Genomic DNA, 122,676 nt, shown 5'->3' on the forward strand with positions numbered 1-122,676 from the left:
TATTATTAAGCCAACAAAAATTGGTCTAAGAAGGGTAAGGACCTTGAACTTTCCCTTAACCTGTCCAAAACATGGGTAAAGGAGGTGGGTATTATTAGGTCGGCAGCCAAAGTACAAATTTATAAAAACTTATCATACTAAAATAACAAAAATTCATATGATTATAGTATATCTATATTATATTTGTTTCAATTACTATAATTTATATTTTATTTGTTTCAATTACTATAAAATTAGAATAAATTTAGAGCTCATTCTACAAAATACAATATATGAAAATAAAGATTATAAATCAGATGGGATAAAGATATTTCAACATGGTAGTCATATACAATTTAATAACATTTGTGTTAAATTAAAAAATAAACATATGCATTTTATTTTGCTTAGCTTCAAATTCATGTTTTGTTTTTTTTTTTAATTTGTCAAAAATAAAAATTAAAAAAATGAATCTGAACTTAAGCAAAATAATTTGAAAGATAGTACCACGAAAATTCCTAAAAGAATTGAAGCTTATGAGGGTATGCAGTACAAATCATAAAAGCCGATAGAGAGTTTTGCAAAGAGAATGGGTAGAGAGAGGATAGACGAGAGAGAGGATGTAAGAGAGAACGAGGGAGAATATAAAGATGATGAGGGATTTTCTTTGGGGCTCACATGGGGACTCGAGAAAATTTCATCTCCTTAGATGGGAGAGAGTTTGTACCCCAAAAAAAAAGGGCGGCTTGGGGATTAGACGTATTAGATTTGTCAATCAAGATCTCTTATGGAAGTGGTGGTGGCGGAGTATTCAATTGAAGGATCATCTATGGTACCAAGTCCTTCTCTCTAAGTATGGTTTGGATAGACCTAAGCTTTGGCTAGGTGGAGGTAGAGGTAGAAATATCTCTAAGATGTGGAGGTCTATTGTTAATTGTAGGCCTATGATTTCAAGTTACTTTAGAATGACTGTAGGCTGTGGAGATAAAGTCTCTTTTTGGCATCATAAGTGGATGGGCGAGTTTAATCTTAAGTCATTATATCCTGAGCTTTTTGAGATAGTTTCGAGACCAAATATGAAAGTTAGCGAGTTAGTTGAGCTAAAGGGTGTTAATATGTCTTGGGATATTTTTCTGGGTTATAAGTGGTTGACTAATGAGTTACTCTCCCAGTGACGTGCTCTGATGCAACTTTTGGATCAGGTCTATATTTCGCCGTATGCAGAGGATGGAATAGTATGGGAGATCGAATGTGATGGAGTTTTCTCCATCAAGTCTTGCTACAATATCCTATTTCATGATAGGTGGCGGTGGTCTTGCTCCCAGATTGCTCAGGTTTAGAAATGGTCGATACCTCACAAGGTTCAAATCTTTATTTGGTTGCCTGCATTGAATATGATTTTGACAACTGATAATTTAATCAAAAGGGGCAAGATTCTACCCAATATGTGCTTACTGTGAAAACTGATGGTGAGTCCGTTGCATACCTTCTTATTCATTGTCATTTCACGGTACGCATTTGGTATTGGTTGGTTGGTATGCTTAATATAAATTTGGTTCTTTTTCAACATGTGGAAGGGATTGTTACTCAATTGTCTTTACCTCACTTGCCGAAGGTTGGTAATGTTATTTGGAAGATAGCGAAAGGAGCCATTTTGTGGGAAGTCTGGAAAGAGAGAAATAGAAGGATATTTGAAGGGGTTTCTCTTCCCATGGACAGATTGATTCACTCTATTAAAGTCACAATTTGGTCTTGGCTATCTGTGAATAAGGCGGGTTGAGGTATTTCGAAGGTTGATGTTGTGGCAAATTTACGTAACTTTTTTCTCAAGGGTATTGTCATATCCCAAGAATTTATAATACTGATATTCCTGAGATGTGGCAGTCAAAATATATATATACATCTCTTTTTAGGACAACTTTACGATGACGAATTTTTTTTTTTAAAGTAACAAAAGAAAGTTTAAGCACAACTACAATATCTTCCCAAAGTTGATCCTGACGAGTACTCAAATGAAACCGCAGTTATCCTGAAAAATGTTTACCATAGTTTGATGAGTTTGGCTACTCAGTAAGTGATCATCATAATCCTAAAAAATAATCACGGTTGAAAGATATCAATATTTTCAAAGAGAAGATCTATTAACAGAAATGCATCAACAGTTTGACTTTCAATAAATGCATAACTAAGTATAATCCGAATAATTGAAATGCACATAACACTTTAACGGCAGTGCATAATTCAAAGGATTTCACAAAATACCCTACTGGCGTCCCAAGTAGGTCACCTATATACCCCATCAGCGTCCTGATGGGTCCACTTAATCCCTATCAGCGTCCCAGATAGGTCCACTTAATCCCTGCAGGTCCACTTATACCTCACCGGCATACCGGATGAGTCCACTTAATCCCTACCGGCGTCCCGGGTAGGTCCACTTATACCTCATTAGCGAACCGGATGAGTCCACTTGCATACTTAAATTATTTCTAAATCTCTTTAAACATTGGAAAGCAACAAATATCATGTACTCAACATATCACTGAAACCATTAATATGAATCTCACTGACACCATTAATAACAGTCACTTTCAATAACATTTCAAAAATAACCAATCAAATATTTTGGGCTCAAATTTAGAAAGGTAGCAGTTCGTAAAGACATTCTAGTATAATTGCCAATCTAATATGTATAGAAAAACTCTTATAGAAATTCAAGAATAAGGAATTAAGACAATTTATGGGATATCAATCCACAAATAAACATTTCACAACAATACTATAATCAATTGCAAAAATGTCAATTTTTAAATAATAAGGCAGTCATTTGCACATGAATTTTACAATGTCTAAATATTCAAAACAGTAGAAAGAAATATCACAATTTTACTAAAAGAAAAATCACATTTATTTCTAACAATAAACAAGAAAAATAAATAAATTTATTTTTCATAATTTACAGCATTCAAAATTTCTAACATAGATAAAATATCACATATTTTATTAAAAAGATTATTTTTCAAGATAATGAGGTCACGTGCGCATAAAATTTATCGCGCCTAAAATTCATGATAATAAGCAGAAATAATTATTTCATTTCATTTTTAAAAAGAATGGATTATTTTTCAAGACAATGAGGTCACTTACACACAAAACTTATAAAATAAAGATCATGGACGGAAATATCACTATTTATTAAAAACAGACTATTTTTCAAGAAGATGATGTCACTTACCCACAAATACTTGAGAAGGAGCTTCCAATAAAAATTCGGCTTGAGAGAAGAGTTCACTGTATTTCGACCAGAGAGAAAAATCTCATAAGTTTTCTAAGGTAGGAGTCCTCACCTCTCTGAATTTAAATTCTACTAATATATTATTTTATTCTTTTATTACGTTACAGGTGTGAGCGATAGCTTACGCTTTAAACGCTTAAAGCCCACGTCCTTTAGTGGACGTGGCAAGAGCAAGGAAGCAACAAAGCTTTTAAACAAAAAGCTTTGAAAAGTAGAGATGGTCCCTAAGGACCATCATGTTCAAACAAATCATCATGTATTAAAATTTTATTTTCTTTTTTCCTTTTTTTTTTTTTTTTTTTTTTTTTTTTTTTTTTTTGAAGTTTAGGATTGTTACATTCTTCCCCCTTTAAAGAAATTTAGTCCTTTAAATTTGAGGTCCTGATTATTGAAAAAGATTTTTAAATTTCCTAAGAATCTTAAACCTATTGTTCTGATACCATAATTGTCACATCCAAAGAATTTATAATACTGATATTCCTAAGATGTGGCAGTCAAAATATATATATACATCTCTTTTTAGGACAACTTTACGATGACGAATTTTTTTTTTTAAAGTAACAAAAGAAAGTTTAAGCACAACTACAATATCTTCCCAAAGTTGAACCTGACGAGTACTCAAATGAAACCGCAGTTATCCTGAAAAATGTTTACCATAGTTTGATGAGTTTGGCTACTCAGTAAGTGATCATCATAATCCTAAAAAATAATCACGGTTGAAAGATATCAATATTTTCAAAGAGAAGATCTATTAACAGAAATGCATCAACAGTTTGACTTTCAATAAATGCATAACTAAGTATAATCCGAATAATTGAAATGCACATAACACTTTAACAGCAGTGCATAATTCAAAGGATTTCACAAAATACCCGACTGGCGTCCCAAGTAGGTCACCTATATACCCCATCAGTGACCTGATGGGTCCACTTAATCGCTATTGGCGTCCCAGATAGGTCCACTTAATCCCTGCAGGTCCACTTATACCTCACCGGCGTACCTGATGAGTCCACTTAATCCCTACCAACGTCCCGGGTAAGTCCACTTATACCTCACCGGCGAACCGGATGAGTCCACTTGCATACTTAAATTATTTCTAAATCTCTTTAAACATTGGAAAGCAGCAAATATCATGTACTCAACATATCACTGAAACCATTAATATGAATCTCACTGACACCATTAATAACAGTCACTTTCAATAACATTTCAAAAATAACCAATCAAATATTTTGGGCTCAAATTTAGAAAGGTAGCAGTTCGTAAAGACATTCTAGCATAATTGCCAATCTAATATGTATAGAAAAACTCTTATAGAAATTCAAGAATAAGGAATTAAGACAATTTATGGGATATCAATCCACAAATAAACATTTCACAACAATACTATAATCAATTGCAAAAATGTCAATTTTTAAATAATAAGGCAGTCATTTGCACATGAATTTTACAATGTCTAAATATTCAAAACAGTAGAAAGAAATATCACAATTTTACTAAAAGCAAAAATATCACATTTATTTCTAACAATAAACAAAAAAAATAAATAAATTTATTTTTCATAATTTACAGCATTCAAAATTTCTAACATAGATAAAATATCACATATTTTATTAAAAAGATTATTTTTCAAGATAATGAGGTCACGTGCGCATAAAATTTATCGCGCCTAAAATTCATGATAATAAGCAGAAATAATTATTTCATTTCATTTTTAAAAAGAATGAATTATTTTTCGAGACAATGAGGTCACTTACACACACAAAACTTATAAAATAAAGATCCTGGACGGAAATATCACTATTTATTAAAAATAGACTATTTTTCAAGAAGATGATGTCACTTACCCACAAATACTTGAGCGGGAGCTTCTGATAAAAATTCGGCTAGAGAGAGGAGTTCACTGTGTTTCGACCAGAGAGAAAAATCTCATAAGTTTTCTAAGGTAGGAGTCCTCACCTCTCTGAATTTAAATTCTACTAATATATTATTTTATTCTTTTATTACATTACAGGTGTGAGCGTTAGCTTACGCTTTAAACGCTTAAAGCCCACGTCCTTTAGTGGACGTGGCAAGAGCAAGGAAGCAACAAAACTTTTAAACGAAAAGCTTTGAAAAGTAGAGATGGTCCCTAAGGACCATCATGTTCAAACAAATCATCATGTATTAAACATTTATTTTCTTCTTTCCTTTTTTTTTTTTTTTTTTTTTTTTTTGAAGTTTAGGATTGTTACATTCTTCCCGCTTTAAAGAAATTTAGTCCTCTAAATTTGTGTACCTGATTATTGAAGAAGATTTTTAAATTTCCTAAAACTTAAACCTATTGCTCTAATACCATAATTGTCACATCCCAAGAATTTATAATACTGATATTCCTGAGATGTGGCAATCAAAATATATATATACATCTCTTTTTAGGACAACTTTACGATGACGAATTTTTTTTTTTAAAGTAACAAAAGAAAGTTTAAGCACAACTACAATATCTTCCCAAAGTTGATCCTGACGAGTACTCAAATGAAACCGCAGTTATCCTGAAAAATGTTTACCATAGTTTGATGAGTTTGGCTACTCAGTAAGTGATCATCATAATCCTAAAAAATAATCACGGTTGAAAGATATCAATATTTTCAAAGAGAAGATCTATTAACAAAAATGCATCAACAGTTTGACTTTCAATAAATGCATAATTAAGTATAATCCGAATAATTGAAATGCACATAACACTTTAACGGCAGTGCATAATTCAAAGGATTTCACAAAATACCCGACTGGCGTCCCAAGTAGGTCACCTATATACCCCATCAGCGTCCTGATGGGTCCACTTAATCCCTATCGGCGTCCCAAATAGATCCACTTAATCCCTGCAGGTCCACTTACCTCACCGGCGTACCGGATGAGTCCACTTAATCCCTACCGGCGTCCCAGGTAGGTCCACTTATACCTCACCGGCGAACCGGATGAGTCCACTTGCATACTTAAATTATTTCTAAATCTCTTTAAACATTGGAAAGCAGCAAATATCATGTACTCAACATATCACTGAAACCATTAATATGAACCTCACTGACACCATTAATAACAGTCACTTTCAATAACATTTCAAAAATAACCAATCAAATATTTTGGGCTCAAATTTTGAAAGGTAGCAGTTCGTAAAGACATTCTAGCGTAATTGCCAATCTAATATGTATAGAAAAACTCTTATAGAAATTCAAGAATAAGGAATTAAGACAATTTATGGGATATCAATCCACAAATAAACATTTCACAACAATACTATAATCAATTGCAAAAATGTCAATTTTTAAATAATAAGGCAGTCATTTGCACATGAATTTTACAATGTCTAAATATTCAAAACAGTAGAAAGAAATATCACAATTTTACTAAAAGCAAAAATATCACATTTATTTCTAACAATAAACAAAAAAAATAAATAAATTTATTTTTCATAATTTACAGCATTCAAAATTTCTAACATAGATAAAATATCACATATTTTATTAAAAAGATTATTTTTCAAGATAATGAGGTCACGTGCAAAATTTATCGCGTCTAAAATTCATGATAATAAGCAGAAATAATTATTTCATTTCATTTTTAAAAAGAATGAATTATTTTTCGAGACAATGAGGTCACTTACACACACAAAACTTATAAAATAAAGATCCTGGACGGAAATATCACTATTTATTAAAAATAGACTATTTTTCAAGAAGATGATGTCACTTACCCACAAATACTTGAGAGGGAGCTTCTGATAAAAATTCGGCTAGAGAGAGGAGTTCACTGTATTTCGACCAGAGAGAAAAATCTCATAAGTTTTCTAAGGTAGGAGTCCTCACCTCTCTGAATTTAAATTCTACTAATATATTATTTTATTCTTTTATTACATTACAGGTGTGAGCGTTAGCTTACGCTTTAAACGCTTAAAGCCCACGTCCTTTAGTGGACGTGGCAAGAGCAAGGAAGCAACAAAACTTTTAAACGAAAAGCTTTGAAAAGTAGAGATGGTCCCTAAGGACCATCATGTTCAAACAAATCATCATGTATTAAAAATTTATTTTCTTCTTTCCTTTTTTTTTTTTTTTTTTTTTTGAAGTTTAGGATTGTTACATTCTTCCCCCTTTAAAGAAATTTAGTCCTCTAAATTTGTGTACCTGATTATTGAAGAAGATTTTTAAATTTCCTAAAACTTAAACCTATTGCTCTGATACCATAATTGTCACATCCCAAGAATTTATAATACTGATATTCCTGAGATGTGGCAATCAAAATATATATATACATCTCTTTTTAGGACAACTTTACGATGACGAATTATTTTTTTTAAAGTAACAAAAGAAAGTTTAAGCACAACTACAATATCTTCCCAAAGTTGATCCTGACGAGTACTCAAATGAAACCGCAGTTATCCTGAAAAATGTTTACCATAGTTTGATGAGTTTGGCTACTCAGTAAGTGATCATCATAATCCTAAAAAATAATCACGGTTGAAAGATATCAATATTTTCAAAGAGAAGATCTATTAACAAAAATGCATCAACAGTTTGACTTTCAATAAATGCATAACTAAGTATAATCCGAATAATTGAAATGCACATAACACTTTAACGGCAGTGCATAATTCAAAGGATTTCACAAAATACCCGATTGGCGTCCCAAGTAGGTCACCTATATACCCCATCAGCGTCCTGATGGGTCCACTTAATCCCTATCGGCGTCCCAAATAGATCCACTTAATCCCTGCAGGTCCACTTACCTCACCGGCGTACCGGATGAGTCCACTTAATCCCTACCGGCGTCCCAGGTAGGTCCACTTATACCTCACCGGCGAACCGGATGAGTCCACTTGCATACTTAAATTATTTCTAAATCTCTTTAAACATTGGAAAGCAGCAAATATCATGTATTCATCATATCATTGAAACCATTAAGATGAATCTCACTGACACCATTAATAACAGTCACTTTCAATAACATTTCAAAAATAACCAATCAAATATTTTGAGCTCAAATTTAGAAAGGTAGCAATTCGTAAAGACATTCTAGCATAATTGCCAATCTAATATGTATAGAAAAACTCTTATAGAAATTCAAGAATAAGGAATTAAGACAATTTATGGGATATCAATCCACAAATAAACATTTCACAACAATACTATAATCAATTGCAAAAATGTCAATTTTTAAATAATAAGGCAGTCATTTGCACATGAATTTTACAATGTTTAAATATTTAAAACAGTAGAAAGAAATATCACAATTTTACTAAAAGCAAAAATATCACATTTATTTCTAACAATAAACAAGAAAAATAAATAAATTTATTTTTCATAATTTACAGCATTCAAAATTTCTAACATAGATAAAATATCACATATTTTATTAAAAAGATTATTTTTCAAGATAATGAGGTCACGTGCGCATAAAATTTATCGCGTCTAAAATTCATGATAATAAGCAGAAATAATTATTTCATTTCATTTTTAAAAAGAATGGATTATTTTTCGAGACAATGAGGTCACTTACACACAAAACTTATAAAATAAAGATCATGGACGGAAATATCACTATTTATTAAAAACAGACTATTTTTCAAGAAGATGATGTCACTTACCCACAAATACTTGAGAGGGAGCTTTCGATAAAAATTCGGCTAGAGAGAGGAGTTCACTATGTTTCGACCAGAGAGAAAAATCTCATAAGTTTTTTAAGGTAGGAGTCCTCACCTCTCTGAATTTAAATTCTACTAATATATTATTTTATTCTTTTATTACGTTACAGGCGTGAGCGTTAGCTTACTCTTAAAGCCCACGTCCTTTAGTGGACGTGGCAAGAGCAAGGAAGCAACAAAGCTTTGAAAAGTAGAGATGGTCCCTAAAGACCATCATGTTCAAACGAATCATCATGTATTAAAATTTTATTTTCTTCTTTCCTTTTTTTGTCTTTTTTTTTTTTTTTTTTGAAGTTTAGGATTGTTACAGGTATTACTAGTAATAGATCGAAATGTTGTTGGTCAGCGGCCCTTGATGGTATTCTAAAACTTAATTTTGATGGCAGTTCCTTGGGCAACCTTGGGTTAGCAGGTTATGATGGGTCCTGCGGGATAGCTTTGGTAACATCCTTCTTTCTTATGCAGGTCCTTTAGGATGTGGAATTGTAAATTTTGCTGAGTTTAGTGCGTTGTTCTATGGCTTAAAGATCCTTATTGATAATAATTGTGGCAGCAATTATGTGATAGAGGGTGATTCGCTGAATGTGATTAAATGATGTAAGAAGGAGCAACGCATTCCTTAAGAGCTTCTGTCTTTATAGTTGCGGACCATGGATCTATCTTCCTCTTTGATTGTTTCTTTCTCTCATGTGTACTAAGAAGCTAATACTATGGTGGACGAACTGGCCAAGGGTGCTGTTTTTTTATTTGATCATGTTGTTGCTAATGATGTAATCTCTTTCCTGTAGTTTGAATAAAAATTGGTAATATTCGTCAAAAAAAGAAAAAAAGTATAGATATGATGACAAATAGTAAGGGTCTATGGGAACAATTGATCTAGGGTTTTGGAAAATATTCGTATCATATACATAATGAAAAATTAATTAAAACCAAATAAAAATTTAAATGTGTCAAGTTTTGAAGAAGAAATACCTAGAAAAATTCCCACTTAGAAGCAATTCCCACATAGAAGCAGTCATTATATCACTTATAGAGGCTAATCTCTGTGCCTAATCAGAACCCAAGGTATATTGGAGATCAAATTTAAATGATTTTTAAGGTGAAGAGAGTGTATGTGCAAAAATTTGAGATTATACCAATGACACTTATGTTATGGTATCCTTATATTATAATGAAACCACATTTGTATGACCTCAAATTTTGCGTACACACTCTCTTTACCCTAACAATTAAGGAAAACTTTCTATGTATCCCCACCTACATATATAACATATGTGACCTCTTATCGCAGTTGTTAGATAATGTCATAAGTTGGCTCTTAACTGCTAGATCTTGATCAGACGGCTCATAGTTTTTTTATTTTAAATTATTATTCTATACATAATTTTGAATCAAATTATGGGGCATGCATAGATCTGACAGAGACAAACTTGATAAAAATAATAATAAAATAGTTTCGATGATGAAAGATGACCGGAATAAATTTGAAAATTTTAGAGCCATTTTGGTCTTTTTTTTAATGGAAAATATTATTATTATTATTATTTTCCCAGGTTCTCCCTAATTTTATGATGGGACGCCCAAAATTTCATCAAAAAATATTTTGTAAAAAAAAATGAAAATAAAGTGTTTGGCTTAATATTATGACATGAATAATCGTAGCCGCCGAATTTAGATCAAATGGTTAAGAAGTGGGATCACATATAACTTATATGTTGTTGGGTCACATAGAAAGATTTCTCAATAATCAATCCCAAAAAATAGAATTCAATTTGTATTCTAGATATGGTCAAAATGAGTCTCTTCCCACAATAAGTCTAAACCATCCATATGGTGAATTTCAAGATGTAAGCCTTCATGAATTCAAAATCAATTCTTTCTTTCTTAAAATTATTGATCTAATGATAATAGCGTTATAAAAAATTTGGAAATGAAAAATACCATTCTAAGGCCAAGATCTAAGCCTCTCACTAACATGGACGGCCTATATTAATTGGGCTAAAAAATAGTTTCTAGAATGTATTTTCAAAATTTTATTCTTTTGTGATAGTTCTTTCAAACGAATAGATGATATATTTAGAAATTGAAGTCAAACAATTAGCCTTAACATGATTTTTTTAAAAATTAATTTATTATATTATTATAGAAAATAAACCTTCACTTAAGCAAGATCGGGTGAGAATTATGAGTTTAGGCGTAAAAGAATACATAGAAAAGCTAGAGAGACTTGTATTTTGTCATCTTGTTTATCGTTGATTATGGGCATTTTTTTGTCCTAAATGCTTACATGTGCGGGATTTCTGAAAATAAAAATAGGAACAGGATTTCTGAAAATAAAAATAGAAAATATATACAATAAGATCAATAACTTTCAGTACAAGAAGATCACAACTATTATGACCGTTAGATGTAAAATCAAGTTATTATGGATGTTTTATTGACTAGGCACAATATTCAATAAAAATTTTGGAATGATGTGGCCCACTTCAATGCGTTAAATATACATCCGACTAATAGTGATTTTGACCACCTTGTACCAAAAGCAATAGTAATATAGAATCCCATAAACATAATAAGAAAAGTATAGAATGAGACCATTACTTTTGGTACAAGGTGAGACATTAATCTTGACCATTAGATGTGAAATTGGGTGGTTGCAATTATTCCATTGATCAAACTCAAACTTCAAAAGAAATTTTCTGGAACTTTGTGCCACATCCAAGCTATCAAACTTCACATCCGATGGTTGTAAGCAACTATCACCACCTTATATCAAAGGTAAATGGTTCCATTGTATACAATCACAAAATAATAATGAAAAACAAGAAGAGAGGCGATTGTTTTTTTTTTTTTTTTGGTATTTTGGTGGGTGGGGGAGTTGGGGGCCAGGGGTTTTGCGCCGGAAGTATGTCGTAGACTGGGCAATGTAAGTTTCTATAAGGCCGAGTCTTTATGAAAACCAAATAAATCCTCACCTCAAATCCTAAAAAGCACTTTTGGCAACTAAAACCTCCCTAATGACTTTAATTATAAGCCATTATTTCTTAAAATAATTAGGAAAAAAATTTGATGTGCAGATAAGGTTCAAAGTTCCGAAAATTAAACCTACATGGGGTTTTACTCTAGGGACAAAGTAGATGTGTATTGTGGGATTATAGTATCTTTTGGCAATAACCGGTTGTAATCCCATGAGATCATAGAGATCCACCCAGTATTATCCGGATAGCGGTATACAAGTTTATCTAGATGGATTACTCGTTATCTTTGAGGAGTGATAGGGATCCAATGCTTTATAGTTATCTGGATAGCGGTTTATATATCCTTATAGTTCTAGGGATAATTTTGCTCCTCTTTGTAAATTATCGCATTTTCTTTATCTTTGATATATCTTTATCGTTTCACTTTTCAAGATTTTATTTATCTTTATGGTTTCCCCTTTTCACGATTTTATGTTTACGGTGGTTTTCAAGAGTTTATGTTTACAGCGGTTATGTAAATAAAACTGAATTATAGCGGGTACCTCAGCTAAGGTCTAAACTTCTATTCTCACCATGCATTAATAAAAAATCACTAACGATTTAAAAAACGGATAGGGACACTAACGATTTCAAAAACGGATAGTAACTCGTCATCCCCACTTAATTACAAAAATTTTTTTTTAAAAAAACTGAATTTTAATATTTGAGTCTTGAAAAACATGAATAAAAAGCACGGCTGGCTTTCCATATTTTTGAATTAGTTATCATCCAGCTGCAAGTTTTATTGCCTCTGTTTGATTATCAAACCCCTGTTTCAAATTTTTTATAGGATCCATGATTTTTTCGTCAAAAATAGGGTTATTGGTCTTATGCAACTTGTATTTTCTGGTTTCCTTTACCATTTTCAAGACTTCAAAGTAAATTGCATCCTTCTTAGAAAATACTCCCTGCATATGTCAGACAGCTTTCCAATTCAACCAGCTGCGATCTCATTATAAAAATAAATAAAAAATCCAAAGTTATGTTATTTTTTAAAGTTTAATGTTTAAAACACAGGCCATTTTTCTACCTAATTCCCTTTCAAGGAGAATGACAATATGATACGTGCTCATACTCGAAACGTGTACTGCCCTAATCTCCATCGTTGGTGGCCTGCCATGGATGGTAAGCATGGTCCACACAGACACTGGCTTGCTTTTGACCTGGTAATGGATAATCTCCATCGTCCATCAGAGGCAATTGACAACGGAGATCAGGTTCCTACAAATTTTATATAGGATGGGGTCTCATGGGGTTATTCTTCTCAATTCTTGTTTAAAATTGAATTCTTTTGTCGAAGTTTTCATCTAGTAGCGTGTATGGGGTGTGATTTTTGTAAACATCGGATTCGAATGAAGAAACTAAAAGGTTTAGGCCCAAGAAACCATATTATAACAAAAAGGTTTAGGCCTAAGGCTCCTAATCTCCTATCAATTATAACAAAATAAGTGTGAAGATGTCTAATAATATTATGAACAGTTTGGCATGGCAGTGTCTCACCAAGCATATAATTAATTTAACAATAATAAGTCACACTCCCCCGCCATCGCCGTCCAACCCAATGAACTGATTGTGATGATCCTTGAGAACTCCATGTAGTGATGCCAAATTATACTAATTCCCCTGTTACAAATATATCAAATATCTATGCATGCTTATGAAATTCAAAAGGGTCCAAACATTTGCCAGTTGAAAATTGTGAAACCAAAACTGGATCATCTAAAGTGATCAATGGGCAGAGATCCAGCTCAAGAACTAATCCCATTTTAAGCAAATCCTAACAATAAGAGGGATGTAATCTATTCACACCTCTGACATGACAACAATTGTTCGAGCATTCTCACCCAAATCCATGAGCATTACCAAATCTAAAAATGATGAACCTCGTTAGGATCTCTTATACAGTTTCCCCTGTTTCCCCAATGAGCTTGGATGCCTCATGGCACTCACCAAACAACTTCAAAATCCTCAGATCCATTTGTTGGTGGACTCTTTCACAATACCAATGAGCTTTAACCCATTGCACCTCTCATTTTGAGACCCAAGAACCAGTTCATTGGTCTCATCATCAATCTTATTGAACACCATATCTTACCAGCCCTGCACATTGTTTCTACCTTTTTTGTCTCTCCATATAGCATAGCCTCACAAATCATGCACCTCTCGCTCCTGCAAGGAATGCTTCAAGCCTTCTTCTCTCATCATCATAGCCCTTGTCCAACTATTTGGGGTCGGCTTCAAACTTTCTTCTCTATCTCCATTCAATTGCAACCAGTCTGTCCAGTTCTGGTCCTGAAAAATGGTCCGATCCATTCCAAGAAAAACTCATATAATATGATATATGGTCACACATAACCAGTAATCCCGACAAGAACACACACCAGCTCTAAAATGATGAAACCTATTAACATCTCTCACTATAATCTCCCTCCTAACAATGTTTCCCATAATTTGAATGCCTCATGACAGTGACCACACATCCTCATATTCATCATAATCCTAATCGTAGACCCCACCGTGCCGCTAACCAGTGCAAAACCCAGTGCCAACCTCTCACTATGGGACCCAAGACCCATGTCCTTGGCCTCATCGTCAATATCATAATACACCATACTCTTTATCTGTTACATACCCTCTATCTCTCATCTTCTTCTCCAATTACTTCAGTACTCTTTGTCTCTTCTCTTCTCTCACACATCTCATCCCCTGCAAAGACGCATAAACCTTTGTCTTTGATCTCAACCCAACTGCAACCAGGCTCCTTCTTGATCCCCAACCTCTTCATCTCTCTTCTAATCTTACTAACATCATCCCATCTCCCTTATCCCCCCGTACATATTTGATAGCATAGCATAAGTTGGAGCAACCTGTTCGTTCAATTCGATGAGCTTTTCTCCAGCCATAATTGCCAAATCGAACCTACCATGAATTATACTATGTGATAACAACGAACTCTAAGAAAGATAATCTGGTTCTATGGTCATGTTGTTGATCAATTCTTAAGCCTGATCGAACCTTTCCACCCTTCCTAGCAAGTCCACCATACAAGTATAATGCTTAGCATCAGGAACAACCCCATGTAAAGCCTCCATTGATTCAAAGAGTTTCAAGCCCTCATCAACCAGCCCCGAATGACTACAAGCGCATAGCACACCTAAGAATGTTACATCATTGGGTTTGGCTTCTTTCTCTAGCATCTCATCAAAGAGCTTGAGAGAGACTAGACCATAGCCATGTTGGGCCAACCCAACCATGATGGAAGTCCATGAAATAACAGATGGGTCCCATCAAATTCACCACTTTAATGAATTAAAAAATAATATAGGTAAACTGACAAAGTCCTAAGAACATTGCAACACTTTCTTTCATTAAAAATGAATTAAGAAGTAAAAGATAAAAATAAAAAAGGTTGATTAAATCATTCTCTCTCTCTGTATCTCTCTCAGAGCTCATATGCCATGCCGACCATCAAAAGACTCTTTTGCGAGGTATTCTTTCTCAGAGCTCATATGTCATGCCAACCTTTAAGAGGCTCTTGTGAGGTATGGCCAACACATCCATCCCCTGCCTCACATTTCTCGTCAGACAAGTGTACGCGAAGTTTATCAACACCCTCTCCTACCATGAAGCACCGTTTCTAGCCACCACCTGTGTCTGGCCCAACATGTACACAACACCAGTCCCCAAAGCCTCCACCATCATCAACTCCCTCTCAACAACCTCCATCATCTCCCTTTCAACAAACTCCTCATCTGAGTCTGAACCACTTTCCGCAATCTCCTTAATCGCATAACCACCATTATCCATCTCTCTTTTCTGTGCACATACACAACTCTCAGATTTTTGTTTCATAAAGTCGGCTCTAATGAATTCCTTGAGCCCCTCAACAAGGGAATTCTCAAATGAAACATGATCCAAATGCATGTCTGCGTAGCCATATCTCACTACACATCGATAAACAGAGAGATCATGGAGCCCAACCCGCCTAAACAAGAAGCGCTCAGCTGCAGGGACCCGACCAATTGTAAGGAACTTGATGGACACAAACACAAGCACGCAGTGGAGGGCCGGCACGTTAGCGACGTAATGGGAGAAGATTGGTGGTACCCCCCTCAACAAGCTCAGAGTAGAAAAGGCCAAGGCCAGGGATCCTATGGACTTCGGGTTTCGTGGCAATGTCGAGGAGTTTTGCTATTGGAACCTTTTGTTTGAGCTCATAAGAATATTTTCTGCGACTCACATTGCTCCATACATACAGGATGAACATGAGGAAGGCGGAGAAGGCCAAAGGGAGGTAGCCTCCCCGGTTGAACTTGTAAATGACAGAAGAGACGGTACAGAAACTCAATGACGCCAATGGTTAGCATGTAAGCAACTATTAACAGAATGTTGGTCTTCCATATCATCACCATGACAAGGATTAGCAATGTAGACGTGAGGGTCATCACGAATACCACAGCTATTCCTGAAAAACACAACCACATCATACACATTGTAGGAAATACTAATAAAGTGAACAATCAGACAATATTAACAAATTCAGCCACCCAGCCACTCGGAAAGCCAAAACGCGTATTAGGCTGGCTTCCTAGGCATTGGGCATCTAGGCGCACACCTAGGCAGCGCCTTGGCCGCCTTGGGTCCCTAGATTCTTGTATTAAGGCAAGGAGTGCCTCGACTCAAGCGAGGGCGGAAATAGGCCCTCAGCTTGGGGTATTTTGGGGTTTTCAACCCTAACAAGGGGAAAAAGTGTTTCAGGGAGCATTCTAGTCCCCCATAACCCCTCTTGTATGTGTCTTAGAGAGAGAAAAGCTCTCAAAAGATTTAGGATTTGAGATTTTTCTCAAGATCGAGAAACATTTCTATTTTCTTCGATTTCTTGTGAAATCAAAAGCAACACTTCCTAATACTTTTTGGAGCTTGGAGTGGTTACATAAGAGAACTTTTAGCAACCAAAAATCACCAGTTTAGCAGTCATAGTAATGAAGGAATTTGCAGAGGATATAGTTAACTTTTTGTGCCTGGTATTTTTTAGGATTATGTGGTTGTGAATGTGCTTAGCAAGGCTTACCTTTCCAATTTTCATAACAAGAAAGAACCAATGTGTAAGTTGGGATGGGAAAGCGTTCTTACCATATGCATTGCTCAACTGAATGGATTCAGAGGTCCCAAATCCCCATGTGACTACCATACACGCGAGCATGAGAAACCAATTGATTTCTGGTATGATCACCTGCCCCTTATACTTGGAAGAAGTGTGTATCACTTTCACACGCGGAAAACACCTCATTGCAAGGGATTGCTTTATGACAGAAAATGAACTGGATATCAATGACTGGCTTGCAACCATTGCAGCAGCTACTGCCACCACAAACATGGGCCAATACAGGGAATCTACAAAAGCAGACCATTTCAGGACCCTGTAACATAGAAAGATAATGTATATTGCATACAAACATCATATGTACAGTTACTATACTAGCAAACAGCTGTGTCATGGATACAGCACAAGGCACACATGCATCCAAACTTTAATAAAGAGAAGATAAGTTTGTCAGTAGGATCAAAATCACCCCTTGAATAACATGAAAATCATACGCTGTAAAGTAGTCATATCCAAATGTTGTACTTTGTGCCTAAGCTCATTTGCCTAAATCACAGAAAAACATTCCAAGTAAATGTCTAAATTTACCTGGTGTGGCCTTGTAAAAGCTGTCTGCTGCATCAGAGGTGTGGTTCCTAAGGTAGGCAGCCTGCCCAATATACGCGAAGATAATAGACGGGAGCACAACAGAGCACATGCTTATCTGTATCGACCGCATGGTGAAATGCCTGAGGTCCGCAAACATGCACTCAGCGCCTAGCACACAAATAGTGGCATTATAAATAAAAATTGTTGTAGAAGTTCAAATCAATGAATTCAACTAAAATATCAAGGAATTGTTTGTTAGCTAGTTCAACCTTACACAATCATTGCTTCAAATTGAAAAAGAAAACAAATAGCAAAAGAAAAAGATTGTTGACTCTATTTTAGTTCAAAAACAATTAAAACAAACATTTAAGTATACATCTGAATTACAGCTTCATAATTAATTCGGAATCAACATAAAAAAAGGCACAGTTAAAGGATAAATAGATAAAAACCTGTGGTGCAAACGATGACCCCACCAAGTGAAATCCAAGCATCCTTTTTGTTTCTCCTAAAATATTCTATGACGTACATAGGATTGAGGGCTCTAATCACCCCTGGGTCATGCCTAATAAAGTTGTAGAAGCCAATGAAAAGAAACCATACAATAAGAATCGGTGAAAAGCTGTAACCAACTTTCCCTGTCCCAAATTCTTTGTAGAGCGAAGAGGCAGATCAAAATAGTTATGGAAATCATCACGACAGATCCTGAAAATTTAATATTAAGATATAACCATATGAGTTTTGGAAAATAAATATTAGCAAATAACTTGTGGATTTTAAAAAATATAAGATCAAAAGAGGGAAATAACAGAACACCACTAAGTTTGAAAGAACGAAAATTACATGGATTCTTGACGTAGGTAAAATAGAAAATTTAAATGTGAAACAATAGAAATGTCCTGTTTTCAAAACATAACTAGCTAATGGCACATATCTTGGGTGATGCTCCTACAAAGAGATTAGATGAAAAATAAATTTTAAAAATTATTTAATAAATCATTATTTTTTTTTAGTTAATTTTTAAGTCATTAAGTTGTTTACCTTTTGTCGATTTTTTCTTAGATTTTCCTTTTTTTGATGAGCTAAATACTCTTACAGAAATTCCTAATTTTTGAAAATAATAATAAGCATGTAAAGCCCTTTCTAAATTTTCAATAAGTTTGTTTCCTATCTCCTATTTCTCCTCCATAGCATATTACTTTTGCCAGGATTTCTTTTTCCTTTTGTTTTTGCTCGCTCCTATTAGATGTGTGTGTGTGTGTGTGTGTGTGCCACATTGTCCTAATTGAGGTGACTTCTTTGGATCTTTATAAGGTAAGCTTCATGCAAGCACGTGGATGCCCACACACAGAGGGAGGGAAAATGACATAGTGTGATACATAATGTACATTACAACTTATGTTGAATCTATATCCATCCACACTAGAAGAAAATGCACCAAATGAATGGTCAGATCCGAAATACACTTTTACCCAACAAAGTATGATGGCCATTATGTCATGTGAAGTCATAGATAAATATATAAGCCCAATATGCAAGATGCTAAAAAACTCTTTAATTTAGTGCAAGTATGCCTACTTCAAAACTCTTCCAAAATTAATTTACAGGTAATACACATGAAGAGAGAATGAAATAACTTTACCATCTGTCAATGATGTTGCAGCTCTCTTTATTCCACTCGCAGCTGATACTATTATAAGACAATAAGAAAAAATAAAAAATAAAAAGTTAAAAAAAATTAACACTAGAATGCAGTTACAATAACTCCAAAGGCACCCAATGCATTTCCAGAACTCACAAAATCTATGTAGTTCTAAACTCTTGTTTCTAACATCAAATGATTATCTATAACTATAGAAAGAGGGCAAACCTGAAATGCAAGGTATGAGGATACCATCACCAATGACCATGGAGGTCCCAAGCATGGTCATGAGCAACAAGATGCTCTAAGCGGTTGCACTTCCCTCATGAAAGTTTTTCACTTTGGAAGCCCAAGCAAGTTGCCTACTTGGCACCACCTGTCGGTAGTTTGATACATTCCTATCTTCAGCTTGTTGGTTTGGTATGAGTCTCACATTGGCATAACGACATATCAATGAATATAATGCGAATGTACCACCTGGAGATAGATGAGATTAGGGGATTGAAAATGTAAGTATAGAAAACGGTTAGTTAAATTATCATTCGAAGCATGATTAAAGAAATATATACATTATAAACAACCGCATATTCATGCGTAATATGTATGTACATACGCATATATGCATTTAGGGTTTATGTATTAGGTTTAGGGACTAGGATTTAGGTATCTTTGTACATATGACTGTGTTTATGTAGCTGATATCAACTTTTCAATCTGTATTTCCACATTTTCACCCATAAAATGCAATTTTGTTATGTATTTTCTACACATTGCCATGTGTAAATGGCAAGTTTAGCACTCATCCATAAGGAAACTTAATAAGAAAAAGGATAGAGTTGAAATATCATTGCAACTCAAAACAGTCAATGTCACTCCTCTTCTTTCATAATCATCGTTTTGGAGCAACACTAAGAACCAAAACATATTAGTCAAGTGCAACAAACACAAACTTTACTTATCCGCTACACATGCATGTGTATCAAATATAGAATGTGGGTACATGCTAAAAAGCACACTCATCTGCCGACTTCTACTCTGCTACTGAGCTAAACATGTTTTAAAATCAAATAATTTGATCATCTGAAATTTATTTAGCTGATCACTCTACTCTATATTCTATCTCCTAGACAAGTACAATACTGATAAGCATGGCAATCGATTAATGCTAATACAATAAGAAATAACAATTTTCATAACACTGCTAGTGAGAATAATTACCACTACTATAGTAATCCTAGTTGTAATAATAATAGTAATTGAAAAAAAGAACTAATTCACCACTATTAATAATGAAAGAATACCTTCCCCATTGTCATTGCTTGGAGAACGATGAAGACATATTTGACGAAGGGAATAAGTATGAGTGTGTAGAGAATAAGAGATAATACACCCAATACATCATCTTTGTGCTTAATCCCATCTTGGAAAATCCCGGGATACACGTAAAGAGGTGAAGTTCCAAGGTCCCCATATACAACACCTATGCTCTGGAAAGCAAGCTTCAAGATGGTTGCCCAACTGAAATCCTGCAAATATAGTTAAACTGATCAATAAATAATAAAAATGTTAATACAGGTGGACCACCATAAAAGCTAGTTGTTTAGAGGATAGTACAGGTGGACTACCATGAAAGTTGGTTTTTCAATGATATTATAAATGGAAGATAAGTTTGGATAAAGTTTTATGTTGGCTGTCTACCTAACACAACTCAACTCCTTTACCAAGGCATGGGACGGGTTAAGGGAAAGTTTAATGTCCTCATCCTTCTTAGACCGATCAATGAGAGTATAGATGTATTACCTTAAAAGCTGGTTTTTTTCTTTCTTGTTATTAAGGCCAAACTATCTATCAACTTAGAACTTCATCGAGCATAACTGCTTAAACAATTGCCTCTTTTCTCTTGCTATGATGGCTACACAATGGGTGGATCAAATTCATGTTATTAGATTGCGATCTCACTCGAAATCGCCTAAGTCAGATCGGACCTCCGGGTCCCCTATCTTGGTTGGTATCAAACATTGGAATCACCCAGATTGTCTAAATCTGAGCACCCAATGTACTACTATAGATTTGAATCCTGGGTGATTTTCTTCATTTTTCATAATTTATTTATTTATTTTCATTGTTGGAGGCCGACATGCCAGCAGCCAGCTCGAACTGGCAACTGTTGAGTTAGCCACCAATTCCTATTGTTTAAACACTCGTGTTAATAAATGTTTTCAAATTCTGTTTACCCTAATGCTAACAAATGCTCAGAGCCCCATCTACACTAAGACTAGACTTACTGATGGAACTTGTTGCATAGTTGCACTAAGTATAAATACCCACAAAGGAGCAAGATTAGGGCTCCAATTTCTATGAACAGACTCCAGGGCATTAGGTTTATTGACATGTACGTAGCCAAACCGATTTACTTCAAAAAGAGAAGGAAAATATCATATGGGTGCCTAAAATGCTTTATAACTGAAGAAGCTAGTCCGATTACCTGAAATACGAGGTTACTTGACTAGCCAAAGTAAAAGAATAAAAAACTTAAATAATTGACCTATGCTTATTTGTTCATTATTTTCGCCTCTTGCATAGGACCGCAGTATTTTACTATTTAAACTTGGATAACTAGATTAAAGCATTTACCAAATGGCTTTTACCAAAAGTATTGACCTAGGGATAAATTGGCCAAAAAAAATAAAATGTTAACTAAAAAGCAATGTTTCAAAAAACGGTCTGCCTAGTGCCAAGAGCATCCACTTCAGGACAAAAATAATGCCCATCGTGGAGGGTTATTTTGTACTTTTCACCTAAACAGGGGGTTTAGGTCTTTATGTGTCCTAAACCGTTTTCTGCTTTTTTACATATTAGAATGCAAAAAAAGAAAAGAAAAAAACACATTTTTGCTTTCCTGGTAGATTGATAGGTTAATTCAAAGTTTGGATAAATTGATTGAAGCATCATCCAAACTACATGTCTGCATCTTATGTGTATGAAGTATGGGTATTGGACTTGGACAATAATCAAGGTAATGGTATGGAGTTAATGGACTATGCACTATGTGTTGTGTCATTATGTGTATGAGTTACTAAGAATTTGCTCTATGGTGTTTGGTTGGGCTTTGGACAATGGAGTATGGATTAATTGGATTATAATTTATGATTTGTGAATTATGAATTATGACTTGTGAGTTTTCTTACTATATGACTATTATATTTTCCTTATGATTTTGTTAGTACTTAGTACTAGTAGTCTAGTCTACTAGTAGTCTAGAACTGAATTTGAATGTCGGATTATGTTTTTGTATTTTTTTAATGTGTTATTAACGTATTGTTCAAATCTCAAATACTTTGGTTTGTCTTTAGAGTTTAGATTGATTGAACATAAAAGAAAATGTATTAAAAATACCTCAATATGTATTTTTTTAAGTATAATTTGGACTTAAGATAGTTTTTCAGACACCTCCCACCCCGGTTCACCTACTTGGGCCGCCCAGAATAGATGGAGGGATTAAAAAAGTTCAGCACAATTTCGACATGGTCATATCCCTTTCCATAATCAAAAGTTGAAAATTAACAAATATGTTCTTAAACATTTGTCCAAATAACAACATTTACTGGTTTAGAATTGCATCAATCAGATCAAATCCTCTTCTTTAATACCCCCAAATTACCCTAAATGGAATCTCTTCCAAAATAATAAAAACTTGTAGACATTCCATAATGACTTTCAATACCCTGCAACAAAACTCATCTGAAAATAGGATTTGTGTCTGAAAAATCACAAGAGCAAGAAAAAACAGACCATAACGATGACAATAAAAGAAAAAATATGCGAGAGAGAAAGAGAAAAAATAGAGAGAAAACGGCGAGATGCCGGAAAATCTACCTTGGAGCCGCCATCGATCTCAGAAAGGTTCGCAGACTCAAGTTCAAGAGAATCAAGGCGCCGGAGTCTCAAGTGCTTATTTGCTCCTGTGTCGTCAGCCTCTGCTATCGTTTCCTCCATGTTTTCTACTAAAAGGAGAGGGATGGAACGCAGAGAGAGGAGAGAAATGGAACGCAGAGAAGAAGAGCAAAAGGTAGAATGGAGAGAGAAACTCAGACTCTAGAGAGAAAGAGTCCACTGGATTGAGAGAGAGAGTTCACCGGATCGACGTTTAGAGAGAGAAAGAGAGTTCACTGGATCGAAGTTTAGAGAGAGAGAGTGTTCAGTTAAGGGTTCATGGTGCATGGACCACACATAGGAGCGCCACGTAAATGCAGGGCACCTGAGGAAAAGAACACCCAACAAAAACGCACGCGTAAAAGCTAGAGATGCGCACACGTGACCCGGCCTTTAATTAATTTACCCCCTTTTTGTCCTTGATTTTGTATAACATAATCCTATCCCTTCGTTATTCTCTCCCCATATTTTTTTTTTGTTTGTAATGTCCAAGGGTCCCGATTCAATCTATCAATCTATGCTCGTCGAACGGCTGAGATCGCATGCTCTGTTCCAATAATCTTCTTAGAAATTGATTGACCTACAAATTTTGAACAAAAAAATTGCATTGCAATAAATTCTATTATCTAGTTATAAAATATTTCATATTTTCAAATTATTATTAAGTTTAATAATATTTAAATGATTATGAGCGGAGTGTATGCAAAATTTAGTTTCATACAAATGACACATGTTACCGTGTCATTATATTATAATAAAATCGTATTTGTATCATCTCAAATTTTGTGCACATACTTTCTTCACTTTAATAATCAAGAAAAAACTTTCTATGTAACCCCACTCACATATATAATACTTGTCATCTTTGATCTCAGCCGTCAGATCTGAGTAGATGGCTGGGATAACTTGAGTCATAATATCTCAAGTTGGCTTTTAACTGTGAGATCTGAATAGGATGGCTCATAATTTTTTATTTTGTATATCATTTTCGGATCCGAATAGATCTAGGTCCAGGTCTCAAGGGTAAGAGCTTTTAGAAATTCATTCCCCAAAGCTGGGACGTCTACACTTACCAACACCATTATAGTTTTGACAAACTCATTGGTTGGAAAAAGTTTATATAAGGTATCAACTTTATACTATACGAGTAAGGTGCACCTAAAAAACCTATTAGAGAAGGTTGTTCTTATGCTTAAAACTCTCAAATTGATCATCTCAACCTCGTGATTCATAAAAATGAAAAAAAAAAAAAAAAAAAAAATTTCTAGTCATAAAAATAGTTCATCTTCGAAGATGTTATTTGGACCGTTCATTTTTAAGTGTTTATATATCTGCTTTATAATTACTATTTTTAGAACTTTAAATTTCATAAATGAGGGTAACAATAGATTTTCATATCATTACAAGGCTTTGCAGCATGTAAACTACATTTTCAACATAGTTTTGAGGTGCACCTTACTCCAATACTATAAGGTTGACACCTATACGAACCTCACCCCTATAAACCTGATCTTATACTAATTTGCAACTTTATATCATCATCATTATCTCAGTATGCAAATTATTAGTTTTGTAAATCCTAATAATAATTATGAGCATGCCTGCGGGAATGTAGTACATCTACTCCCTCGATTTGAAGACTTGAGAGGATTTTTCAATCTAAAATCTTGGAAATTCCTTAAGAATCACTAGATTACTAATATGAAAAAATATATTGAATTTTAAATTTCCTAACACTTAGATCTCATGCTCTAAAAATTAGATGGTTTCTATTCGATCGTAAAATATTATTTTTTTCTAGTGCATAGAAGGTACAATTATAAGATTTCTTTTATTGAGTTTTATCTAAGGGAAAATGCTGGCGTAGGCCCACTAACCTACGGCTACGTATGAACCCAACGGCCCAAATTGAATCTGAGCTGATCTGACGGATACGATATCATTTCGTATTTTAATTTTAATTTTTTTCCACGAATCCAAATCACATGAAATTTTATACATCTATTCTTCTCATCAAGACGCATCTAATAAAATATTAAAAAAAATAATTTGTAAAATATAAATTGATCAAAATACCCCTACAAAGTTTTGAAGGTACTTTGATCAAATTATTTTTTCAATTTTTTTTTATTTTTTTATTGGATTCTTCTATTTTTATAGAATACATGATCAAAATTTTAAGTGATTTGGATTTATATAAAAAAAATTAAAATTAAAATACGAAATACAATCGAGATCATTAGACTAACTTTTATTGAATTTGGACTATTAGGCTCATATGTAGTTACCGGCTAATGGGCTGCACCAACATTTTCTTTATCTAAAGGTCGAAGAATTTGAGGTCCTAAAATTAAATCTAAAAGGAGTTTTACCTGAGGGAGTAAACAAATAGGGTACTCCGGTCGGAGTAAATGAAAAGGAAAAAAAAGCCAGACAAATGATTCAATACTCACCAAATGCTTTTCATAAGTGGAACTTATACTAGGAAAGTGTTCCAATTATTTTTCGTAAGTCAAATTATTCAATACTCATTGCTAGAGCATCAGATTTCATATTAGTCTTCCAAAAACAATCATATAACTCAAAAGAACCACTACTTAAAATGAAAAAGATTTTGTAAAAAATGGTGCATAATTTCCAATGAAGTTTTATTTCTCCTTTTGCATAAACAATGACATGGCTTAAATCACCTTCAATCATTGTTTAAGTCTCAAGATTCTTTATTATCTTTAAACCTTCCATGAGAACTCTTGTCTCGACTTCGTTTACTGTAATCTGTCCACATGGCCCTAAGTATTCCAATTATTAACAACCTAAAGCAACAAAAGAAAAAAGCAGTAATGTTGTTTTGGAAAGTTTAATATTTAAAACACTCAGATCGGATTTCTATTTAAATACCTTTTTAAGGAGAATGACAGTATGATACCTACTCATACACGAAACGTGTAGGACCCTGATCTCCATCGTTGGTGGCCTGCCATGGACGGTGAGCATGGTTCATATATCAGACACTGGCTTGCTTTTGACCTGGTAATGGACAATCTCCGTCGTCCATTGGAGCCAATTGACAATGGAGATCAGGTTCCTACACTTTTTTATAGGATGGGATCTCATGGGTTCATTTTTGTCAATTCTTGTTTTCTTTTTGTCGAAGTCTTGGTCTAGTATTGGGCATGAATTACACATGGGTGATTTTTATATACTTCGGATTTGAATGAAGGAACTAAAGATTTAAGGCCCAAGAATCCACATTACAAAGCTAAGGCTCCTAATATCCTATCAATTATAACAAAATAAGCGTGAACATGTCTCATAATATTATGAACAGTATGGCATGGTCAACTTTTAAATTATAACGGCCTGGTTAGACCCAGTTAGATCGGAATTGGTCATTGGCCAATTCTGGTTTCGACCGGTTTTGATGAACCAGTCGGGTATTTTAAAAAAATTCAAAAAAATTTCATAAATTCCAAAACATAAGAGGTTTTGTTTGTAATGTATTTTTTAATATTTTTATCATTTTGGCAAAGATTGCAAATTGTTTTGTCTATTAGTACTTATCTTTACATTTTCCCATTATTTTTAAAAAATTTAAAAAATGCCTTTAGGCACAAATCGACTATTTAAAATCTATTTTTTCATTAATTTTTAACTTCATTTGGATATGCTTTGTCTAATAATAATTTAAATATACTTTTCATGTTTTATTTTATTTTTTTAATACCGCCCGATTAGATGCGTTGAACCGGTGGGTTTACTGGTTAGGCTGGTAGAACTGCTTCCGGCCTCATGTATGGTTAACCATTTCCAATTTGATTTTTCCTACTGATGGTGATGATCCTTGTGAACTCCATGTAGTGATGCCAAATCATACCAATTCTTACAAATATGTCAAATATCTAGGCATGCTTATGAAATTCAAGAGGGTCCAAACATTTGACAGTTGAAAATGCCAATGAAAATACTGGTGTTTAAGCGTGATAAACCAAGCATTACTTTTCAAAGAATAAAATGTAATAAACCAAGCATTAGTGCACCAGATCGTAAGAAAACTCCAAGTTAATATCAATCCATATTAGAGGTTCATAACCTTCTACGACACTACATACAAAATCAACTTGAAAGTGGTTTTCGTAACCCTTACTCAGACTGATCATAAACCCTCTCTAAAATTGTGAAATTTTATCACATCTCACAAAAACTGGATCATCTACAGTGATCACAGGGCAGAGATCCAGTGCAAGAACTAATACCACTTCAAGCACATCCTAACAATAAGAGAAAAAGAGTCCGGGCTTAATTGGCTAGCCCTTGACATTTGCAACGCTACGCCATATGCTCAATTTCTACCAAAGGGTAGGGACCCTCTCCCCTTATCAGACTCACCTAAAAAAAAAATCCTAACAATAAGAGGGATGTAACCTATTCACACCTCACAAATGGCGAAAATATTTTCGAGCATTCTCTCCCAAACCCCACCATGAGCCTTACCAAATCTAAAAATGATGAACCTCATTAGGATCTCTTCTACAGTTTCCCGTGTCCCCAATGACTTGGATGCCTCATATATCCCTGATGTGGGGGAACTCTTTAACAATACCAATCAGCTTTAACCCATTACCCCACCTCTCATTTTGAGACCCAAGGACCAGTTCATTGGTCTCATCATCAATCTCATTGAACACCATATCTTACCAGCCATGCACACTGTTTCTGCCATTTTTGCTCTCTCCATATAGCATAGCCTACAAATCATGCACCTCTCACTCCTGTAAGGAACATGTCAAATCTTCTTCTCTCCTCCTCATCATCATCATAGCTTTTTTCCAATTATTTGGGGTCGGCTTCAAACCTTCTTCCCTATCTCCATTCAATTGCGACCACACTCTTTCCAGTTCCTGTCCTGAAAAATGATCCGATCCATTCCAACTAAAACTCATATAATATGATATGTGGTCACACATCACCAGTAATCCCCACAAGAGCACACACCAGCTCTAAAATGGTGAAACCTATTCACATCTCTCACTATAATCTCCCTCCTAACAATGTTTCCCATGATTTTGAATGCCTCATGACAGTCACCACACATCCTCAAATTCTTCATAATCCTAATTGTAGACCCCGCCGTGCTGCTAACCAATGCAAAACCCAGTGCCAACCTCTCACTATGGGAACCAAGAACCATCTCCTTGGCCTCATCCTCAATATCATAATACACCAGACTCTGGTCTGTTACATACCCTCTATCTCTCATCTTCTTCTCCAATTCCCTCAGTACTCTTTCTATTTCTTCTCTCCGCTCAAACATCTCATCCCCTGCAAAGAACATGTAAACCTTGTCTTTGATCTCAACCCAACTGCAACCAGGCTCCTTCTTGATCCCCAGCCTCTTCATCTCTCTCCTAATCCTACTAACATCATCCCATCTCCCTATCTTACCGTACATATTTGATAGCATAACATAAGTTGAAGCAACCTGTTCGTTCAATTCGATGAGCTTTTCTCCAGCCATAATCGCCAAATCGAACCTACCATGAATTCTACTATGCGATAACAAAGAACTCCAAGAAAGATAATCTGGTTCTATGGTCATGTTCTTGATCAATTCATAAGCCTGATCGAGCCTTCCCGCCCTTCCCAGCAAGTCCACCATACAAGTATAATGCTTAGCATCAGGAACAACCCCATGTAAAGCCTCCATTGATTCAAAGTGTTTCAAGCCCTCATCAACCAGCCCCGAATGACTACAAGCATATAGTACACCTAAGAATGTGACATCATTAGGTTTGGCTTCTCTCTCTAGCATCTCATCAAAGAGCTTGAGAGAGACTAGGCCACAGCCGTGTTGGGCCAACCCAACTATGATGGAAGTCCATGAAATCACAGATGGGTCCCCATTAATTGCCCTGAAAACTCGAATAGAAGAGGCAATGCAACCACATTTTGCATACATATCGATCAGTGAAGACGAGACAACCTCATTTCGATGAAAAGATCGCCGTAAAAGGGCAGCATGTGTCATTTTTCCGGCAGCAAGGCGGGCCCCACTGGCACATGCCCCCACAATGGTAGCAAAGGTAAATTGGTTAGGGGCCATTGGCCCCTCATAGGGCATATTGGAAAATAGACACATGGCATCCATCCAATGGCCAGCGTGGACATAGGCTGCGATCATGGCCGTCCAAGTGACAACATTGCGGGCCTGGGCTTCACCGAAGGCCTGTTGGGCCTCATGGGCCTGCCCGCATTTGCCATACATGTCAATTAAACAGGTGGCAACTGTTGAGTTTGCCACGTGACCAAGCAAGTGGGCCTTAGCATGGAGCCCGGAGCCTAAAGTGGGGTCCACCAGGCGGGCGCAAGCGCTAATACAAGTGGCTAATGTGAAATCATTTGGCCCCACTCCTTCTAGGCCCATTGGGCCCAATAACTGAACTGCTGACTTGGGTTGGTTGTGCTTAATGTAACTATCCATTAGGGAAGTGTAGGAGACCACATTTCTTTGGGGCATTTCATCAAAGACTTGTTGGGCATTGAGAATAGTGGCACACTTTGAATACATGTTTAGAAGGAAGTTGTTTGTGAAAATATCAGATAATAGGCCACTTTTGAAGATCTTGGTGTGGAGATACAGTCCCTTTTGGAGGTCATTGTTTGAAGAGCAAACTTTCAATTCAAATGCAATTTGTTGGAGAGCGGTTGATGGTGCTATTAGTTGGGAAGAGAAGGAATTTGATGTACTGAAAGGAATTAAAAAGGTGGGAATTGGGGTATGAATCTTCATTCTCATATCAAATGGTCATTATGGGTGAAATGGTTTTTCAGTGTATGAATTTGGTGAGAATAGGAAAAGATAGAAGCTCAAGGATGTGGTCATTAACATGGCTTTAGAACAGGGAGTTGAATATATTCATGGAGTGATTCTCTCTCTCTCTAAAGCATATCAATATCTCTCTCTCTCTAGAGCATATCAATAGAAAAAAATCCCTTTATGTGGGTTTTTGAAATGCTCAATTGCATACCTGATAGAGCTCTCCATCATATGCTTCCACTTTTTAATCAATTTCTTTTCTTCATTGGCTTTTTTCTAAAAAATTGTTGAGCTTTTGAATCTGCAGAATGTTTCCTTTTTTTTACTTGGGTCTAGAATCATAGATGAATTATTGTGTGTTTTACTAATTTTCATGGACAACGCAATTTAGGAGCTAAATTTTCATTTTTTTTGTTAATTTTTGGCATTACTTTGGGAAAACCCTCTTCTCTCTCTCTAGACAGAAGTAACGCTTTATTGATTCAATTTACAGCAATTACACTCTCCATCTCTCTGGTAGAATTTCTAGGTAAAAAGAATTGATCCTTAAAATGTAATGTTGTGTTTATCAATAAATGAATGTCCAAACAATTAAATGATGAAAATTTGCTCGATTTGATTCATTCATTGAAAAAATTTATATAAGATTGCAATCTTAAAATGTAGAATTAAAGTGCATCTCAAAATTTCATCATAATAGATTGTTTTGACATGGCCGAATCCTGATATATTGTGGGATCCAGATTGCCATCGAAGATTTTCTATCTGAAATCAATTCCGATCTGAATCACTCGATTTTCAAATCTTGATTAGTACCATAATGGTTTGTGATGTGCAGCAAAGAATGTCAACCATCACAATACTATTAGTGCCATGATAATCCAACGAACCTTGAATTATCACGACATTAATAATATTGTGAAGGTCTTTTTAGGTCACTGAATCGATACCATTACTGTTGAGAGAGCCGGGTGTTGGAACATCAAGGTTCTATTGCGTATTTAGTAAAAAGGAATTGATATCATGTCACCATGCCATTGTAATATAATGAAACCACATTTCTAGAAAACCATGTTTATGGTATTTGTAAAATCTAAAATATTGTACACACTCTCTTCATCTCATTAATCAATCAGAAGAAAAAAAAAAAAAATCACCCTATATATGGTTAAAGAGAAATGATCCTATAGGACCCTCCCTCACCCATGGGTGTAGGACCTCAAAAGATCACCATTAAATTTGGCATGGATCTATAGAAAAGTCAAGTCTCACACCATGTAATAATTTTTTTAGAGTTTCATGTCAACTTTAATGTTGATCCTTTAGGTTCCTACACACATGGGTGGGGAGGATCCTATAGGATCATTACTCATGGTTAAAATAAGTATCCTCTGGACTGTTTATTTCGTGAATTTCAAGATCTAGGCCTCTATGAATTCAAAATCAAAATTTTCTTTTTTAACGTTGTTAATCTAATGATAATAAAGTTATCTAAAAATTTTGGAAAGAAAAAAGATCCTTCTAAGACTTAGATCTACGCATCTCACCAAAATAAAATGCCTATGTTAATTGGACTAAAAAAAACACTTTTTAGGTTGTGTTCTCAAATTTTTCTTTTTGTGATTTTTATTTAGAATGCAAAGAGTATATATTTTAAAATTTGAGTCAAACAAATTGTAAGGACCCCAATTTTCTGGACTAAGAGACTCACGGCAGTAGAGAGAAGGAAGCACACGCCCGACGCTAAAGGAGAAGACTAACGCCGTGCGCGATTGGAGGCATCGCCGCGAGCGTAAGATGTAACGTCATGCACGATGGGAGGTAGCATCGTCTGACAATTGGAGAGAGAGTGGAGAAGCCTGGGAAGTGCTATTTGGAGTAATGCCACGCGTGTGGAGGAGTATCGTCGTGCACGCAAGGGAGAAATGCCGTGCACAGGAAGAAATAACGCTGCGTGAGTGAAGGACGAACACCGCGCGTGATTTGGGGTATCGTTGTGCATGTCAGAGTGTAATCGCCGCGAGTGCAACGCCGTCTGGAGCATCGCTGAGGGTGGTGTATAGTAGTTTATGGTATTTTCTTCTCTCTTGTTCTCTCTCCCCCCTGTGTGCCAAGTGGCAAGGGCTTGTTGTACCCACAATGATGTTTGTCTCCCATGCTTGCTGAGTCTATGATAATAATGTCCCCATGCTTGCCCTTCTCTCTCTCCTCCCTCATACCACCCGTTACTTGTGTGGTGCCACTTGTCACTTGCTACCACCACTTGTCTTTCGCAAGCTGCCACCATAGTTGATTATCTATACACCCCACCGCACATGAAATAGGGTTTTTAACTCTCACACACGTTCACCCCTCCTCCCTTTGTCATTTGACCTCTCCAAGCCTTGTCCCTCAAGCTTAGACCTTAGCTTGTGGAGCTGGGCAGTCAAGGTGAAGTTGGAGGAAGACTTTGGAGTTTCTTTTGCAGTAGGTAAGTAGATCTAGCTTCCATGTTTTCCTACTTTTGTTTGATGCATGCTATTTAGATCATCAAAGTGTGAAGTCCAAGCATAAATATGGATGTGATGGTAAATATGTATGTGAATGTATGAGATTGAGATATGACGGGATTATCCTATGTATTTTACAGAATTGTGACTCGTATTCATGTGATAAGTAGAGTATTGAAAATATCTATGATGGTTATGAAATTTGGTGGGAAAGAACCCCTGTGAATCTATTTTAAGATGGAAAAGACCTTATTTTAATTTCTATTTTAGTTTGGATGTTATTAGTCATTTTCTAAAGTATGCCAAAATTGTGAAATGGAATTTCAGATATTTTATATATTTTTGTGTGGGGCTTTTCACTAACCATTATATATCATAATGAGCTCAAACTACTTCTGAATGAACGATTTACGAGTCTATTTTAAAAAATGGTTTTTGGAAGTAGATTAAAATTCAATGTATTTTGAAAGTTATGCCCAACTTTTATAAGTATGCCATACTGTGTTTTCTGTTGTAAAGACTGGAGCTTTCCAGAACAGTTACGTGTATTGTGTGGAACTGTTAACTGACCACAATATATCAGAATGAGCTCAAACAATTGTTAAATAAAAGATTTATGAGTCTATTTTAAAAATAGTTTAAAAACATATTAAAATTCAATGTATTTTGAAATTTATGCCCAATTTCTATGAGTATATCACACTGCATTTTCTGCTACAAAGACACAAACTTTATCCAAAGAACACGAACCAGTTTGATGAGCTTTAAGCCCAATTTTGGGGTTACGCTCTTCACGAAATTTGTGTTTTTATGAGCCAAGTTTGTCATAAAAGTGATCATAGGTCCAAATGGATTTTGAATCTCCCAATACGTCTTTAGAAGTAGACTATACGCATTATGAAAAACCAAAAAATTGTATGATGATGTCTTTTGAGTTAATGGGCCTGGGGGTATGATTTCATGTATGAATTGCTGATGTTTTATATAAGCCTCAAAAGTATTGCTAATGATAAATGAGTGCATGATATGCCCTATTATGCTATGAATGTACGTAGTAGGACATGCCCTATTCTGATATGAACGCATGATAAAGAGTTATACTTTGCTATGATATGGAAGCATGATTATTATGTATGCCTTGTTGTGATATGAATGCATGATTTTGAGACATGCTCGGTGATGTGTGTGCATGACTTTGAGAAATGCTCAATTATATGTGTACATGATTCTAACGCAAGTGCCATGTGATATGTCTTATGTGATTGGGTACCTACTATGTAAATGATAGTATCGTGCAGCTTATGTGTTATGTGAATGGGTACCTACTATGTGAATGATAGTACTGTGTTGCTTACGTATTATGCGAATGGGTATCTACTGTGTGAATGATGGTATCGTGCAACTTATGTGTTTTGTGAATAGGTACCTACTGTGTGAATAATGGTACCATGCTTCTTATGGGTTATGTGAATGGGTACCTATTGTGTGAATGATGGTATCGTACAGCTGATGTGTTATGTAAATGGGTACCTACTGTGTGAATGATGGTACCGTGCTACTTATGTGTTATGTGAATGGGTACCTACTGTGTGAATAATGGTACCGAACAGCTTATGTGTTATGTGAATGGGCATCTACTGTGTGAATGATGGTACTGTGCTGCTTATGTGTTTGTGAATGGGTACCTATTGTGTGAATGATGGTACCGTGTAGCTTACGTATTAAGTGAATGGGTACCTACTGTGTGAATGATGGTACCATGTTGCTTATGTGTTATGTGAATGAGCACCTACTGTGTAAATGATGATGCTGACAGCCAAGATATTTCCCTAACTCCCCATGATAGGACGAGAGTCAAGAATTGAATGTGAATATTTGGGAGTGTCGTGGCCCCCCCTAGATCTATATGGGTACTACGCAATGGGTCACCCTTTTGTAGTTGAATATTGTGATACCTTGACTATTACGTGATTACTTGAGATGCGTGATTGACATGAGATATATGATTACCTAAGTTATGTGACTGATCTGAGATATGTGTTTGGCCTAATGAATAGGGCTAGAGAGTGGGTTGTATCTGTTGATTTGGTTATACTCTTTTGTTTGTGTGGATCTATTGAAATTTGATAGATTGCTTGTGTATATGATATCTTACATCTTATATTGTGTTTGCTCTACCATGACAAGCATCATCATATAATTGTGACATAATTGTGATGCATGACTTATGTTTTATCAGCATGGCTTAGAACCTTGATTTGTGATGTGTGATAATATTCATCGACAGGGAAGCATGATACTGTGATCTACTTACTGGGCTTTTTAGCTCATTCATTTTCTTCCACCCTTGTAGATTAACGGCTGCAAGTCGAATACAGGTGGGCGGTGATAGTGTTTGGTGGACGGAAGGCCCGCGTTAGACTAGGAGATCTCCGCATTTTTTTAGGTGTCAGCTGGCCGTCGGTCGTACTGTACTGTTTGTGAAGCTTTAAAATTTTGTTAATAGGCTTTGGTGCCTTGGATGAATTGTAACATTCTGGATATTGTAGTTATGACTTTTGGAGAATGCATATGGATATGAATGGTTTTAAATTATCCAGCCGTTGTTGTTGTTTCTTGTGGGAGTTTGTGTTTTTTCTCGTGGTTGCTTTGATTCCGCAATTATGACACGTATTGACGCCACTCCTATGTGAGTGACATACGCAACATCTAGCCGCGATCCCGCACTCTGTCACCCTCCGGTTTAGAAGGGTAGGGATCAGGGGGTGGGGTCAAGACACAAATGGCCCTAACATGGTTTTGGACGATTGTTTCATAATATTGCTATACATTTGAAAAAGGGCATGGATGAAGATTTCAAAGAATTTGAATATTTTAAAATTTTATTAATCTTAAAATAAACAATATCAAAAAAATTAAAAAACATATATTGTTAATCTAAAAAATTGTTCATTTTTCCAATTCTTAACCACCATGACATCGGACGTGTGCCCTCTCTCTAAACCCAAAGGGCTTTAACCTTTGCTCAGTCCCTCTTTTCTTTTCTATTTGTTGAGGCTCGAGTGCTTAACTTTTTCCACAAATCCTAGGGCTTTCATCTTCTTCCCATTTCCTCTTCCCCTCTCTCCCCCTCTATTGCACATCCCAGGGCTGGGAAAATTTCCTGCTGAGCTTTTGTGGATTCTGTGCAGTTGGTGCAAATTACTAGCTTGAAATCACTCCCTCTATTGCACATCCCAGGGTAGGGAAAATTTCAGCTGACTTTTTGGGATTCTGGGAAGAGTGTGAAAATTAGTAGCTTGAAAGCTAGAAGTGTTGTTTGATAAATTATGGTGAGAAAGTTGGAAATTGCCCTCAACCGTTCATTATGTTATGATGTGAAAAATACAGATTTTGAATAATAATCTCTTACTACAACCAATCTAATGGGATTCTACTCTCCAGTCCTAATCTTTTAGAAATCCAATACCGTTTGGAACTCCTAAATGCTAAACTAGATAAGACTTTCTAATCATACCCAAACCTTTTCTCTCAAATGCGTATTGGTTCCTACAATATAACCAAGGAAAAGTATATAATGAGACCATTTACCTTTAGTATAAAGTGGTCGCAATTGATCTTGACCACGGGATGTGATATTGGATGGCTGAAGTTATTTTATTTACCAAACTAAACGTATAAAAGAAATTTTTTCGAACATTGTGACTCATCCAAGCTACCAGATTTCATATCGGATGGTTGTAAGTAATTTTGATCTCTATGCATGAAAGGTAAATAGTCTCATTGTATACAATCCTTATAACAAATGTTTTGACATAAAGATCCCTGCAAAAATCCTCTCCTTGAGATCATGACCATGAAAGCTAATAAAATGACATTAATATTTAAATATAAAATTCTATTATGCAGCCTAAATAAGATAAATCTAGAGTGGTTTGCGTACGGACTCTAAAATTTTAAGTAAAATATAAAATGCTCCATTGTAAAAATTACAAAGAAGGTCGGTCAAACTACTTTATTTCTCTTTTTTTTGGCCATTGGTCAACCCAAATTTTGATTTTTTTTTTTTTTTTTCCGTAAGTAAGGCGGTGGAATAATTAAAAAAACAAAATGCCCAACTAACAGAAAAAATTATATAGAAAAAAAAAAAATCAAAATTCGTGTTGACTAAAGGGCAGTTTTGAGAAAAAAATATTTGACCAACCTTCTTTTGTAATTTCCACATATACGTAGAGCATTTCGCATTTGATCTAAAATTTTTAGGGTACGCGTGTAATCAACATAAGTTAGGGAAGGCTTTCCACGAGTAACCAATAAAAATTTTAAGAAAGTCTTTCTATGTGACCCCACCCATATATTTAGTATATGTGATCCCTGGTTTCAGCCATCAGATCTGAGCAGATGGTTAAGATGGTTTAAATTACGATGGCTGAGATGGCTTAAGTCACAATGTCACAATCTAGCTATTAACCGTCAGATCGACAACTTATAGTTTTTTATTTTCTATTTTTGTTCTACAAATAATTTTGAAGTAAAATTTGGGGCATGCATGGATCTGATTAGGGCGCACATGATAATAATAATAATAATATATTTTCAGTGATAAAAAAATTATTAGAATACCCCAAATAATTTTTGGGGCATTTTGGTCATTTAATTTTACAGAAAATATTTGTTTTTTATTTTTTCCAAAATTTCATCCAAAAATGTTTTGTAAATAAATAAAACAATGTTTGACGGGACATTGTGGTATGAAAAATAGTAGGGCTAAGACGTGGGGTCACATAGAATGATAGAACTAAGATGTTGTTGGGTTCACATAGAAACATTTCCTAAAGTTTGTTTTAAATTTTTTAGCAAATATGCAATTAATTAAAGAAAAAGTTTATATAAGGTTGCAATTTTAAAATGTAGAATTACAAATGCACCTCAAAAATCAAAAGAAGTTGTTTTAATGTTGAAAAACCCTCTAATTGATCATCTGGATATCGAGAGGTATGAATATAAAAAAAATATTTGAGTTCCAGAAATAGTGCATCTTGCAATAAAGTATCTAGACCGTCTGTTTTTTAGATTTTCATATGTTTATAGATCTATTTGATTTTAATCATTTTGGAGTTTAAAATTTTATAGTTATACATGAAAATAAATTTTAAGATAATACTAAGAAATTTTTACACTACATGTTATAATAAAATAAATTTTGGAGGTGCGTCTTAATTGGATTGTTTAATGTTGGAACGTTACATAAACCACACCATTAATTAAAGGTACAAAAATACACTAACTTTAACAACAATCCCATTACAAGCTAGGAAAAAGCAAAACAAAATCAATCTAAGAAATGTGCAGCAAAGAATCAATCAATAAGGGCATCAGACCTAATTTTTAGACAAAATAAAACTCTAGCGCACGATAATTAACAAACATTAATTAACAGAAGTCGATGAAAAACGCAGAGGTAGACGTGAAGATGTACGAGGGCAATAATCTCGCCCTAAACCAGTTAGGATTAGACATCCTCCTATGCTTCTCATTCTACCTGAACTCCCCGCCCCCGCCCCCGCCCCCGTCCCCCGCCCTCGCCCTCGCCCTCGCCCTCGCCCTCGCCCTCGTCCTATGCTTCTTATTCTACCTGAACTCCCCGGCCCCGCCCCCGCCCCCGCCCTCGCCCTCGCCCTCGCCCTCGCCCTTGCATCCGCATTGTCGAAGTGTATTAACCTCAATTAACCAGTTTTAGACCGTGTTTTGCTATAGCTACTCCTTAGAAGTATAATATGATTAGAAGTATAATATGATTAAAAAGAGGAAGAAATATAACAATTGTCTATATAAAAACAGAAAGGTTTCTATGTGTCCCTTAGGGTGTAGAAGTTCTATCTTCCCCTTACCTGTTTTAGACCGTGTTTTGCTATAGCTCCTCCTTAGAAGTATAATATGATTAAGAAGAGGAAGAAATATAACAATTGTCTATATAAAAAAGGAAAGGTTTCTATGTTTCCCTTAGAGTATAGGAGTTCTATCCTCCCCTTACCATCCAGCCGTTTAATTTTGATCAAGAGAGCCACTCACTTTTTGATCTTAGATCTGACGTCTCAAAGTATTTTATTTTAGTTTTTTGTTTATACAAATTGTATGAATATGAAATTTGATACGAGCCATCTTCTCATTGAAGCGCACCTATAAAAAATATTTAAAATAAATTTTCGGTAAAATATAATGACCAAAATACCTTTTAAGGGTATTTTGATCATTTTATTTTATTGAAAATAATTTTTTTATATTTTTCTCTGGTGCGAATTTAATAGAGGAAATAGTTTATAGAAAAAAAAAAATTAAAAAAAAAATAGTATAGAGACGTGACATTGTGATTAAGACAATCTTAACCTTCCATTCAGAATGGGGGTTAAATAAGGGGGAGTAAGGGAATCCAGACAACTCATCAACCCTAATGTTATAGCTCTTCGCTAAAAGTATAATATGATTAAGAAGAGAAAGAAATATAACAATTGTCTATAAAGAATACTCATCAAACCTAATGTTATAGCACTCAAAGAGTGAATTATGGTATGATTAAGATTAAGGAAAGAAAAAGAGGGAAGTACATAGAATAATTAAGATAAAAAAAAGGAAGAAGTATATAGATAAGATTAAGAAAAGGAAGAAGTACACAGTTATCTAATCTAAATGAGAACTCACTTCATTGAACATGGGATCAACCCAAATAGCACACAAATAAGGCTCCCTTGGCATAAGAAGTATGGGGAAGGAAGTTCGAGGCTTTTCTTCTTCTTCTCTTGGAATCGCCGAGTACCGCCTCAAAATCGGCGGAGAATCGGACTGTTGATCCATGTATCGTATCACTTCATCAGTTTTAATGGATGGGCGATCTTTCTCAGACTCCACAAAGCAAGAAGCCGAGCCCATTAGCATCCAACCCTGTACAGGCTTCCAGGGAAGAAAAGATAGACGGTTAGTTTCCATCATCTGACAAATGCCGAGCACGACGACTCCGATTTCTCCGTTGGCCCAATGTGTCACAGCCATGTAGATATCCCCGTTATCAGCCTCCATGAGGCGCGGATCAGAGCAGTACAATCTACCAGAAGTCCGAAGAGGAAGGGGGAAGAAACCCTTCCAAGTTCGAAGATTGGTGTTGAAGGCTCCCAAATTCATGTCAGTGTCTATGCAATAGGCCCAACCTTCTGGTCCGAAAGCTGCATCCTCTATTTGGCCAATAGATCTTCCATTCAAACAGAAATACGACTTCCAGTCCTCATCCCCGGGCTGCCACGTCGAAACCAGCCTTGTCGACCCCAGAGACCTGAACAGGATCACAAGGCATCCTGAAGAGGAGCCTCTAGGAGGACCCGAAAAGATGGCCCGATCGAACGGAAATCGTAACTTAGGGAGGTCGATCCTAGCCTTAGAGAACGGGTTCAAAAAAAAGATAGACGACCCTTTCGAACACAGTAACCAGCCCTGCCTAGACGAGTGGCACTTGCACCCTTCGAGGTCGGAGAGGCTCAAGACATAGGCGCTTCCGCTAAGCACATCAAGCATGTGCCAGGATTCAGAACCATTGGTCCGTGTCGCAACAAGCAGCCATGGGAGTTTGCACCGCGTGGGCTTGGCAGGGCCGCAGCGACCGACCCATGCCCAGGGCTTGCACACAGCTGTGGCTCTCACAAAATCGGGCATGGTGAGGCGCTCAATCACCAAGCATAGGACCTCAGGTGGCAGCTCCGACCAGCATCGCTCCTCGTCTGCTCCACCGACTTCTTCTTCGTGATGGCACTTCCTTTTCCTTGAAAGGGTTCTCCATGAGCGCATGAGTTCCATGAAAGGATTCCATGAAGCCAAGAGTTGCAGGGAGGCTTGCCACGAGCCCATGGCCGAAAAAGAAAAGAAACAAACCACAAAAGAGCCTAGAAGACGAGGATTAGAGACGTCTGGGTTCATAAAGAGGGTCTTGGAAGGGGATATTTAATAAGGAAAAATTGTTCATGAGTTAGCAGGTGTAAGTCCTTGAACAATTAGGAAACCGGAAAAAATCTTTGGGAGGAGTTTTAGAGATATATATCCCTTTCAGACTCCGGTTGTATAAAGGAATTCTACAATGATTGTAAATTTATCTAGTTTTAAATATGGACTTTAAATTTTTTTCTAAAATATGAAATTCTCCCTCCGTGAAAATTTCAAAAAAAAATAAAATAAATAAATAAGAAAAAAAGAAGGTCGGTCAACCAATTTTTTTTTTTTTTTCAAATTTTCTGTCGTTTTGAGGACATTCTCCGATTAAATTTTAATATTTTTTTTTATTTTTTTCCTTAGTAGGGAACTGCCCTACGGACCAACAAAAATTTTAAAAAATAAAATTTGGACTGAGGATTCCATCCTCAAACTGAAGGACAATTTTGAAAAATAAAAAAATAACAAGTTGAGTGACCTTCTTTATAATTTTTTTAAATAAATAGATCATTTCATGATTTATGAACAATTTAGGATCCATATGCAAATCACTCTTTTTTTTAGTTATTTCATTAATAGGGTAGTACCCCAAGCTTAAGGTAGTGCCTACTAATGGAAAAACTAAACAAAGTAAATTAAAATTCGGTCCGAGGATGATCTCGAACCGAGAGACAATTTGAAAAACAAAAAGAGGATTGACTGACTTTTGTAATTTCCAACTATAAATGAAATATTTCGTATTTTAGAAAACATTTTAGAATATGTATGTAAATCACTTTTTTTTAGCTTTTTTGTTAGTAGAGAAACTAAAATTAAAATTAAAACTAACAAAAAAACAAAAAAATTTAAAATTTGGTTCAAGATCTGAGAGACAATTTTAGGGGAAAAAAAAAAAAAATATGGTTGACGGACCTTGTTTATAATTTTTATCTATAAATTGAGGATTTCGTATTTTAGGTTAATTTTCAGGATCCGTACGTAATTCACTTCTATTTTGCTCACATGAAAGGGAGTCATTATGGATTCGGAATTTCAAGGTAAAAGCTGATATTAATTTTGTGGTAGGATGGGACCTCCAGTGAAGGGAAGTCCGGAAGAATTAGGAAACCGGAAAATTTTACGGCAAAGTTTTAGAAACATATATTCTATGGTTTAAAAAAACGAATCGGTGACTTGGGCTGATGGTCTTAAAAATTTCGAAAAGTTACTAGAATTTTTTAAAAATCTACCTTTATAGGTTTTTTTCTAAAAAAAAAGGTGTTGCATTATAGTTTTATTTTATTTTAATGAAAATACATAAATACAGAGAACATATCTCATGTTTGAGTATTTGTTGCCCATTTTAATTGTTTTATAGACTGAAGTTTAAAATGTAACTAATTGCTACAAAAATGAATATCTCTAATTCGAATTATTTATTTTTATAATCTCCAATGCCAAGATAGTGGGGCTTGTCTACCTATTTTTTCTTTTCCCCTTTTCATGAAAATTTATTTATTGAATTAATTATTTATTTTCATTCATATTTTTATTTTTATTTTTTGAATATGTTATTTGTCACTCTAGAGTTGTCGTATTTAAATGTGTGACTAAATTTAAGGTACAATTATGTGCCTAATTGAGACGGTTTTGGGGGTGAGAGTGAAAAAACAAAAAAAACCCAATCCAAAAGAGAGACCCAATACAGATATCAAAAAGATAGAAAGAGTGAAAAAGAATAACCCATTCTAAGGTAGAGAGAGTGTGCCTATGTATGAGTGAGAGTAGTGTTCGCAAAATCAAACCGGAACGGTTAACCGGACATGGGTCAGAAGCGGTCTAATCGGCTTAACAAGGTAAATGGGCCGATTCAACCATTTTACCCGAGCAAGTCCTAGGGCGGCCAAAAAATTGTTGAAAAAATAAAAAAGATGCAAAAAAAAATCTACTAAAATATGAAAGCATATAAAGAATGATTAAAACAAAACACATTCAAATGAAGTTGAAAATTAATGAAAAAATGGATTTTAAAAGTGAGTATTAATGGCCAAAACAATTTTTAGTATTTACCATAATGTAAAAAATATTTAAAAAATGTATTACAAATCAAATTCTTTATTTTTGAGAGTTTATAGATGTTTTTTTGAATTTTTATTTTTAAAATACGGATCGATCACCAAAACCACCCGAAACCGGAACCGACAAGGGGCCGGTTACTATTTAACCGGGCAGTTACCTGTTAGATCCGGCTGTTTTTCAAATAATGAGTGAGAGTGAAAAAGAATAATCCCATCAAAGATAGAGAGATGTGAAAAAGAAAATCAATCCAATATCTCTTTTTCAATTATATTTGTTTTCATTTAATTTTACTTGCATCAAATCTTTGTAGCATGTAGATGAATCCAATTGCACTTGAACTTTTTTGTATTTTCCTTATTACCAAAATATTTTTTTTTTTCCCTCAATTCCATTTATTAAAAGAATTGGGTCGAATGAGTATATGGGTGTGGTTTCCATAAGGTTGCAACCTTAAACAATCCATTTAAGGCGCACCACCAAATTTTATCATAGCGTATAATTTTGATGTAAAAATATTCTTAAGATTATCTCAAAATCTATTTTCATATCTAATTATACAATTCTAAACTCCAAAAATAATTAAAATCAAGTAGATCTATAAACGTATGAAAATCTTGAAAATGGACGGTCTAGATAATGTTTGGTAAGATGCATCATTTTTGGGACTCAAAATCCTTTTTTTTTTCATAGTCATACATCTCAACATTAAGATGATCAATTAGAGAGTTTTTTAATATTAAAAATATCTTTTTCAATGGATTTTTGAAGTGCATCCGTAGTTCTACATTTTAAGGTTGCAACCTTATATAAACTTCTCCCTTTTTATATCGAAAACTTTAATTTTTTCTTTCCACAATCACATTTAAATTTTTTTGATACTGGGTCTACTGAGCCAATTTTATATCAGGTCTAATAAGCCAATTTCGGTCTAATGATATTCGATCTAATGAGCTAAAGAAAAGTTAAAACGTCTTTTATATGGGATTGTTTACAAAGACATCATTTATCTTTTGTCCATGGAAATCACAATCGTTACTGTCCCTTAAATTTCTAAATGTGTGGTTGTAAGATTGTCATTGAATAGAGTTCTAAAAAAATATTCTCGGGCTTCTGACTGATCCCAAGCCATCTAATTTGATATCCAATGAGTAAGACATGAGATCAAAATGTAACGCATTTTTGGACCGGCAATTTTCAAAATTTTTAAGTTTTCATAGATCTGCTCGATCTACACTATTTTTAAAGCTTTAAATTTTATAATTAAAGATAAAAATATATTTTAAGGCTATCGCAAATATTACAATATACACTATCTTTTCACAACTACAATAGGCTCCTTGTTGGGCATATTAGGAGCTTGGGTACCGTGGTCCCGCTTAATAAACAATAAGGCCCCTGGGTTTGCTACGATGGTCTTTTTGACGGATTGCCGGTTCGTGATGTATATGGAGAAGTGGACTATTTCTAATGTAATCTGACCCGGATTCTGGATTGGGTGATCTCGATTTCGATTGATGATTTTTAAAACATTATGGTGTTTAAAGGAAATTATATATGGACACGGTTAGGATGCAGGCTTGGCAATAAATATATTTTTTAAATATAATTTGGCACTAATTTTTAGATAATATATAATCTTTAACATGGAGATCATGAATATGGAAAAAAAAAAAACTATAACTAATAATTATATTAAGAAAATATTTGGACCATTAATTACAATTGTTTTGCTATGGACGATGTATTTGCATCCATCTTTAAGATAGATATTTTATACCTCTACACTACATATTGTAGAAAGAGTGACAGATACGAGAGGAGAGTGAGTGAGAAAATTGGTAGAGAGAGAGTGAGAATACGGGAAGAGTGAGTAAGAAAATAGGTAGAGAGAGATTTAGGAGAAAATCACGTGAAGAGAGATAAATGATGGTATTTAAAAAAGATATATCTTTCTCATATTTGTTTGGGGTAAAATAAAAAAATAAAAAGAATAAAGTTAGTTTAGAGGATTAAAAGATATAAAACTTAAAAGTTTTATGACCCAAGATATATTTTGGAACCTTGAATCTATTGAAATATAAAACTTACAAATGGGGATATATAGATATTTTTCCAATGATATTTATACCATATTATTAAATAAAATTTAAGAAGTAGATAAGTGTCGCAAGAATAAGAAAGGATCCATTCCTACAAACAAAAGTCTTCCCAATGCCTATAGGCGAAAATGAATGGTGATTTTGCCTACACTTACCACCGTCTAAATTTCATTACGCGTTCACGATTATCCGATAGTATTTTATTTTTCATTTTTCTTTCTGCAAATCAAAATGACCTGAAATTTGAAAGATATGTACAACATACTGAGACGCATCTAATAAAAATATAAAAAAAAATTATTCATAAAAAATAGATTAACCAAAATACCCCCAAAACTTTTTGGAGGTATTTTGATCAATTTTTTTATGTAAAATATGTGTAGAAAAAAAATGAAAAATAAAACACTACCAGACAATCATAACCGCGTAATGAACGTTAGACGGTGACAGAAGCAAATAAAATCACTGTTTATTTTCGCCTATAGGCATTGCGTAGCGTTTCCATCTCTATAAAAATGGTAGGAGGTAATTATTGGGTGTTACTATGTTAATAGTTTTTAGGTAGTTAAATCATCACAACCACCAAATAAAAAGTTACACCTCCCTATTCAACATGTACCCATTCTCTATATAAAACTTTTTATTATTTTATAAACAATTTTTGTTACTCAATTTTCTAACAATAACTATTTTACCTCTCTAGAAATAAATTTTTAATAATAATAACTTTCTCTCTCTAGAAATAAAAGTAAGGCTCGTTATTTTAATACATTAAATAAGCGAGACACCCTATAACTTAGAATTTCGACACTCTTTCAAGAAATTTCTTACAAGAAATTTGTTGAATTCTAACCAGGTACTTTCATTGTGGTAGTCTTTTTTTTTATTCTCTCTTTTTACTTTTTTCTTTTTTTCTTTGCAAGATTGATATCTTAGTCTTCGTCAATAGAATCTTTGTAGTTCTTTTTATGTATTTTTTTTGTTGAATTTGAGCATATTTTTATAATCTGCTCTATAATACTCAAGTCTCCTATTATCTGTGAGTATTTTTAAAATTTAACCAAATATCTATTATTTACAAATATTTCAACATACCTACACTATTTCTTAAACTAAAATAAGAGATAGACACAAGTCGCAAAACTAAGAATAGGTCGCAAAAATAAGATTAGTTCCTATTTCTCGAGAGATTGTAGGGTAGGTAGGGTAATTGTTGGGTGTGTGGTGGTTAATAGCTAATGGTAAAATCTTCATAACGACATAATATTTTAGTCAATCTTTTTTTAAAAATTATTATTTCTTGGTTTCACCTATAAAAATTAATTTACTCTCAATTTTAAATAAATATAATTTTAAAATAAAATAAAAATTTAAAGTATTTTGTAAGGATAGGTTCAACATCAACGATTAAAGGGTGCTTATGCGCCTTTCAAGCATCCACATGTTGTGGACGCTATACCATCTGATTATATTATGTGTATAAACATTAGCCTAAAGTAAGTATCATTTAATTATGGTGCAGTTTGTATAGAGCCGTGGCTCTAAACAATCAAAGTAGAGCCCACCTTCAAATAGTGTCAAGAGATGTGGTTCAATACTGAAAATCTTTGTGATAGCTTTAAAATATATTTTTATCTATAATTATAAATTTTAAAACTTCAAAAATTGAGCATATCTATAAAAACTTAAAAATCTTGAAAATTGACGATACAAAATGTATTACAAGATGCACTATTTCCAAAACTTGAAATTCATTTTTTTTTTATGTCCACCCATCTTGATGTCGAGATGATTAAGGCATCAAAATAACTCCTTGAGGTGAGTGTTAATTTGATTGTTTTGATTGTTTAGACCTTCAGCTCCATATAAACTTTTTCCTTTAATTATTAGTAAGTATACTTAAAATTATCTACATTATAGTCATTATTATACTAAAACATGTTCAATTGAAGTGTTGGGCTAAATATATTGTATGAATTTAATAAAGCAATGTATATGTACTATAAATGCATATAGTATGACAGCACCATGCTTTTCATGCTTTACAGGATAATAACAAAATAATATGAGTTAACATTGATCATAAACATTGAATGAGCTATTTTACACAAACTATAAATATCATCAATTTTGTAGTTTAAACAATAAATCGGTAATATACTAATAAAACTATTATATATTTTAAAAATAGTACAGTATTTTAAAATTTTATCATTGAAATATTGGAGGAGATCGATAAGCAACTAAATTTAGGGAAATCAGTGTAACAACAACTATTGAAAGGAATTAATGGAAGAGTCGATGGATTTTAGTGTGTAAACGAAGTTATCAGCGATTGGATGAGTGAGGCCATAGTGGTAGTCATCAAAGTTATCAAATCAATAGGGCACGGGTCATAGTGGCAGAGTCATCAATGTTATCAGATGAATGGTGCATGATGTTAAAAGTCATCCACATTTGAAACTCGAAATCGAGACGATTTACACTTGAAATGGATGGCTTAGAAATTTTATTGCAAAATGTAACTTCCAGAGATGGCTTATAAATTTTATTGCAAAATGAAATAGATGGCTTAGAAATTTGATTGCAAATGAAATTGATGGCTTGAAAATTTTATTGCAAAACTGTAATTTTCATGGCTTAGAAATTTTATTGCAAAACTGTAATTTTCATGCTTATAAATTTTATTGTAAAACTGAACTTTAAGAGAAGGTTTTTCATGAGATCCAAAATTGTCGAGGTATGGGGAGTTTTTTTTATGAGATCCATAATTATCGAGGTATAGGCAGTTTTTTTATGAGATCCATAATTGTCGAGGTATAGGCGGACGTGATTGATTTGGGTGTTAGTGATTGATATGCGGGACTCTATTTTGCTGGATTAACTGCTAGAGACAAAAAAAAAAAAGCCCTAGAATTATTTATTTGGCAACCAATTTGGATTAACTTGGCTAGAGATAAATAAATAAAAAATAAAAAAAAACTGGAATTATTTACTTGGCGACCAATTTGGAACGCCAATGAGAAAAAAAAAATGAAACAAGAGAAAAAAACTGAAACAAGAGAAACCAAATAGTCCATATAAAAAATAAAAAGATTATTCTACTAGATGTTTGAGATGTTTTATTATATCAAAATTTGATATAATTGAGATGCTATAATGTTTTATAATATCAAAATTTGATATAATTGAGATGCTATAATGTCACCAATTTACCGAAGGCTGAGGTATGTATAAGGTGCCACCTTATACTATATTAGCAAGACGCATTTAAAATTTCAACACCTTGTACTATATTAGCAAGGCACATTTAAAATTTAAAAAATACAGCACATGTAAATTTATAAATACTTGAAAATCTTAAAAATAGACGGTCCAAAAAACTTGTTACAAGATAGACTACTTTTAGGATCATTGAGGTACACCTTATTTCTACAGTATAAGGTTGTAAGTTTATATAACTTAGTTACCATGTTGTGGTTTCTATTCTACTCACACACCCCCACACCCTAGTCATTATGTTGTGGTCTCTATTCCCACTGACACTACCCCACTAACACTTTCAAAACACTAACTCCTAAACTATTTGGAAAAACGGGTGGGGGCATATGTTCCTCATTGAATTACCAAAAAAAACAAAAAATAAAAAATAAACAACACGAATCTTAATCCACCATTTTGTTCTATTAAAAGTCATACTCTTAGTGAGACTATAAGTCTCCATATCTTTTCGCACTACTTCCAACTATATCCTTTATGGGCCTACGCCCTTTCTTTCTAAGCCTTCCACTTGAACTAACTCACACCTCCTAACAAGTGTTGTACAGGGTCTGCACCACACATGATCTACCCACCTAAGTCTACTCTCTCATCCTATCGCCTATTGGTGCCACACCTAAATTTTTTTGAATGCATTCATTTACGAATTCCATCCCTTCTTGTCTTGTCACTCATCCATCTTAATATCCTCATCTCTTCTTCACTCATTATATGGGTAAATTGTTTTTTGACCGCCAAACATTCCACCCTATAAAACAAAGCTCGTCTGACAACTATCCTATAAAATTTGCCATTCAGCTTCATTGGTATGCGACAATCACATAATATTGTGGTTGCACATTTCCAATTCATCCACATAGCTTTAATTCTATGTGAAATGCTCTTTTTACCATGAAACAATATTAAAAGTATGAAGAAATATTAAAAAATAAAAAACAATAATATATTTTGAATCTACTTATATATGTTGAATATAAAATAGCCATTACTTTTTCAATTCCCAAGTTCCATAAAATTTTGTAGAAGTATCAACTTTAAACATAATGAGAAAATAAAAATGGGATGGACATAATGTTTTTAAAATATTCATATAATTTGTAAACACATTTTAAAAAGCCAAAAAATAATTTAATAACTTATAAAAGTGGATCATATAAAAGCTAAGTAGACTTCTTTCTAATTAAAAATGTAGATTGACCATCATGTATAAACTGTAAGGTTATCTCAGGAGAGATTGACCATACAACATAGGCTCTAATGGATGTTTGCATAAAGAGCTGGAAGAGGATAGAAATTAATAGGTGTCCAAAAAATAGATGGTGGATTTTCAAAAAAGAGAAAATAAAAGTATTCAGGAATAAACTGATAAAAGATGGAAAATAGAACTCTGATGATGAAGTGAATATTAGGTGGAATGAGATGGTTGATTTTATTAAGAAAGTTGCAAAAGAAGTTTTAAAAGAAACTAGAAGGAAGAGACATTCGGTAGTGGAGTGATGAAGTTCAAAATTTTATTAGCAAAAAAAAATCATGTTATAAAGCTGGGCAATGAAATATAAATGATTAAAACTTAGAAGACTATAAAAATTATAAGAAAAATGCTAAGAAAATAGTAAGTAAGGCCAAGCATAAGTCATACTCTTAGTGAGACTATAAGTCTCCATATCTTTTCGCACTACTTCCAACTATATCCTTTATGGGCCTACGCCCTTTCTTTCTAAGCCTTCCACTTGAACTAACTCACACCTCCTAACAAGTGTTGTACAGGGTCTGCACCACACATGATCTACCCACCTAAGTCTACTCTCTCATCCTATCGCCTATTGGTGCCACACCTAAATTTTTTTGAATGCATTCATTTACGAATTCCATCCCTTCTTGTCTTGTCACTCATCCATCTTAATATCCTCATCTCTTCTTCACTCATTATATGGGTAAATTGTTTTTTGACCGCCAAACATTCCACCCTATAAAACAAAGCTCGTCTGACAACTATCCTATAAAATTTGCCATTCAGCTTCATTGGTATGCGACAATCACATAATATTGTGGTTGCACATTTCCAATTCATCCACATAGCTCTAATTCTATGTGAAATGCTCTTTTTACCATGAAACAATATTAAAAGTATGAAGAAATATTAAAAAATAAAAAACAATAATATATTTTGAATCTACTTATATATGTTGAATATAAAATAGCCATTACTTTTTCAATTCCCAAGTTCCATAAAATTTTGTAGAAGTATCAACTTTAAACATAATGAGAAAATAAAAATGGGATGGACATAATGTTTTTAAAATATTCATATAATTTGTAAACACATTTTAAAAAGCCAAAAAATAATTTAATAACTTATAAAAGTGGATCATATAAAAGCTAAGTAGACTTCTTTCTAATTAAAAATGTAGATTGACCATCATGTATAAACTGTAAGGTTATCTCAGGAGAGATTGACCATACAACATAGGCTCTAATGGATGTTTGCATAAAGAGCTGGAAGAGGATAGAAATTAATAGGTGTCCAAAAAATAGATGGTGGATTTTCAAAAAAGAGAAAATAAAAGTATTCAGGAATAAACTGATAAAAGATGGAAAATAGAACTCTGATGATGAAGTGAATATTAGGTGGAATGAGATGGTTGATTTTATTAAGAAAGTTGCAAAAGAAGTTTTAAAAGAAACTAGAAGGAAGAGACATTCGGTAGTGGAGTGATGAAGTTCAAAATTTTATTAGCAAAAAAAAATCATGTTATAAAGCTGGGCAATGAAATATAAATGATTAAAACTTAGAAGACTATAAAAATTATAAGAAAAATGCTAAGAAAATAGTAAGTAAGGCCAAGCATAAGTCATATGATGATCTATTCAACAAATTAGGGACAAGAGATGGTAAAAAAGATGTTTTCATACTAGCAAAAATGAGAAAGAGAGAGTGTAGGAATATAGATCATTAAATGCATTACGAGTGAGAATCAGAGAGTCTTGTAAAAGATGACGTGGTCAATAAAAGGTGGATAATTTATTTTAAAAAATTGTTGAATGACAAACACTATGGAAGCACAACATTAAGAGGAACTTCTGACAGTTATAAGATCAGTCATGCTCTATGGGATGAAATGTTCGGGAGTCAAGAAACAACATATTCATAGAATGAATGAAGTTGAGATGAGCATGTTGAGATATATGAGTGGCAAGACAAAAAAAGATAAAATTTGAAATGAATTTGAAGAAACCTAGGGGTGTCTCCAATAAGAGATAAAATGAGGGAAATTAAAGTTAGGTATTGGCCATGTGTTGTGTCAACCTAGAACATATGTTAAGCGGCGCTGATTTGGTTCAAGTGGATGGTTTTAAAAGGACAAGGGGAAGACTCCAAAGGACATGGACAAAAGTAGTAAAAAGAGATATGGTGATTTGTAGTGTAATGAGGATATGGATGACGATGATGATAGGTTATTCATAAATATTACATTTGAATAACAAAATTTTAATGAAAATTTATCACTTATATTATTAATTGTTTGGTTGCCTACTATTATTCATGAAATTTAGTAATTCCTCACAAATTACTTACAAAGGATGAAATTCTAAAGAAAATTAAGGAGGGTCTATATCAAAAATCCTACTGTTTTTCTCATCCATAGGACCCAGATGGTAGCGGCCACCGATGCCCACAAAAGGATGCTAGCTTTGGGCCAGGGAAAAGGATGGAGGGAGCTGAAGAGGAGGACCTTCTTTCAAGGTTGGCAAGCCTTGCTCTTTTCATGACAAGTCCGCATTACCCAGGCCTCCCTTTGGAGACCACCAAATCCAAGGCAGAACAAGCTGAACTTTGACGGTTGCTCCTTGGGCAACCCCGTCCCCTCAGGAATTGATCTTGAAAATGAGGCGGGGTCATATACTCGCCTCCTTCTCCAAAAGCATGAGACACTAGGACTCCCATACAGCAGAGGCCCTCACTCTCCTTGAAGGCATCAGATTGTTTAGTACCTTGTGAAGGCATCAGATTGTTTAGTCCCTTGAAGGCATCACTCTCCAAATGTATTGGAATAAATTAAAAAAATTAACAATAAAGTACTAGAAAAAATACCAACATTTGAGAATGCAACGCTAGCATGCCTGGCGGTCTACTTCAATCAACATTATCCATTAACAAGAAAAGTTAAATTAATTTTCGATTTCAATTGAGAACAAATATTTTAAAATAAAGAACCTAAAAATAAAATCATTTTATAAACCAACAGATAGAAGTGCATGGAAAAGACTATTAAACAAAGAAAACGAAGGCATAGATTTCCACCGACTTCAACTTCAGTGTTAGATCTACATATTTAGTGATGCACCCAACAATCAACAAGAAACACTAAGCATGAATATTTCATCAAATACCTAAAAATTTAAACTAAGCTAGATATCAAAGAGAAGAAATAGTAAAATAATAATAATAATCAGAAAACACACAACTATCCAATAAAAAAATACAAAATAATGTATTTATCAAAGAGAAAATTTAGAAAAGTGGTAATCAGTCGATTCAACATAGGAAAATTGTTACATGCGAGCTGGACCGCATTTCGACACATGCGATCTAGAAAGTGTAAAGCATCCATCTTAAAGATGGATGAAAATAGGTGTTCCATCTAAAAATAATGGAATTTTTTTACTAGAATTATTATTCTAGTTTTTAAATTTTATTTATTTTTTCATACTCATGATCTCCATGTTAGATATTACGTGTCCTTAAAAATTAGGTCTTAAAATCCATCTCAAAAATAGATTTATTAAGAGGTCCACATTTCTACCTATGCCGGCTTGGCTGCATAGAAACCGTGTCCTTCAACTTATGGGAGGCTCTCTCCGACATATTTGGGTAATTATCGATTCAACAAGTAAATTGGACAAGGAATGAACAAAAGCTAAAATTTATCTCATTCAAATAGTATGCAGTGGTTTAAAGTCTGGCGATTTTCGGTGGGAACCGATTGGTCCAAACCGATCTAGGATGACCTGGGTCCTGGCCTGGTTCCCCTAAAACGCCCGCTTTCATAATCATTATATATATATATATATATATATATATATCTTGTTTTTTAAGCTTATATAATGTTTTTTCAACCCCACAAATCCCTATATTAATTTTTATTTTGTTTTATTTATTTTAATATTTTTATATATCACCAATTCAAACTGATCACACCGATACAGATTGCCGATCTAACAATCCATCACAAATATGCAGGTGAATGATCCACCCCACCGATCCGGTTTTTCAGACGTTGATATGTAGCATAAACATCAAATTTCTATGAAGACAACCATTGTCGAGGTAACCCCAAGTCTTCGCAGGAAAAAAACACTCGCTCCAAGTTCCAAGTTTCCCTTTCCCATTATAACACATGGGAGAATCAACGAGAGGTACATAATAATCCATAATACATGTACATCATCCCCTTCCAAAGAACTAGTACATCATCATAAAGCCAAAGGAAAGTAAAGGAGGAACAGTGACTAAGCAATGCATATTGATATCGAAAAAATCAAATCATTGTTCCAAAAAGCGGGCCGCCCAGAGCCTAGGCAATTCAGATGGCATGAGCGCAACACCCACGCCTAGACGGCCAAACCTAGGCAATAGGGAACCCTCCTAAGTGGGCACCAGCCCTAGGAGCCTCCCAAGGCTTGCGCTCTGGCTAGGGGCTGAAATTTTTTTTTTTTTTTTTTCTATTGATTGTTTTTAAAACATAAAGGCTTTTAACGATGGGTTATGTAAAACAAAAATATGAACAAAATCCTTGTCGTTTGAATAGATCTATTTCTGGTTCCTCTAAAAGAAGTAATTGGAGTTGGAAGTATGGCTATAACCCAAAGGGAAAAGTTTATATAGAGCCGAAGCTCTAAACAATCAAATTTGAGCCTACCTCAAAAATTTCGCTAGAAGATAATGTTTTGAAGCCCAAATATCTTTAAATCGATTATCTCGACATCAAGATGCATGGACATGAGAAAAAATTGGATTTCGAGTTTTGGAAATAGTGTATTTTGTAACGCATTTTTTTACTGTCAATTTTCAAGATTTTCAAGTTTTCATAGAAATGTTGATCTACACTTAATTTTGAAGCTTTAAAATTTATAAATAAATATAAAAATATATTTTAAGTCTATTACAAAGATTTCCGATAGTGAAACCACATTTCTCGATACTATTTGAAGGTAGGCTCCAATTTAATTGTTTAGAGCCTAGGCTCTATACAAACCGCACCCTAACCCAAAACCAAACAATAAAAATTGTATAAGGTGAAATTTTTGTGAAACATATACCAACGGGAGTATTAACCGATTCAAAAAACACCTTGCTGTATTAAAGGGAATGTTGCTTCTTGTAAAAAAGGTCCTGAAGCTATTCGGGATGAGATTAGACAATTTCTGAATTTAAAAGAACCAAAAAATGATGAAAATGAGTCTTGTTCTATGGAAATATCTTCTCTAGGTTCTTCTAGAAGTGGTAATCCAAGTTGAAAGTATGGTTATAACCCGAATCCAAATGACAAAAATCGTATTAAATGTAATTATTGTAGAAATGATACTAATTGAGGCATTTACCGATTTAAAAAAATACCTTGCCCGTATTAAAGGAGATGTTGCCCCACATAAAAATGTTCTTGAGGCTACCAAAGAGGATATTATACAATATTTGAGTTTAGGGAACACCAAAATGTTCATAGGGCCTCATCTGTACATACTAGTAAAAGGGAGATACAAGAAGAGGAGCAGAAAGATGCAGATTCAGAAAAAACAGAGGATGACAAGAGTTATATTAAAGAGAGAGATGACTCTGATGATGATGTCCTCGAATCTGATGCACATAATGACGCTTACCCTATTCCTTCTAATGATGATGATGATGACAACAGAAGATTCTTGGTATTGAGTGTTGACTGTTGTGTTGAGTGTTGACTGTTGATTGTTGACTATTGTGTCCTAGACTATATATTTAATTAATTTCTGTATATATTTTTTTTCTTATTTTTAGTTTCTATTTTCTAGTTTCTAATTCTACTATCTAACTTTTGTGTGTACAGTCTACAGTGTATCAGATTATCAATGTATGCTTGTATGGTTTTATTGTTTTAGCATTGTATGAAAAATGAAAATATGGATTGTGGTCTCCTATGGATTATCAAAATCTCTTATCAACTTCTATCTTCTTCTTTTTTCAACGTGGATTATGGACTTATAGATTATCAAAATTCTTATGGATTAATCTTTATCAGATTATCTTTTTTGTTTTTTTCAACTGGGTCACCCAGGTTCTGGGCGCTCGCCTAGGTGCTAGGCGGCTGTAACCCCCATGGCCGCCTGGGTGCCGCCTAGCGCTTTTTAAAACACTGAATCAAATTTAAGATACTTTGCAGCATTGTGCATATACCTATCACTAAAATAACATAGTTCGGGAAACCCATGAAAGTGAAATCAACATAGAACCATGTAATACAAAAGGCAAACATTTCTACTTTCCAATAATGGGAATGCAATTACAATATCTAGCTTAGACAAGATTAATACCTACCTCTTCATCAAGCTCATCAATATTCATTTTCTTATCAAGACTAGACTTGAGAACCTGAAAGCCTTCAACTTCAACACACGCCACGTGCTCCATGGAAGCATTTGGGATAGATAAAGCATTGTTCCTCCCCATTGCTTGTGGTATAATATATAGCATCTCTCTTGACATAGAGACTACAAAGATTACAATACACAGCAAAAATTAATATATTTACCCTTGCAGAGGTCACAATCCGATATCCCAATAAACACCTGACTGCAGATTTTTACTTACAGTTGCCTTTCATGGGTTCAATAGCATCTCATGAATCTCATCATCTACCCACAAGCATACCTATTGGATTTAGATGGAATAGGCAGCTAAAAAAAAATTTGGACAGAGGTGGATGACCCAAGATACCACTCACGGTTCCTTTGAGGGCTTAATGGACTGAAAGCATATCATGAATTGTGCACCGGAAGAAATTATGGCTATAAATAGAAGCCCATGCGCATTATCACATTGTGGCATCTGCCACCCTGACCACCCCACGCCACAAAGTTTCTATTACAAGTACCAAAGTTTCATATCAACCTTTCTGTTGGCCAAATCACCAAGTTGTCATAATGTAAAGGAAGATCATTACAAGTTTGAATTGAAATAGCTTTTGAGTTACATAACAACAATGATGATTCCGTGCGAGTGCAATATATCAAGCTCCTACCACCTCCATCAAATTACTCATGAAAGATTAAGATGTACCGAAACTGCTATATAATAATTATTTTATAAAGGTAAAGTAAACTAAATCTAAATAGAACTGGTCTTCTATATTAGCAGACAAACACTTTCAGAATAGCACCAAAAATAAGGTCTAATCCTCTACAACTTAGGCAGGAGCACCTCTAGAAACCCCAAGGGAAGAGAAGAATCATGCTACATCCTCAGAAAGAGAACTTCTAAAGAGGTGAATCACACTAAGGACCACATTCTAGGAGCTCAACCACAGCATATTAGAATATCCAACTATTCTAGAAGCCCTTAGATGCACTGTCCTAGATCACAAATGTAAAAGAATGCAATTAAACAGTAATATGGTTAAATTTTAATGAAGACTATGCAACATGTGGGTTCTGTTCCATTTCCCATTTTTCTCCATGGTTAAGGAACCATCAAACATCCTTGGAGTATCCCCAAGTTCAACAAAAGCAGGCTCATCAATCCGACCACTTGCTTTTACTTGCTCAGGATGAGGAACATCTGACATTTGAGACAACAAGCTTTGGCAAGTATTGGGTTGTCGAAGATTGTTCAACCTCATTCTTTTTAGTGGGTACTGCACATCCCCCAAAATCTCGGATCTCATTGCCTCTTTATTGCTCCCTGTCAAATCCACCTTCCCAAAATTTGATGGCTGGTCCAAAGATGCCTTTTGTCGAAATGTAACCGGCGAGTATAACCACAAAGAAAGCAGACATGGTCGCTACAATGACAAGAGTGCCCCCGCAATTTCCATAGTGGCTGGCAAAGGGGAAGGAAACGTTGAACTTATTTGCAATAGAAATGTGCATCCAAATCCTTTGAGCATTTAGAAAATAACAATATGCAGATTGGCCTTTTTTTGCCGAACATTTGCTGCCATGGTGCAAATAAACCAGCCACTGAGCATTTAAGTGTTCCAATCTTCAGTAGCAGGCTTTTCAAGCACTTGGGTTCAAGCAGGAGAAGCTTTCAAAACGGGGTATTGCATTGAAACAAAAAATCACGCATTTAAAGGTCCCCCATGTAAAAGAACAGATTTTCTAAGAACTTCGTCACTGCACTGCTGCTTCATCAATGGATATCGTGGCTGGTCAGACTAATGCAATCCTTAGAGACAGTTCTAAAACTTGAATGTGATTCTTGGCTTTGAGTTTGTTATAACGCTCCCCATATGGCATGAAGAAGCCACCAGCATTCAAGGGACGTAAAACCCCGTATCATACCATACAACATCATGTACACCCATCAATTTGCCATCATAACAGAGGGTTACCTCAAGTAACCCTGCAACAAGGGCAGCCTCAAAAATCTCAGATGAAAGAAAATTCAAAAAAATGAAAAGACCAAAGAAAACCATCAGATAAATATTTCCAAAATATACTTCCAAGTATATTTTTTCTTTTTTTTTGGTTGGGTAGTTGTTGTTTGGGGGGTGTTGTTCTTTAGAAATGTCAGATAAAAGCAAATTTAAGAAAGATGAAAAGAAACTAGGAGGTCATCCAAGAAATATTTCTGACAAGTAAGCCTGAATTGGGGGGTTCCTTAAAAAAGAAAAACTTGTGTTCAAGCAAATTTAAGAAAATGAAAAGAACCAAAGGAATCATCTAATGATGTTTCTGAACATGCTTTCAAGTAAACCTACCGTGGGGTTTTCTTTAAGAACATCACAAAAAAGCAAATTCATAGGAAAAAACAAACTTTACAATGGGTGTTTCTATAATAGTTTTTGGTCAAAGAAAATTCAAGAACAAAGAAAATAACTCTGACAATCTCAGATAAAAAGCAAATTCAATAAATGAGCAAATTTAATAAATGAACTGACTATCAATGAAATATTCTAGTCTAATGTAACCACACAATTAGGGATTCTTTACAATATCATGTAAAGGAGAACTTGAGAAAAATAGATAACCAAGGAAACCATCCAATGAGTACTATAGGGACATGCAAATTCCCCCCAATGGTACAATAATTTATAGTAATACAATTTTAACATTCGCAAAAAAAAAAAAAAAAAGAGATTCCCACCAATGGGGCATTCTCTGAATATATCAGCTCATGATAGAGATAAGAACATATATATCCATGAATTTGACTAAAACGTTGAAAGAGAAATCAATGAATAATTCATGAATACTCCTGTCTTTTCTTGGTGTCAATCTCATTCATGAATATTTCAAAAACATGATTATCCCAGTTTACCTAGAATGAGTGTTCCTCTGATAATCTCAGATAAAGACGCAAGAACAAAAAACCAAACATCCGTGAGACACTCCAGTTTAAAGCAAATTAATATCATGTAAAATTGAATTCCATGAAAAAAAAGAGAAAAAGAAGCAAACAACAAGCATGAATCATACCAGTGGTCTCTGCGATTGCTCCAATCAACAATAACTGTTGAGGTAGATCAGGATTTAGGAAATCCATGCCCTAGGGTTTTCCACACAAAATTCTCTCTTGTGGGTTTTCATATACCAGAAAACTTCATCTTCTTTTTAGGTTTCTTTTTCTTTTTCCTTTGTTTCCCTCTCCCTTTGCTCTTCGCGAATTTATATTTCCTTCAGGGGCAAGAAAAAGGCGGGAGAGACTTCACGGGAGTGGTAATTTTTAAGGAAAAAGTTTATACATAGCCGAGGCTCTAAACAATAAAATTAGAATTGAAATTTTCATTAGAAGATGTTGTTTTGATGCCCAAATGTCCTCGAATTGATCATCTAGGCATCAAGATGCTTGGATATGAGAAAAAGAATGAATTTCAAGTTTTGAAAATAGTGTATTTTGTAACTCATTTTTGGACGGTCAATTTTCAAGATTTTCAAGTTTTCGTAGACCTGTCGATCTACACTATTTTTTAAGCATTAAAATTCATAAATAAAGATAAAATTATATTTTAAAACTATCATAAAGATTTCCAGTATTAAAACTACATTTCTCGATACTATTTGAAAGTAGGCTCTAATTTAATTGTTTAGAGCCTACTATACAAACCGCACCCAAATTTTAAACCTTTGATAACATAGATTGGTGGGTAGATTATCCACCCCACAGATCCATGTGGGACAACCGGATCGCCGATCCCAATCGATGTAGATCGATCCAAATGGCGATTTGAGAAACTACTAAAAAGTAAAAGTATAAATAAAATAAGAAGGGAACAAGATGGACAGTTTTTAAGGATCAAAATTTATTTTCCTCTCAATAGTCATGAACTTGGCGTTTGAGATGACAGACATATAAAATATTGAGCCCAAAGTCGTGCATCCTCGACACACCTAAACCCTACACATAAATGGTACTTATTTGATGCTAAGGTTTGTGCACACCAAAAGGCACCTATTATAAAATTTATTTTGGGGATGGATTTATGATTTAAAGTACAATTTAATTCAAATTTCGGGTTTCTTGGCATCCTAGTTAGGTGATTGTAGTCTACAATGGAGGCCAACAGAGGGAATAAAATGCAAATTTCTCATATCATTTGCTTTCTGAGTTTTGATTCCATCAAAAGGCTGTAGAAGCTTGGCATGTAAACTTCTTTTCAATCAATTCACTTGATCATTTATTTCTACTTTTTTGGGTTTACTTTTTACATTCAAAACTAAGGGAATGCATGAGTCAATGGACACATCAAATACTTTTCCTTTATTTCATTGTGTAAACAACATTCTATTGCGTTATAAGGCACAACCTCTGTGACAATCGAAATTGGAGGGTTGACATTGTTACTAGGCTTCACTTATTGGCCGATCTTGAGAACAGGACAGTCAGTAGGCGAAATGTTTGAAAGCCACTACAAGGGGAGGGGGCTGGGTAAAACTCAATTTCAATGGGTGTTAGAGAGTTGACATTGGCTGCTGGTTTTGGGGGTTTGTTCCGTGATCACAATGGCAACAGCATTTGGACGCATCATGGAAGACTTCCGATGTGCACAACCAATGAAGCTGAACCGCGATCACTACTAGAAGGCTCTTGAGACTGCAGCGAGAGCACCAGAGAGTCATAGCAGAGGGAGACTCTATAAATGTCATAAGGTGGTGCCAAGACAAATTTGGAGAAGTACTTTTTTGTTCTGCTGTACATGGTCTCATTGTACATCTCAGTTTTCACATAGTGGAAAAGTTAGCAAATGTTAAAAAAAATAACAATCAAAATAAATAAATGGAGTCCATTTTTCAAGGTAATTATCTACCATACTTTCACTCTGTTTTGAGGGGTTCCCAGTGTCATGATTACGACTTTTTTGGTGAAGAGGCTTATTTGCTTGGAATTATTCAGTTTCCACCAATAATCTTTGAGAATCAATGTACAACATATTTTTGGCATGTTAAAGAGATGATTCCTTATCTTCAAAACTTCACAAATGTACAACATCCAAACATAGGTTAAAATTGACGCAACCTGATGTATTTTACATGATCTCTTGCAGGATACATAACTTTGATTGAGGCAAGGTGCTGCCTATTCCTCATGAGAGAATGGTGAAGGTGGGGATGATTTACGAGCTCTAACCAACCAAATTGGTGATTGATGAATGAGAGGGGATTGTTGGTGCTTATGCATATGAGGGGAGACAGGGTGCGGAAAGGAGGGAGAGGCTTGTCACATTCGATCTCACTAGTATTTGAAAATCAGGCGAGTGGGTTGAACTTGTCATTCACTGGTTTTAAGCTTGAAACTGTTTGAGCCAGCTAGAGGTTCTTATATGTATCTCACCAATTTCGAGCTGGCTCAACGATTTTTATAACAATAGAAATATATGTCAAGCTTGCATTTTGTTTATTTCCTTTTTGTGTGCAAGATGGCGTAAGAAATTGAGATCACATAAAGAAAGAAACTGTATTAAAATGCTGCCATGTATGAGCCCAATCACTACAGTTACGATGGGCCAGAACATCACATCAATGGTTTCAAACTTTGATGGTTGGAGAGTGGATCCCAACAAATGTGTCATTAATTTACCACTGAATTCTATAACACCATCAACGTGAGGGACCTGGCCGGGCCAGCCTTCGGCCCACCCTTATCCCCATGGGGCAAGCCCAATCCCGGCCTGGCCTTAACAGTGCTAGGGTCAAGCTAAGGCGGGCAAAAAAAGAAAAAAAACAAAAAAAAAAAGGGGGGGTGGGGGCTTTGGGCCAATACTAGCCTTAGCCCTGCCCTCTGGCCACAATTTGCAGGCCAGGCCAGCAATGGCCCCAACCCTGCTCTCAGGCTACAGTTTGTGGCCCAGGCCTACTTTGTTAGGGCCAGACCAACTAGGCCGGGCCGCTTCCCATTGCAAGCCCTGGTATATTGTGATGCCATGTGCACAAGGATGAGGATCTCAAAAGGCCCCATTCACCCATTAAGAGATTCATCCGCTATGTACCAGGAGGATCCAATGGATTATTCTCAAGGCTGTAGTCCATAGTATAATTTGTTCTCACGATTTTGTTCCCCTTGACTGGCGAGATTGAAACATATAATAGAGAAAAAAAAAATCCAATTTGTAAAAGAGAATGGTTCCATGCATCAGGGGGAAGCATTTCTATATTTGCCTCCCGCGAGGTATAAAGCATCTATCTTAAATACGGATGCAAATAGGGTCCATCTAAAAACAATTCAAACAAACCGTCCAAATATTTTATTTATAAAATTAATATTTTTAATTTTAAAATTTATTTTTTTATTCATGATTTCCATGTTAGAGATTATATGTTATTAAAAATTGGGTTAAAAAATCCATCTCAAAAATAAATTTTCAAGAAGGAACTCATTTCTACGTGGAAAAGTATAGAAAGGGACCTTTTACTTTTTGGTGTGGTTTTTATAAGGTTGCAACGTTAAACAATCCAATTAAGAAGCACCTCCAAATTTTAACGTAAGATGAAATTTTGGTGTAAAAAATTCTTAAGATTATTTTAAAATATATTTTCATCTCTAATTATAAAATTTTAAGCTCAAAAAATGATTAAAACTAAGTAGATCTATAAACATATTAAATTCTTGAAAATGGACGGTCTAGAAAATGAGTTGCAAGATGCACTATATCAGTGACTCAAAATCTTTTTCTTTTTTCATATTCGTACATCTGGATGCTCAGATGATCAATTAGAGGGTTTTTCAACATTAAAACAACCTTATCCAATGGGGTTTTTTAGGTGCATCTTTAATTCTACATTTTAGCGTCGCATCTTTATATAAATTTTTTCCTTTACTTTTAGTACATGGAGGTTACAACCATTCTTGTTAATCAAATTTCAAATCAAATGGTTATAAGTGTACTTATGACTAAACTCACAACCCGACAAACAAAATTCTTGAACTTTATGATATACCCCAAACCATCCAATTGGAAATCTAATAATTAGGATTAATTGTGACTTCCTTGTACTAAAGATAAATAATCTCATAGTATACAATCCCTATGGTTCTAGATAATTTAAAGAAGGGAAAGGTTTCTATGCTTCCCCTACAGCATAGAAGTTCTATCCTCCCCCTACCATCCACCAGTCCAATTTTGATCAAGAGAGTCACTCACCGTTTGATCTTAGATCCGACATCTCAAAGTATTTTATTTTTATTTATTTTTTATATAAATTATATGCATATGAAATTTGGTACGTGCCATCTTCTTATTGGGGCGCTCCTATAAAAAATATTAAAAATAATTTTTTGATAAAATATAATAATCAAAATACCCCTTGAAGCTTTCAGGGGTATTTTGATCATTTTATTTTATTGAAAATATTTTTTTATATTTTTCGCTAGTGTGAGTTTAATAGATGAATGGACATTCAAAATTTGGTGTCAAAATAATTTATAAAAAAAACTTAAAAATAAAATAGTGTAAAGACGTGACATTGTGATTGAGACAATCTTAGCTCTCCATTCAAAATGGACGGCTAGATAAGAGGGATGATAGAACTTCTATAATGCAGAGGAAGCACATAAAGCTTGCCCTTTAAAGAACTATGAAAAAGGATGGGAGGACCTTCCTATTTTCAGTCACGCTCAAAGCACTAGCTCAATATTATATATGCTCCTTTATTACTGATATATTATTGTGCAGAAAAATAAATGGAGCAAACTAGTACTGGGAATATCTGAAATACTCTTGCCAAGGACTGTCCATTTTCTCGATTAAAACTAGATTCAAGATTTTCAAGTGTTTATATATACACTCGATCCGAACCATTCTTAGAGCTTTACATTTTATGATTAAGGAAAAAAACAAATTTTTAGGCAACCACAAGAGTTTCGGCACTAGAACTACATCTTTTGGAACAAAATAAAAGTTCAGAGTACATAAAATTTCCAAATTTTATCTTAAAAAGATATCAATAAAAGGTCAAGCCAAATCAAACTACAGGTAAGGTGGTTAAATCAAAGCATATTTTTAATAAAAAAGCTTACTTTGTGAATATCCTTTCACTTAGATATCTCAAAATTTCAAACATCATCCTAACTCCTAAGTTGCTCTTTTGCCAAGCAGGGTGAGTATATAATGTGCTCCCGCAAGATACAGTATACATGCTCAAAATAAATTTCTTTAAAAAATAAATAAATAAACAAAAATACCATAAATCAGTACATGTTCCTAGCTAGGATTTTAACTGAGGGAGTCTCCAGCTGGAGCATATGATATTTTGGGTATCCAAAATGTTCATCGACTTTGATCATTCGATTAAGTGGATAGAGATTTGTATTTCTTTTCCGGCGTACTCTATCCTTGTCAATGGCTCCCCTGTAAGTATTTTCGGGTAGAAAAAGATTGAGGCAAGGTGATCCGCTCTCCCCATATCTATTCACACCGGTCACGGAGGCCCTAGGTAGGAAGTCGGCAGAAGGGTTATCTCTTTCAGTTCTTCATTTCCTTTGTCAAACCAATAAGTGTTCCAGTCTCAATGAACACCTCCCACTCACATGTAAGCATCTTGAAACTCAACTATTTCCTTGGTCCAAATCGACTGCCATGAAAGTTACAGGATTTGATGGTCCAGGTCAACAATCCAATATTTTCCCCCAAAAAAAAGAAAATAGATATCAATAATGTATCATCAATAGGAAAGCCAATGCAATAATTCTCAAGCCTGTATGTCACTTCCTTTTACTATTATTAAGCATGTTGCAACTACTGTAGAAATTATTGGGGAAAAGTGACATTTATCATGTTGCCTATTTTGACAACCTTTACACCATTGGACTTGGAGGAAGTGGGGGACCTTTACAACATCTACACCATTGGATTTAGAGGAGGTATCCCCATCTACCATTATAGTTTTTCTTTATCTGTCAATGTACACTTAGGAATAGGGGCCACTCACTGAAATACCCCAAAAAAAAAAAAAAAAAAAACCATTAACTTCCAAACCCGCTTTATCAATACCAACTATTTATTGTCTAGCCATTTCACTCTCATAGTGCGGTTTCCATAAGGTTGCAACCTTAAACAATTCAATTAAGGCGCACCTCCAAATTTTATCATAACATGTAATTTTGTTGTAAATTTTTTTTTAAGATTATCTTAAAAACTATTTTCATATCTAATTAGAAAAATTTAAACATAAAAAATGGTTAAAATAAAGAAAATCTATAACCATATGAAAATCTTGAAAACTGGATGGTCTAGATAACGTGTTGCAAGATGCACTATTTTTGGGACTCAAAAACTTTTTTTTTTAATATTCATACATGTCGATGTCGAGAAGATCAATTAGAAAGTTTTTCAACATTAAAACAGCCTTTCCGATAGATTTTTTAGGTGCACCTATGATTCCACATTTTAAGGTTGCAACCTTATATAAACTTTTCCATATATATATATATATATATATATATATATATATATATATATATATATATATATATATATATATATATATATATATATATATATATATATAACTATGCACTCTAAGTTTCTACAAAGTGGAAAGACAAACCTTAAACTCAAAGCCCATTTGGGTCATAATGATTCGCTCATCTTATTAGGAAAATATTTTGTGTCGGTTGACTAATTCGCCTTCCCAAATTTTTGAGAGATTTAGGACTTGATTATAAAAATATTTCTGCCTCAGGTACACAAATAAATGGATCTCCATAACTTTGCAAATCTAATAATTTTTGAAGGAAGTGAATAGTCAAAATAGAAGTGGAAAAGCTTTAGTGCTCAGAATTCAAAATATGTCATGATCTTGGTGATCTAGATGTTACAGCCACAAATTATGGATACAAATCTTTTCGTAGTTTTCCATAACTTCTATGACTAATGGCATATATCAAGTATATTTGAAATTTAATAAAAGAACCGTAGGATTTTACTTGTTATTCGATGACATCAAATCAAAAGATAAAGACAAAAAGTTTATATAAGGTCTCAACCTTATACTATACGAGTAAGGTGCACCTAAAAAACCACTAGAGAAGGTTGTTCATGTGCTTGAAAACCCTCAAATCGATCATATCGATTCAAGAGTCATAGACATAAGAAAAAAGAGATTTATAGTCTTAAAAATAGTTCATCGTCTAACACATTACTTGGACCGTTCATTTTTTAGATTTTCAAGTGTTTGTAGATTTACTTGATCGGCACCATTTATGGAACTTTAAATTTCATAATCAGGGGCAACAATAGACTTTCATATCATCGCAAAGCTTTGCAGTAACAAAACTGTATTTTTAGTATAATTTTGAGGTGCACCTTATTTCAATAGTATGAGGTTGACACCCTATACAAACTTAAACCATGCATTTATTCCTCCTTTTCCTTTGAAGAAATCAAAACGATGGGGCTTACATTTGGCTCAACGACGAACATCACGTGCCGCTTGCTTTTCCAAATAAATTATTTGCCTTTTGGAGTACGTATTTGATAATCTCAACCATGACAATGATCTAAATTTGAAAAACTAAATAAATATAAATGTTATTTTTTTAATTAAATTCTTCTCTGTCTATTTTAACATGACAATGATCTAAATTTGAAAAATTAAATAAATATAAATATTATTTTTTAATTCATTTCTTCTCTGTCTATTTTAACTTTAAGTAGATATAACATTTTCTCACATCTATCTTAGATTCACATGAGCAAACATCAAATCAATATGTCCAAAGTCAAAAATTGACAATCGCCCCCACTGTTTAACCTCTATATCTTTCAAATGAGAGTTTTAACTTGTCCAAAAAAAAAAAAAATCTTTCAAAGGATAAAAAACAGACCCGAGTCCCACCTTGTAAGGAGTAGGTTCGGCTGTATCAGCCGGGTTGGCCTCGGCGTATGGGCTTGAAAAATTGGGGCTTGGGCCATAAAATCTTGCATGAGGATTGTGTGTCGAGGTAGAGCCATTTTTTCCCCTATTTTTTTATTTCCTTAGGGACTTTTTTTCTTATCAATATTTTTTTTTTCTTCCTTAGGTCTATTAGGTCAGGCGTCGCCCAAACGAGGTTAGGGCCAGGCTTGGCCCAAGCCTAGGCCAGTCAGGCTTGCGCCAGCTCCATATGGACCAAAGATAACTGGTGCTGGGCTAGCCCCAATCCAAGCCCATGGCTTAGCTTTGGTATGGAGAGAGCAAAATATTTCCAGTACACCATCTAATACTAATCGCCTAGTCCTAATTCTTAATTAGTCAGCCTCCTTTAATTAAGTGTAGTAAAATAATAGAAGAAAAATTGCTAGACATGCCCTATATCATTTACACTGTAGAATTATATTCGATGATGCATATCATTCTCTTTGTATCAGTGTTTCAAAGTTCAAAAAAAGTCTGCACTGTCCAAAAAATGGTTTGACAGGGTTCCAGCCTTATCAAAATAAGTAGACCCTTACTTCACAACTCATCAAAAATTACAATTTAGGCATTATAAAACTTTTACATCGATCATCTTGGCTTGAACCTTATGGTTGTCAAAACAAAAAAGAATTTTAAACTCTAAAAATAGTGTATAGTATAAAAAATTATCTTGATCGTCCATTTCGCCTAAAAAATAAGTGTCTATAGATCCACAAGATCTGTGCCATTTTTTAGTTTTGAATGTCATTGTCGATGTTGGAAATTGCTTTTAGAGCCATCATGAAGAATTCCATTGTTGAAAGTGCTTTGTGGATGAAGATCTGAGTTGAGGCTTTATTTTGTTTTCATAAATTCTTCGCCTCGCATAAACCTCATATAATATAAATAGATGTGTAAAGAGGGAGCTCTAAGTCAATTTGACTAATCAAAACCAATTCCATAAAATTCTTAGCCAAAAATGGAAATTTATGTTTTCAGATGAGATTATAATTTAGGGAAATGGTTTAATAACCAAAATAAGTAAACCATCGTCTCATTAACCTAGCGAAACTTGTAATTCAAGTATTGAAAAACCTCTATATCGATCATCTCAACTTGAATATTATAGTTGTGAAAAAAATTAAGATTTCAAATTCTAAAAATAGTGTATATTCCAACAAATCTTCCAGACCATCCATTTTGCCCTAAAAGTAAGTGTTCAAAGATTGACAAGATCTGTAGTATTTTTTTAGTTTAATTTTTTTTTTTTTTTGTTGGAATTGATTTAGAGTCATCATAAAGATTTATGATCCCGATAGTGCTTTCTGGAATGAGGATTTAAGGTGAGGCTTTATTTTGTTTTTATAAATCTTAGGCCTTATAGAAACTTCATCCTATAATTTAAAGGTGCGACTCTAAATTTATCTAGAGAAATAGTTCACATGTCGGAAACTTTATGAAATCTTGAAAATATATGGTCTATAAATTTTTTTACAAAATATATTATTTTTTGAGGAATGAAAGTTCTTTTTTTTCCATATCATACATATTGAGGCCGAGAAGATTAATTGGAGGGTCTTCTGACCTAAAACTCTCTTTTAAAAAAGAATCGAGGTCCACTTTACTTCAAGGACCTGGTTTCTATTCGGCCAAACTTGCATATGTAGAAATATATAAGTTTCTTAATAAATCTATTTTTGAAATGGTTTTTAAGACTTAATTTTTAAAGATATGTAATCTCTAACATGGAGATTATGAATATGAAAAAAAAAAAAAAAAAAAAATTAAAAACTAAAAACAATAATTATAGTAAAAAAACATTTGGACCGTTAGGTTCCATTGTTTTTAAATAGAACACTTACTTGTATCGATCATTAAAATAGATGATGTACAATTCCTGTACCGTATACGTAGAAATAAGGTCCAGCCCGCATCAAACAATTATCCTTACTTCAATTATTATAAAATTGAAAACATGACATTTTACATGACCCTTTTCCTTATGTTATTCACAATAAACGTGTTAAATAGGCCGGCCTCTAGTTAGGGTAATTTCGTCATCTTGATAATAATAGGACAATGGAGGTATTTCAACATGAAAAATAAAGAAATTTCTATGGAGATGTCAGGCGTATCCCGAAATTCGGATGCGTCCCATCCAAGGAGATCCTGTGGGGCCCACAGGTGGGGATCGCAGAAACCTCGCTAAACTTTAAGAAGCGGGAAGCCCGAGAGCCAACGTGGCAAAATTTCGTGGAGAGAGATCTTGAAAACGACCCACCATAAACTCGAAACTGCAAACACCCCCACCATTTCCGCAAATGCCAAATGCCAAATGCCATATCTATCTAATTCTATTTTATATTTATTATTTTTATCGTGTGTAAGACGCCCTTCTATATTTACTTGGAGATGCAATTTTGATATTTTAAATATAATAACACCTTTAAATTTTATTTTAATTTGTTGTTATGATATTTAATCCATTTTTATTTGAAGTTATAATATTTAATATTTAAAAAATGATACGGATCAAACAAACCTACGTACACTTGAAAATAGATGGTTTAGTTAACTTGTTAGAAAGTGCACAATTTTTAAAACTTTGAATTTTTTTTTTTCTTTTTTTATATTCACATATGATCAATTGGAGGACTCTATAATATTGAAAGACTCACTTTTAGATTTTTTGAGGTGTACCTCACTTCAATAGTATAATATTACAGCCCTATAAAAATTATCTCTCTATTTTTTTTCTTTTATCTTCAAATAATTAGGATAAGATTTGGCTCATGATAATGTTGATCAATGGAAGATGTTATTATAAGATGTCAACTTTATACTATACAAATAAGGCGCATCAAAAAACTTACTCAAAAAGATTGTTTCATTGTTGGAAAACCCACTAATTGATCATCTATACTTTTGATATGCTTGGATATGAAAAAAAATAAAATAAAATAATTAAGTTATAAAAATAGTGTCTTATAGCATATTTTATGGACCGCCTATTTTCAAGATTTTCAAACATTTGTACGTATGTTCGATCCTCACCATTATCGAGCTTTAAAAAAAATTCATAGTTAAGGGTAAAACAAATTTTCAAGTCATCACAATATTTTTCATTACCAAATCTGCATCTTTTGGCACAGTTTAGATGTGTATCTCACCAATGTTTGACAACTCGGTTTGAGTTTCAAGTATTGGTGGCAAGTCCGAGTTTCCTTGAGTTGGGTGTTCCACTCGGGGTAATTAAAAGAAATTAAACAAAAATAAAAATTTCAAAAAAACTAAAATTGTATCTTGCAGGACTAGACCGCATTTCTACAATAAGCAATCCCAAGGTATAAAGCATATCTTAAAGATAGATGTAAATAACTGGTCCACCAAAAAATAATTGAAACTAACGATCCACATGTTTTCTTCATAAAATTATTTTTATTAATTTTTTTTTATATTCATGATCTCCATATTAGGTGTCCTTAAAAATTGGGTCAAAAAATCCATCATAAAAATAAAATTTTAAGAGTGGACTCATTTCTACATGGAAATCGTGTCCATGATTTACGAGACCGCATCGAAAAGAGTAGAAGGGAGATGCATTTAAACCAGCGTTTTAAAAAACGCCGACTCGAACCGGACGAGTCCGGTTCGACTCGAAATTCGCGAAAAGGGACCGGATCGGTTGAAAAATCGGAAATCGTCCGGTTCTAGAGAGAACCGGACGATTCCGCACAGTGACTCGCCGATTCACTGTACGGAATCGGCGAGTCCGTATGGTTTTTTTTTTTTTTTTTTTTTTTTTTTTTTTTTTTTGTAATCCATGATAGATTTTTTTGTAATACTTGATCGATTTTTTTGTAATCCATGATTGAATTGTTTTTGTTTTTTTGTAATCCATGATCGAATTTTTTGGTTTTTTGTAACCCATAATAGAATTTTTTGTAATCCATGATCGAAATGTTTGTTTTCTTTTCTTGTAATCCATGATCGCTTTTTATGTTTTTTTTCTTTTTTTGTAAGCCATGATAGAATTTTTTGTAATCCATGATCGAACGTTTTGTAATACATGATCGAAATGTTTGTTTTTTTTTTGTAATCCATGATCGAACGTTTTGTAATACATGATCGAAATGTTTGTTTTTTTTTTGTAATCCATGATCGAAATGTTTGTTTTTTTTTTGTAATCCATGATTAAATTTTTTGTTTTTTGCTTTTTTTGTAACCCATGATAGAGTTTTTTGTAATCCATGATTGAATTTTTTGTAATCCATGATCGAACTGTTTTTTTCTTTTTTTGTAATCCACGATTGAATTTTTTGTTTTTTTTGTTTGTTTTTTTTTGTAATCCATGATCGAATTTTATGTAATCCATGATCGAATTTTATGTAATCCATGATTGAATTTTTTGAAAATTTGTGATTTTTTTTTTTTAATCCATGATCGAATTTTTTTTTGTAATCCATGATAGAATTTTTTGAAAATTTGTGATTTTTTTTTTAATCCATGATCGATTTTTTTGAAAATTTGTTTTTTTTTTTTTTTAATCCATATTATTCAAAGAGAAAATGAGATAGATGATGATTCCGAGGCCACCCTATCCCAGCCATATTATTCACATATCGAGTCCCAACAGCAACAGTGTAGGAATGAGCACGAAATACTGTAAATTAAATGCTGAATGGCGGTTCATGCAGGGAAATAACATATCAATATTCGCATATTTATTCAAAAACATGAAAATTCTTAATGGAGTACCCTCATTTTTTATTGAATTCCTAAAAAACAATATTTATAATGAATTTTAATAATTTTTTCGAATTTTTTTTAAGCTTTATTCTGACCGATTCACCCGATTCTCGATCGGGATAGCCGATTCGCCGATCCGGATCGATTTTTTGGAAACCCGATCCGGATCACCGATCCGTTTTTTAAACCATTGATTTAAACCTTTCACGTGTGCGGATCGCAGGAAAGTCCAACTTGTGAGCTTGCAAACGTAACGGTTCATCTTTCCCTCTCTTCTTTTTATCTCGCTCTCTCTTCGTATGTTCCCACGGGGTTGATAGAGACATTCTGTGTGGGTCTCGTGCAAGTGTGAGAAAAAGAGTTGCATAAACTGTATTTCAGTTTGTATTATATTTGTTTGATGATTTAATTCATTAATAAATAATATATATACTAAAAGAGTAATGATCCTTTGAGATCTTTCTACATCATGTGTTTAGGATTTCAAATTATCACTATTAAATTTGACATAAATCTCCAAAAAAATTATCACAAGACTTGATTTTTTAAAAAATATGTTCCAAATTTAATGGTGATCTTTTGAGTCCTACAAACATAAAGGTCTCACAAACTTATTTCTCATATTAAAATAATGTAGACAAAGAACAACACATATTAGACAGGACGGGGCTAATTTCCTTTTCGGAAAGAGAATTGGCCAACTAATTTATTATGCAGTGTGTATAGAGCCGAGGCTTTAAACAAGCAAAGTAAAACACACTTTCAAAAAGTATTGAGAAATGTGGTTTCAATATTGAAAATATTTGTGCTAGCCTTAAAATATATTTTTATTTTTAATTATAAAATTTAAATCTTAAAAAATAGTGTAGATCGAGCATATCTATGAAAATCTTGAAAATTGACGGTCAAAAAATGCGTTACAACTTTCAAGATGCACTATTTCCAAAATGTTGAAATCCATTTTTTTCTCATGTCCATGCATTTTGATGTATTTGATGTCGATATGATCAATTTTAGGATATTTGAGCATCAAAACAACGTCTTCTAGTGAAATTTTTGAGGTAGACTCTCTAATTTGATTGTTTAGAGCCTCGGTTCGTTATAACTATTTCCATTTATTAAAGCTCATGCGAATTGGTGATGCTTGATATAGAGCTATAAAGGGTCGAGTTAGGGCCGCGCCACTACGGTGGGTCTAGGCTTGGGGCCCAACATAGCTTGCCCTATCCAACTCCTCCTTTTTCTTTTTTTTCTTTTATATATATATATATATATATATATATATATATATATATATATATATATATATATATATATATATATTTCAAGTGTATTTGTCTCCTCCCTCCTCGGGCAAGGCTGGTTTCGGGACAGCCGGCCTAGGGATAAGGGTTACGCCTGTTGCCCACCCTAGATGAACCAAGCCATGAATTGAAAAGAGAGAGAGAGGTATTAGAAAGAGAGAGAATGAATAATATAAAACTAAAAATAAATAAAATTACACTAATATTCCTTATTTTTTGGGAATTAAAAATCTATCCCCAATGTGTTGTAAATTACACTTTATTTTTTATTTTACTTTCCCATAATATGAACCGAAAATATTAAGAAAAGGTTTGGGAATTGAAACTCCAAACCATATTGTTACACCCAAATTCAGCATATGCGAGAAAGATTGGGCTTCCTCTGCCTGTTGTATTCAATCTGAATCAATTAATAATGGACCCGGTTTCTATGAGTCCATGTAGAAATGAGGCGCTTCTTAAAAATATATGTTTGAGATGGATTTTTGGACATTTAACATGAAGATCATGAATATGAAAAATAAATAATTTTTAAAATTCGAAATAATAATTTTATTATTTTAGATGGACCACCTATTTGGTGGTCATCAGCCTGCATGTTACAGATGGTTTGCCTCACAACTTACTTTTTGTAATTCGTTGACCGGGCTCATGGGATTACAAATATGTGTTAGGAAAAAGTTTACAAAAGGTTGCAACTTTAAAATGTAGGATTAAAAATACATCTAAAAAATCCATCGAAAAATGGTGTTTTAATGTTGAAAAGTCCTCTAATTGATCATCTTGATACCGATATGTATGAAAAAAAAAAAAAAAAACGAAAAAAAAAAAGAGTTCTATAAATAATGCATATTGCAACACATTATCTAGACCGCACATTTTCAATATTTTCATATGCCTATAAATCTACTTGATTTTAACTATTTTTTTAGTTTAAAATTTTATAATTAAATATAAAAATAAGTTTTTAGATAATCTTAAAAAAAAATTAAATCAAAATTACAAACTACGATAAAAATTTGGAGGTGCGCTTTAATTAGATTGTTCAATGTTGCAGCGTTGTAGAAAGCACACCCTATGTGATATTCAACAGCAATATAAAAAGAGGACCATTAACAAGGGCAATTCGGTCACCTTGCTTTTAAGAGGACAATGTTCAGTAAAATGATTTTAACTTTTTTTAAGAGAAATAAATTGCTAATTGGATCCCATCGGTAGGGCCATAGGTGGGGATCACAGAATCCTGGGAAAACTTTCCCAGTTTGAAAGCGATCAAGCGTCTGACCTTAAAAACCGCAAACACGATTTTAAAAAAGGAAAAGTGTTCGGTGAGTCGGTCGACCCGCTCTATTATTGTGCGTCTCTCTATAGGGATGCAACCTTATATTGTAGAGCTACGGAGGAAAAGATAATTTTAATGTTGAAAATCTTTTGATTGATTATCTCGACATGTATGACCATGAAAAATAAAAAAATTATAAGTTTTATAAATAGTGTATTTTACAATATATTATCTACACCGTCCATTTTCAATATTTTCATATGTTTATAGATCTACTTGATTTTAACCATTTTTAAAATTTAAAATTTTACAATTAGATATAAAAATAGATTTTGAGATAATCCTAAGAACATTTTATATCAAAATTATATACCATGATAAAATTTGAAGGTGCACCTTACCTCTACAGCTATGGATGCATCCGTATGCTAACAACACCCCTCTATAAAATATTTCTCAAAGATGTATTTTCAATCCAAAATTTTTGGGTTTCGTAATCTCAACCATGACATGATTTAACTTTAGAAAATATTTTTAAAAAATGTAAATATTATTTTTTGAATTCTTTTCTTCATCTTTTATTTTAACTTTTAGTAGATGTAACATTTTTTTATATCCATCTTAGACATAGATGTTAGATAGACAAGGTACTGCATGGTAATCGGCTACCAAAACCGTGTCCTTTTAAAAATTGCAAGAACTATCCATTTCATCTTTTATTTATTTCTCCATCTCAAAATTAGTTTTTCTCACAATAATTACAAATATTTATGACACATTAAAAAAAGTACATATGGGGATTTGGACTTTGGATCAATGTAATTAAATTCGCTTCGCTTTGGCCGAAGCCTTAAGATTTTAGGTCTAAATCGAAGTGAAGCAAAGCTTGATGCTGGTGCTTCAGTCAGATTTGGGCCGTTTGGTTAGATTTGGGTCTGCTTTGGGCCTTTTCGACTGAAGCAAAAAAATATCTATAGCAAACGTAATTTTCTATTTTTTGAAATTTTATTTTTATATAATACATAAATATCTAATTTATTTATAATAAATTTAAAAAATTCCGAAGTCTTCCCACAAATCAGACGAAGCACCAAATTACTTCATTTTTCTCACCAAATCGAAGAAGCCTCCGAAGCGAATCTGACAACATTGCTTTGGATAACAAAAACATATTGGCAATTTAAAGAAAGACAAATTATTATTTGACCCTAATGTTTGAAAAAACTTAACTATGGGGTAGATCATCTACTTATCGCCATGTGTTGGATCACCAGATCGTCAATCTAAGTCTGAATCGGCAATTGGGAAAATTTTAATAAAAAATGAAAGAAATATGTGTAGGTTATGATCTATTAAGATATCTAAAAAAATTAAAATGGAAAAATATAAAAGGTAGTCTTCGGGGGGATCAACTCCATACCATATCTTTCTCATAACAAGTTTAGTCTTGGCCGATTTCACAATCCGGATCGTGACTTTTTAAACACTAACAAAAAAGAGACAAAACATATATGTATACCCTATTTTGAGGTTCTATCTCGCAAAGAGAGATTTGGTGGAGAAACATAAAGACAGTATTGGGTGAGTGTGGTCATTAAAGGCCTTATGAGTGCTTGTAATAAACATTTTAACATGGTAAAACATAAACTCAATGGAAGTGTGGTCTTGTGTGAACCATACTAAGAAAACGATGTTTGTTGATACCAGGCTAAACTTGACGAATTAAGCCAGTCAGTTGGAAAAAACCTATGTTACATGGGTCTAAAAAACTATCCGATAAGGGTTCTACTAGGTCATCCTTAATGAGGTCAGAATATGCTTAGATGAGTGAATCGAGGGATTGTGTGGCCCTTGTGTGTGATGGTGGCCTTCAGAGACGAAAGCCAAAGCCTCATCCGTGAGTTATCACATGGCATGCATATCTGATAGTTGTTTCGAAAAAACAAACCACCTTTCAAGGTGAAGCTTATACATGTGCGAGAGATACCTCTATGCGCCAAAGGAGTTGCGGTCGCATCAGATCTAGGTGACCTTGGTATGTATTTAGGGGAGAACCTAAAATTTACAAACTGAGATTACGATCAATTGGCTCATCGGGTAGACTTTGGTGATGCACTAATGAGCTCCTGCATGGGCTGTGGGTCATGAAAAGCATTGGGTCGGTTTGATAAAGCAAGTGTGGACTGTAGTCCACATTTGAAGGTAGAGTGTCCCAACGTTTATTTATTTAATTCCTAGGCCATATAGATCATTTTATCATTTAATGAATTTAATTATATTTGTTTTAATGATATATGTTTTTTAGAATTATTATTTGATTTTTTTTAGATATTTGGATATTTATTTATCAAATTTGAATTTATAAAAACATAGATATTGATTTAATTTTTAGTATTGGATTTTATGAATTTTTAAAAATCGTATAATTTTTAATTAATTTATTTTTGTATGGGAGACCCAATATGCATATAGACCCACTATTGCAATGTGGGTGGATGACGCCCATGAATGCCACCTAGGTGGCATGCCCCACTCTAAGGAGCTTTCCAATTTTGTTTGATCAAGCTTTGGCTTGAAGAAAAATGTTTGTGATATTTTGGAAAGTCTTTGCTTTGAAGAAGCTTTGAATGGATTTTTAGAGAGCATGAGAAGGCTTGTGCATAAATAAATTATTTTATTTAATTTCTATTGCTGAGAAAATGGTTTAGGAATGAGGGATAAAGATTCTACCACATTGTATAATATTGATGACCCATCTATGGAATGGATGGCTCAAATCTCTCGCTCTACAAGTCACCCAAGATCAATGGTTTATATTCAATATCACAAGAAGAGACAAGTTAAGGAATACCTTAAAAAACCCTAATTTTGTTCAAGCACTATAAAAAATGTATTGATCCCTACTCAAATTTCTACACACTTAAATCTCCCCTCTTTCTCTAAATGTCTCTCTTTAGTTGGTAAGTTATAGGGGCATGCCCCAACCTGGGAGTTCTCTCTCTCACACACATCCCACAAAGGGCACGACACTTATAATATCTCTCTATTTCTTAAGAAAGTTTATCTCTCTCCTTTAAGAGACCCCAAGGGGCATGCCACACCCTCTTATATTTGATATCTCTCTTATAGTGGTTCTCTCAACTCTTTCATGATATTTCATCTTTCTTTGGGGTTTTGGACTACAGGGTTGTGGCAGAAAAGAAGCTTATCTCTCAAACTAGGTTGCTAAAGGGATTGACCCAAGGGTTTGAGAAATGTTATGAATGAGTTCATTGTTCCTTTAGAAGCATTGACCTAAACTTGTTTATCCTGTTGAGATTGAAGGTTGATTGTTGATCCCGCGCCATTAGATGATAGTGATTCGGTGTGGGATGTAATAAGCCCGATTGATGTAATCTCCTATAGTCTCTTTTTGTTTTTTGTCATATTTAATTATATTGTATTTATATTCCCAAGTATAAGAATTGTAGTTATTTTCTTTATTTAAAGAAAATTGGTTTAGTGACATCAAGGTTTTTAATATTATAAGTATTAGTTTTATTTTATTTGAAGCAAGATTTATTGTAGTAAAACTACTTGTATGTGATATTTGTCAAAAGAAAAGAACAATAGGTGAAAAGAAAAAAAATAAAAAAATATATCCCCGGGCAAGATCATATTAGTCTTTATTTGAAAAACTAGTTATAGAGAGAGGGGTTTACAAAATAATATATATAGTCGTTTTATTCTGTTTTTGTTTGGGCTAAAAATGAGTCGTCAAAACAGCAAAGTTGGTTAAGAGGGTTAGAAGATATATTATATGATGATCTTTATGCTACTATAAACATTTTTAAACCCTGTGTTGGTTGAGAAATGAAATCTCAAAGTAGAGCGCATGAAAATATTTTTCCTAAAAAAATAATGAATATTTGAATCACGATATTGCAATAAAGAATAAAAAAAGATGAAAAGAGAGATGGAAGTTCCTTGTGCTTTCAGACTTACACGTGAAATTAAAGGGCGATGTGAACTGAAAGTTAAAAAGTTAAGTTCAGAGTGGAAACGTGTAGGAACTATCCCAAAGTTGAGATTAGTTTGTTTGGTGTATGATAGAGACCGAAAAGAAGAGGGGGAAGAACGTTGTTGACTTTGTAACTTACTCATTGCATTGACTTTTCGACGTCGTTGTTTTAGAAATTCAGATTGCGGTGGATCATTTATTCATTGATTATTGAATTGATGCAAATTGGTGATTTCAAATATGTAAATAAATAAAAATAAAAATAACAATAAAAATAAAAATAGAGATTTATAGATATTTAAGAGGATCTATTAAAATGTTAGACAAGTTTAGAAAAATAAAAAATAGCATTTGAGGGGAGAACCGGGCCGAACCCATACTCATACAATCTTGTTTGGTCTCGATTGATATCCATTTAGATTCATGATCTAAATGAGAAATCAATTTAAAGGAGTTATTTAATTTGAATAAGTAACTAGTGAACTTTTTAAAAATTAGAGAAATTATCAAAAATATATTTTAATTTTCATCTAATTAAAAAAAAACCTCAACTTAGAAACTTCATCTACATCATTTTTTTTTCAATTTTAACAATTTTTTTTTGCTAAAATAACCTTCACTATAGTTATGTTACGATAATACTACTGAAAAAAAAGAGGTATGGACGGCACTTACGAAAATTGAGATTTTTTTTTATCAATTAGGAAAAAAGTAAAATATAATTTTTTATAGTTTCTTTAAAAAATAATAAAAATGCATTAATGCTACACCCAAAAAAGAAACTCAACACGCTTGAAAAACTTTTATTCGTTCAACTCTCTCTCCTCCAATAAAAGAATGTTGCCCACGAGCTTCAATGGAACGAAGTTCTCAATTCTGTGGAAGCGTTTTAGGGAGAGAAAAAGTGTAGAGAGAGAGGGCCAGCATTTTAGAGAGAGAAAAAGGTTGAGAGAGAGAGGGGGCCAGCATTTTAGAGAGAGAAAAACTGTCGAGAGAGACGGCAACGTGTCAGTTACGACAGCACCTTGCCATTTTAAGGACGCATTAGCGGGTGGTCAACAAAACTTACGGCTCTTTTTGAGTTGGAGCCCGTGCAAGTTTTATTTTAAAAAAAAAGTAACATACAAATTTATTGAAAATATTGATTATTTTTAAGAAAGTTATAGTTGGTCGGTGGTGTTTTAAGTTTTATTTTTATTTTTATTAATCGGAATAATTTAAAATTTGGGGAGTATATACATTTTAGTGATGCGCATATAATAAAACTACGAAAAAAATAATTCGTAAAATATAAATTGACTAAGATACCCCTATAAATTTGTAGAGATATTTTGGTTAATTTATAGTTTTCAAATTATTTTTTTCATATTTTAATTAGGTGCGCCTCACTAAGATATACACACTCTCTAAATTTCAAGTAATTTGGGTATGTAAAAAAAGAAAAAAAAAATTAAAACACCACCAAATAATTGTGACCGTGCGATGAAGTTTGGATAATGATGATGGTAGGGGATATATATATATATATATATATATATATAGAAAAGTTTATATAGAACCGAGGCTCTAAACAATCAAATTTGAGCCTACCTCAAAATTTCATTAGAAGAAGTTGTTTTGATATCCAAATATCTTCAAATTGAGCATCTCGACATCAAAATCCATGGACATAAGAAATAAATAGATTGCAACTTTTGGAAATAGTGTATTTTGTACACATTTTTTGACAGTCAACTTTCATGATTTTCAAGTTTTCATAGATATGTCGATTTACTCTAATTTTGAAGCTTTAAACTTTATAATTAATTATGAAAATATATTTTAAGGCTATTACAAAGATTTTTGATATTAAAACCATATTTCTCGATACTATTTGAAAGTAGGCTCTAATTTGATTGTTTAGAGTCTGAACTCTATACAAACAACACCATATATATATATATAAGTTATATACCATTGTTTTGTAATATAATATTTTTTAATAAATGTATTTTTTGTCATTAAGAAGTGTGATACATCGTCTATATGGTGTGTAACATCACCCACATGCACTAGCATAACCATGAAGTTAAGATGACCAATGAGAGAGCTTTCTAACAGCCAAACAACCTTTTTTGTAATAGGTTATTGAGGTATACCTTACTTTTTTATAATATAAGGTCGATATTTTATATAAAATTTTTCTTTATATGTATTACAATTTATCTCTCTATGTGGATATTTTTATGATTTCTTACTCATTATAGTGAATGGAACTTTGTAGCCAAATGCTTTAAAATACTTGAGGAATGTTATAGAAAGTGTATATTGTGTGAGTATAATATGTTATGTTTATGGTAAGATTGGGCATATTGTAGGTGTCATTGATAGTTTTTTATTATGGGAAAGTATAGAATGAGATTATTTACTTTTGATACAAGGTGGTCACATCTATTTTGACCATTGGATGTGAAACTGGTTGGCTGCAATTATTCTACTGATTAAGCTCAAACTTCAAAAGAAATTTTTTCAAACTTAGTAACACATCCAAGCTATCAAATTTCACATCTCATAGTTATAAGAAATTGTGACTACCTTGTGTAAATAGTCTCATTGTACACGATCCCTTTTATTATTGTTATGGCTTGTTGTATATTACACTGGACTTGTATATTCCTTATTGACATCAATATAGAGATAGTTCTCTACAAAAAATCCTGAGACTTTATAATGGAATTATGAAAAAAATCCCATTTTATTATCAAAATATAGAAATAGTGGCATTATCTAGACAATCTATTTTTAAGTTTTTATAAATTTGCTTGATCTACATTATTTTGAAAAGTTTTAAATCAACTAATTAGAGTAAAAATATATTTTATGATCATCACAAAAATTTCCGACACCAAAACATCATCTTCGGACATTATGTAAGGATGTTTCTTATACCAACCCCACCCTTTAGAAAAACTTCCACAGGAACACTCATGTTTAAAGGTGCACTCTATTTTGATTGTTTAGAGCCTCGGCTCTACACCCTTTGGATAAGCTTTCACGGGAACACCCATTATAAAAAATAAAAAATAAAAAATAAAAAGAAATTGAACATTATAAACTCTTTTCCTTTACACGAGATGTATTTGTGCGTCCATAGGACTTAAGCAGTGAGAGAATGCACGTATGAACTCCGTGCGATATTAAGTCTTTTAGTTTAAGGACTTCAAAGTCATTTCGAAAAAGACTGGAACTATTCCCGTCAGGAAAAGTATTTACCCGTATCATCAGACTATAAATATGGGCCATAGAGCTTGAGGTTCCTTCCTCATTTTTTGTAACTCTCTCTCTAAAATTCAGTTTCTCTCTCTTAGAAAATGGGCGAACCTGTAATTGCAGTCGAAGAGCAGCCAATCTCAACCGAAATTCAAGGAAAATCTCCCATTCATGGGAGACTCAAGCGAGCCGACTCGTTTGACGCCGAGTCTCCCGGCTTAAAAAGGGGCTCCCAGGTCGGTTTTCCGGCGAACTTTCCGGCGAATTATTGGACTATTTGTTGCGTTTGTTTTCCTCATCACTCTTGTCATTTGATGTTCTCTATGAAAAACTCCGTTAAATTAGTGGTTCTCTTCTGGTCTTTGATATTTCGGCTGCTAAGTTTGGTGTCATTCTACGTGTTTCTTCTTCTATTTGTTTTCTCCGGCAATATAGATCGGAAAATCTGTCAATTTTTTTGATTTTCCAGTGATTCTTTTCTTCTTGCTTGTTGATATTTTGTTTCACGTTTTGTTGTCTTTCTTCTCATTGATGTTCCCGATGAAGAAATACCTTTAAGCGAGTAATTTTTTTTTTCTTTTTCTTTGATCATTTCGCTGCAACTTCCTCTATCCTGCACATGTTTTTCTTCTAATTTGATTTTCCGGCGAGATCAGCTAGAAATCTGGCAAGATGTTTAAATATCCGGCAATTTTTCTTTGCTAAACTCGTCTGAATAAATTTTCTAGCTTTTGTTTTTTTCTCGTCTCTTGGATTTCTTCCGGTTTTGCTTTCAGGTTGTATTTTTTCTGATATTCTCGTTTGATTGTCCAGCGAGACTTCTCCTCTCATCAGTTTGGTTTTCCAGCGAGTTTTTTTGTCCAGAAAAGTGGTTTTCTTAAGTTTTCCGAATACTAGGAAGAATATCTTTTGTTTATTATTCTCAAGTTTTATTAACAAAAGGGTGCGGTTTGCATAGAGCCTAGGCTCTAAACAATTAAATTTGAGCCTACCTTCAATGTCGAGAAAAGTGGTTTCAATATTGTTTTGATTATTATTCTATTTGGTTATCTACCTTGTTTTTCTCCATTAAAAGTTCGTGACAGTAAAATATTTTTGCATTGAAATGTCTAGGATACCCTAAACTTCCCCTCAAATGTCTATTTGGTTATATACCTTGTTTTCCTCCATTAAAAGGTCGTGACAGTAACATATTTTTCCTGTGTTTTCCATTCTTGAAAAGTTTTCTGCATCAGTCTAACGCGGTTTTAGTCAGATTTTTGCAGAGATTTGGCTCATTTTGACACTCGGAAAATATTTGGGGTTTTTGTGGCAAGTTCTTCCTTTCTCTCTCTTTGATTTTGGGCGGGAGATTTCAGTACCCTAAACGTCTCTTGAAATGTCTAGGATACCCTAAACTTCTCCTCAAATGTCTATTTGGTTATCTACCTTGTTTTTCTCCATTAAAAGGTCGTCACAGTAACATATTTGGTTGGGTCGGCCATGCGATTTTTTTGCCCTTTTATTGTCTGATCGGTGGGTACGCTGGTAATTCTTGCTAAAGTTGGGCCTCTTTGTTCACCACTGAATGGTGATGCTGTTCATTATGGTATTTGATTTCCGGCAAAATATTATTGCAGTTCATTAATTAACCTTTCCCTTATTCAATTTCACTGATTTCCATTTTCTACTTGAATTAGAGAGAATTTCTTTTATTTGTTGGCATTTGCTTTTAGAAAGTTCCAAAAATTTGTTCGTTGATATATTTAGTGGCTGTGTTTTATGGTGCTTTTTTTTCATATCATTTCTGCCCCTTTTGGGGCTATCTATTTATAAATATCTTGGTGGCCTGGTCGGGTCCATTGCCACCTTTACTATGAGCTTTTTTTTTTTTTTTTTTATTTGTTTTTTTTTTATTTACCATCATATACCCATATTATTGGCGATAGGTCACAATCACTCGCTATTAAATTTCAAACCGTTTGATTTGCCTTTTAATAGCTAAAGATGACCATGAGTTCTTATTGCATACAGTCCTTAATATACACCTAAACGAATAAAGTTTGAAGTATTTTATCTCCATCCCCGGACCCGGGTCGGGTCGGGGTCCATTGCCACCCCTTTTAAGAAATGCAATTTTACACATATAAACATATGAAAATCTTGAAAATGGACGGTGTAGATAATATGTTGTAAAATGCGTTATTTCTGAGTCTTAAAATCTGTTTATTTTTCATGATCATACATCTCGATGTTGAGATGATCAATCAAAGGGTTTTTCAACATTAAAACTACTTTTTCTGATGGATTTTTGAAGTGCATTTGTAGTTCTACATTATAAAGTTGCATCCTATATAAACTTTTTCCATAACACTAGTAAAAAAATAGTACCCTAGCTCTCTATATTTGACATGAGCATGCATAAGCGATTGAGAGAGGTACATAGTATGGCTTTATTAAATGTACAAACGGAAACAAGAGGAGCACTAAACATACAATGTATGTCTCCGTTAATGCATTTAGTAAAGGCATACTACATTTGGATACCACCCACCCACGCCTAAATGTATGTGTCTCCGTTAATGCCTTCATTAAGTTTCAGCACAAATCATTATCAGATTAGTTTGGTTGAAACTGATACCTAACCGCGATAATGAGTTGAAAGAAAATGGACAATCCATGAGGCCAAACACCTGATAAACCTAACTTCTATTCTTATTGTCTCACTTATGCTCGTCTCATAAGCTTTCTAAAAAAACGTAACTGAAACAAATTTCTACTTCTTCAAAAATTTGACTCTTATTATCTTTTTTTAAAAAAAAACTAGCTTAAAAAAACATACTTTATCAAATTAACCTAAAAATGCTGTTTTTAACCATTGACCCTAACAAGATAAAAATAAATATAAACTCATAGATTTAAAAATAAAAATAAAAATGAAAATTTCAATCAACCCAATTTTTTTTTATCTATATTACAAAGCACACCTTCATCTCCCTCTACAAACAAACCCTCAAGACCTACTTCTGCCTCAAGCCCCCATGTTTTCACAAAAGCATGGCAAGCCTTGATTTTCTTCGTATTCTACCTCTCGTCCTTCGCCACTTCACATGATCAACATCAATTATGATAATTTGGTCAACATCAATTATGATAATTTGTTTGTTTCCAAGAAAAAGAATGCGTATTTCCAATATTGGGGGTGGTAGGTGAAGTAAGAATAATCAAGCTTTGCCTCTCTCTACTATTTTAAGAAATATCACATTTAAATCTTTCTTCAAATTATTATTATTATTATTAACAATTATCCTTCTTCATATTATCTTCCCATTAATAACCTTGGAGCATGCTCTGGATTGATTTTTTCCAGTCCTTTATACCTGAAATATTATTCCATTTCTTAATTCCTTGTTTTTTGTAGACTTGTAGTTGGGGCACAATTTTCAGTCCCTTGTACGTGAAATAACCTTGTTTTTTGTAGACTCATAGTTGGGGCGCAATTTTCAATCTCGCTTTCCAAAGCATAGGCGTTGTTTATGGGGACATTGGAACATCTCCACTGTATGTGTATTCGAGTACATTCGCGAGTAGCATTCAGCACAACGATGACATATTGGGGGTCTTGGCTATCATCATATATACCCTTATACTCATCACTCTGATCAAATATGTGTTCATTGTACTCCAAGCAAATGATAATGGCGATGGTAAGTTGGTAATTACCCTGCTTCCTTTTAAGACACTTACTTACTACTGCTACTTCTATTAATCATTTTTATTTAAAATGGAAGATGATTTGAGGTTTTTTGGGCTATTTTCGGATCTGGTTTCCTTTGCTTTTTGGGAATTATCATTATGCATGGAGTCTCCTTTTATAGTTGACAAAGTAGCCTTTTGGGTAGTTTCATGATGCATAGACTTCCCTTTTATAGTTCACGAAGTATGTCTCATTGTTTGAAGGAAAAGTATCCCGTCCACAAGATTCATGTGGATGGGTGGATAAGCACCCCTCTAATGGTTGAGATCTCATATTGTCAGATCCAACTGCCGAAAATCAGTCTCGTATTTTATTTTTTATCAAAATAATATGCTTATCTGAATTTTTAAGTGTAGGTGTATTTATACATGTAACTAAATAAAAATGATTCAAAAATATTTTAAATAAAAAATTATCAAAATACTTCTAAATCTATTTTGGTCAATATTTTTGTATTAATTTTAAGAAAATTATTTGGCGCATCCAAGTCCGCACCTGTTACTATGCGGGCTCGGAGATCTACACCATCCACCAAAACTGGGTCTTGTAAATAATAGTCATCCAAAAGAAAAGTAAAATCAATGGTTCAAATATTTTCCCCAAAAAATATCATTTATAGTTTTTAAAATTTATTTATTTTTATAGATTAAATCTCTATGTTAAAGATTATATATTCCCTAAAAATTAAGATCAAATTCTATTTCAAAAATAAATTATTAATGGGCCTGGATTTCTACATATGAGTCCATGGACTCATAGAAACAATATCCTTAATTTTATTCAATCTCATTTACAAAATGAATCTAAAACCAAAATTTCAGATTAATATTATTTAAAAAAAAAAAAAAAGAAAAAAAAAAGAAGAGATTCATTATTGGCCCTTGGATGAGCATGGTTCAATCTGAACCATTAAAAGGTGCAAAGCTTTGCAACTTTTAAGCGTCCACACATGCTGTGGACGTAATATCAACCCTTGTTTGGAATGCTTCGATATTTAAATCCAGGGATATTATGTAAAAGAGAAATGGTTATTCGTCAATAAGTAGGAGCCTTGCTATCATTTTTGGGAAATACTAGATCATTGTGGAAAACTGTGTTCTGGTGATATAAATGGTAATTTTCTGCTGGGAATTTGATCATTAAGAGAGAATTTTATTTTTCATCACTTTCGGTCCATTGCTATTTTATAGAGCAAAAGAAACAGTACAACTGTGAGTGCCACAGTCTTGTGTTCGTATAGGTGAAGGTGCATGCAGTTCAGAAGTTGATTTTGTGAAATTGAAAAAGGTGTAGGCAAATTTTTATGGGCCTCCAACTCTCTTAACCACCATATTAGGCAATGCTTGAGCCTCAGCCAATTTAAGTAGACATGTTCTGCAAAGATTAAATGTAAAATATTCTTGCTTGTCTCTTTGAATGATTGTGTTTGGGCTGAGTGTTGGTATTATACTGTCAAAAATAAAAATAAATCATAAAATAGAAGACATAAAATAAAAAGGTTAGTTTGTCCATATTTTCATGCTTGAGCCTAGACTAATCTTGTGCCAAATTCGAGGTCTGGAAGAAATTGTAATTCAATTTATTTTTAGGAAAAGTATACAAAGGGACCACTTTTCTAGTTCAATTTATTTTTATGTTTTTTTTTTTCTAGTATGTATCGGTGTATTGAGATTTCTACTTCAAAATTTTGATGTACTAGATTTAAGTTTTACTGCTGCATAGGCTAGGTGATACCCACATAACTTCTTCTTTCACCAATCTATCGCTTTCTTCCGAAATTCTCTGTGTTTTTTTCTTTCCGAGTCTTATGTCATGTATTCTTAGGGGGCACTTTTGCTTTATATTCATTGATATGCCGATACGCCAAGGTGAGTCTCATCCCGAACCAGCAAGCTGAGGACCGAGACGTGTCGAACTACAGGTTGGAGCCTGCAAGCAGGAGCTTGGCTCGAGCATCCAAGGTGAAATCATGGCTTGAAGGCTCGGCAACTGCCAAGTTTACCCTGTTGCTAATGACCATGCTTGGAACCTCTATGGTCATCGGGGATGGTGTCCTCACCCCTTGTATTTCAGGTATGGCCTTTTCAACTCGTCAGCAGTTCATATTACTTCTTAAATTATTTATTTTCCTTTTTAGATAAAAATGCTTTTTATCTTTGAAAAAAAATGTTTTCACGTGTCTCCACACACATATAATTTATATATTTGAAGGTTCATAAGCTTTCGGTCTTGATTTGATGATTGAAAGCCAAATAAAGTTAATGTTCTTAGCTTTCATCAATTGGTAGGCTATGATTAATGCTTTATATATTGTTGACGCACGCCTAGCAGGCAGATCTTGGTCAAATGACTCTAGACACATATATATCATGTATGTAAGGGTAAATATAAAGCTTGCCCTTTTTCGATAAGCCAAAAAATAATATGTCCTTGGGGCAGGCAGCATATTGTTCATTGACTCCCTTGGCCAAACCCTACCTAGGAGTTTTTTAGGACCCCGGGATATATATTCCTTAACAAATAAAAAGAAAAATTCATCCATGTGCCTAAGAAATGACATTTACCGTTCAATTTTTTATTACTTAGATCAAAGTGGTTGGGGATTACGAACTCATAATTCAATCTCTTATTACTTAGATCAAAGTGGTTAGGGATTGCGAACTCATAATAATTCAATCTCTCTTTTTTCAAGAACTCATGTACTGATCCTAAATAGATGATAACATTTTATATTAAAAAAAATTACGTAAATAAATTTTTTTAGCAGGGATGAAGTGTGCAACATGTGAAAGTACTATGTACGCTATTTTGAAATTGAAAAAAAAGTATGGTTTGTATAAGGCCGAAGCTCTAAACAATTAAAATAAGGCACACATTCAAATAGTATGGAAATATGTTTTAGTATTGAAAATACCTATATGGTTTGAAAAGATATTTCTATCTTTAATTATAAAATTTAAAAAGTTGTGTAAATCAGGCAGATTTATGAACTTGTAAATGTTGAAAATCGACGGTCTAAATAATGCACTACAAGATGCACTATGTTCAAGACTTGAAGTTTATATATTTATTGATGTGCATGTATGTCAAGGTCGAGATTTTCGGATTTGAGACTTTTTCTTACATCAAAACAACTTCTAGTGAATTTGTTTAATTATTTAGAGCCTGGACGTTATGTAAACTCTTCCCTCCGAAAAATTTGCTATAATAACCCAGTGGAGGATTGAAAAGCCACACCCCTTTTGGTCATCACTGTCCACTGATACGATACCCGCAGATGAGAGGGAGTCGGGAGAACAGGGGTAAGGACCATAATTGTGGGCTCTGCTCTCTCTCTCACACCTACGCCTGCGCTCGTCTCAATAGACTATGATGACCGAGTATAGTTTTCTCATGGTCCCATGATTACATTATTTCCTAATCTCATGGGCATGCTCCATCTTTTCTGGTCAGATTAGTGTGCGTTAAGTATATGTTATGGACATTGCAAATCTTTTAAGTCGTATTAGATTTTTGGCCTCGGCAAAATGGTTAGGGGATTCTTCTAATTTATTCCTGTCGTTACTATGTTACAGTATTATCAGCCGTGGGAGGAATCAAGGGAGCTGCCAGTTCTTTGACTGAAGGTGTGGATAAAAGAAAGATTTCTTTTATTGGTTTCGGTCAATTTGAAGGCTGAGCATGTCTTTTTCACTGTCACCGTCTGTCTCCGACCTTTCATAAATACCAACCTCTGGGAAACCCAACTTTGCATCTATTTTCCAGATAAAACTTTCTAACAAGGTTCATCGATGAAATCTGGGCAGCTGGGGAACATGTTTAGTATTAGCTGGATTTCCACAGAAATCCCATTTGATGTCAAGATATTGTTCTCACTAAGATTTATCCATGGCTTTTTAACCCACTTGTGTATCTGTTTCAGGAGGCCGATTTTTTTTCGAACTTTTTACCTGATTCACCCAAGAAGAATAACAATTTGGAGAATTAACTGCTGAGCTGAATTTCGATGTGCTTTTTAGTCTGTTCTAGTCATTTAATTTAATTCGTATTAATGTTATCAAAATCCATAATGTTAGGGATTTTGATAACATTATTACTCTTTTCCCCAAGAAAGCGTGTTATCATCTGAGAAGGGGAAATATAATTTTTCCTTGTTATATAAAATGTGATTTGAACTGGGTCCAAGCCAGCAATCTGACCAAAAGGAAGATTCGCTGGTTGATATCTGATCCATTTCCCAGTGACGTTTCAGTGACATTGGTTTCTTATCACTCCCTGAACTTGGTTTGAAACATCGAACCGCTTGGGATACCGAACGGTCGGAGCAAGGATCTCAGAAGCCAAAGATTTGGATTTCAAGATACATATCATTGTAGAGAAATTTTTGTTTGAAGACTAAGGAGAACAACTTAATTCAGGAATTTTTCTGAAGTCAATGAAGCTAATTTAAACTTTGATTCAAAATATATAATGGACGGTGTGCTGACAGTTGTCCATTGCTGACATTCATAGAGTGATATTTTTCTCTATTAGAACATTACTTGAAATATGCCTTTTTTTCTAATAGATACTAAAACATGAATGAATACTTTTCTGAATGTAAATGTTTAAATAAATGCTTAAATATCAGTTCCAAATGTAAGTTGATTTTGGCTAAAATTTGAATTGGATTGTGCACGCTGAAATTCAGCCTGGATTCAGGGTATAAAACCAACATATGAGTAGCTTATTATCATTATTGTGTTTGTTGATTTAACCAATATCAGCAGAAATCTGTCCAAAGTTTAGTTAACATTTTCTAAAGTAGGTGAAAGATTTTCTGAGTTATTAACTGACTCTCTTTCAGTTCTGTGAAAATCATTCTCCTAATTGAAGCTTAAGCACACGTACGCACATGAGCATGAGAATGTCAACATATTCACACATATGAAGCATGTTCTCTCATGAACACACTCGCTGGCTTCAGATTTCAGTTCTTATTTTTCAGCATGGCTGTTTTGTTACCTTTGCAAAATAATTGGATTAATTTTGGTTGTGTTCTAACTTACGGAAAACAAAAGTTGTATTCCAAATTGGAGGTAATTCTGCAATTTCCTGTAAGCTGCAGAATCATTCCCTTTGTTTAGTGACTTAATTGTATCTTATTTTTGCAGGACGGATTGTTTCGATATCTGTAGCGATCTTGGTCTGTATTTTCTTGGTACAGAGGTTTGGCACAGATAAAGTTGGTTATAGCTTTGCACCGATTATTTTAGTGTGGTTTCTTTTTATCGGAGTCATTGGCTTCTACAACTTTTGTAAGTACGACCCTGGGGTGATCAAAGCCTTTAATCCAAAATACATCATAGACTACTTCAGCAGGAACAAGAAGGATGCTTGGATTTCGCTTGGTGGGATAGTCCTTTGTATCACAGGTTCCCATACTATTTTCTTTCAAGAGTCTAAGTTGTTTCTCTGATGGCTGATATACACCTATAATGTTAATAGAAAATGTGGAACATATTGTTTCTTCTTTACTGTTTATCATATTAGAAAATTCTTCAAATGTTTCTGTTATTTTTGGCTGATTTCTTTTCATTTTAATGCGGTTAATGTTTTCATGGTGACTATGGCTTGCAATATTTTCTGATTTGAATCTTCCTGTCATAGGAACTGAGGCAATGTTTGCTGATCTTGGCCACTTCACGGTGCGATCGATACAGATTAGCATGTGCTCAGTTGTTTTCCCATCACTCATCCTTGCGTATACTGGCCAAGCATCCTACCTACGGAAGCACAACGAGCATGTGAAAGACACCTTTTACAAGTCTATACCAAGTGAGGATTGTAACTTCTAGGAACATTTGTTCTATATCTTACACAAATGCATACACCCACTTACACACATACTCATGGAAATGAATGATTATTGTATGACTTGGGCTGTTCCAACACGTCTAGGTCTGAGTTGTATGTGCATCTTGTGTATAGATTATTTATATACGACTTACACTGTAGGAGAATTAGATTCCTTTGAATAAGAGATTGGTAGGTAAATATTAAGTTTGAAGCCTATGTCAATGTCTATATTGAGAATTTGAAACTAATCTGTCAGGAAAAATATAATTATATTCTTTGTTGTAGGAAGGAACCAGATGTCACAAGTTGACCACCCACTTTTTAAAAGTGAGGCTTTACATATAGAATACTTCTTCTGCTTATAGAAAGTGCAGATGCGTGGTTCTCTTTATGTAGATTACACACCTGAACTATTTGCAAGACACCATACACATGCATGTATTTATGTACCTATCTAAATGTGCATACTAATGTAGTTGTGCCACAGCTCCCTTGTACTGGCCCATGTTTGTGGTGGCGGTAGGTGCTGCAATCATCGCTAGCCAAGCAATGATATCAGGAACATTCTCCATTGTTCAACAGTCCCTTGCTATGGGGTGCTTTCCACGTGTGAAGGTGGTACACACATCCTCAAAGTACGAGGGGCAAGTCTTCATACCTGAGGTCAATTACCTCCTCATGATTGCGTGTGTGCTGGTTACAGCAGGATTCCGTACCACGGAAAAGATAGGCAATGCATATGGTAAGATTCCTTTGCGTCTCCAAATTTACTTAATGGCTCCTTCATGTCGTATGCAAAGAAAGAAATATGGTTATGGTAGGCATCTGAGCACTGTTATCTAACTGTTATGCTGTTGGTTGAATTTGTTGACAATTTTTGTTGAAATTTATCTGACACAAGGCAGGACTCGAACTTAGGTAAGTGTTTAGAGACTGACACTGGGACATTGAGAAAAGAAATCCCCAAATCCTCCGATATATGAAATTTGAGTGCCCCATTCTTACCTAGGTTTGCTTGGGGTAGATAGACACGATGACTTAGTAAACAAGTGAAGCTAGCAGTGCAAGTTGGCCAAAGAGTGAAAGACTAGCACATATCACTTCTCTAAAGACGTGAGCCATCTAGAGAATAATATATAATGGGTTTTGTTGTACGAGCTACTAATATTTGATAGCATCTCTCTCTCTCTCTATCTCTCGATCTCGACACACACATACACACTCTTTTAGATTTTTAGTAATAGATATAATCCCCTTAGTTGCTTGTGGTGTTGATTTAGTTTGAAGCAGCACGTATGTGCACTGCTTTTTAATTGCTTTCAAGAATCAAAATATAATTAACACCGTGCTACTTTAGCATTTATTCAGCTTTGGGGCAAATGATTTGACATGCACGAGTCACAGAGACTTGGCAGGTTACCAGTGTAGCTCTAGCCTTAGACAAACTCTCAAGAGTCTTACTCTCCAGGTAACATTAGTAGTGATGAGAAGTTGACTCGTTGGATGCCTGATTGAGCTGAATCAAGGAGTTTTCAAACTATGCTTGCTGGGAAGATAATGTGTGGTTCCACTTGTTGAAGTGGAGAGCTTACCAAACATGTCGGTCTTACTACTGGTTTCTTTCTCAGTGGTATAGACTAAACATGGTGGAAAAAGATATTATTGCTGTTGAGTTGAAGGGATATAGAACATTGTACAAGATTGTTTATATTCCTTACGTGTCTTCACCCAGAAGATTGAGAATGCTCGTTAAACTACTCTTTTACATCTGTCGCTCCCTTTAGATGTGAAGCACCATTTTCTAGATGCTCACCTGTCATCCTTCTACAGAATTTGTCAGACTGTCTTAGCAGCCATTGAAAACCCATCTTAAGAGTAGCCTAAGTTGTTACGCCATGATAAACAAAAACGCTGACCATCTTAGAACAGAGTATCAAAGGTGAACTACTTGTGCTTAACTTGTTTTGTTTGCACTCTTACAAGTTGCTAGTGCCTAATTCTAGATCTCTACATAGCATAGCATGTTTATTAAATTGTTCCCCACTTTGAGAAATGTGTTTTTAAATGATTGATTTTGGACCGTTGAGCCATATAAATGATTAGTATGTCTTTTCTATTGGCGTTGTCCTTGTTTGGCTTTTTTTTTCGAAGACTAAGGTGGGTAACTCTACATTGCCCTTCCCTACTATTAAATTCTCTGGCTTTGGACTTCCTCTTATGCATTCCATGTTCTTAGTTTTCTGCTAATCTTATAGTTGTTGATTTTTTATCATTAAAAAAAATAAATCTTGTAGTTGTTGATCAGTTAAGTAATTGGAACTCAGTTCTTATCATCATCATCATCTTCCGAGCCTTTTCCCAACTAGGAACTTATTTTTTATGTTATACTCAGAATAGCTCTTATGTAGAATAAGACCCATTAACTGATTGGAAGGGACTGCAAAGGTGAGTGCTTCTCCCACATTATCCCTTGTTAATTGCTTCCTCTTTTGCTATTGTTTCAATGCCCTCTTATCTCTTTTAAATTGTATGGTCAATCTTACTTCATCTGTTAAACTCCCATTCAAAATGACAGATGATTCTTTTTTGATGGCCGTTAATCTGAAAACTCTGCTTTGTGTTTCATACAATATTGAATTATGCTTTATTGAACTTATACGAAGTTAAGGTGGATATGTTTTGAACATAAGTTGCTCATTTGGATTATCAAATTAACATCACCACTGGTGCTGCTATCATCATTCAGGGGCTCTTGCTATGCTTCTAATCTGAATATGCTTCTGCCTCTATTAATATTGTTATTTTTTGTGTTAATATCAGCTTCAATTTTCTTTTCTGTTTTTTAGTTACCATTGGGCTTCTTTTTCATACATGCTTATTTCATATGTGCAGGGATTGCAGTTGTGTTCGTGATGACACTCACGACTGCACTTGTAACCTTAGTCATGGTCATGATATGGAAGACCAACATCTTCCTAATCCTGGCCTTTGTACTTGTACTTGGCTCAGTCGAGCTCCTTTATCTGACCTCTGTCCTCTACAAATTCACCCAAGGTGGCTACCTCCCCTTAGCCTTTGCAGCCTTCCTCATGACTATCATGAGTGTATGGAGCATGGTACACTTGCGCAAATACAACTATGAGCTCCAACACAAAGTCCCGACCAGAAACCTGCTTGACCTGACTACAAAACCGGAGGTCCACCGGGTCCCGGGCATCGGTCTATTCTACTCTGAGCTAGTAGAGGGCGTCCCACCCATTTTCTCTCACTACATTGACAATGTGCCTGCCGTCCACAAAGTTTTAGTGTTTGTGTCCATGAAGTGGCTGCCTATAGGGCGGGTCCCACAAGATGAACGCTTCTTGTTTAGGCGAGTAGGGCCCCGTGAGCTTGGGGTTTTCAGGTGCATAGTGAGATATGGTTACACTGATGCGGCTTTGGTGCATGGGGAGTTTGAAGCCGGGATCGTAGAGGGGTTGAAGCAGTATATAAACTCCGAGCACATGTGGAGTGTGGGGGAGGATGGGGAGGTTGTAGCAAGAGAGTTTGATGATAAAGAGGAGGTAGAGAGAGAATTGAGGGAGGTGGAGAAGGCAATGAGTACGGCAGTAGTGTATTTGGTGGGTCAGACTGAGGTGGTGGCTAGGAGCGAGGCGAGGTGGTGGGAGAGGGTGCTGATAGACTATCTATATACTTGGTTGAGGAGGAATGTGAGGCAGGGGGTGGAGGTGCTGCGTATTCCTAATAGAAGAATGGTGAAGGTGGGAATGACTTATGAGCTCTGACCAACCCAATTGATTGGTTAGAGAGAGAGAGAAGGTGACTCTTGGTGTCCCTCCAAGAGGTTTCCCAATCTTGTTTATCTTGTTTTTCCTCTTTTTTTGGTGTATGTGATGTGAAAGCAAGGAAACGAGAATATACATGAAAAACAACATATATAAGGAAGTTTTATTTGAATTGAATTTGGCTGCAATGGAAAATTGTGTCAATATGGTGCTCTTATTGCTCTTTAGATCCCTCTGATATTACAATTATACCGGTTCGGACCAGCCGGATCAATTGGTCAGTCTGCCAAACAGGTGCCTTAAGAAGGAAATTAGTGTGGTTAAAAATCATTCAAAACTTATGACTGATATCTTTGGTCGGTTGGACTTTGATATTTTTAGTAGATTGGATGGGCTAAACGAAGTCCTACAATTTTTCTTCTGTAATATGTTTTTATATTTCTAAGCTAGTATGTTTACATTTTTTGTATAACTAGCATGACATTTAATGAGTGAAGTGATTATGATATATGGGAGTGAAGTGATTATGACATGTGTGAGTGATTGTGATCTCCATGTACAAAAGAAAAATGGTCTCTTTGTAAAAAAAAAGAGAAAAAGAATTAATCTTATGTAGAACTGGGCCATTAAGTTGGAGGCATTTGAGCATTTAGATACAACGTAATGCATTGAGATCATATTTGCTGGTCTAGTTTATGGACTATGAAAACTCTTAATTCACTACCAGAACTCATATTTATTATGCCCATCTTGATTTACTTAATTTGATTCACTTAATTGGAGAGATGGGGGAGAAAGAGATATTCACCTCAAACCAAGGCATGACCCCCGAGAGGATCCATTCTCTCAGTAATGACTATCACCCTCGTGCTATAATGATCCAATGGATTATGGTTTCCCATTGCTATAATCCATACTATAATTAAGCAGGACTATTATGTCCCTCTTAATGTTCCATACCGTATTTCCTCTTGGAAAGAAGATAAGATATACCTAAGACATATTAATATGAGATTATACCCAAGACATATTAATATGAGATTGTGTGTTGCAAGACCATTCACTTTTACTATAAAGAGATCATAATTACTCTTAGCTATTTGATGTAAAATCAAATGATTTAAAGTATGTATAATTTGAAAAATTATATTTTGGACTTTGTGGCCAATTGATGGCACATTCTGAGCCATTCGATTTCACATCTAACGTTTAATATTGATTATGATTTCTTTATATCAAAAGTAAAAAATCTTATTGCATATATTTCCTATTAATATTTATTTTTCTGCAAAATGTGTTTCAACTTTCAATTGGGGCAGAAACTTTCTTGTTATCACGGTTTTTAATCTCAATTTTGAGAAAAAGTATCTTCGAACTAAGTTGATAGATTTAACCTTTGAAAATGAATCTTCTTCACCCCTAATTATTTTTGCCTCCTACAAATCCGAAGTTTTTTTTGTTTGCCATGAACCCTCTATCATCTCTCTCTCCTTAGAATTTTCAAGAAATTTTTTTTTTTCGAAGAGCTAAAAGGCACTTAACTGCTTGCTTGAAGTTTCAAATAAACGACTTATTTTGCAAATAAAATAAAAATTGGTGTTTATGGTTTTCATTGCTTGCGAAACATCGATACGGAGAACAACCTAGGGGAAGCCAATGGATACACGCATAAGGTGATTAGTATACAAACCAAAAGTGAAGTTACTACAAGGTGGATCACAAAAAAATGCTCAAAAAATATCTCACAAATGGTCAAACCACCTCTAAAAAATAAACGGTGTAGTTAAATGGGAAAATTACAAAATACCTCATGACCTAACTTTCTTTACAACCTTCTCCTAGCCAATTTTTTTTTCGCAACTTCTATCACAAAACAAACCTTTCTAACAAATACCCCCAATAAAAAAGTCATCATTTTTAGGACCAAAATTCCTTCTCTCTCTTCTAACTCCGACTGCTTAACTTTTCCCATAACACACACTAAGGCGGTCCGACAGTATAAACAAGTTGTCTGGCAATATCCCAAAGTGGTCCGACACTACCAAAGAACAACCCAGCAATAGGCCCATGCGGTCCGGTATTGCCAAAGAGCAGTCCGGCAACAGGCCCAACGTGCGGTCCGGCAACGTCCCCACTCGGTCCAGCACATTGTGGACTCGATACGACATTCTTTCTAGTCGTTGAGCATCTTACGGGGATGTAATGCCATCATGTACGGACAAGAACATTTTTGTCAAAAAAAGCCAATAACTTTTTGATTTGGGGGGTATTTGCTAGAAAATTTTGTTTTGGGATAAAAGTTGTGATAAAAAGATTGGTTGGAGGGGTATTGTCTACAAGCTTCAATGCTTTTGCCTAAAAATACCCAAATTGCCCTTATTGAATATATGATAAGATGGGATGTTTTGGTAATTTGAATCAATTTAATTAAGTAGCCAAAAAAACAAAAAGGCCATGCTTATCCCATATTCAAAAGAGAATTTATGAAAAAGTCATGTTCCAACTTAAGAACCCAAAGTAGTGATATTTATATCGTTAGGCTCGACTCAAGTGACATGAGCAAAATAATGAAATACCTCAATTTGTTTAGGGTTCCCAATGTGGAACAAGAGATTCTATTGGAATAACATGTTTTATGTTTGGAACCCAAAATATAAGGGTATTTTGGTCTTTTTTTTAAGTCACTAAAGTGCTAAAGTATCCCAGTGCCCCTCCTTGTTCCGAGTACCCAATACAGAGTAGGGGAAGTCAAGCTTTGGGAAGTTTTTCGGGAGCTTAGGGGGTTTTCCGATGACTAAGGGAAAGTTGCAAAGGGTTTTCGGCGGGGTTTTGGTGACTTCCCGACCAAGACGCAGGCAGGGAAAAGCCTCTCAGTGAGTTTCTGGCCATGTAAGAGAAGTTCCAGCGAGACGCCGAAGGGTCAAGGGAAACAGAACAGTCGCTGAAGGTGGACAGTTGCAAGGAAGGTGAATAGTTACAAGAAGTGGATGGTCACAGGAAGTGAACCGCCGCAGGGAAGATGGGCGGTTTCCATTCGCACCTGTGAGACGTGTGTCAGGCGGCATATAAGGACGTGGCGTCGGTTGTCAAGGGACGCAGCAGGGTTCGAGGCGTCACGCATGGAGTCTGTGGCACGTGTGAGAGATCTGAAAACAGCCGGCGCTAGACATTGGCAATCGCAATCGACGTTAGGCATTGGAAAACTTAGCCGGCGCTAGGCGTTGGAAGACTCGACCGGCGCGCTAATGGTTGACAGACACAACTGGCGCCAAGTGTTGTCAGACGTAGCTGGCTCTAGGCATTTGGCAAATGCAGTTGGCGCCAGGCATTGGGAAACACAACCGGCGCTAGGCATTGGGAAACTTAGCCGGCACTAGGCATTGGAAGACTCAGCTGACGCTAAGGGTTGGCAAACACAACCGGCGTTAAGTGTCGTCAGACGCAGCCGACGCTAGGCATTGGGAAAAGCAGTAGGCGCTAAGGTGTGAGTGCCCAACCAACGCTGCTCTAGTGCCTTAGCAATTTTCGATTTGAATCGTTGAGCCCTTTTACAATGGCTTACCTTTTCTTACCGAATTCCTAATGTAAAGAAGCTTCCAAGAGAGGGAGAGATTGGCACTCAGGATTTTACCGGTGAGGCTCTATCAAGGGGTGAGCCCATTTGGCTAACTATGCCAGTATGTAGGCCCTCTCAGTGTCACCTTCATTACTGACCCCTTTCATTTTGAAGTTCGCGAGGGTAATGACGGAAATGTTAGCATTGAAGAAGGGAAGGCACTGCTTCATTATATGCACAGGAACATAGCCTCTGGGGAGAACTTGCCCACCCTAGGGAAACGATTGGTGCAGGCAAAGGGGCTACTAATGTGGTCAGTAAAAGGCCTTCGAATTCAGGGGGAGCACTAATACTTAAAGGGATACTCTTCCTGGACTGCCAAGGTGTTGGTGTCGTATAAAAGCACTCTTGAACGTGCTTCTCTATTAGCAGCGGTCCAGTGTTCGGGCAGCTACTATGATCGGTGCTCCAATACTGTGAAGGTATTGCCGGAGACATGGAGCCATGTTAGCAATACCTGGCTTCTTGGGCATGGGGAAGCAGGAATTACTTCGCTAGATCTTCATTTTATTAGGGTTCTTCTGATAATCGGGGCCATGTATGACGAATTTGTGCCCTAGAATTCGGTCATTTTTAGTGGAGCTAGCTTGGGAGATGAAGAGCCGCCCACCAATCTTCAAAAGATTTTCGAGGCTTACCAATTGATCACTGCCAAGTCTAGCAACGGTCGGGTGACCTTCACCTAATGGGTGAAATTCTTTTGTGGGGACTACCCTGAAGACAGTCGGGGTACTCTGAAAGGGAAAGGGAAAGCATTTGTGAAGGGATCTAAAGAGCAACAAGAGCACCATATTGACACAATTTTCCATTGCAGCCAGATTCAATTCAAATAAATCTTCCTTATGTATGTTGGTTTTCATGTATATTCTCTTTTCCTTGCTTTCACATCACATACACCGAAAAAAGAGGAAAAACAGGATAAGCAAAATTGGGAAACCTCTTGGAGGGACACCAAGAGTCACCCTCTCTCTCCCTAACCAATCAATTGGGTTGGTTAGAGCTCATAAGTCATTCCCACCTTCACCATTCTTGTATGAGGAATACGCAGCACCTCCACCCCCTGCCTCACATTCCTCCTCAACCAAGTATATAGATAGTCTATCAGCACCTTCTCCCACCACCTCGCCTCGCTCCTATCCACCACCTCAGTCTGACCCACTAAATACACTACTGCCGTACTCATTACCTTCTCCACCTCCCTCAATTCTCTCTCTACCTCCTCTTTATCATTAGACTCTCTTGCTACAACCTCCCCATCCTCCCCCATACTCCACATGTGCTCGGAGTTTATAAACTGCTTCAACCCCTCTACGATCCTGGCTTCAAACTCCCCATGAACCAAAGCTGCATCAGTGTAACCATATCTCACTATGCATCTAAAAACCCCAAGCTCACAGGGCCCTACTCGCCTAAACAAGAAGCGTTCATCTTGTGGGACCCACCCTATAGGGAGCCACTTCATGGACACAAAGACTAAAACTTTGTGGACGGCAGGCACATCGTCAATGTAGTGAGAGAAAATGGGTGGGACGCCCTCTACTAGCTCAGAGTAGAATAGACCGATGCCCAGGACCCGGTGGACCTCCGGTTTTGTGGTCAGGTCAAGCAAGTTTCTGGTCGGGACTTTGTGTTGGAGCTCATAATTGTATTTGCGGAGGTGTACCATGCTCCATACACTCATGACAGTCATGAGGAAGGCAGCAAAGGCTAAGGGGAAGTAGCCACCTTGGGTGAATTCGTAGAGGACGGAGGTCAGATAAAGGAGTTCGACTGAGCCAATTACAAGGACAAAGGCCAGGATTAGGAAGATGTTGGTCTTCCATATCATGACCATGACTAAGGTTACAAGTGCAGTCGTGAGTGTCATCACGAACACAATTGCAATCCCTGCACACATGAAATCAGCATGTATGAAAATGAAGCCCAATGGATAACTAAAAAAACGAAAAGAAAATTGAAGCTGATATTAACACGAAAAATAACGATCTTAATAGAGGCAGAAGCATATTCAGATTAGGAGCATAGCAAGAGCCCCTGAATGATGATAGGGGCACAAGTGGTGATGTTAATTTGATAATCCAAATGAGCAGCTTATGTTCAAAACATATCCACCTTAACTTCGTATAAGTTCAATAAAGCATAATTCAATATTGTATGAAACACAAAGCAGAGTTTTCAGATTAACAGCCATCAAAAAAGAATCATCTGTCATTTTGATTGGGAGTTTAACAGATGAAGTAAGATTGACCATACAATTTAAAAGAGATAAGAGGGCATTGAAACAATAGCAAAAGAGGAAGCAATTAACAAAGGATAATGTGGAAGAAGCACTCACCTTTGCAGTCCCTTCCAATCAGTTCATGGGTCTTATTCTACATAAGAGTTATTCTGAGTATAACATAAAAAATAAGTTCCTAGTTGGGATCAAGCTCGGATGATGATGATGATAAGAAAGGAGTTCCAATTACTTAACTGATCAACAACTACAAGATTTATTTTTTTTAATGATAAAAAATCAACAACTATAAGATTAGCAGAGAACATTGAATGCATAAGAGGAAGTCCAAAGCCAGAGAATTTAATAGTAGGGAAGGGCAATGTAGAGTTACCCACCTTAGTCTTCGAAAAAAAAGGCCAAAACCAATAGAAAAGACATACTAATCATTTATATGGCTCAACGTTCCAAAATCAATCATTTAAAAAAACGTTTCTCGAAGTGGGGAACAGTTTAATAAACATGTTATGCTATGTAGAGATCTAGAATTAGGCACTAGCAACTTGTAAGAGTGCAAACAAAACAAGTTAAGCGCAAGTAGTTCACCTTTGATACTCTGTTCCAAGATGGTCAGCCTTTTTGTTAATCATGGCGTAACAATTTAGGCTACTCTTAAGATGGGTTTTCAATGGCTGCTAAGACAGTTTGACAAATTCTGTAGAAGGATGACAGGTGAGTATCTAGAAAATGGTGCTTGACATCTTAAGGGAGCGACAGATGTAAAAGAGTTATTTAACGAGCATTCTCAATCTTCTGGGTGAAGACACGTAAGGAATATAAACAATCTTGTACAATGTTCTATATCCCTTCAACTCAACAGCAATGCAGCAAGAATATCTTTTGCCACCATGTTTGGTCTATACCACTGAGAAAGAAACTAGTAGTAAGACCAACATGTTTTGGTAAGCTCTCCACTTCAACAAGTGGAACCACACATTATCTTCCCAGCAACCATAGTTCGAAAACTCCTTGATTCACAGCTCAATTCAGGCATCCAACGAGTCAACTTCTCATCACTACTAATGTTACCTGGAGAGTAAGACTCGTGAGAGTTTGTCTAAGGCTAGAGCTACACTGGTAACCTGCCAAGTCTCTGTGACTCATGCATGTCAAATCATTTGCCCCAAAGCTGAATAAATGCTAAAGTAGCACGGTGATAATTATATTTTGATTTTTGAAAGCAATTAAAAAGCAGTACACAACATACGACATAAAGGAGCCAATAAGTAAATTTGGAGACGCAAAGGAATCTTACCATATGCATTGCCTATCTTTTCCGTGGCACGGAATCCTGCTGTAACCAGCACACACGCAATCATGAGGAGGTAATTGACTTCAGGTATGAAGACTTCCCCTTCGTACTTTGAGGATGTGTGTACCACCTTCACACGTGGAAAGCACCCCATAGCAAGGGACTGCTGTACAATGGAGAATGTCCCTGATATCATTGCTTGGCTAGCGATGATTGCAGCACCTACCGCCACCACAAACATGGTCCAGTACAAGGGGCCTGTGGCACCACTACATTAGTATGCACATTTAGATAGGTACATAAATACATGCATGTGTATGGTGTCTTGCAAATAGTTCAGTTGTGTAATCTACGTAAAGAGGACCACGCATCTGCACTTTCTATAAGCAGAAGTAAGTATTCTATATGTAAAGCCTCACTTTTAAAAAGTGGGTGGTCAACTTGTGACATCTGGCTCCTTCCTACAACAAAGAATATAATTACATTTTTCCTGACAGATTAGTTTCAAATTCTCAATATAGACATTGACATAGGCTTCAAACTTAACATTTACCTACCAATCTCTTAATCAAAGGAATCTAATTCGCCTACAGTGCAAGTTGTATATAAATAATCTATACACAAGATGCACATACAACTCAGACCTAGACGTGTTGGAACAGCCCAAGTCACACAATAATCATTCATTTCCATGAGTATGTGTGTAAGTGGGTGTGTGCATTTGTGTAAGATATAGAACAAATGTTCTTAGAAGTTACAATCCTCACTTGGTATAGACTTGTAAAAGGTGTCTTCCACATGCTCGTTGTGCTTTCGTAGGTAGGATGCTTGGCCAGTATACGCAAGGATGAGTGATGGGCAAACAACTGAGCACATGCTAATCTGTATCGATTGCACCGTGAAGTGGCCAAGATCAGCAAACATTGCCTCAGTTCCTATGACAGGAGGATTCAAATCAGAAAATATTGCAAGCCATAGTCACCATGAAAACATTAACCGCATTAAAATGAAAAGAAATCAGCCAAAAACAACAGAAACATTTGAAGAATTTTCTAATATGATAAACAGTAAAGAAGAAACAAATTGTTCCACATTTTCTATTAACATTATAGGCGTATATCAGTCATCGGAGAAACAACTTAGACTCTTGAAAGAAAATAGTATGGGAACCTGTGATACAAAGGACGATCCCACCAAGCGAAATCCAAGCATCCTTCTTGCTCCTGCTGAAGTAGTCTACGATGTATTTTGGATTAAAGGCTTTGATCACCCCAGGGTCGTACTTACAAAAGTTGTAGATGCCAATGACGCCGATAAAAAGAAACCACACTATAATAATCGGTGCAAAGCTATAACCAACTTTATCTGTGCCAAACCTCTGTACCAAGAAAATACAGACCAAGATCGCTACAGATATCGAAACAACCCATCCTGCAAAAATAAGATACAATTAAGTCACTAAACAAAGGGAATGATTCTGCAGATTACAGGAAATTGCAGAATTAGCTCCAATTTGGAATACAACTTTTGTTTTCCGTAAGTTAGAACACAACCAAAATTAATCCAATCATTTTGCAAAGGTAACAAAACAGCCATGCTGAAAAATAAGAACTGAAATCTGAAGCCAGCGTGTGTGTTCATGAGAGAACATGCTTCATATGTGTGAATATGTTGACATTCTCATGGTCATGTGCGTAAGTGTGCATAAGCTTCAATTAGGAGAATGATTTTCACAGAACTGAAAGAGAGTCAGTTAATAACTCAGAAAATCTTTCACCTATTTTAGAAAATGTTAACTAAACTTTGGACAGATTTCTGCTGATATTGGTTAAATCAACAAACACAATAATGATAATAAGCTACTCATATGTTGCGTTTTGTACCCTGAATCCAGGCTGAATTTCAGCGAGCACAATCCAATTCAAATTTTAGCCAAAATCAACTTACATTTGGAACTGATATTTAAGCATTTATTTAAACATTTACATATCAGAAAAGTATTCATCCATGTTTTAGTATCTATTAGAAAAAAAGGCATATTTCAAGTAATGTTCTAATAGAGAAAAATATCACTCTATGAATGTCAGCATTGGACAACTGTCAGCACACCGTCCATTATATATTTTGAATCGAAGTTTAAATTAGCTTGATTGACTTCAGCAAAATTCCTGAATTAAGTTGTTTTCCTTAGTCTTCAAACAAAAATTTCTCTACAATGATATGTATCTTAAAATCCAAATCTTTGGCTTCTGAGATCCTTGCTCCGATCGTTCGGTATCCCAAGCGGTTCGATGTTTCATACCAAGTTCAGGGAGTGATAAGAAACCAATGTCACTGAAACGTCACTGGGAAATGGATCAGATATCAACCAGCGAATCTCCCTTCTGGTCAGATTGCTGGCTTGGACCCAGTTCAAATCACATTTCATATAACAAGGAAAAATTATATTTCCCCTACTCAGATGATAACACGCTGTTGTGGGGAAAAGGGGAATAATATTATCAAAATCCCTAACATTATGGATTTGATAACATTAATTCGAATTAAATTAAATGATTAGAACAGACTAAAAAGCACATCGAAATTCAGCTCAGCAGTTAATTCTCCAAATTGTTATTCTTCTTGGGTGAATCAGGTAAAAAGTTTGAAAAAAAATCGGCCTCCTGAAACAGATAAAGTGGGTTAAAAAGCCATGGATAAATCTTGGTGAGAACAATATCTTGACATCAAATGGGATTTCTGTGGAAATCCATCTAATACTAAACATGGTCCCCAGCTGCCCAGATTTCATCCATGAACCTTGTTAGAAAGTTTTATCTGGAAAATAGACGCAAAGTTGGGTTTCCCAGAGGTTGGTATTTATGAAAGGTCGGAGACGGACAGTGACAGTGAAAAAGACTTGCTCAGCCTTCAAATTGATCGAAACCAATAAAAGAAATCTTTCTTTTATCCACACATTCAGTCAAAGAACCCTTCATTCCTCCCACGGCTGAGAATACTGTAACGTAGTAACGACAGGAATAAATTAGAAGAATCCCCTAACCATTTTGCGCGAGGCCAAGCATCTAATACGACTTAAAAAGATTTGCGATGTCCATAGCATATACTCAACGCACACTAATCTGACCAGAAAAGATGAAGCATGGAAATAATGTAATCCTAGGACCGTGAGAAAACCATACTCGGTCATCATAGTCTATTGAGACGAGCGCAGGCGCAGGTGTGTGAGAGAGAGTAGAGCCCACAATTATGGTCCTGTACTCCCTCTCATCTGCGGGTATCGTATCAGTGGACAGTGATGACCAAATGGGGTGTGGCTTTTCAATCCTCCACGGGTTATTATAGCAAATTTTTCAGAGGGTAGAGTTTACAAAGCGTCCAGGCTCTAAATAATTAAACAAATTCACTAGTCGTTGTTTTGAAGTAAGAAAAACTCTCAAATCCTAAAATCTCGACCTTGACATATATACACATCAAAAAATAAATAAACTTCAAATTTTGAAAATAGTGCATATTGTAATGTATTATTTAGACCGTCAATTTTCAACATTTACAAGTTCATAAATATGTTTGATTTACACTACTTTTAAAGCTTTAAATTTTATAATTAAAGATAGAAAAATCTTTTCAAACCATTTAGATATTTTCAACAATAAAACATCTTTCCATACTATTTGAATGTGTGCCTTACTTTAATTGTTTGGAGCTTCGGCCTTATACAAACCACACCTTTTTTTCAATTTCAAAATAGCGTGCATAGTACTTTGTACATTTCATCCCTACTAAAAAAATTTATTTACGTAATATTTTTTTTAATATAAAATGTTATCATCTATTTACGATCAGTACATGAGTACTTGAAAAAAGAGAGATTGAATTATTATGAGTTCGTAACCCCTAACCACTGTGATCTAAGTAATAAGAGATTGAATTATAAGTTCGTAATCCCCAACCACTTTGATCTAAGTAATAAAAAATTGAACGGTAAATGTCATTTCTTAGGCACATGGATGAATTTTTCTTTTTATTTGTTAAGGAAGATATATCCCGGGGTACTAAAAAAACTCCTAGGTAGGGTTTGGCCAAGGCATTCAATGAACTATATGCTGCCTGCCCCAAGGACATATTATTTTTTGGCTTATCGAAAAAGGGCAAGCTTTATATGTACCCTTACATACATGTTATATATGTGTTTAAGGATATCTAGTCATTTGACCAAGATCTGCCTAGGCGTGCCTCAATAATAATATAAAGTATTAATCATAGCCTAACAATTAATGAAAGCTAGGAACATTAACTTTATTTCGCTTTCAGTCATCAAATCAATACCGAATGTTTATGAGCCTCAAAATATATAAATTATATGTGTGTGGAGACACCTGAAAATATTCTCTTTTCAAGTTTGAAAGCATTTTTATCTAAAAAGAAAAATAAATAATTTAAGAAGTAATATGAACTGCTGAGGAGTTGAAAAGGCCATACCTGAAATACAAGGGGTGAGGACACCATCCCCGATGACCATAGAGGTTCCAAGCATGGTCATTAGCAACAGGGTAAACTTGGCAGTTGCCGAGCCTTCAAGCCATGATTTCACCTTGGACGCTCAAGCCAAGCTTCTGCTTGCCGGCTCCAACCTGTAGCTCGACACGTCTAGGTCCTCAGCTTCCTGGTTCGGGATGAGACTCACCTTGGCGTATCGGCATATCAATGAATATAAAGCAAAACTGCCCCCTAAGAATACATGACATAAGACTCGGAAAGAAAAAAACACAGAGAATATCGGAAGAAAGCAATAGATTGGTGAAAGAAGAAGTTATGTGGGTAGCACCTAGCCAATGCAGCTGTAAAACTTAAATCTAGTGCATCAAAATTTTGAATTAGAAATCTCAATACACCGAAACATACTAGAAAAATAAAAACATAAAAATAAATTGAACTAGAAAAGTGGTCTCTTTGTATACTTTTCCTAAAAATAAATTGAATTACAATTTCTTCCAGGCCTCGAATTTGGCACTAGATTATTCTAGGCTCAAGCATAAAAATATGGACAAACTAACCTTTTTATTTTATGTCTTCTATTTTATGATTTAATTTTTTTTTTGACAGTATAATACCTACACTGAGCCCAAACACAATCATTCAAAGAGACGAGCAAGAATATTTTACATTTAATCTTTGCAGAACATGTCTACTTCAAGTGGCTGAGGCTCAAGCATTGCCTACAATGGTGGTTAAGAGAGTTGGAGGCCCATAACATTTTACCTACACCTTTTTCAATTTCACCAAATCAACTTCTGAACTGCATGCACATTCACCTATACGAACACAGGAATGTGGCACTCACAGCTGTACTGTTTCTTTTGTTCTATAAGATAGCAATGAACCGAAAGTGATGAAAAATAAAATTCTCTCTTACTGATCAAATTCCCAGCACAAAATTACCATTTGTATCACCAGAACACAGTTTTCCACAATAATCTAGTATTTCCCAAAAATGATAGCAAGGCTTCTACTTATTGACGAATAACCATTTCTCTTTTACATAATATCCCTGGATTTAAATATCGAAGCATTCCAAACAAGGGTTGATATTACGTCCACAGCATGTGTGGACGCTTAAAAGGTGCAAAGCTTTGCCCCTTTTAATAGTTCAGATAGAACCATGGTCATCCAAGGTCCAATAATGAATATCTTTTTTTTTCTTTTTTTTAAAAAAAAAAAAAAAAATATTAATCTGAAATTTTGGTTTTAGGTTCATTTTGTAAATGAGATTGAATAAAATTAAGGATATTGTTTCTATGAGTCCATGGACTCGTAGGTAAAAATGCAGGCCCATTAATAATTTATTTTTGAAATAGAATTTGATCCTAATTTTTAGGGAATATATAATCTTTAACATAGAGATTTAATCTATAAAAATAAATAAATTGTAAAAACTATAAATGATATTTTTTGGGGAAAACCTTTTGGATGACTATTGTTTACAGGGCCCAGTTTTGGCGGATGGTGTAGATCTCCGAGCCCGCATAGTAACAGGTGCAGACTTGGATGCACCAAATAATTTTCTTAAAATTAGTACAAAAATATTGACCAAAATAAATTTCAAAGTATTTTGATAATTTTTTATTTAAAATATTTTTTAATCATTTTTATTTAGTTATATGTATAAATACACCTACACTTAAAAATTCAGATAAGTATATTATTTTGATAAAAAATAAAATACGAGACTGTTTTTCGGCAGTTGGATCTGGCAATATGAGATCTAAACCATTAGAAGGGTGCTTATCCACCCATCCACATGAATCTTGTGGACGGGATACTTTTCCTTCAAACAATGAGACATACTTTGTGAACTATAAAAGGGTAGTCTATGCATCATGATACTACCCAAAAGGCTACTTTGTCAACTATAAAAGGAGACTCCATGCATAATGATAATTCCCAAAAAGCAAAGGAAACCAGATCCGAAAATAGCCCAAAAAACCTCAAATCATCTTCCATTTTAAATAAAGTTGATTAATAGAAGTAGCAGTAGTAAGTAAGTGTCTTAAAAGGAAGAAGGGTAATTACCAACTTACCATCGCCATTATCGTTTGCTTGGAGTACAATGAACACATATTTGATCAGAGTGATGAGTATAAGGGTATATATGATGATAGCCAAGACCCCCAATATGTCATCGTTGTGCTGAATGCCACTCGCGAGTGCCCTCGAATACACATACAGTGGAGATGTTCCAATGTCCCCATAAACAACGCCTATGCTTTGGAAAGCAAGATTGAAAATTGCGCCCCAACTATGAGTCTACAAAAAACAAGGTTATTTCACGTACAAGGGACTGAAAATTGTGCCCCAACTACGAGTCTACAAAAAACAAGGAATTAAGAAATGGAATAATATTTCAGGTATAAAGGACTGGAAAAAATCAATCCAGAGCATGCTCCAAGGTTATGAATGGGAAGATAATATGAAGAAGGATAATTGTTAATAATATTAATAATAATTTGACGAAAGATTTAAATGATATTTCTTAAAATAGTAGAGGGAGGCAAAGTTTGATTATTCTTACTTCACCGACCACCCCCAATATTGGAAGTACGCATTCTTTTTCTTGGAAACAAACAAATTATCATAATTGATGTTGACCAAATACCCTTGATCATGTGAAGTGGCGAAGGACGAGAGGTAGAATAGGAAGAAGATCAAGGCTTGCCATGCTTTTGTGAAAACATGGGGGCTTGAGGCGAGGGTTTGTTTGTAGAGGGAGATGAAGGTGTGCTTTGTAATATAGATAAAAAAAAAATGGGTTAATTGGAATTTTTATTTTTAGATCTATGAGTTTATATTTATTTTTATCTTATTAGGGTCAATGGTTAAAAATAGGATTTTTAGGTTAATTTGATAAAGTGTATTTTTTTAAGCTAGTTTTTTTTACAAAAAAAATAATAAGAGTCAAATTTTTGAAGAAGTACAAATTTGTTTCAGTTTTTGAGAAAGCTTATGAGACGAGCATAAGTGAGATACTAAGAATAGAAGGTTAGGTTTATCAGGTGTTTGGCCTCATGGGTTGTTCATTTTCTTTCAACTCATTATCGCGGATAAGTATCAGTTTCAATTAAAGTAATCTGATAATGATTTGTGCTGAAACTTAATAAAGGCGTTAACGGAGACGCATACATTTGGGCGTGGGTGGGTGGTATCTAATGTAGTATGGCTTTACTAAATGCATTAACGGAGACATACATTGTATGTTTAGTGCTCCTCTCGTTTCCGTTGGTACATTTGATAAAGCCATACTATCTTTAGGATACCTCTCTCAATCGCTTATGCACGCTCACGTCAAATAGAGAGAGCTAGGGTACTATTTTTTACTAGTGTTATGGAAAAAGTTTATATAAAGATGCAACTTTATAATATAGAACTACAAATACACTTCAAAAATCCATCAGAAAAAGTAGTTTTAATGTTGAAAAACCTTTTGATTGATCATCTCGACATCGAGATGTATGACCATGAAAAATAAACAGATTTTAAGTCTAAAAAATAATGCATTTTACAACATATTATCTACACCGTCCATTTTCAAGATTTTCATATGTTCATAGATCTACGTGATTTTAACTATTTTTTAAATTTAAAATTTTATAATTAGATATAAAAAATAGATTTTGAGATAATCCTAAAAATATTTTACATCAAAATTATATAACATGATAAAATTTGAAGGTACACCTTACCTCTACAGCTACGTATGCATATGTATGCCAACTGCACCCTTATTTTATTTATCGATAGGTGTAAAATTGTATTTCTTAATAGGGGCGGCAATGGACCCGGACCCGATCCGGGTCCGGGGATGGAGATAAAATACTTCAAACTTTATTCGTTTGGGTGTATTAAGGAATATATGCAATAAGAACTCATGGTCATCTTTAGCTATTAAAGACAAATCAAACGGTTTGAAATCTAATAGCGAGTAATTATGACCCATCGCCAATAATATGGGTATATGATGGTAAATAAAAAAAAAAAACTAAATAAAAAAAAAAACAGCTCATAGTAAGGGTGGCACTAGGCCCGGCCAGGCCAGCAAGATATTTATAAATAGATAGCCCCAAAAGGGGCAGAAAATAATGATATGAAACAAAAGCACCATAAAACAAAGCCACTAAATATATCAACGAACAAATTTTTGAAACTTTCTAAAAGCAAATGCCAAAAAATAAAAGAAATTCTCTCTAATTCAAGTAGATAATGGAAATCAGTGAAATTGAATAAGGGAAAGGTTAATTAATGAATTGCAATAATATTTCGCCGGAAATCAAATACCATAATGAACAGCATCACCATTACAGTGGTGAACAAAGAGGCCCAACTTTAGCAGGAATTACTAGCGTACCCACCGATCAGACAATAAAAGGCCAAAAAAAAATCGCATGGCCGACCTAACCAAATATGTTACTGTGACGACCTTTTAACGGAGAAAAACAAGGTAGATAACCAAATAGACATTTGAGGAGAAGTTTAGGGTATCCTAGACATTTCAGTGCAAAAATATGTTACTGTCACGACCTTTTAATGGAGAAAAATAAGGTAGATAACCAAATAGAATAATAACCAAAACATTATTGAAACTACATTTCTCGACAGGTAGGCTCAAATTTGATTGTTTAGAGCCTAGGCTCTATGCCAACTGCACCCTTTTTTTTGTTTATAAGACTTGAGAATAATAAACAAAAGATATTCTTCCTAGTACTTGATCGGAAAACTTAATAAAACCACTTTTCTGGACAAAAAAACTCGCTGGAAAACCAAACTGACGAGAGAAATCTCGCTGGACAATCAAACGAGAATATCAGAAAAAATACAACCTTAAAGCAAAAGCGGAAGAAATCCAAGAGACGAGAAAAAAACATAAGCTAGAAAATTTATTCAGACGAGTTTAGCAAAGAAAAATCGCCGGATATTTAAACATCTTGCCAGATTTCTAGTTGATCACGCCGGAAAATAAAATTAGAAGAGAAAACATGTGCAGGATAGAGGAAGTTGCAGCGAAATGATCAAAGAAAAAGAAAAAAAAATTACTCGCTTAAAGGTATTTCTTCAACGGGAACATCAAATGAGAAGAAAGACAACAAAACGTGAAACAAAATATCAACAACCAAGAAGAAAAGAATCACTGGAAAATTCAAAAAATTGACAGATTTTCTGTTCTATATTGCCGGAGAAAACAAATAGAAGAAGAAACACGTATAATGACACCAAACTTAGCAGCCGAAATATCAAAGACCAGAAGAGAACCACTAATTTAACGGATTTTTTCATAGAGAACATCAAATGACAAGAGTGATAAGGAAAACAAACGCCACGAATAGTCCAATAATTCGCCCGAAAGTTGCCAGAAAACCGACCTGGGAGCCCCTTTTTACGCCGGAAGACTCGGCGTCAAACGAGTTGGCTCGCTGGAGTCTCCTATGAATGGGAGATTTTCCTTGAATTTCGGTTGAGGTTGGCTGCTCTTCGACTGCATTTAGAGGATCGTCCATTTTCTAAGAGAGAGAAACTGAATTTTAGAGAGAGAGTGTCAAAAAATAAGGAAGAGACCTCAACCTCTATGCCCGATATTTATAGTCTGATGACACTGGTAAATACTTTTCCTGACGGGAATAGTTCCAGTCTTTTTCGAAATGATTATGAAGTCCTTAAACTAAAAGACTGAATATCGCACGGAGTTCATACGTGCATTCTCTCACTGCTCAAGTCCTATGGACGCACAAATACATCTCGTGCAAAGGAAAAGAGTTTATGATGTTCAATTTCTTTTTATTTTTTATTTTTTATTTTTATTTTTTATTTTTTATTTTTTATAATGAGTGTTCCCGAGAAAGCTTATCCGAGCCGAGGCTCTAAACAATCAAAATAGAGCACACCTTTAAACATCAGTGTTCCTGTGCAAGTTTCTCTAAATGGTGGGGTTGGTATAAGAAACATCCTTACATAATGTCCGAAGAGGATGTTTTGGTGTCGGAAATTTTTGTGATGGTTATAAAATATATTTGTACTCTAATTAGTTGATTTAAAACTTTTCAAAATAATGTAGATCAAGCAAACTTATAAAAACTTAAAAATAGATTGTCTAGATAATGCCAATATTGCTATATTTTGAAAATAAAATGGGATTTTTTTCATAATTCCATGATAAAGTCTCAGGATTTTTTGTAGACAACTATCTCTATATTGATGTCAACAAGGAATATACAAGTCCAGTGTAAATATACAACAAGCCATAACAATAATAAAAGGGATTGTATACAATGAGACTATTTACACAAAGTAGTCACAATTTCTTACAACTATTTGATGTAAAATTTGATAGCTTGGATGTGTCACAAAGTTTGAAAAAATTTCTTTTAAAGTTTGAGCTTAATCAATAGAATAGTTGCAGCGACGCAGTTTCACATCCAATGTTCAAGATTAATGTGACCACCTTGTATCAAAGGTAAATAGTCTCATTCTATACTTTCCCATAATAAAAAACTATCAATGACACCTACATAATGCCCAATCTTACCATAAACATATTATACTCACACAATATACACTTTCTATAACATTCCTCAAGTATTTTAAAGCATTTGGCTACAAAGTTCCATTCACTATAATGAGTAAGAAATTAGAAAAATATCTACATAGAGAGATAAATTGTAATAAACATAGAGAAAATTTTTATATAAAATATCAACCTTATATTATAAGAAAGTAAGGTATATCTCAATAACCTATTACGGAAAAGGTTGTTTGGCTGTTAGAAAGCTCTCTCATTGGTCATCTTAACTTCATGGTTATGCTAGTGCATGTGGATGATGTTACACATCATATGGACGATGTATTACCTTTTTTAATGACCAAAAATATATTTATTAAAAAATATTATATTACAAAACAATGGTATATATCCCATATATATATATATATATATATATATATATATATATATATATATATATATATAAGGTGCTGTTTGCATAGAGCTTAGGTCTAAACAATCAAATTAGAGCCTACCTTCAAATAGTATTTAGAAATATGGTTTTAATATCGAAAATCTTTGTAATAGCCTTAAAATATATTTTCATAATTAATTATAAAGTTTAAAGCTTCAAAATTAGTGTAAATCGACATATCTATGAAAACTTGAAAATCATGAAAATTGATGGTAAAAAAATGTGTTACAAAATACACTATTTTCAAAAGTCGCAATCTATTTTTTTCTTATGTCCATGCATCTTGATGTCGAGATGATCAATTTGAAGATATTTGGGTATCAATACAACCTTTTCTAGTGAAATTTTTGAGGTAAGCTCAAATTTGATTGTTTAGAGCCTCGGTTCTTTATAAACTTTTCCTATATATATATATATATATATATATATATATATATATATATATATCCCCTACCTGCATCACCATCCGCCGAACTTCATCGCAAGGTCACAATTAGCTGGTGGTGTTTCAATTTTCTTTTTTCTTTTTTTACATACTCAAATTACTTGAAATTTGGAAAGTGTGTACATCTTAGTGAGACACATCTAGTTAAAATATAAAAAAAATAATTTGAAAACTATAAATTAACCAAAATACCCCCAAAAATTTATAGGGGTATCTTAGTCAATTTATATTTTACAAATTATTTTTTTCATATTTTTATTAGGTGTGCCTCACTAAGATGTATACACTATCCGAATTTCAAATTTTCCGATTAATAAAAAAAAGTATAAATCTTAAAACACTACCGGACAACTGTGACTTTGCGATGAAGTTGGGATATATATGTGTATGTATATATAGGTATGCATATTATGTGGGATTGAGATTAATCCATACTATATGGGATTGAGATTGAAATTGATATTGATAAATTTCGTAAATGAGATAGAAATCCAATAAAATTAGAAATTTTGGATATGTCTCTTTGGTTTGATATATATATATATATATATATATATATATGAAGTTTTATCTTTTGTGTGTATTCCTAACTTTTTATATATGGGATGAAAGTTGAGATAGCTTCTTATGGAGATAAACATTGTGATGGTGCCTCCTGTGAAATATTGTGATAGTGCTTCATGTTGACTCTTGAGATGGTGTCTCACGTAGTTTCTTGGAAATTGAAAGGTTAGGCATCCTTTAGCTTTTTGAAGATTGAGAGGTAGATAAACGGTTCCATAGAGATTTGAGAGGTTTGTTTCTTGTAGAGAAACAGTTCCCATAAAGATTTTGGGTTGTTCCCGTTTTGGATTGTTCCCTTTTTATTTGGAAGGAAAGTCAGTTTCTTGTTCCTTTCATGTATGAAGGAAGAGTGGTTTTGTATAGGAAGGGAGAGTGGTTTAAAAAGGTGTGTACGAGTTAGTTATTTGTCGAGATTTGTTAAAAATCTTTGGTGTAACTTTCATTGGTATAGTGGATTTCAGTTTGTCGAGCCCGTGAATGTAGCCCTCATGGGCAAATCACAAAAATCTTTGTTTGTTGTGGTGTGTGTTTCTTTTTTTATTTCACGTAATTTATCTACCAAAAATTAACCCATCGGGTTTAGAACTTCTACGCACAAGTAACCGGGCTCGACTAGGAAAGTAAGAATGCTATCGGTATCGATGAGCATCTTATCCTGATAGAGGGGGACCGGTGGGATGTCAATGAACTCGGACCCAACACTGATCTTTTTCAAATTCACCTTGTAGTATGGCCAATTGATAAGGGGAGTCGACTTAATGCCAACAATATGATTTTTTGGGAGTGTTCCTAAAGTTATCAGACCGGATCCATTTCGAAGATGGTAGTCAGAAAATTTATTCCCAATCTTGCTACATAATTGCTTAAGAGTGCAGTTGGCATACGGATGCATCTCTAGCTGTAGAAGTAAGGTGTACCTTCAAATTTTATCATAGTATATAATTTTGATATAAAATATTTTTACGATTATTTCAAAATTTATTTTTATATCTAATTATAAAATTTTAAATTTAAAAAATGGTTAAAATCAAGTAGACCTATAAACATATGAAAATCTTGAAAATGTACGGTATAGATAATATGTTGTAAAATACACTATTTGTGAGACTTAAAATTTTTTTATTTTTCAAGGTCATACATATTGATGTCGAAATGATCAATGGGCTTTTGTCTGATGGATTTTTTAGTACATCCATAGCTCTACATTATAAGGTTGCAACCTTATGTAAACTTTTTCAATTGATTAATGAGGGACAACGGCAAGCTGCCGAGCCCTACTGAGCCAGCCACCAAGCTCGGAAATTTCACCGCGTTATCATGGCCGCATCCAAACAGGATTCCCTTAAATTAAGTTGAGAGATTAGATTAATTATAATGGCGTTAGCATTGGCACTTGCCACCTCAAAGGTAACGGTTTCATAGACCAATGTTCAATATAGGAATAGTAGCATTTCCCCTTGCAACGCGTTGCCCAAGCGTTACATACACGTGGTATAAATCATCCATGTTAAAGATTATATAATTAACTGTTTAAATATTTTTTTAATATAATTATTATTTTTAATTTTAAAATTATATATATATTTTTATATTCATGATCTTTATATTAAAAATTTTATATTCTCTAAAAATTAAGATCAAATTATATATATATATATATATATATATATATATATATATATATATATATATATATATATATATATATATATATATATATATTCATATTCGTGAACTCCATGTTAGAGATTACATGTCTTTAAAAATTAAGTCTTAAAACCCGTCGCAAAAATAGATTTATTAAGATACCCGCATTTCTACAAATACAGGCTGGCCGCATAGAAATGTTAGGAAAAATTATAAATACCCCCCAAATTAAATTTTCTAGACATCCTTATAGTAAATGTTAGGGAAAATTATAAATACCCCCAAATTAAACTTTCTAAACATCCTACCTTCCAAAATTTTTTGTATCTCACCCTAGACCTTAATACTATTTTTTTATATATTTACCTCCAAATAAAAAAGTCAATAACTTAGATAAAAAAATGAATTTTTATTGAGTTACCTTTCTTCTAACTCTACTTATTATTTTGAGATATACGATTGTTTTGATATCTTATATATTGGAGAATATATTGCTTGTATATTTTTCCGTATACTTTTTTTAAGGAAACATGTTGGTGAAATTTTTTGATGGAATATTTCCTTAAAATAAATTTTTGATGAAATTTTTTGTTAAATCAAGATTCTAATTTACAAGTCTTTAATGTGCTTATCTCTAAACCAAAATTCAATGATACTAAATTTATGAAGAAATAAATTTTTGGAGAAGTTTTTTTTAATAGTGTTTTTTTTTAAAAAAAAACAATTCCATTAAAAGATACAATTATATTCCTCATCAAGTTAATAATGATCCGATTGTATTCCTTGTCAAGTTAATTTTGGCTTAAACTACAATTCTATTCATTAATGGAGCCATGTTGGTCTCCTAACGAACTTGATAGAGCCGTTTAAAATAAAAAAACCCACTACCATGTGAAGAGCATAATGGAGCTGCTTACATTAATGAATAACATTGGTAAAAGAAAAAGTTACGCCGTTTGTTACTCTCGATTCCTGTCCACTAAGGGCCGTTTGGGTATTTCAAAATCTATTACGTGACAAGATTACAAGAAAATATGATATTTTTATTATTTGGGTAATCTTAATCATAAGGAAATTATAAGAGATTATGTGAGATTTTTTCAAAAATGAAGAAATCCACACCTGATACGAGAGATTTCCCAAAGAAATCGTCGTCTGATAAGTGAAAAATCTATTACGATAGGAAATTTTAGGTAAGGAAATATGATAGTAAGGAAATTGAAAGAGATTACGTGAGATTTTCCCAAAAATCAGGAAATTGAAAGAAATTACGTGAGATTTTTCCAAAAATCCGGAAATTGAAAGAGATTACGTGAGATTTCTCCAAAAATCAGGAAATTGAAAGAGATTATGTGAGATTTTCACGGGTAATTTTAGGAAATCTTTAGTATGCGTTTTTGTCTACCCTATTCTTGATTAAAAAAATCTTCTAACCCTTTTTTCCTCATAATAACTAGGTGATCCCTCCCTTTTTAAGCTTGTCCCTTTATCTAAGACATCCGCTGTCATATAAAAACAAAATTAATAAAAATAATAACTAGATGATCTCTCCTTTTTACGCTTGTCCCTTTATCTAAGACATCCGCTGTCATATAAAAACAAAAATAATAAAAATAATAACTAAATGATCTCTCCCTTTTTAAACTCGTCCTCCTATCTAAATGCATCAGCTGTTATATAAAAACAAAAATAATAAAAATAAAAATCAGTAATCAATGATAATTTACACAACACAGTCATAATAAAAAATTTCACACAACATAATGTGATCCCTCCCTAGTACCTCATCTAAAGGCATGAGTGTCATATAAAAACAAAAATAATAAAAATAAAAATCCCTCCCTTTTTAAACTCTTCCCCTCATCTAAAGGCATCAATGTCATATAAAAACAAAATAAATTTTTAAATAAAAATCAATAATCAATGATAAATTATACGACACAATCATAATAAAAGAATTTCATACAACATAATCCTAATAAGAGATTACTAAAATCGCAATTGAAATAACATATCTCTTTAATCTCTTCCAATAACTCAAAATTTTATACTGCAATTACCACACCTTCTAGTTTACTATCAAACTTCTTCCTATTTTTTAACTCGTACCTTACCAATTTTGAATTTAGTATCATAAATTTATTGTTTATTTGAAATTATATAGAGAGACATTTGAAAGACTTCTATAATAAATAAATAAAAATAGCGCTTATCATAATAAAATCATGTTATTCCAATCTTCTTGTTCTGATGACTTATCATGTTGAAACCAATGTCATGTTAGAAAACATGTGATTGCATATAAGTGCCAAAAGCGCTTAAAATAAGTAGAAAATAATGTCATGACTGTAAAATGGTACAAGTTGTTATTAGAAAATCTTTTAAGAATGGTGATAATGTTATTATTAGAAATCTTTTTGGAATGATGTGATGATGATTTTAATTCAGTATTTTAGTGGAATTTGGGACAAAAAAAGAAGAAAATGATAATTCGGCATTTTAGTAGAAGTTTTTGACAAAAAAGAAAGAAATGATAGTTTATAGGCACGTGCTGGTAAAAGGTTGGTAATGCATTTCCTAAATTCCTTCTATACATAGGCAAACATTCCTTTTATACATAGCTAAACAATAACAATGTATTTCCCAGATTGCATCTAAATACCACCCAAACAGTAGTAATCCATTTACAGGTAATGTATTATGCAATAATGTATTACGTCAGTAATATATTTCACTGACAATATATTTTCAGGTATCCAAATGACCCCTAAGATATCGCTTAAGTTGTGCTGTCATGCTCAAGCATGATAAAACATGGCCTCAAGCCTAAGTCAAAACAGGAATGCTCTTTGAATCCAAAGGCCTGAGCTCATACCGAAAATTTCATATAGAACTCTAATTCCTTATATTATTTCATAGTAGACATTTCTTCTTTTTTTCTTCCAAGAGGCATGAAGAAACCCTTAAGGATTTCACTGCACCCCTTCATATTTTATTTCCCTATTTTATTGACTTTTGACCATAAAAATTAGTTTTAAAAAATATTTTATACTATTTCAACCCACAATCATTTTTAACCTTCTTTTTCCCTTTTCACCCATTTAAAAAGTTTTTGGGTATGGTGAAATCTTTAGGGGTTTCCTTATGCCGCTTGAAAAAAAAACGGAATGAGAGTCTACCATAAAATAATATGAGGATTCTATACAAAATTTTCCCAAAATTGATTGTGCAAAACCCATTTGCAAGTTTATTAATGCCGGTTGCTTGGGATCCTGCATATGCATCACTACTTCGATAGCTCATATTTGAAAGGTGAAGTTTTCCGTGCTATTGAAGTAGTATTGCGTATGAGTGCACGTTCCCAAGCAACCAGCATTAACCAACTTGCAAATCTGATATCCACCAATCAATTTTTCAGTACGAGCTCCAGCCGTTGGATTCGAAGAGCGTGCTCATCCTATTAGCCAAGCAATTTACACATGGTTTGCATTGGACCGAGCTGAGATCTGTTCCGTTATAAGAACAACTTCAGTTGAAGTCTGTATAGGCAGTTTCAAGGAAGTGGCTAAGGACGAGAGGTAGAATAGGAAGAAGATCAAGGCTTGCCATGCTTTTGTGAAAACATGGGGGCTTGGGGCAAAAGTAGGTCTTGAGGGTTTCTTTGTAGAGGGAGATGAAGGTGTGCTTTGTAATATAGATAAAAAAAAAATGGGTTGATTGAAATTTTTATTTTATTTTTAGATCTATGAGTTTATATTTAGTTTTATCTAATTAGGGTCAATGGTTAAAAATATGATTTTTAGGTTAATTTGATATAGTATGTTTTTTTAAGCTAGTTTTTTTTAAAAAAAAGATAATAAGAGTCAAATTTTTGAAGAAGTAGAAATTTGTTTCAGTTACGTTTTTTTTAGAAAGCTTATGAGACGAGAGATAATAAGAATAGAAGTTAGGTTTATCAGGTGTTTGGCCTCATGGGTTGTTCATTTTCTTTCAACTCATTATCGCGGATAAGTATCAGTTTCAACCAAACTAATCTGATAATGATTTGTGCTGAAACTTAATAAAGGCATTAACGGAGACACATAAATTTAGGCGTGTGTGGGTGGTATCTAAATGTAGTATGGCTTTACTAAATGCATTAACGGAGACATACATTGTATGTTTAGTGCTCCTCTTGTTTCCGTTGGTACATTTAATAAAGCCATACTATCTTTAGGATACCTCTCTCAATCGCTTATGCATGCTCATGTCAAATATAGAGAGCTCGGGTACTACTTTTTTACTAGTGTTATGGAAAAAGTTTATATAAGGATGCAACTTTATAATGTAGAACTGCAAATGCACCTCAAAAATCCATCAAAAAAAGTAGTTTTAATGTTGAAAAACCCTTTGATTGATCATCTCAACATCAAGATGTATGACCATGAAAAATAAACATTTTAAGTCTCAAAAATCATGCATTTTACAACATATTATCTACACCGTCCATTTTCAAGATTTTCATATGTTTATAGATCTACTTGATTTTAACCATTTTCTAAATTTAAAATTTTATAATTAGATATAAAAATAGATTTTGAGATAATCCTAAGAACATTTTACATCAAAATTATATAACATAATAAAATTTGAAGGTACACCTTACCTCTATAGCTACTACATATGCATCTGTATGCCAACTGCACCCTTATTTTATTTGTCGATATGTGTAAAATTGCATTTCTTAAAAGGGGCGGCAATGGACCCGGACCCGACCCGGGTCCGGGGATGGAGATAAAATACTTCAAACTTTATTCGTTTGGGTATATTAAGGAATGTATGCAATAATAACTCATGGTCATCTTTAGCTATTGAAAGACAAATCAGACGGTTTGAAATCTAATAGCGAGTGATTGTGACCCATCGCCAATAATATGGGTATATGATGGTAAAAAAAAAAAAAAAAAAGCCAAATAAAAAAAGAAACTCATAGTAAGGGTGGCAATGGGCCCAACCAAGCCGGGATCCGAAAGGATAATCCCGATACCCGATGGTTACGGGTTTGGGTCCAGGTTCAGCCAAACCCGACCCGTTGCCACCCTTATAATAAATGTTATTATTTTCTTTAAGAAAAATTGTTCAATGCGTCTGTTCCCACGTTTCTACATTTGCTCCCCTACATTATAAAGCATCCAAATAGGTGGTCTATATAAAAACAATTGAAACTACCTGTTCAAATATTTTCTTCATAAAATTGTTATTTTTATTTTTTAAAATTTATGTATTTATTCATATTTATGATCTCTATGTTAGAGATTACATGTCCTTAAAATTTGGGTCGGAAAATCCATCTCAAAAATATATTTTCAAGAGTGGACTCATTTCTACATGGACTTATAGAAACCATGTCCTTTTCTTTAATTTACGAATTTGAAATTTAAAAATTCAAACGGATCCTATTTTCAAAAGGACGAATACATACCCCACCCAAATTTTTTGACCCATATAATATCCCCATAGGAACAACCAATCCTGGTTTTTTAAAGGGCCCATAGGATCCACCAAATCTTGGCTTTTAAAGAAAACAAAACATATGTCTACGGTAGGCATTCGTGGGCTTCATATTGACCCGAGGGTGCACCTGAGATAGAAAACTACGAAAGGGTTGTTTACATAATTTCTTTTTTAAAAAAACGCAAGCAACCCCCAAACTTTTTGATGCAGCTGAAAATTCACCTATAGCCGATAACTGGCCAATACAACAGTATTTTAGAGAGCAAACAAAACTGAGAAAAAGACAAGCTTTTTAGAAACGAAAAGTGGAAAATGTCATGGAGGGCTATTTGTCGTCATTTTATTTTTTGACCATGAGAGTGTACACAAAACTTAGGAAGGGATGTATACATCATTTTATCTTTCTAAAAGTGTTTATAGAATGAAACCCGTACTGATAAGGAAAAGAGACTGGGATTAATAGGTTAGCGCTTGACGATTTGTAATACTACATCTTAAGTTCAATTCTTATCAAGAGTAGGGCTCTATCCCCACTTATTCAACCAAAAGAAAAAAACTCTTTATGTCATAACCTCGAATACTGGGCCGATAGCGCTACCTTAGACCGTCCAAATTTTACAGCAGATATGTCAAATTAATTTGTTTTTTGTCCCAAAAAATGGATAACAAAGGGTCGTGAAATTAAAAGCTGATTACATTTCTAGTTTTCATAAGTGAAATAGAATTTGAGAAATTTTTTGTTATTTTATTTTAAAAACTTTTTTTTTTTTTTTTTGAGAAATCAAACAGTTAATATAGGATCGATGGACTCTTTCAGATTCGCCTAGTTATGAATACGTTATCAACAATTGTTTCATGTGGGGCTGGACCGCATTTGTACAGTATGTGATCTAGAGGTATAAAGCATCCATCTGGATGTAAATAGGTGATCCATCTTAAAACAGTTGTAAGTAATGGTCCAATTGTTTTCTTAATATAATTATTATTTTTAGTTTTTAAATTTTATTTATTTTTTATATTCATGATCTCCATGTTAAATATTATATATTCTCTAAAAATTATGATCAAATTATATTTAAAATATATTTATTTCCAAGCCCACATTTCTACGTTTGCTGGCTTGGCCGCATGCTAGTCGCGTCCTTATGTTATCTGATGAGCACTCATGTTGATGAGTCAGTTTAAGATAAGGTATTTTCTCCTGGTCCAAATTTTACCATTTAGAAAAATAAAAATAAAAAATAATATATCTAACACAATAGGGTCCTAATAAATAAGGGTTTCGTTCACATAAATGGTGATTTAAATTTTCAAAAATCTTTAGATTGTTCTTTTCTAATAGAAATTAGATTATTGAACTTTGTTTCAATTATAAACTTTTATAGTCTAAATATGTCAATTTAAAATAAGAAATTTGAGAAATATATC

General features: G+C 34.3%; 4 protein-coding genes, 2 long non-coding RNA genes and 1 pseudogene across 9 annotated transcripts; 2 read left to right on the forward strand and 5 right to left on the reverse strand.

Moving 5' to 3' along the window:
* Positions 1–13,371: 13,371 nt before the first annotated feature.
* On the reverse strand, positions 13,372–23,804 carry LOC18445295 (potassium transporter 5-like; annotated as a pseudogene). Its single transcript, XR_016050079.1, has 8 exons — positions 23,179–23,804; positions 20,604–20,828; positions 19,531–19,779; positions 19,303–19,350; positions 18,113–18,365; positions 17,661–17,828; positions 17,102–17,362; positions 13,372–16,433 (listed from the first exon to the last, which is right to left on the reverse strand). The product of XR_016050079.1 is annotated as a potassium transporter 5-like (transcript).
* Positions 23,805–27,282: 3,478 nt separating this feature from the next.
* LOC18445296 (Tetratricopeptide repeat (TPR)-like superfamily protein) lies at positions 27,283–31,516 on the reverse strand. Its single transcript, XM_020674062.2, has one exon. It carries the CDS (start codon positions 30,026–30,028, stop codon positions 28,199–28,201), a length of 1,830 nt encoding a protein of 609 aa, XP_020529721.2. The 5' UTR covers positions 30,029–31,516; the 3' UTR covers positions 27,283–28,198.
* Positions 31,517–32,180: 664 nt separating this feature from the next.
* On the forward strand, positions 32,181–35,133 carry LOC148783418 (uncharacterized). Of its 2 annotated transcripts, none has more exons than XR_016050673.1 (2): positions 32,181–32,519; positions 34,826–35,133. It is a non-coding gene; the product is annotated as an uncharacterized LOC148783418 (long non-coding RNA). The 2 variants fall into 2 exon arrangements; XR_016050672.1 differs by having other exon boundaries at positions 34,892–35,133.
* Positions 35,134–39,094: 3,961 nt separating this feature from the next.
* Positions 39,095–48,729, reverse strand: LOC148783419 (F-box/kelch-repeat protein At3g18720-like). The gene is made up of 2 exons (XM_088859875.1): positions 48,590–48,729; positions 39,095–40,520 (listed from the first exon to the last, which is right to left on the reverse strand). Exons 1-2 carry the CDS (start codon positions 48,651–48,653, stop codon positions 39,217–39,219), a joined length of 1,368 nt encoding a protein of 455 aa, XP_088716001.1. The 5' UTR covers positions 48,654–48,729; the 3' UTR covers positions 39,095–39,216.
* Positions 48,730–51,433: 2,704 nt separating this feature from the next.
* Positions 51,434–59,537, reverse strand: LOC148783420 (uncharacterized). Its single transcript, XR_016050080.1, has 2 exons — positions 58,617–59,537; positions 51,434–51,938 (listed from the first exon to the last, which is right to left on the reverse strand). It is a non-coding gene; the product is annotated as an uncharacterized LOC148783420 (long non-coding RNA).
* A 21,610-nt stretch (positions 59,538–81,147) lies between these two features.
* On the forward strand, positions 81,148–94,656 carry LOC18445298 (potassium transporter 5). Of its 2 annotated transcripts, none has more exons than XM_006855437.4 (8): positions 81,148–81,329; positions 84,554–84,779; positions 86,654–86,902; positions 88,405–88,455; positions 89,983–90,243; positions 90,479–90,646; positions 91,155–91,409; positions 93,560–94,656. In XM_006855437.4, the coding sequence occupies exons 1-8, from the start codon at positions 81,195–81,197 to the stop codon at positions 94,450–94,452; spliced, it is 2,238 nt and encodes a 745-aa protein (XP_006855499.2). In that variant the 5' UTR covers positions 81,148–81,194; the 3' UTR covers positions 94,453–94,656. The 2 variants fall into 2 exon arrangements, with proteins under 2 accessions (XP_006855499.2, XP_088716294.1); XM_088860168.1 differs by lacking the exon at positions 81,148–81,329 and adding an exon at positions 81,400–82,681.
* Positions 94,657–97,008: 2,352 nt separating this feature from the next.
* Positions 97,009–111,690, reverse strand: LOC18445300 (potassium transporter 5). Its single transcript, XM_088860169.1, is given in 8 exon segments — positions 97,009–99,955; positions 101,599–101,817; positions 102,363–102,530; positions 102,766–103,026; positions 104,552–104,593; positions 106,078–106,326; positions 108,177–108,402; positions 111,510–111,690. Coding segments are annotated over 8 exon segments (2,193 nt in total). The 5' UTR covers positions 111,645–111,690; the 3' UTR covers positions 97,009–99,062.
* Between the last annotated feature and the right edge of the window lie 10,986 nt (positions 111,691–122,676).

The sequence above is a fragment of the Amborella trichopoda genome, chromosome 2 (genome assembly GCF_054954075.1).
Source record: "Amborella trichopoda isolate Santa Cruz 75 chromosome 2, AtrichopodaSantaCruz75HAP2 v2.0, whole genome shotgun sequence".
In the NCBI taxonomy this organism is placed as follows: Eukaryota; Viridiplantae; Streptophyta; class Magnoliopsida; order Amborellales; family Amborellaceae; genus Amborella; species Amborella trichopoda.

Excerpts from the sequence above, each read along its gene's own strand:
- LOC18445296 (XM_020674062.2), bottom strand. The coding sequence starts at position 30,028 with ATGAGAATGAAGATTCATACCCCAATTCCCACCTTTTTAATTCCTTTC.
- LOC148783419 (XM_088859875.1), bottom strand. The coding sequence starts at position 48,653 with ATGAGTGAAGAAGAGATGAGGATATTAAGATGGATGAGTGACAAGACA. Across the intron at positions 40,521-48,589 it reads GACAAGAAGGGATGGAATTC|CCCCTTCCAAGACCCTCTTT; the intron begins GTAAATGAATGC and ends CTTATTAAATAT.
- LOC18445298 (XM_006855437.4), top strand. The coding sequence starts at position 81,195 with ATGGGCGAACCTGTAATTGCAGTCGAAGAGCAGCCAATCTCAACCGAA. Across the intron at positions 84,780-86,653 it reads AGCAAATGATAATGGCGATG|GGGGCACTTTTGCTTTATAT; the intron begins GTAAGTTGGTAA and ends ATGTATTCTTAG. Across the intron at positions 88,456-89,982 it reads TGCCAGTTCTTTGACTGAAG|GACGGATTGTTTCGATATCT; the intron begins GTGTGGATAAAA and ends TTATTTTTGCAG.